Raw genomic sequence first — 136,132 nt, 5'->3', positions numbered from 1 at the left:
GTGTGTTGTGTGTTGACACTAGACTGATGATCAGTGAGTAAAAAGCTGTAAAAAACAGCTCATACTCGCTGATCATCAGCCGGCTGTAGCGTTCTGCTCTCCTCTCCTCAGCGATGACTTCCGTGTGAGGAGAGGAGAGCCGATTGCCTAGCAACCGTCTGTTTGTTTACATCACATGATGGCCGTGATTGGACACGGCCATCATGTGATCAGGAGGGCCAATCACAGAGCCCTCCTGCCGATCTGAGATGTGCTGTGTCCCGGTGACACGAGCACATCGGGATCGCGCCACTGCGCGGGTGATCCCGCTACTTCGAACGTCCTATCAGGAGTAGACGGCTCCCACCCGGCCGTATAGATACATTGGCCGGGTGGGAAGTGGTTAAGCAAGAAGCACCCACTCTGAATAGTTCCTCAAGCTGGCTCTGGTTGCTCACTGCTACTAGGCCAGAAGCCTGCAGTATTTCTCCCGGAGGCCTAGTAGTTTAAAAGCACATTTTGAGCGGTGGACTACTGTTCCCAGCCAGCCCTGCTTGCAAATCTTGTGCCCTCAGGCCACATAGATTTGACACAACTCCCCAGTCTCTCCTCTGACCTAGGACTCCTCTTTATTGACCATGTAGTGACAAGGACTTCACTAATGACTGTGGAATGACGAGGACTTCACTAATGACCGTGTAGTAATGACCTAAGTGAAGTTCCCTCAGACTTCCTGGCACATCCAGCCCTTCACTGTGGAACACTCGCCAACCTTTCTCTGCCCCAAGTCCTTGATGGAGAACTTAACCAGACCAATCGTTCTGTCAGCTTCACCTGCCCCTCTGCTCCAGGAGTTCCTCATCAATGCTGTGAACTGAAATGCATATATACCATGCTGTCTAAAAAACAAGAAAATAGCAGCCAGCACAGCAGTGGATTGGGTTGCAAAATGTGACGGAAAGGTTAAACAGATGCAGGGTCATAAAAGCAATATAGGTGAACATTGATGCACAGTGAAAAAATGTCCAATAATATGTAATTAAAACACAAAATGTCTTTAAAAGAAAGTTCAAGGTGCAGTGTCCAAAAAAAGATCAGTGCCAATCTTCAACTTCATACAACTTCTTCAGATAGGGTAATAATTTGATAGTAGATACAACACCAAACGCTTACCAGAGGGATGGAACTCAAATAGGTATACACCTAGTGAGTCAATCAAAGTTTGTGGAATAATATACGCAGAAGATATTGGGCTCACGATCCGGGTATGACCTCCAGATAGATGTAAGTGGTTCAGTAGAATCGGCATTCAGCCCCACCATTATGATAAGAGGGAAGGCATACAGCATAATACCATTTGGAAAAATTGAATGTATAAGAACAGAGGAAATACACTCACGTTTATGGAGTAAAAAAAAAAAAAAAAGGAGCTTAAATAAGAGGAGACAGTGGTCTCATCATAGCCTCCCAACGCGCTTCGACTTATGAGTGATCATCTGGGCCTTCTTCTCTTAAAGGTGGGGTTGAATACCTGATTGTACTGAACCCACTTACATCCATCTGGAGGTCATACCTGGATCGTGAACCTGATATCTTCTGGGTATATTATATACCTATATATATATATATATATATGTGTGGCACTGTTATAAACATGGGAAAGATGCACCACTTTACAGGCATACTAAGGCACGATATTTAAAGGAACATTTCATTTTTGTTTCACTTTAAGCATTATTAAAATCCCTGCTCCCGAAAAAATTGTTATTTTATTTGCATTGATACATGTCCCCCGGGGCAGGACCCGGGTCCCCAAACACTCTCCCGGGGCAGGAACCGGGTCCCCAAACACTCTCCCGGGGCAGGAACCGGGTCCCCAAACACTCTCCTGGGGCAGGACCCGGGTCCCCAAACACACTCCCGGGGCAGGACCCGGGTCCCCAAACACTCTCCCGGGGCAGGACCCGGGTCCCCAAACACACTCCCGGGGCAGGACCCTGGGTCCCCAAACACTTTTTATGACAATAACTTATATAAGATATTAAAATGAGTACCTTCGATTTTTTTTGCTAGAACTTTTTGCCTATTTGTGCATTCTGGTGTGAACCGAACCGGGGAGGGGGTGTTCAGCCTATCCCTACTGGAGATCAGATTTAATCCCTCCCTCCCCCACACAGATTTTCAGCAATACACACAGACAAGGTAAAAGAACACATGAAGACACATTGATTACATTATTTCCAGTGACATTATGGGGGGGTATTATGGGAGGAGTTTATTCCTGAAGATTTTCTCTTAGATTCCAGGAAGAATAACATCTGAGTTTATATCGGGGTACAACTCGGAATTCCCGACAGATCCCTTCCGGAATGTGAGCGGGAAGAAGGTTTTTACAGAGGGGCACATCCTGGTAATAGAATCCGGCTTCACCCATATGCGGGTTCCTGGGGGGTGTAGGGAAGGGGACCGGTCTGAGGAGGGTCTTGTAGATCCGTGCAGTCTGTCTGAAATTTAGTTTTGTCATATTCGTTATGTTGGAATAAATCGCTTTCATAATTAAGTTCCTATATTTGTTATTTTCAAATAGATTGGAATTTTGGAAGACGTCTTTATTCTAATATTTTCTATTCTTTAAAAAAAAATTCTATTATATTCCTTTTAATATATTTTATTTCTAATGTATTTTATTCTATTTTTTTCTATTCTATAAAAGCAGCCTAAGTAGGAATCCTCACATTTTAGTCGGGATCCTTTGTTATAATTTGTTACTATTGTAATTTGGAAACTTGAAAACATCCAAATCTCAGAATAATAAAATCTGAATTTCTATGTGTAATGAAATGAACGGCACGCGTCTAATTAAAGTGTATTTCCTTTTCTGCAGCATTTCAACCAGCGATTTGAGACTCAACTCCAGCTTTAGGTGATGCCATATTCACGGAGGCTGGAAGGCTGATGTGTTTCCAGGGAAATTCTCTGAAGAGGGGGGGCAGAGCTCTGAAGAAGGGGGCAAAGCTCTGAAGAGGGGGGGGCAGAGCTTTGAAGAAGGGGAGCAAAGCTCTGAGGAGGGGGACAGAGCTCTGAAGAAGGGGAGCAGAGCTCTGAAGGGTGGCAGAGCTCTGAAGAGGGGGGCAGATCTCTGAAGAGGGGGCCAGATCTCTGAAGAGGGGTGGCAGAGCTCTGAAGAGGAGGGGCAGAGCTCTGAAGAGGGGGGCAGATCTCTGAAGAAGGGGCGCAGAGCTCTGAAGAGGGGAGGCAGAGCTCTGAAGAGGGGGGTAGAGCTCTGAAGAGGGGGGCAGAGCTCTGAAGAGGGGGGCAGAGCTCTGAAGAAGGGGCGCAGAGCTCTGAAGAGGGGGACAGATCTCTGAAGAAGGGGCGCAGAGCTCTGAAGAGGGGGCAGATCTCTGAAGAAGGGGGGCAGAGCTCTGAAGAGAGGGACAGAGCTCTGAAGAGGGGGCAGAGCTCTGAAGAGGGGGACAGATCTCTGAAGAGGGGGGCAGATCTCTGAAGAAGGGGGGCAGAGCTCTGAAGAGAGGGACAGAGCTCTGAAGAGGGGGCAGAGCTCTGAAGAAGGGGGGCAGAGCTCTGAAGAGAGGGACAGAGCTCTGAAGAGGGGGCAGAGCTCTGAAGAGGGGGACAGATCTCTGAAGAAGGGGGGCAGAGCTCTGAAGAGAGGGACAGAGCTCTGAAGAGGGGGCAGAGCTCTGAAGAGGGGGACAGATCTCTGAAGAAGGGGCGCAGAGCTCTGAAGAAGGGGGGCAGATCTCTGAAGATAGGGGGCAGAGCTCTGAAGAAGGAGGGCAGAGCTTTCTCCATCCCTCCCTCCCCCTCTCTCTCCATCCCCCCCCCCCTCTCTTTCTCCTTCTCTCATCCCCATCTCTCTATCACCACCCCTCTGTCTCTCTCCATCCCTCCCCTCTCTCGCCCTTCCCCTATTTCTGTCCCCTAACTTTCTCTCCCCTTCCCTCCCCACTATCTCTCCCTCCATCCCCCCTCTCTCTCCCTCCCCCTCTCCACTATCTCATGTCTAAGTTTTGCCTAAGGCCTCACAAAGCTGCCTCTGTCTATATATAAGGAAGGGCGGATGTGCCGCTCCCAGATACCCTCCTCCATCCTCCCCGGAAAGCATTTCAGGTCTGAGGACTGGATTGGTATTGCAGGGTCTAGGGTGTAAGAATAATAATGGTAGAAGAGCTCCCAAAATCAAACAGCCTCTAGGGGGGGCGCTAAAGATGTAAGAGAAAAAGCGCGTCTGGCCGATGACTTTGAGTCCAAGTGAAATCATTTCATTAGAAAAGTCCGCAGGAACGGCAGCAACGCGTTTCATCTGGACTCTAATCCCTGAATAAGAGAGAGAGATCTCCGACTCGGAACGCACCTCTCCAGCTCTCACTTTCCATCCAAAAACTGACATCTGGAAACTGATTGGCTGATATAGTAATGGCTCCTTTCTGATACAATGAGCGCTGCCCTGGTGCTGGTCATTGGGGACGATTGCGATAATATTATTATTTTCTCTCTCCAAGGTGGATTACATCTGCGATCGATTCACCAACAACTATCCACAGATGTTCTGCTGCGTGGTCATGTGACCTCCCACCGCCACCATGGTACACGCCCCCTCCATTGCCACCGCAAATATCAGACTGTCAGTGTGGGGGAGAGAGAGACTGATGGAGCAGGGGGGAGGGGCATCAGAGTGCAGGCGGTAAGTTCCCAAGAGCGAATCAGAGACTTCATTAGAAAATCTGCATAAATGATGGTGAGAATTGGACCCTCCAATGCATTTCACCCCGGTGGGACCCAATCCTATTTGTGGATCCCGTGTGCGGCCAGGCGCCATATTCCTGTAGTCCTTGCTGCACCCAATGAGCCGGACGCCTGGACCAGCACGGTCACACCAATCACCTTCCGGAGGGCACCTCAGAAGATTGGAGCCACCCTTCAGGGTAAATAATGGAGATGGTCGGAGTTCCTCCTTAATTCACAATGGATCTGTTCTGGTGTCACCGATCCTTCACATCCATCAATTTCCTTCTAGCATTTCTATTTCCTATATGCCAGACATATGACACCGGACATGTGACACTGGACATTGCCAGACACGTGACGCCGGACATATGACACAAGACAATGCTGAACATGTGACACCGGACATTTCAGGACATGTGACAATGGACATTGCAGGACATATGACACCGGACATTGCAGGACATGTGACACTGGACAATGCTGGACATGTGACACCGGACATTTCCGGATATGTGACACCAGACATTGCTGGACATATGATGCTGGACATGTGACATCGGACACGTGACACCGGACATTGCTGGACATGTGACACTGGACATTGCCGGACACGTGACAGCGGACATTGCCGGACCCTGCACACCTGTATATATAATGAACCCCCACACTTGTATATATAATTACCCCCCACACCTGTGTATATAATGACCCCCCCACACCTGTTTATATAATGACCCCCCCACCTGTGTATATAATGACCCCCCACACCTGTTTATATAATGACCCCCCCACCTGTGTATATAATGACCCCCCCCCACACCTGTGTATATAATGACAAAGCAGTGGTAGTTGGAACAATCATTAATTAACGACTGTATTACTCAAACTCGCTTTACATAGGATTACCACAATATCAACTTGCGCAATTTCAACTTATCCAAAACACGACGGCAAGGCTGATAACAGAAATAAAACCCTGGGAATCCATCTATCCTTTGCTGAGGAGCTTACATTGGCTAACCGTAAAGAATCGGATCACGTTCAACATCCTCTGCCTTACCCACAAATGTTCGATAAGCCAACAAAAACCTCCTCCTCGTGCCCAAAGCCTGGTACAAATCTAAGGGTGATCGGAGATTCGCTGTCCAAGGGCCTCGGCTATGGAATGCTCTACCAACCAACATCCGCCTGGAAGAAAATCACCTGGTTTTTAGGAAAAAGCTCAAGACCTTCCTCTTCTAGCTGATGATCAAAGCTCGTCACAGCGCCTAGAGGCGATTCAGTTTGCGTTGTGCGCTATACAAATATCTCATTCATTCATTCAATGACACCCCCACACCTGTGTATATAATGACCCCCCTCACCTGCGTATATAATGACCCCCCCACACCTGTGTATATAATGACCCCCATAAACCTGTGTATATAATGACCCCCCCACACCTGCGTATATAATGACCCCCCACACCTGCGTATATAATGACCCCCCACACCTGCGTATATAATGACCCCCCCACACCTGTGTATATAATGACCCCCATAAACCTGTGTATATAATGACCCCCCCCACACCTGCATATATAATGACCCCCCCACACCTGTGTATATAATGACCCCCATAAACCTGTGTATATAATGACCCCCCCACACCTGCGTATATAATGACCCCCCACACCTGTATATATAATGACCCCCATACCTGTATATATATAATGACCCCCACACCTGAGTATATAATGACCCCCCACCCCTGAGTATATAATGAGCCCCCCACACCTGAGTATATAATGACCCCCCCACACCTGTTTATATAATGACCCCCCACACCTGTGTATATAATGACCCCCCCATACCTGTGTATATAATGATCCCCCATATCTGTGTATATAATGACCCCCCACACCTGAGTATATAACAAAACCCCATATCTGTGTATATAATGACCCCCCACACCTGAGTATATAATGACCCCCCTCTGAGTATATAATGACCCCCCACCCCTGAGTATATAATAACCCCCCCATACCTGTATATATAATGACCCCCCCACACCTCAGTATATAATGCCCCCCACACCTGTGTATATAATGACCCCCCACACCTGTGTATATAATGATCCCCCATATCTGTGTATATAATGACCCCCCACACCTGAGTATATAACGAAACCCCATATCTGTGGATATAATGACCCCCCACACCTGAGTATATAATAACCCCCCCTCTGAGTATATAATGGCCCCCCACCCCTGAGTATATAATAACCCCCCCATACCTGTATATATAATGACCCCCCCCACACCTCAGTATATAATGACCCCCCACACCTGACTATATAATGACCCCCCACAACTGAGTATATAATGACCCCCCCCACACCTGAGTATATAATGAACCCCCACACCTGTCTATATAATGATCCCCCATATCTGTGTATATAATGACCCCCACACCTGAGTATATAACGAAACCCCATATCTGTGTATATAATGACCCCCCACACCTGAGTATATAATGACCCCCCTCTGAGTATATAATGACCCCCACCCCTGAGTATATATTAACCCCCCCATACCTGTATATATAATGACCCCCCCCCACACCTCAGTATATAATGACCCCCCACACCTGACTATATAATGACCCCCCACAACTGAGTATATAATGACCCCCCCACACCTGAGTATATAATGAACCCCCACACCTGTGTATATAATGATCCCCCATATCTGTGTATATAATGACCCCCACACCTGAGTATATAACGAAACACCATATCTGTGTATATAATGACCCCCCACACCTGAGTATATAATGACCCCCCTCTGAGTATATAATGACCCCCACCCCTGAGTATATATTAACCCCCCCATACCTGTATATATAATGACCCCCCCACCCCTGAGTATATAATGACCCCCCACAACTGAGTATATAATGACCCCCCTACACCTGAGCATATAATGACCCCACACACCTGTGTATATAATGACCCCCCATACCTGTGTATATAATGACCCCCACACCTAAGTATATAATGACCCCCAACACCTGTATATATAATGACCCCCACACCTGAGTATATAATGAACTCCCACACCTGTGTACATAATGACCCCCCACACCTCAGTATATAATGACCCCCCCACACCTCAGTATATAATGACCCCCCACAGCTGTGTAAATAATGACCCCCCACACCTGAGTGTATAATGAACCCCCACACCCCAGTTTATAATGACTCCCGAACATGAGTATTTAATGACCCCCCCACACCTCAGTATATAATGACCCCCCCACATCTGTGTATAATGACTAGTGATGGCCGAACAGTTCGCCCGGCAGTCGTTTTGCGGCGAATTTCGACTGTTCGCGGTCCGCCTGTTCGGCGGACTATTGGCGCCGTTCGCATGGCGGACTTCCGTGTTTTTACTGTGTAAAAGAACTTTGACCTGATGACACATCCATCATGGGGTACAGGACAGCCAATTGAGACATTACAGCATGTGGACACTTGGACATTCCCCCTAACTTATAAATACACCCAATCCGGAGGCCATTTTACATTCTTTCTTCTGTCACTATAGGGAGAGGTTGCTGTGTGGAGCAGGAAGAGAAAAATCGCTAGCTATTTGGTACACAAAAGTTCTTTTCAGGACTGGTATAGGTGTTAGGTGTATATAGGTTTGCTGTGCTACTGATTGTTGCAGCAGCCTGAGTGTCTTTTGTCAGTTTAGAGAAATGGACAGGACGGTGTGTGCTGCTGTAGGGACATCCAGATTAGTCATCATCATTAGCTGTTACTATCAGGTCCACAAAAGTGCTATTCCAGTAACCAGTTATTGTTCCAGCAGCCTCTGTTTTGCCAGTTTATATAGGGACAGGCAGGAAGCTGTGTGTCAGGCAGTAAGGGTCAGTTTAAACAGTAGCTGTTACTATTAGTTCCACAAAGGTTCTTTTAAGGACTGGTATCAGTGGTATGGTAATAGGCTTGTACACGTATAATATTCTTTCTTCCAAATATAGAAAGAATATTATACTTGACTGCTGCCCTTCTGCTGCAGTCTGCTAATCATTCACAACTCACTTGTTCCACAAAGCTCTTTATCAGGACTGGTAACTTGGTCTGTCTAGGGTGCTACAGTACATAGGGTTGAGTGAGGTACAGTCTGCTATTCTATAAGGACTGGTATCGGTCCACAATACATAGGGTTGAGGTGCACTACTGCTGACCGCTGCCCTATACTGCAGCAGTCCTTCATCGGTATAGGGACTGACGTACAGTCTGCTAATCACTCACACACAACCTACTTGGTCCACAAAAGTCCTTATAAGGACTGGTAAGGTATATAGGGTGCTACAGTTCATAGGGTTGAGTGAGGTACAGTCTGCTATTCTATAAGGACTGGTATCGGTCCACAATACATAGGGTTGAGGTGCACTACTGCTGACTCCTGCCCTATACTGCAGCAGTCCTTCATTGGTATAGGGACTGAGAGTTTTGTCACAGGGTCATTTAAAAAATGACAGGCAGAGGAAAAGGCAGGCCCTTCCGCAGGGGTGGTAGGGGTAGGGCAGAAGCAACAGGCTTGAGCCAAAGTGGGAAGTTGCAAAAGGTGCGTTCAATTACTTTAAAGAACGCACCAGACTTGGTTGAATGGCTCGCTCAGCCTTACTCTTCTGCACCCTCCTCATCCTCTCGATCTGCACCCTCTTCTTCACTCTCTGCTATGTGCACCCCCAAAGACACTACAACCAACAACACCACCACCACCACCACATACCTTCCGCTTGAGTCACAGGAATTATTTTCCGATCCATATCAAGAGGACATTTCTGATGCGCAGACACTCTTGGTATTGGATCAGGAAGAGGAGGTAGCAACAACCGCTACTCAGCAGTCTGACGACAGTACCCAGATCAGCCCAAGGAGGAGGTTGGTTCCCGGTGTTGCTGCCTACTCCGAGATCTCTACTTATAGCGGTGGGGAAGGTGACGTTGATGATGACGTGTCTAGTGATGTCACGTGGGTGCCCACAAGAGAGGAAGAGGAGGGGAGTTCAGAGGGAGATATGGACCAGCAGATAGGGAGGAGAAGCAGGAATAACTTACATTGCACAGGAGGGACAAAGCAGACTGCAAATGTATCAGGAGCGAGTCATCGACCATGTACGGTCACATCTGGCGCTCCCAGGACACCGGCACATGGCTCCGCAGTGTGGGCTTTTTTTTAACGTGTCCGCTGCTGACAATAGCGTTGCCATCTGCAATCTTTGCAGTCAACGCATTAGTCGCGGTAAGCCCAACACTCACCTAGGGAGGACCACCTTAAGAAGGCACATGGGCAGCCATCATCAAGCCCAGTGGGAGCAACGGAACACACAAAGCCACACTGCAGGCTCTCACCGTCCAGCCTCGTCCTCTACTTCTCCTTCTCCTCTCTCCTCACAATTCTCCTCCACTCCACCTTCCATCACGCCAAGCTCACGTTTTTCTGCAAAAAGGAAGGCTTCAGTGGGCCTAATGTTCGAGCGTAAAAAAATGATGACGCCGGATAACCCTCTTGCCCAACGGTTGACGGCTGGCTTGTCAGAACTCATAGCCCGCCAACTACTGCCATATAAACTGGTGGACTCGGAGGCCTTTCGCAAATTTGTGCCCATTGGAACACCACAATGGAAGGTCCCAGGAAGGAAGTATTTTTCAGAGAAGGGCATCCCAGAGCTATATGGCCATGTTCAGCGGCAAGTGAATGTATCTCTGGCACACAGTGTCGGTGCCAAGATACATCTGACCACAGACACGTGGTCTAGCAAACACAGGCAGGGAAGGTATATCACTTTTACTGCCCACTGGGTGAACCTTCTGATGGCCGTCAAGCATGTAACCCGTGGCACCCGTGCAGATTTGGTTTTACCGCCACAGATTGCATGCAGGCCTGACTCTTCTTCTCCTCCTCCTCCTACTCCATCCTCCTCCCTCTCCTGCTCAGCTGACTCCTCCTTTTCTGCTGCTAGCGTCTCTTCCGCAGCACCGCCCAAGCTCCCCAGAACCTATTCGACATGCCAGGTGAGACATTGCCATGCCGTGCTGCGTCTGTTGTGCCTGGAAGCCAAGAGCCACACTGGCCCGGCACTCCTTTCAGCTTTGCGTTCACAGGCAGATCAGTGGCTAACACCACTCAATTTGACAGTTGGTAAAGCGGTGTGTGACAACGGTACCAATCTGCTTAGCGCATTGAAACAGGGCAAAATCACGCACGTGCCATGCATGGCACACGTCTTAAACTTGGTCGTGCAGCGATTCGTTGTCAAATACCCTGGGGTCCAGGACATCTTGCGGCAGGCAAGGAAAATCTCGGCCCATTTCAGAAGATCTTACACGGCTATGGCTCGCCTTGCTGACATTCAGCGGCGACACAATCTGCCGATCAGACGTCTTATTTGCGATTGCCCGACGCGATGGAACTCAACCTTCTATATGCTTGATAGGCTGCTCCAGCAGAAACGTGCAGTTAACGTCTACCTGTATGAACTCTGCGGCAGAACCGGTTCTGGGGAGCAGGGTTTTTTTTCACCGCGCCAGTGGCTGCTCATGCGCGACGCATGCAGACTTCTGCGCCCATTTGAGGAGATCACCAAACTGGTCAGTCGCAGCCATGGCGCCATCAGTGACATGGTACCTTATGCCTTCTTTATGGAGCATGCATTGCGTCGTGTCATTGATCAAGCTGTGGAGGAGCAGGAGCGGGAAGATGAGGAAGTCGCAATGCTGGATGAATTCCCAGGGGGGGCTACTCTATCTGAGACAAGTGAACAACAGGAGTCTGAAGAGGAGTCAGAGGAGGATGGTGCCGGGCGGATGAGGAGGAGCAAGAAGAGCATGCTTTAAACCTTTCTGGGATCCCAGTTGTGCGTGGATGGGGAGAGAAGAATGAAGAGGACGACATTATCCTGGATGATGAGCAGGAGCCAGGCCACGACACCGCTTCCACTTTAGTGCAAATGGGGGCCTTCATGCTCCAGTGTTTTAATAGGGACCCCTGTATAAAAAGCATAAGGGTCAAGGACCAGTACTGGGTGGCAACGTACTTAGACCCCCGGTACAAACACAAAATGGCGGAAATGTTACCGCCGTCGCAGAGGGCTGTCAGAATGCAGCAGTTCCAGGCTTTGCTTCGAGAAATGCTGCATTCTGCTTTTGCGTGCGCTGGCAGAGGAGCAATTCCCACTCCCAGAGAAGGAGTTGCGGGTACCAATCCAACAGCGCCTGCAAGAAGAGGCCGGTTTGAAGATGTGTTGGTGACTTCGGATATGAGGTCATTCTTTCAGCCGACCCATCGACAGGTGTCATCCGGATCCAGCATCAGGGAACGCCTAGACCGTCAGGTGTCCGACTACATCGGTTTAACGGCCGATGTGGACGCTCTGAGGAGTGATGAACCCCTGGACTACTGGGTGGGCAGGCTTGACCTCTGGCCAGAGCTTGCCCAATTTGCAATAGAACTGTTGGCTTGCCCCTCATCCAGTGTCCTGTCCGAAAGGACGTTCAGCGCAGCAGGGGGGATCGTGACCGATAAGCGTACTCGCCTAGCTCACGACAGTGTTAACTACCTCACATTTCTAAAAATGAATGAGGCATGGATCTCGGAGGAATTCAACACATGTGACCAGTAGACCATGTATATGTCTATAAACAATTTTTTTAATCAAGCACACAGACCTTCTTTCTTCATTTGGCTCACTTCCTTGTCCAAAAAAAGCACACCGTACTATATGCCCGTACCCTCCTCTTTGAAGAGGTTGAGTGGTGTCATATTTCTACTGGGGCTGCTTATTATGAGGGGCTCCCACCATCCCTGTGCTGTGCTGACATCCTCTTGGGGCTGTACCTCTGCTGTGCATATTATGAGGGGCTCCCACCATCCCTGTGCTGTGCTGACTTCCTCCTGGGGCTGTACCTCTGCTGTGCATATTTTGAGGTGCTCCCAACATCCCTGTGCTATGCTCATTATGAGGGGCTCCCACCATCCCTGTGCTGTGCTGACTTCCTTCTGGGGCTGTACCTCTGCTGTGCATATTTTGAGGTGCTCCCACCATCCCTGTGCTATGCTCATTATGAGGGGCTCCCACCATACCTGTGCTGTGCTGACTTCCTCCTGGGGCTGCTTATTATGAGGGGCTCCCACCGTCACTGTGCTATGCTGACATCCTCCTGGGTCTGCTTATTATGAGGGGCTCCCACCATCCCTGTGCTATGCTCATTATGAGGGGCTCCCACGATCCCTGTGCTATGCTGACTTCCTCCTGGGGCTGCTTACGGTGCAGGTGTCAGTGCTGTATATCACGGTGCTGATGTCAGTACTCTCTGTCACGGTGCTGCTGTCAGTGCTGTATATCACGGTACTGGTGTGAATGCTTTATGTCACGGTGCTGATGTCAGTGCTCTCTATCACGGTGCTGCTATCAGTGCTGTATATCACGGTGCTGGTGTGAGTGCTTTATGTCACGCTGCTGATGTCAGTGCTCTCTATCACGGTGCTGCTGTCAGTGCTGTATATCACGGTGCTGGTGTGAGTGCTTTATGTCACGCTGCTGATGTCAGTGCTCTCTATCACGGTGCTGTTGTCAGATGACTCTATCACGGTGCAGGTGTCATTGCTGTATGTCACGCTGCTGATGTCACTGCTCTGTATCACGGTGCTGCTGCCAGATGACTCTATCACGGTGCAGGTGTCATTGCTGTATGTGATGCTGCTGGTGATCATCTCCTGCACCCTCTTCTTTGCCTACCCTGGTCCCTGACCTTCCCTCTCCTCCATTGCCTTCATGCGCTCCACAGTCCTGAATTGTCACAACAATTTCCCATATAAAAAAAGAATGCTTGTAGTTATCGATCCCAAATTCACCTCATACATGTGTTATGTCATTGGCCATCTGGTGGGACTATGTTTGCACAGCTAATAATTATTTTGTGGCTGCAAATTTGACCTATAGGTCTGCGAAGTTCGCCTCCCATTGAAGTCAATGGGGCCCGCCGCGAACGTTCCGGTTCGCGAACTATCGGCCGCGTTCGCGGTCCGCGTTCGCGAAACGTCCCGTCGGAAGTTCGTCCATCACTAATAATGACCTCCCACACCCCAGTTTATAATGACCCCCCACACCTTAGTATACATTGACCCCCCCCACACCTGAGTATATAATGAACCCCTACCCCTCAGTATATAATGACCCCACACATCTGGGTATATAATGACCCCCATACCTGTGTATATAATGACCCCCCCACACCTCAGTATATAATGACCCCCCCACACCTGAGTATATAATGACCCTCCACAACTGACAATATAATGACCCCCCACACCTGAGTATATAATGACCCCCTCACACCTGTGTATATAATGACCCCCACATCTGTGTATATAATGACCCCCCCCCACACCTGAGTATATAATGACCCCCACACCTGCGTATATAATGACCCTCCACACCTGTGTATATAATGACTCCCCCACACCTGAGTATATAATGACCCCCCCACACCTGTGTACATAATGACCCAGCACTCCTGTGTAAATAATGACTCCCCCACACCTGAGTATATAATGACCCCCCCACACCTGTGTACATAATGACCCCGCACTCCTGTGTAAATAATGACCCCCCCACACCTGAGTATATAATGACCCCCCCACACCTGAGTATATAATGACACCCCCACACCTGAGCATATAATGACCCCCCACACCTGAGTATATAATGACCCCCCACACCTGAGTATATAATGACCCCCCCACACCTGTGTAAATAATGACCCCCCACACCTGAGTATATAATGACCCCCACATCTGTACATATAATGACCCCCCACCCTGTGTATATAATGACCCCGCACTCCAGTGTAAATAATGACCCCCCCACACCTGAGTATATAATGACCCCCTCAAACCTGTGTATATATTGACCCCGCACACCTGTATATATAATGACCCCCACACCTGTGTATATAATGACCCTCCACACCTGTGTATATAATGACTCCCCCACACCTGAGTATATAATGACCCCCCCACACCTGTGTACATAATGACCCCGCACTCCTGTGTAAATAATGACTCCCCCACACCTGAGTATATAATGACCCCCCCACACCTGTGTACATAATGACCCCGCACTCCTGTGTAAATAATGACCCCCCCACACCTGAGTATATAATGACCCCCCCACACCTGAGTATATAATGACACCCCCACACCTGAGCATATAATGACCCCCCACACCTGAGTATATAATGACCCCCCACACCTGAGTATATAATGACCCCCCCACACCTGTGTAAATAATGACCCCCCACACCTGAGTATATAATGACCCCCACATCTGTACATATAATGACCCCCCACCCTGTGTATATAATGACCCCGCACTCCAGTGTAAATAATGACCCCCCCACACCTGAGTATATAATGACCCCCTCAAACCTGTGTATATATTGACCCCGCACACCTGTATATATAATGACCCCCACACCTGTGTATATAATGACCCTCCACAACTGACAATATAATGACCCCCCACACCTGAGTATATAATGACCCCCTCACACCTGTGTATATAATGACCCCCACACCTGTGTATATATTGACTCAGCACACCTGTATATATAATGACCCTCACATGTGTTTATATAATGACCCCCTCACCTGTGTATATAATGACCCCCCACACCTGAGTATATAATGACCCTGCACTCCTGTGTAAATAATGACCCCCCCACACCTGTGTATATAATGACCCCCCCACACCTGAGTATATAATGACCCCCTCACACCTGTGTATATAATGACCCCCACACCTGTATATATAATGACCCCCCACACCTGTATATATAATGACCCCCCACACCTGAGTATATAATTACCCCCACATCTGTGTATATAATGACCCCCCACCTGAGTATATAATGACCCCGCACTCCTGTGTAAATAATGAACCCTCCACACCTGAGTATATAATGACCCTCCACAACTGACAATATAATGCCCCCCCACACCTGAGTATATAATGACCCCACACACTTGCGTATATAATGACCCCTCCACACCTGAGTATATAATGACCCCCACAACTGACAATATAATGACCCTCCCACACCTGTGTATATAATGACCCCCCATACCTGAGTATATAATGACCCCCCACACCTGTGTATATAATGACCCCCCCACACCTGAGTATATAATGACCCACCACACCTGTGTATATAATGACCACCCCCCCACACCTGTGTATATAATGACCCCCCACACCTGAGTATATAATGACCCCCCCCACACCTGAGTATATAATGACCCCCCACACGTGTGTATTTAATGATCCCCCACACCTGAGTATATAATGACCCCCCCACACGTGTGTATTTAATGACCCCCCCACACCTGTGTATATAATGACCCCCCACACCTGTATATATAATGACCCATATGAATCACATATGAATCACGGGGGTTCTGAGGACGATTTAATGCAGATGAGGCACCAAGTGAGATGATCACCGCCATCAGCCGCAGATCCTGAGTACTTCATATATTTTTGGGTTTAGAGGGATGAGGCGGTGTCTGCAGGAGAGATTCTCATCCTCACCAATATCACGGTAATGGTGTGGATGCAGGGTTGGGGGGGGGGGGGGGGGGGAGAGGTGCTGCACGCTCAGATGGGGGTCTGGTATGGATTTTGGGGGTCTCGCTGCATTTCTCCCATTGTTTGTTCTGTTTTTTTTTATATAGAGAAGAATCGGGGAGAGATTTTCGGGGTTCAGATAAATGTTGCGTTGCTGCAGCACTTTCTGTACAACATCACAGAGATGCCCCTCCCCCTTCACAGGCAGGATTGGGACCCCCTCCCCCACAAAGGAATTTTCACACACCGGATTAATGGAATTTAAAAAAAATGTTTTTGCAATTGGTAAATGTTCCCCAGGGCAGCGCCCCCCACCCCTCCCACTACCTACCTATCTGCCCATAAAATTGACATTTTTGACTTGCCATATCTGCCCCATTGATCTGGGGGGGTTGGCTTTGATTGGCCGGACTGGATGTGTGATAAGCAGAAGAGGGACAAGTCTTCCGCTGCTCAAACTTCTCATGAAACCTTCAGATGTTCTTCTGGTGATCAGACCTCGTCCTCAGGTGTGTGATGGAAGATTCCGGCATGTAAGGGGTTAGTGCTGCCTTCACCTGTCCAGAGTCATGTGACCGGATCACCTGACCAGCAGGTCTGACCGATGGCTGCCATTCTTTCCTAAAACATTTTTTTTCTTATTGTTACCTGCAGCCTTGTGTCTGAATTCTCCAGCCTCACACAGGTCAGGATGGCCTCTGATTGGAGGAGGTCCGTCCTCTGTCTGTGGCGCTCTGATTGGAGGAGATCCGTCCTCTGTCTGTGGCGCTCTGATTGGAGGAGATCCGTCCTCTGTCTGTGGCGCCCTGATTGGAGGAGATCTGTCCTCTGTCTGTGGCGCCCTGATTGGAGGAGATCCGTCCTCTGTCTGTGGCGCCCTGATTGGAGGAGATCCGTCCTCTGTCTGTGGCGCCCTGATTGGAGGAGATCCGTCCTCTGTCTGTGGCGCCCTGATTGGAGGAGATCCGTCCTCTGTCTGTGGCGCCCTGATTGGAGGAGATCCGTCCTCTGTCTGTGGCGCCCTGATTGGAGGAGATCCGTCCTCTGTCTGTGGCGCCCTGATTGGAGGAGATCCGTCCTCTGTCTGTGGCGCCCTGATTGGAGGAGATCCGTCCTCTGTCTGTGGCGCCCTGATTGGAGGAGATCCGTCCTCTGTCTGTGGCGTCCTGATTGGAGGAGATCCGTCCTCTGTCTGTGGCGCACTGATTGGAGGAGATCCGTCCTCTGTCTGTGGCGCACTGATTGGAGGAGATCCGTCCTCTGTCTGTGGCGCACTGATTGGAGGAGATCCGTCCTCTGTCTGTGGCGCCCTGATTGGAGGAGATCCGTCCTCTGTCTGTGGCGCTCTGATTGGAGGAGATCCGTCCTCTGTCTGTGGCGCCCTGGTTGGAGGAGATCTGTCCTCTGTCTGTGACGCCCTGATTGGAGGAGATCCGTCCTCTGTCTGTGGCGCCCTGATTGGAGGAGATCCGTCCTCTCTGTGGCGCCCTGATTGGAGGAGATCCGTCCTCTCTGTGGCGCCCTGATTGGAGGAGATCCGTCCTCTCTGTGGTGCCCTGATTGGAGGAGATCCGATCTCTGTCTGTGGCGCCCTGATTTGAGGAGATCCGATCTCTGTCTGTGGCGCCTTGATTGGAGGAGATCCGTCCTCTGTCTGTGGCGCCCTGATTGGAGGAGATCCGATCTCTGTCTGTGGCGCCCTGATTGGAGGAGATCCGATCTCTGTCTGTGGCGCCCTGATTGGAGGAGATCCGATCTCTGTCTGTGGCGCCTTGATTGGAGGAGATCCGTCCTCTGTCTGTGGCGCTCTGATTGGAGGAGATCCGTCTGCTGTCTATGGCAGTTTTTGCTGTGTGCTTTTTTTTCTGACTCCTAGAAAGTTTTATAGATCTGGGGCCCCGAGGATGCATGTGGCCCTTAGGCACTGAGTGTGCAGCCCCTACAGAGAGTCGGGTTTTGGTGCTTCTCATACAAATGAAGGGAAAATATTTTTCAGACTTCTTGTAGATGAAAATTTCAGTTTTATGTTTTTATCTTTTATGATGCCGAGAGAAATCTCAGATGTGATACAAGTCATTGTCTATAGGCTGTGAGATCAGATCTATTTCCTGTACTATGTCCGCAGTTGCTGATCATCTCTTGTACTATGTCCGCAGTCGCTGATCATCTCTTGTACTATGTCCGCAGTCGCTGATCATCTCTTGTACTATGTCCGCAGTCGCTGATCATCTCCTGTACTATGTCTGCAGTCTCTGGCAGTTGTTTGTTGATATCAGAGGCCCCCTGTAGTGCTGTGGATGGTGCAGACGATGTATCCAGTGTGAAGTTACAATGTAACATTTATCTACACACTGTGAGACAATGTTGTTGTTTCATCCCCTACTGAACATCATAACGCCCCTCTGCTGGATTCATTGATCGGTGCTCTTTAGTCCGGCATTTGGCACTTTCCTCAGATTTTTGTTAAATGTAAAATGTGTTTCCTTTTCCTGTCTCAGTTCTGCTGATCTCCTGCAGCCTCTTTCAGACACTTCCCGACTCCATCATCAGCTGTAGGTCATTGCTCCGGCTCATTGATGGTGACAAACGATCGACCATAACTGCCCAATGTGTGTCTGCACAGCCGCCCGGAGTCTCCACCGGGAGAAGGGGAGCAAAATTAGATTGTTGTCACCATATAACAGGAAGTGCAGAACCAGGACCTCCATGGCAGGATCACCAGGGATTATTATAATGAAAGATGCCGATTTATAAACAAAACCAGTTCAGTGATAAATTCTGTTCTTGTATATTCTATTCACAGTCCTCCTGTCTTCCCCCCAATAAAGGTGTGAAGCAAGATGGAGGAGACCACCCACCATGTGCCTCCCGCCTTTCCAGGTAGGACGTCCCATCTTCTCTCTTGAATAGAGACTCAAATGATGATGATTATTTTATTATCTTCCAATGGGTGGCTGGACACGCCCCTTTAAGGCCAAGTACATTTGTCTGATTTGCCCCCCCCCCCCCCCTTCACTCGCTGGATATTGTGGCTGCGGTTCTTCTCTGTACATCCAGTGCTCTCCGGGCCACGCATGCGCATGACCCTCCTGAGATGACCAGAGACCATCCCTATAGAAGTCTATGTGCAGGAAAGGAAGATTTGTCACTCTGGATGTACACAGAGGGGCCACGGCCATCAGGTTCAGGTAAGCATGCATCTATAGAGGGGGAGGGGTGGTTGGGTCGGGGGAGGGGGCACAAAGAGAAATGTTCTTCTGTCTTTAAGTGGACTTCACCTTTAACATGAGAAAATATTAGACCCGCAGAACAAAAATGTTATTTAGTTTCGATTCATTATAGAAATAATTTAGTTAAATTCGTTTTCTCAATTTCATTTATTTGTTTATTAATTTAATTCTAATTTTCTGAATTTAGTGAAATTTTATTGAAATTCAAACGTATTCTATTCTTATTTTCTATTCTGTTTTACTGTATTCTTTTCTATTTTATTCTAATCTGTTCAGCTAAATTAAATTTTGTTATGATTGTAATTCAGATACATCAATTTCTGAATAATGAAAAATGGTTGAAGTTTTGATTTGGAATGAAATGAACGAAAACAAAACCAGAAAATACGAGGCTGCAAAGTCCTCTCTAGAAAAGAGCCTTTCATTTCTGTCATTTCATCTGTTTCCTTCTCGTTTTGGTTCATTCATTCCCCATAAATACCTTAGACTGGCTCCAGGGACATCCATTTCCTTTATGTCCGTGTCTATAAAGTGTGTTATGGTTTTTTTCTGTGATTGTAAGTGATGAGCTTGAATGAAAGAACAGATCCCCAGAATCCATTTGGACAAGCATGATCCTCCCTGCTATTCCCCATGCGGTGCAGACTTTTATCTGCTGATTAGTTGCTTGATTGGTTACATTCTCAGATCTACTTCTGGAAAAGCAATCAACTGATGGGGAAGACTGCATAGGCAAAGTCTATACCATCCAGTGGCCCTCTCCCTTACCTAGAACATGCATGTCTAAAGGGTGCCTGGGGTTGTGTTCTTTCATTTTGTATCGTTCTCCTGCTGACTCTTATGAAGAGCCAACAAAAAATCAGCTGCAACTTCATGGCGGGACCAAAGTTATGGCCACAATTCCAAAATAAGAGAAAAACTAGTTCAATGTTTTGTGTCGGTGGTTAATATTTAATGTAATAAAGGAGACTTTAATCAACGTTACAAGTGAAATGTATTGTTTGTGTCATTTCCATCCTGCAGCCGTGTCTCCATTGCCCGTTCAGTCAGACTTTGTGGAGGTTGACTTGAACTCTCCTCGGCCTCCATGGGGTGTTGTAGATCTTGATCTGCTTCCGCCTGCAGTGGCCGGAGGTCTTCTTCTGTCTCCTCAGAACCTTTACCCCTCCGGAAGCCACAATGGGGCTACAACTGCCCAGATTTCTGCAGATGCCAAGGTGGCCTCAAACCCAGAACTTTCCAAACCCTCTGCACCCAACAGAAGATCCCACAAGGTGGACGCCTCCAACCCAGCAGCTATACCTCTGAGCACCATATCTGCTGCACCATCTCAGCCCAGAGTAGGCCCTCCAAGGGGTGAAGGACAAGACCAGATAAGTGGCGGTAAGTTCATCCCAACCATTTAGAACGATCAATAAGCTCTGAGAAGCCCAAAGCGAACCTCACAGAATCACCACTGATTCCAGCAATCTTACAGATTAGAGTTGTCTCTCGAACCAGAGATGGGGACCCCTGGAGGAGGGAATTTCCCGTACTTTGGGAGATTTCTTCTAAAACTGTGGCCAGTGCAAGTCAACCACAAGCTCTCCCTCATGCACCGTAAATGGGCTAAAAAAAGTTGTTTTAGTAGTTTATTTCAATATTAAAAATAATTGTGTTCTCCTCACATCTGTGGGTGCCACTGTCGGCCTGTATATTATGGAGCGCCGTCTCTCCCCTCTCCGGAACTGGCCTGTTCCAAATCCCACAAATCATAGTTTAGAAGTCATGTCCCTGGAAACCAGATGTGACAGCTAAAGTCCCGCCTCAACAGGTTTCGCCACACAGGCATCCTCAGGAAAAACATTTGTTAACATTATGACTATATTTAGACTATTTTAGTACTTTTATGATATAATAATGTCTACTATTTATTATGTTGACTCAACGCTGCCCAGTGGGTAATCTAGGTATGACATGTTAATTGATTAGTCTCCCTTACACATATATAGCAATTTATTCTTAAATATTGTAAACTAATAATGTGTAATTTTCACTTTTTAGAAAATGTCTAGGACCATATTAAAAGTAGCAAAGATAAGTTAAGGAACGATTTTTGAATCCACAGATTAGTAGTTTTATTTATTGGTGAGTAGAAGTTGGGGAAATGTATTGTGACTGCTGATTTTAATGAGCAGTTGTAGAGACTTTGTTTTTTTTTTATTATAGTATTTTGCTAAACCATATATACAGCCTCATTCTTCATATTTAATATGATGCACCAATCAAAAGGGTATAATGGTCTCCAATAATATGGTGAGGACGCCAAGGCGGTGAAATGCGTGAAAGCAGTCTGTCACATCTGGTTTTCGGTGAAGTAATTTTTGGACTATGATTTGCATCATTTTGAACAAGCTGGATCCAATGAGGGCAGAGCGGCGGCGTTCCATCTTAACATTCAGGCTGTCTATATTGGTGTCCAGAAATGGCACTTGCAGATATGGACCTGGTGGCGCCATCAGTCGGCATGTCAGGTGTGAGGCAATGAAGAGTAGTCATAATTTGATCATTTGTAACTCGACTGATTGATTGTGTTATTTCTAGTTGTGAAATTACTTCCTTATTTTTCCAGTTTACCTGCACAATTAGAGGCGAGGTCTGAGATAAAAGGTCTGGAGGATATTAGTTATGAGGAAAGGTTGTGAGCTCTGAACTTATTCTCTCTGGAGAAGAGACGCCTGAGAGGAGATATGATTTCAATATATAAATACCGGACTGGTGACCCCACAATATATAAATACCGGACTGGTGACCCCACAATATATAAATACCGGACTGGTGACCCCACAATATATAAATACCATACTGGTGACGACACAATATATAAATACCGGACTGATGACCCCACAATAGGGAGAAAACTTTTTTGCGGAAAGGAGTTTAACAAGACTTGTGGCAACTCAGTAAAATTAGAAGAAAAGAGATTTCTCCTTAAACTATGTAGAGGGTTCTTTACTGTAAGAGCGGCAAGGATGTGGAATTCCCTTCCACAGGCGGTGGTCTCAGCGGGGGGCATCGATAGTTTCAAGAAACTATTAGAGAAGCACCTAAACAACCGCAACATACAGGGATATACAATGTAATACTGACATATAATCACACAACATGCATGATATACAATGTAATACTGACATATAATCACACAACATACATGATATACAATGTAATACTGACATATAATCACACAACATACATGATATACAATGTAATACTGACATATAATCACACAACATACATGATATACAATGTAATACTGACATATAATCACACAACATACAGGATATACAATGTAATACTGACATATAATCACACACATGGGTTGGACTTGATGGACTTGTGTCTTTTTTTTCAGCCTCACCTTCTATGCATTTCTGAATGAATTATTATTATTTATTTTTTTACAGGTGTTCGATCACTTGGCCACCCCCCTATGATGAGCAGCGCTGTGTCCAGTCCTGCTTACCTCGGCGTTCGGTGAGTACATTTGGCCTCCTATAATTATCGGGTGTATTGTATTCACTTCAAGGGTTAATCCTCAAATTAATTGGGGGCAAGTGTCCCAACTCCACCCACATTTATTATCTTCCAATCACTTCCTCAGCAGGAATGGAAGCATCCAGGAACCTGCAGTCCCCCTTTGCTGAACTGCTTGTCATTATGTTGGGGTGGGGGGTCAACAGCGTGTCGTGGCGGATGGGGAGTTCAGTATGTTGGAGTGAGGGGGTCATCGGCGGGCCGGGGGGATGGGAAGTTCAGTATGATGGGGTGGGGGGACATTGGCATGCTGGGGGGATGGGAAGTTCAGTATGTTGGGGTGGGGGGTCAGCGGGGGGGCGAGGGGGGTTCAGCATGTTGGGGTGGGGGGTCATCAGCGTGTAGAGGGGGGGTTCAGTATGTTTGGGTGGGGGTCATCGGGGGGTTCAGTATGTTGGGGTGGGGGGTATCAGCGTGTAGAGGGGGGGTTCAGTATGTTGGGGTGGGGGGTCATCGGGGGGGTTCAGTATGTTGGGGTGGGGGGTCATCAGCGTGTAGAGGGGGGTTCAGTCGCTGTGCTCTGTGGAGCGGAATGAGCTCGGATTACATGCAGCCGGTTCATTCTGATGTTGGCTCTTATTTTAGGACCTCTCTGGAAATTGTATGAAGAATGTGAATTAAAAGAATATGTGGGCTGCCATCACTGACCACCCCTGCAAATTCCAATCACCTGGCTGTCACTGTCACTGACCCATATGGTGTAGATCCTCATACTTACCACTGGCGTGTTTCGGGTCGGCATCCCAAAGTTTCAGAGTTCATTGGGTCACTAAAGAAGCCAGTAACTGGCCTATCTGAGGAGATCAGCAGTGGTGGCCCCATGTGTGTCCCCCTCTGGCCCTTTGTATACTTTCTGCTCATGTTTTGCCCTCCATTGACATAAATTGTGTTCAGCTGGTGACCCGATTGTGTTTTTCTGCTGCAGATCGGCCGATATCACAGAAGCCGCAGCTAAAGAAGCGTTCCTGGATTTCGGTAGAAGGAAATGTTACAGTACAGCTCCGGCCAAAGAGATGACCATCCAGGACCTGAGACACTTCCACACCTACAGGGTGCGTATCGCCCCCGCCTCTTGTCAGCTATTTCTCTGCCAGGGAGGGAAATCTTCAGCCAAAACTCAGATCTCAGCATTTGCCGCTGTGAAACCAAATCGCATTAGAGAGATTCTCCTTATTTGTTGTAGCTGAAAGCAGAGACATTGCAGGGTCTGCAAAAGATCTGGGGCCAGAGCCCATAGCAGCGAGGTACAGAAAGTCATACACTTGGGCGGGCATCCACGGGTATATACAGTAATGTGTGTGTATCCCCAGAGCCTCCCCCACTTACATCAGGGTCCGCAGAGAGCCTCCCCACTTACATCAGGGTCCCCAGAGAGCCTCCCTTCCCCTTGGGGACCCCTTCAGATACTCACGGCTATGGGCCCCAGATTAGGGGCTATAGCCCCAAAAGCCACCCCCTAGCGATGCCACTGGCTGAAAGTATCTATTGGGTGGTAATTCTCCAGCAGATAAGATGGCAGTTTTGTGTCCATGGAAATCCTTTTTCTGATACTTTTTAAGTGAATGGGGTGGGGGGTTCTGGGCCGGGGACACACGAGGCCGGGGGTGACAGATGGGGGGGGACATGAACAGGATGGCCGGGGGGACAGACGGGGCCTGGACTGGACAGATGGGGGAGGGCAGACGGGGGGGGGGGGGGACACGAACAGGACGGCTGAGGGGGACAGACAGGGCCGGAACAGATGGGGGGAGGTGTAGGTGGGAGAGAATCAGAGGGGGAGGTGACAGACGGAGACGGGGGGGGGGGGGCAGATGGGGGGGGTGAGGGTAAACCGGGAGGGCTGGTGGGGGACAGATGGGGCCGGGACACGCGGACCGGGGGGGGGTGACAGACGGGGAGTGGGGGAAAACGGGGAGGGCTGGGGGTGACAGAAACGACCGAGGGGGTGACTGATGGGGCCGGGGGTGGGGTGACAGACGGAGCTGGGGACAGATGAAGCTGGGGGGGGAGGGATGGGGCGGACCGGGGGGACAGATGGAATCGGCGGGAAGGGCCATTTGTCTTCATTCAACTCGGCAGGCTGAACGCAAAAACCTGGAGAGTTGCTGTACTAACTATGTGATGTTAGTACAGTAATCTCCCCACTGAGATATTGTGTGCTTCCTTCCAAATTGAAAGAGAAACTTGTCGTTATTCAGATGTACACAAATTTCTAATAGTAATGAATTTAAACTAATCTGAAATAAGGAAACCAATATGGCCAAAAATTGGATTAAAAAAACAAAATTGAAATAGAAAATAAAGGAATAAAGTAAAAGGGAATGAATGGAATATGACCAGCTTCCGAAATTAAAATGTTTATTAAATTTGAACAGAATTAGAAAAATAGAATAAATAGAATCATCTTCTGAAATCCGAATAATAAATAATGAATGAAGTCGGCAGATGAAATTTTTGCCGTTCCTCTGAAGGGAATTTCGGCGTTTTACTGATTCTCCGGTAATCCTCACTAATGTGTACAATCTGACCTCTATGATTCAAGCCATTGGTGGGAAGATGTCAGAGGGGCCGTCCTGGGGGCGGGTCAATGTGCTGAAGATTTAAATTTTCTGCCATGAAGATCTCCCTGGTGTGTGGCTTTACCATTTTGGACCCATGGCGGCCAGTGAATAAAATTTGGGGGGGGGGGGGGGGGGATTTGGAGACAATAACGAAGAAGACCATGGCAAACATTAGTTTGCTAATGTCACACAACTGGGTGGTCTGCGGGGGGAGGGGGATGTGCTATTTAAACCAAATAGAGCCTTGGCTCTAATCGCGTGCTTTAAATAAAAAAACATTGGAATCCATGCATCTGGTGCCCGGCATGGATTAGGGGGGCTGCGCCCTGTATGGATGGGCCACCACTGCTTTGGACGGTTTGTGTGGCTTTGCCTTTGGACTAGAGCTGCACAATTAATCGTTAAAAAATTGTGATCTCGATTCACCTCTCTGATGATCTCTCCTGCAGAGCTTGCCGATTCTTTCATATAAACAAGTGGAGAGACTTATCTGCTCACTCAGCTGCCAATAGAAAACATCCGGCAGTCTGCCAAGCTTTCAACAAGGTGTAAATGCGAAAAGTTTAACCTCCTTAAAGTATAAATCTTTTTCTGACATTTCTTTCTTAAGTTAAAATCAATATTTTTTGCTAGAAAATTACTTGGAACCCCCCAAACATTATATATATTTTAGCAGAGACCCTGGGGAATAAAATGGCAATTGCTGAAATATTTTATGTTTTTACGCTGCGAGAATCGTGATCTATCTTCTAAGTAAAAAAATTGTGATTCTTAGCCAGAATCGTGCAGCTCTACTTTGGATGGTGTGCAACTTTGCCTTTTGGACGGTGTGTTTGAAAGATGTGTGGCTTTGCCTTTGGCCGGTGTGTGGCTTTGCCTTTGGCCGGTGTGTGGCTTTGCCTTTTTGGACCGTGTGTGGCTTTGCCTTTTGGATGTTGATTGTCTGTTTTATTACTTTCAGTATCGCTTGGAAACCTTCACGGAAGATCGCTCCTGTGAATGGGTGATGGAGCCGCATGCAGGTGGGTCTTGTATGAATTGAGGGTCCCGTTGTGGACGATCGGTTGTCACCACAAACTCTCCTCGATCTTCTCAATCCACTCTGGATGTCTTTTTGCCTCCTCTTTCCCTTCTGTTCTGTGGGGGGTTTTGCACTGTATTGGGGTCCGGTGCGTTTTACGGTGTTCACATACAGTCCAGTGCAGGAACAATGCTGCATGTTCTTCTCCTTCCTTATTTTTTGGGAACTGCCGGTGTCTGTTGAATTCTGTCTGTCCATCGGATAGAGTCCACCCTGTAGTGCGCAGTACCGGAGGACAAGGAGACGCCAAAAGTCTCCGAAGATGAATGGCACCTGCGCCGTGAGTCCAAGTTCAACCCCCACCATCCAAGTGGACATAGAGTTAGAATAAAAAGTTTCAGAGTGAAGCAAGGCCATGCCCCGAAGCGCGGCGGGGGAAGCAAGGGGCCCTGTTACTGAGTGCGATGGGATGTCCACTTGCATGGTGGGGCTCGCACCTGGACTCAGTGCGCAGGCGCCGTTCATCTTCAGGGATTTTTGGAGTCTCCTTGTCCTCCGTACTGCACAAGCGCTGCGCCTGCGTGGTATGGGGCGGACACTATCTGATGGCCGGACAGTTTTTGGCAGAACACCGGCTTCCGGTGTGAACTGTCAGACAATCGTGGAACTGACTTTCTATGTGTTTTGGAAGCAGAAATGAAAGCACCTGGAACGCATGTGGTGTTCTATGGTGGGTCTGATCACTCGATCGGCACGGAGGACTTTGTGCTGCTGATGAGTGGAAAGCTGATCGTCACGTATGATGGATCGCAGGGCGATTACACAAATCCTTCTATATAAGTTGTTCATTTGCAGTTTTTTCATCTCTACATCTGTTCAAGGTCCAGAATATACACAGGATCTCCCTGAGAAGCCGGGGGAGAGAGATGGCAATCAACCCAGGAGAGCTCACAGATTGGAGGGAAGGGACGTCCCCCATCCCCTTCACACAGGAACAGAACTGAGGCTGTCAATCACAGGATGTGTGCTGGAGTTCCCTCCCCTGTCACCTTATATATCGTGGTGTCAGGAAAACTTGTTACAAGTGACTCATGCTGATAGCAGAGGAAGGAGGAGGGGAGGAGTTTCATGAAGATAGCGGAGGAAGGAGGGGGAGGAGGATGGGAGGGGTCTCATGCAGAGGAGGGAAGGGGTCTCATGTTGATAGTGGAGGAGGAGGGGAGGAGTCTCATGCAGATAGCGGAGGAGGAGGGGAGGAGTCTCATGCAGAAAGCGGAGGAGGAGGGGAGGAGTCTCATGCAGATAGTGGAAAGAGAAGGGGAGGAGTCTCATGCAGATAGTGGAATGAGGGGGAGGGGAGGAGCTTAATGCAGATAGCGGAAGAAGGAGGGGCAGAAGGAGGGGAGGAGTCTCATGCAGATAGTGAAAAGAGGGGGAGGAGAAGGGGAGGGGTCTCATGTGGAGGAAGGAGGCGGGGAGGAGTCCCATGCAGATAGTGGAAGGAGGGTGGAGGGGAGGAGTCTCATGCAAATAGCAGAGGAAAGAGTAGGAGGAGGGGAGGTGGAGTCTCATGCAGATAGTGGAAGAAGGAGGGAGGAGGAGGGGAGGAGTCTCATGCAGATAGTGGAAGGAGGGGGTGGAGGAGGGGAGGAGTCTCATGGAGGAAGGAGGGGGGGAGGAGGAGGGTAGGAGTTTCATGTGGAGGAAGGAGGGGGGAGGAGGAGGAGGAGGAGAAGGAGTCTCATGCAGATAGTGGAAGGAGGGGTGGAGGAGGGGAGGAGTCTCATGCAGATAATGGAAGTAGGGGAGGAGTCTCATGCATTAGTGGAAGGAGGGGGAGGAGGAGTCTCATGCAGATAGTGGAAGGAGGGGGAGGAGAGGAGTCTCATGCAAATAGCGGAGGAAAGAGTAGGGGGAGGGGAGGAGGAGTCTCATGCAGATAGTGGAAGAAGGAGGGAGGAGGAGGGGAGGAGTCTCATGCAGATAGTGGAAGGAGGGGTTGGAGGAGGGGAGGAGTCTCATGGAGGAAGGAGGGGGGAGGAGGAGGGTAGGAGTTTCATGCAGATAGTGGAAGGAGGGGTGGAGGAGGGGAGGAGTCTCATGCAGATAATGGAAGTAGGGGGAGGAGTCTCATGCAGATAGTGGAAGGAGGGGGAGGGGAGGAGTCTCATGCAGATAGTGGAAGGAGGGGGAGGAGGAGAGGAGAAATCTCATGCAGATAGTGGAAGGAGGGGGAGGAGTCTCATGCAGATAGCAGAGAAAGGAGGCAGCAGACAGAAATGACACTTGGTGCTCTGGACTGAGGTAAGTACACACTATAGAGGGAGATACTTAATTCAGATTTCATGTCTGAGGTTTACAAACGCTTTAACTTGGGATTGGCCTTTTGCATCAGCTATACAGCAGAACTCAGACTGGGAGAGGAAGAAGCAGCATAAGGAGCCAATCGGCTGTTTTGCAATGGAAGTGGCATGCTGATAGGAGGAAAGAGCTTCTCTTTTCCTTGTCCAATCACAGGCTGGGGGAGGCACAAGACCTGTCACTGTTCCTGGACTGCAGCAGAGAAAAATCTGAACCCTTCCCTGGCAGTCAGGTCTGCGCGGCCCCCCCCCCCCCCAAAAAAAATGTGGGAGGGGCCTAAAAAAAATCCTGAACACTTTCTGGTTTGTAAAGGAATCACCCCCCCCTCCGTCTCAGAACCACGGACGCCGATCTCTGCTTCCTCCGCAGGTCAGACCTCGGACACGCCAGCCGGCAGATCGGTGCCACAAGCCTGGGATGTCCCGGTGACCGTTCCACGGATGTTCCATGATGGAGAGCAGAAGATGGTGATGCCTCTCACCTCCTCCGTGCAGGTAATGGGGGACCCCCCATTGGGTGATGAGGGGATGAGGGAATAAAGGGGGGGCCCTCCATTGGGTGATGAGGGAATATGGGTGACCCTCCATTGGGTGATGAGGGAATACAGTGGGGGGCCTCCATTGGGTGATGAGGGAATACAGGGGGGACCCTCCATTGGGTGATGAGGGAATACAGAGGGGGCCCTCCATTGGGTGATGAGGGAATACAGGGGGGCCCCCCATTGGGTGATGGAATACAGGCGACCCTCCATTGGGTGACATGGAAACAATGACTTCTGGAATAATATGATAAACCTTCTGGAAGACTCTGAGGATCTCCAACTTCTCCAGTCTGTATTTCTAGTAAAGTTTTGTGTCCTGAATTGATGCCAATAATCACATGATGTGTAGAGCCCCACCCACCAGGTACTAATGATGAGTAGAGCCCCACCCATCAGGTACTAATAATGTTTAGAGCCCCACCCACCATGTACTAATGCATCTAATGATTGGTCAAAGTTAGAACATTCTATCAACCCATCCCCTCCCCCCCCCCCCCCCCCATCTTCTCATTGTATAATAATATTTATATTTCTCAGGCGTGTTCAACGTGCAACGGACACGGGAGAAAGATGTGTCTGAAGTGTCACGGGACTGGGAGAGTGAGTCCCCTCCCCTTCAGTCTTCTATCCTCCCCCCATTCCTAATCCCCCTCCCCCTTCCGTCTTCTATCCCCCCCATTCCTAATCCGCCTCACCCCCCTTCCGTCTTCTATCCCCCCATTCCTAATCCACCCCCTCCCCCATTCCTAATCCACCTCCCTCCAGTCTTCTATCCTCCCTCCTTTTTCTTTTCATTTATTGCGCTCTCCTCCCGCAGGCGCAGTGCATATGGTGTAACGGGAGGGGGCGACGCATGCAGATGGAGATGTGCCAGCATTGCTATGGGAATGGCACAGAAAGGTGCTCCAGGAAATGAGCTAAGTATCATTATTGGGGAGTCTCACTTTTACTGCTGCACCACATCCTTCATTGTTTTCAGAAAGCGGAAGGAGTGAGACACCACTTGTATTCATTGAACCATTGATGGTGAAATTGAGGGATTTAATTGCGGCAAAAATTTCATTTCAAATGTGTCCAATGCATCACAGTCGGTGGGGGAGGGGCGGTTGGGGCAGTTTTGGTGATTTGGTGTGATGGCTTCTGAGGGTTCCGGAGTTTTTTTTCTCATCTCCCGGAACCCTCATCACCCTCCAAGTATATTGATCATTGGTGGACTTTGTATTCCCCTCCCCCACAGCTGCCGAATGTGCCAGAACTCCAACCAGCAGTGTGACGGCTGCTCCGGGAAGGGGCGGGTCCTGACCTACATGCGCCTCACAGTCACATGGTACGTAGGAGTTTCCTCGGGGGCGGGGACTGATTTGCCTCAATGTTGGAATATTATTGGCTCATCGCTCTCATTGATTTCCTATACTGTCTCTGTGTATGTGTGTGTGTACTGCACCCCCCTAAGGAACCACAGGCAAAATGGGACCCCCCACCCCGCACAACTGGGCATATCGGAGTCAGAGAACAGTCCAACACTTTTGTGGTTTATTGAGGGATTAGAATTTGGAGAGGGATGGGAGATTATAGGATGCCCACTTTAGAAAATTCTTCAGGGACAACTCTTCCTATATACTGCCTCTATATACCGTCTTTATATACCGCCTCTATACACCGCCTCTATATACCGTTTCTATACACGGCCTCTATATACCGTCTTTATTTACCGCTTCTATATACCGCCTCTATACACCGCCTCTATATACCATCTTTTTTACACGGCCTCTATATACCGTCTCTATACACGGCCTCTATATACCGTTTCTATACATGGCCTCTATATACCATCTTTTTTACACGTCCTCTATACACCACCATTATGCACACTCCCCTTCTTCCTCTAGCGCTTGCTTGCAGAAAACCTCAAGGTGGCACACTGTGGATCTGATAAAGCTCAAAGCAATAGCCCTTTACAGGCAGGGACCCTGGGCCCCTTGATTGTGTAGCTAAAGTTCAGTGTCCAGCTTACATTCCTCCTGTGACTACTGATCCAAGCACTCCCTCTTCAGGCCCTGCCAGCCCACCTGGCTGCAGCTGCCCCTTTCAGTAGCTCTCCTGGCTACTTCTCCACAGACCTCCCAGAATGACAGTCACCAGCCCACCCGGCTGACTTCTCAGGAGACCTCCTGGATGCGCTGACCTGCTCCTGCTGTCCTTTCACTTACTCCCATGTTTCCCGAAAGGATTTCCTCCGTTTGTTGGTGAAGGTCCCTCTAGCGCCCAAGACACCCCCCCCCCAGACTAGGGGGGACCCTAAAGGGCCACAGACAGCCTCCTCAGCACTCCATCTTCCATCCAACTGCCCCTGCTGGCATGACTCATGCCTATTTATGGAGGGGCCTGCCCCCTGCCAGACCATTTCCTGGGAATTGGCTGGGGCCCTCAAATACTCCAAGCAGCTCCTCCTAGCTTCCACCCACTACTGGAAGCTTCTCCAAGGTTCCAGAAGGCAGGGGGAGGCACCAAAAAAGTTGCTTGCTGAGTCACCCAGCTCAGCCCTGACCAAAATTCAAACCAAGGCCTGGCTCTCAGCCAGGTCAAACCTTCCTACGCCTCCACCTAAAAAAATTAAATAAAAACAGCCTGTCCCTACTCAAAAATCACATTCATACATACAGTTAGCTGTAGCACCCTCTAGTGGGCAAGGGAAATGGAGTAGATTTTTTTTTTTTCTAGTACAGGTAAATTTATATGGATTGGCTGGTAGCCAAGCCTGGGTGTGTTTTGTGATCTGGGCTGGGAGTGGCTCAGAGTAGTGCTGGGTGACTCACAGGTGGCAGTACTAGGACCTCCTACTTCTTTCTAGAGTGTTCCAGGGTAGAATGAGAGGCTGGAGTGGAGGTGGGGCCACCTCGGATGTTGTAAGGAGCCCTGACCAATCCCCAGCTTGGATTGGCAGGGGGCAGTCCTCCTTAAATTCCCAGCGTCAGCCCAGCGGGGGAGGGAGTTGATCGGGTGGAAGATGGGAGGACTGGTGAGCGACGCGCCGTCGGGAGGACTGGTGAGCGACACGCCATCGGGAGGACTGGTGAGCGAAGCACCGTCGGGAGGACTGGTGAGCGAAGCACCGTCGGGAGGACTGGTGAGCGACGCACCGACGGGAGGACTGGTGAGCGAGGCTGCGTCGGGAGGACTGGTGAGCGAGGCTGCATCGGGAGGACTGGTGAGCGAGGCTGCGTCGGGAGGACTGGTGAGCGAGGCTGCGTCGGGAGGACTGGTGAGCGAAGCACCGTCGGGAGGACTGGTAAACGAGGCTGCGTCGAGAGGACTGGTGAGCGAGGCTGCGTCGGGAGGACTGGTGAGCGAGGCTGCGTCGGGAGGACTGGTGAGCGAGGCTGCGTCGGGAGGACTGGTGAGCGAGGCTGCGTCGGGAGGACTGGTGAGCGAGGCTGCGTCGGGAGGACTGGTGAGCGCTGCTCCGTCGGGAGGACTGGTGAGCGACGCTCCGTCGAGAGGACTGGTGACGCACCTCACCCCCCCCCCCCGAAGGACCACCCGTTCCTATTACTAACTCCATGTCTGTCAGCGGGGGCGGGGGAGAAGTTTTAAGCCTGCTGGTGTTCTGCCAAGAAGTGCCCCCCCCTCCCATTGGATACTGTCCGCCCCCTACAGTGCAGGCGCAGCGCTTGTGCAGTACGAAGGACAAGGAGACGCCGAAAGTCTCCAAAGATGAACAGCGCCTGCGCACTTAATAGTACCTTCTTCCCTGAGTCCAGGTTCAAAACCCACCATGCAAGTGGCCATCCAGTGACTGATGTTAAAACAGAACTTGGTAAGAGGGCCCCTCGCTTCGCTCGCTCACACTTCGGGCACGGCCTCGCTTCGCTCGCCCACGCTTCGGGCACGGCCTCGCTTCGCTCGCTCACACTTCGGGCACGGCCTCGCTTCGCTCGCCCACGCTTCGGGCACGGCCTCGCTTCGCTCGCCCACGCTTCGGGCACGGCCACGCTTCGCTCGCCCACGCTTCAGGCACGGCCTCGCTTCGCTCGCCCACGCTTCGGGCACGGCCTCGCTTGCCCACGCTTCGGGCACGGCCTCGCTTAGCTCGCCATGCTTCCGGCATGGCCTCGCTTCGCTCGCCACGCTTCGCTCGCCCATGCTACCGGCACGGCCTCGCTTTGCTCACCATGCTTCCGGCACGGCCACGCTTTGCCTCACCACGCTCGCCCATGCTTCCGGTGCGGCCTCGCTTTGCTTGCCACGCTTCAGGCAGAACTTCCATCTGGACAGGTCCAGGTGTCGGTCTGGTCCAAGAAAAGGCAGAAACCTCCCCGGCTGTCCATGGAAATGTTCTCCTTGGGATCTGGTTGTGGCTCTTGGCGGGCTGTCCGCCTTCCACAACCACCACCCAGTCTCTGTAGAGGTCTCCCCAGACACCATTCCTGTAGAATGTCCTGGAACCGGGTCCAGGCCCGGTCACCATGCCGTCCACAAGAGTTTGGGGACATACATGTTCTCCCATCCTCCGAGTCTCAATGATGACCTACAGATGGTCCAGACCCAACTCCAGATCGGTTCTTCACTGCCCGCTGGAACCTGGAACGTTCTCCTGGCCTTCACTTCCTGGGAAGGCCCCCGGCTTTGGGTGTCCTCACTACCCATCCCCCTCTGTACTCAGCATCTCTGTTCTGGGTGGTGGAGGGTCTGCCTTACACTGACTGGGATCTACACGGCTCCTCTGGTCCATTCAGCCGGGTCTCAGACAAGACTTCCACCTTCTCCTGAGAGTGTCCCCTCCTCCTCCTCCTTCTACAAAGTTACAATGTACAGTCTGATCACTGGGGGAGGGGAGACTGGTGACCTCTCAGGCACAGTCCTGGCTGGAGATGAAGGACGGCTCTATGTTGGGATTTGTACTGACCGCTCCTCTTTCTTCTCATGATATCCGTTTTTTCCTCCTCCGCTGTGATTGGTTGGATGGATCTTCTGGTCGGTGAAGATGATTTTTCTATTTCAGGAAGAATAATGTCTTTGAGTTCATTACGGATCATAAGTCGGAATTTTCTTCGGATCTCTTTCGGAATGTGAAGGGTGAGAAGCTGGTGATGGATGAGCAGTCCAAGGTGAGGAGGCCGGTGATTGGAGGCCGGGGCCCCATACAGCCTCCGTGGCCTGACATATATATTTCTCCTCCCGGGTGATATTTTGGTTCCATTTAAGAAACCAAATTAATGAACAATGTGAGACATTGCAGAAGATTACTGAGGAGGCCGCTGTGGATTTAATGTAGAGGCTGTATTAGAGGCCGCTGTATACAATGGAGAGGCCGTATTAGAGGCCACTGTGTATAATGGAGAGGCCTTATTAGAGGCCGCTGTATATAATGTAGAGGCTGTATTAGAGGCCGCTGTGTATAATGGAGAGGCCTTATTAGAGGCCGCTGTATATAATGTAGAGGCTGTATTAGAGGCCGCTGTGTATAATGGAGAGGCCTTATTAGAGGCCACTGTGTATAATGGAGAGGCCATTTTAGAGGCTGCTGTGGGTATAATGGAAAGACCATATTAGAGGCTGCTGTATATAACGGAGAGACCATATTAGAGGCCGCTGTGTATAATGAGGAGGCCGTATTAGAGGCCGCTGTGTGTATAATGTAGAGGCCGTATTCGAGGCCGCTGTATATAATGGAGAGGCCGCTGTGTATAATGGAGAGGCCGTATTAGAGGACACTGTATAATGGAGAGGCTGTATTAAAGGCCGCTGTGTGTATAATGGAGAGACCACATTAGAGGCCGCTGTGTATAATGGAGAGGCCGTATTAGAGACCGCTGTGTATAATGGAGAGACCATATTAGAGGCCACTGTGTGTATAATAGAGAGGCCGTATTAGAGGCCGCTTTGTGTATAATGTAGAGACCATATTAGAGGCCACTGTATATAATGGAGAAATCGTATTAGAGGCTGCTGTATATAATGTTGAGATCATATTAGAGGCCGCTGTGTGTATGATGGAGATGCCGTATTAGAGGCCGCTGTGTACAATGGAGAAGCCGTATTAGAGGCCACTGTGTGTATAATGGAGAGGCCGTATTAGAGGCCGCTGTGTATAATGGAGAGGCCCTATTAGAGCCCGCTGTGTATAATGGAGAGGCCGTATTAGAGGCCGCTGTGTATAATGGAGTGGCCATATCAGAGGCCGCTGTGTATAATGGAGAGGCCGTATTAGAGGCCGCTGTGTATAATGGAGAGGCCACTGTGTATAATGGAGAGGCCGTATTAGAGGCCGTTGTGTATAATGGAGAGGCCGTATTAGAGGCCGCTGTGTATAATGGAGAGGCCGTATTAGAGGCCGCTGTGTATAATGGAGAGGCCGTATTAGAGGCCGCTGTGTATAATGGAGATGCCGTATTAGAGGCCGCTGTGTATAATGGAGATGCCGTATTAGAGGCCGCTGTTTATAATGGAGAGGCCGTATTAGAGGCTGCTGTGTATAATGGAGATTTCGTATTAGAGGCCGCTGTGTATAATGGAGAGGCTGTATTGGAGGCCGCTGTGTATAATGGAGAGGCTGTATTGGAGGCCGCTGTGTATAATGGAGAGGCTGTATTGGAGGCCGCTGTGTATAATGGAGAGGCCATCTTATTCTCGATCTGTGTGATTCTATTTTCCCTTCCAGGTTCTGGGAATTACAGATTTTCCTGACCCAACTATTATTGATGTCTCCCAGAATGCTTTGGAGCAGCACCGGGCTCGGTTCTCATCAAGCCGCATCCTCAGACAGGTGCGTATTTCAGGCTACTCTCCTCTCTAACCCACCCCTGCAGAGCTAATAGAGGAAATAGGGGGGGGGTGGGTCGTGGGAGTGGACATATGGGGGGGGGGGGGGGGTGGACCTGATAGATTAGTGGTGGGGAGATGCTGCAGAAGACAATACTGGGAGATGAGGATGGTGTAGAGCAATACTATTCCCTCTCCTGGGGGCTGCACATCATATAGTGGGGGGCTGAAGATTTGGCACCACAAGGTCCCAGAGAATGGGGGTGAAATTATAGAGGGTTTATTGTTCTTTCCTCTGGTTGGGGATCAGTATATGAAGGTTTTCAATGTATTTTCTTTGTATATAAGTCGGTGAAACGCTCGTTCTCTCTTCTTCTCCTCCAGAGGCAGAGTGTGGAGCGCCTCCCTCTGACCAGAGTGCAATACTGCTGGAAGGAGAAGCAACTCAGCTACTTTGTGTATGGATCAGAAAGCAAAGTCTTCGTCCAGAATTACCCCAAAAAGTGCTGCTGTGTTGTCATGTGACCGCACCGGACATTGTGACCGCACCAGACATTGTGACCACACCGGACATTGTGACCATACCAGGCTTTGTGACCGCACCGGGCGTTGAACCGATCTGCACCATCTTCGAATGTTCTCATTCCCAGCCGACCAGAATAATGGCGTTTCCTGGTGGCCGCCGGTCAGCAGCACACATCTGGATCTTCTTGGATCGGATCCGGTGATTCGATCTGATGGTCGGTGAATCTTTTGAAGTCATTTCTGACAAATCTTTTTCTAGAACAATTTCTGCACTTGGTCACATTTCTGTCACGGAGTTTTCATTTCTCTGCACTCGTTTCCATATAAATGTAAAAATTGCGTTTTGGTTATTAAAGAGCAAAATAAGTAAATATTTCTATTCTTCTTTATTATGGGTGGAGTCACACTTGCGATTTCCCCTGGCCCGCCATAAACTGGCAGAACCGCAGAGGGGACTCCTGCAATTGGCTTCTGCTACTCCGCCCATTGGCAGCAATGGGAGACTTCCGACTCTCACAGCGAATCGCATGGAATTGCAGGTGAGGGATCAGCCCTGGACACGGACCACCTGCAGCCATCAGTTTAAAACTCCCTCGGGGGGGGGGGGGGGGGGGTTGGGCAGTCCATACTACTTAATTTAATGGCACTTCTTATAATAACACGTGGGCATTGTGCAGTACAGGAATACTCTGTGCCCCGAGTACTGAGGATGCTGCTATCCTTCCTTTAGAAATGCTCAACTTTAAATTGTCTAATAATCTACAGTGTGCAAAATGACCACAAGATGGCGCCACATTACTTCTATCCTCCATAGATCTGTTTGATCAAAGCCGAGTCATCTGATTTGTAACCAAATGCAGGCGGTCCCCAGATACACACAAGATCGGGTCTGCAGGTTTGTTCTTAAAGGATAAGTTCACCTTTACAGAAACCCCCTTCTTATCACCCCCACCCCCTCTGACCTGGAGCGCGGCGCTCTCCCGTTCTGACCCCACGTATGGCCGCCTCACCGGTCCGGGGCATAGAAATCCCCTTACGTCATGACCCCCCCCCCCCCCCTAGAGTCTGTTCAGAAGATTTTACCTCCCTTTCTGAATTTCCCTTCCGGGGGGAGATTTCTATCACTTCCTGTTGTCTCCCTCTGTATGAGTCGGACTCAGGGATGCCTGTAGAATGAAAGTACAAAAAAGATCTGAAAATTTAGAAAAAAAAGGTAAAGTAAGATTTTAGAATTTTTAAAATCTGAAATGGATACAATTGATTTCAAAACTTTTTTTAAAAGTGTTTTTCAATATTGCAACCTTGATGTGTAGTCAGCTCTGATGGGGGGGGGGGGGGATTGTAAAATTTCTTCTCCTTCCTGTAGTTACAGCATTTTATTTTTAGATCCAGGACAGAAGCGGGTAAGAATTTGCCAGGACTTTGGTTGCCTCCCTCTCAAAACTGAGGCCATCTAGTGGTGCAAAGGAATTACTGCGGGGACAATGAAGGGGGGAGGGGAATTGTTCTGTCCTTGTTACATGTTTTCCTGTGTAACTCGACATGCAGCTGAACCCTCCTACCCTGCAAAAAGCCTGACCGGTTGTCATTTTGAAGCTTTATTAACAAACAAGGCGGGGTGAAACTATCAAGAAAAAGCAGATACATATAATATGTATATTAAATACAATGAATAAGTGAGGCTGTAGATGGCGATAAGTAATTCTCCCAGTGATGCTGCATTTAGGGGATGCAAGTTTTAGTCCAACATGTGCTCTGATATCTGGTTCCTTCTTTCAGTTTGAGTTCCCAGAATGCACCGGTCTCTCCTCCTTAGACTGAAGAATGATGGAAACTTTTGTTAAAGGTAAACAGTTTATAGATTCTGTAAAATGGAAATGTTACCACCGGCTCCATCTTGTGGTCAAATCTGATATTGCAGTACACACGACTTTAATATCCTGCTGGAGGAAGAGTTTGCAGCCAGAGCCGCCTATTACAAACGTGATTTGTGATCCTGAAAATCTGGTCAGAGTTGGACTTCAGAATCCGCGAATTGTGAAATCTGAGCGGACGGACGCCATATACAGATCCCAGGATTGTTTCACTTCATGGCAGGCTGACCAGGATGGCCGCAGTTGTAATTTTTTATTTTCTTTTCCCTTCAAAAATATTTGAGTCCTCCTCCTCCGCCTCCTCCATTCCAGAATAAGAAGAGTCTAATGCCTCGTACAAACGATCAGAAAATACCGCTTTGGAAGCGATCGTACGATAATCGGATCATTTATACAGAGCTTTTGAGAGCCGATCAGGACAGCTCATCCGATATTATTCTTTCAGACATGCATGGAAATTTTTCCGCACGATGCCAGATCGCAGATCTTATGATTTTCATTTATTCAGCACAGCTATTGTTCGAAAATGCATTACAGCACATGACATCACTTCCCATTTATTTTTTTCTGTCATGTGGGAATTTTGGTGACTTTAGTGAACTCATCAGATCTGATCTGATATTAGCATGTAATAAAAGACGGCAATCATTCGTCCGATAATCTCATGGTGTGTATGGGGCATAAGGGAGATTCTTTATGATAGGAAAGGTTGGAGTTGCTGATTTTCTCCTGGGAAGGTGATCCCCCGTTTTCAGTTCTTTGAGCGATTGGCCTGGAACAAGTGTGCAGATAAGAGATTTCATTCCCCTCTGACTTCACTTGCTGCATGCTTGATTTTGGTGACCCGCTCAGTTATTGAAGTTGGACAGCCAGGCAATGGCATTTTTTTTTTTTTTTTTTTTTTTAAACATTTATTTTTCCAAGTGGAGGTCGACAGTGTAGGCCCCTTATTTTCCTGGGAGGGGTCCGCCTCAGAATACAGTGACATGCCCTCTATTATTTCCAGTGTGCACCTCCCTGTATAGTGAATAGAGTGGAGCTGGCACTGGTCCATGTCACTATATTCAGCCTCTCCGGGGACTGATTGTTCTGAATAATCATCCCAATAGATTGCAGCCCAGAATAATGGGAAACAAAGTCAGTGCTGAACCCTTCATAAAGGTTCCCATCCCCCACAAATACCAAACCATCCCCTGAAATAGAAAAATGGAGGCTCCTCTGCCTCCCAGACTCACCCCTAACAGGCCGTGTCCACCAAGATCAATACTTTCCTCTCCTGACCCCAGGACTGCAGAGGAGGTTGCCAGACTTTTCTCTAATGCCTACCTACCCACCTGGACGTCTCCCTCACAACCACTCCACTCACCCTCTTCCTCTTTTCTAAATTCGCTAACTCGCATCTTCCCCAACCCCCTACAACATGGTCACCCTGACTGAACCCCTGCAACTGGAAGTGACCTCCATCTCTTTCCATTACCCTCCAAACTTCTGATCTACAACCATCAGAGCTCCAACCTCACCAATGACCTTCTCAACCCTTTAGTCTGGTTTTCACCCACAAAACTCCATGGAAACTGCCTGAAACCCCCCAACAATTTACTAACTACTCAAACCAATGCCCATTGCTCCGTAATCTGCATCCAATGAGACCTTCTCACCGGCTTCTTCTCAAGAACCTCCACTCCTTGGCCTCTAAGACTCCAGCTCTTTCATGGTTCCCCTACTTCACTGCACCCTTCCTCTATAGGGGTCCCTCAAGCAGTGGCGTAGCACTCCCTGAGTCCCTTCCACTAGTACAGTAGTACTGACCAACCTGAATCCTACACCGACCTACCTGACTACTACACTAACTTACCTAATTTATACTCTGACCTCTACACTGACCTACTTGATTCCTATACTGACCACTACACTACCTAATTCCTACACATTATTATTGTTCACTGATTGGTTACTAGACGATGCTGCACATAATTACAGCTTACCCATTGGTTGCTAGAGGTTACTGCACATGGTTACTACTACCTGATTGGTTGCTAGAGGTTACTGCAAATTATTATTGCTCACTGATTGCTTGCTATAGATTACAGCAGTTAATTACTGTTCACTGGTTGTTGACGTTTACTGTACAATATTAATGCTCCCTAACTGGTTGCTAGAGGTTATAGCACATTATTACGGCTCACAAATTGGTTGTAAGAGGTTACAGCACATGATTACAACCCACTGATTGGGTGCCAGAGGTTACAGCACATCATCTCACTGCCTGCATACCACAGAATGTGGAGGTAATGGGACCCACCAATAGACAAAATATTCTAGAACTAATTATTAATAATGAGGCTTGAGGGGTGTGCTGTGTAGGATGTGCAAGGTTCAGAAGTTCCCTTTGTATGGAATGCAGGGTTCAGAAGTGCCCTTTGTATGGAATGCAGGGTGCAAGGTTGAGGGGGTGTACTGTGCAGGGTTGAGAAGGGAGCGCTGTGTACGAGGTTTGAGGGGTTACATCTGTGTACATCCCCCCTTCCCCCCAAATATAAAGCTCTCTTCCCCCTTAGCTCAGCCCCCCTCTTTGGCTCGGCTGTCACCATGCAGTACAGAGCGAGTACTCTGTGTCCCAACAGGCTGCCGGGGAGGAGGGGCTTCTGCCTGTGCGGACGCCGCATCCTCTTCCTCCTGGCCTGGGTTTCCTCCAGACAGTCCTGGGCTGGTCGTGCAGGGTCAGAGGGCCGGGGCCGTGTAGCAGCACACTCAGTGACAAGTAGGAGTCAGACTCAGGAGAAGCACCGGCTGAAGCCCCGGCTAGGTGGTGGGCTAAGAATGGGCAGAGTGAGCTGGGATCCTGGACCTGGTGGGTTGGGGGAGATGTGTAATGGCGAGTTCCCCCCAATCTCCGCACAATCATCATGGTGTCAGTGTTACTGCTGGAGCCTAAGCTGGGACCGCAACGCAACTTCTTCCTCATAGTGAAGAGCTCACACTCTCCTAGACTGCACAGCGCAGAAAAACAGCTACTGGTAATCTGCTGCCTGTCACTGCACCCCCGTAAAAATGTTGCGGCCTGGGCAAAGGTCCCCCTGGTCTCCCCCCATGCTATGCCGCTGCCCCCAAGGCTCTCTCCTCACACCACTTCTATTCCTTATATACATCATTCCGTGCCTACCAATCTCTCCACTGGCCTCCATTCACTCTCCTCTATGCCTCTCTGCCAACCCATCCACTGGCTTCCATTCACTGTCCTCTACCCCTCTCTGCTCTCCACCCCTCTCTGCCAACCCATCCACTGGCCTCCGTTCACTATCCTCCACCCCTCTCTGACAATCCTTCCACTGGCCTCCATTTGGTGTGCTGCACCAATCCCTGCCAAAGCCATCTAGTGGCTTTATTGCTGCCTGCAGACATGACTGGGACTATCCTCATGTGCTCCAATAGTACAACTGGGCCCCAACGCTAGCCAGCTGAAGAGTTAGAAATAAAGATTGTCCCTTTTCAGCTGCTACACAGAGACCTTCACCTAATGCTTATACTAAGAGGTAACTCTCAGGGGACATTGCATCGTGTCCCAGCCACCCCCCTAGAGTGCCATCTAGACTAGTATTATTCACATTGCAGGTAATGCTTATATGACGTCTACATTAATCACAATCAAGTGGTACAGAATTCTACAACCTCACAGCTACTCTTAGACAACATCCAGGACGATGGGGCAAAGTACTACATGTACAAAAGTACCCATGCCACCCGGTGTGAAAGCATACTTGAATGAAAACTGAAGAGAGATTAATTTATTCTGAGCTTTATGTAATCCTTTCTAGTCAGCAGGACTTTTTCAATGGTTCTTATATAATCATCTATCAGGATATCTGATATCTATTCTACTAATAATTTGAAGTTGTATATGTATGCATGTTACTTACCATTTACAGACATCCTTCCTCTTTTGTTAACCCTTTAGGTTCCTACAGCCCCCAGCAAAACATTATTATCCTATACCCTGAACAATATCCTCTGTATACTGTCATATACCCTGTATACCATTTTATCCTTATCCGATACTATTATTCGGTGTATACTATCCTCTGTAAATGGTGAGGAATTGGCTAAGTAGCGGGTTGGGTGTGACTCCCTGGATAAGTCTAAGCAGGGTGAAAAAGGTGCAGCAGGACAATCGGATTTTAGGCCGGGTTCACACAGGCATGACAAAGGCTCCGACATTGGGAGCACATGTCACATGATGTGTAAAAATCAATGTTTCCCTATGGGAGCCGCCTTAACTGGTCTGACACAGGTCTCTGCGACTTTGAAAATGCTGCCTGCGCTACTTTGGTCTGACTTTGAGCCTACTTCAGCCCATTGAATATCATTGAAGTCGGATCAAAGTCATATTGCATTCTTAACTGATTTGGCTTTGGTATGCGACTTGTGCCCAGGTAATCTTGAAGGGGAACCGAAGCCAAATAAAAAAAAACGTCATGGGTTTCCTCTCCAAGAGCATACCAGGCCCTTCAGTCTGGTATGGATTTTAAGGGTAATCCCCCTACGCCCAAAAAACAGCATGGGGTCCCCCCGAAAAAAAATAACCAGACCCTTATCCGAGCATGCAGCCCAGCAGGCAAGGAAAATGGTGCGGGGATGAGCGAGTGCCCCCCACTAATGAACCATGCCAGGCCACATGCCCTCAACATGGGGGGGGGGGTGCTTTGGGGTAGGGTGGGCTGCTGAGGGCATGTGGCCTGGCATGGTTTAGGGGGGGGGCACTTGCTCATCCTCACCCATTTTCCTTGCCTGCTGAGCTGCATGCTTGGCTAAGGGTCTGGTTATTTTTTTTTTGCCCTCCACCCCCATAGCACCTTGTCCCCATGTTGATGAGGAGAGGGACCTCTTGCTAACAACCCTGGCCGGTTGTTGGGGTCTGCGGGCGGATGTACTTATCGGAATCTGGAAGCACCCTTGTGACATCATTGCCAGGGGCATAATTGGGTTGATGATGCCACAAGGGGCGGGGGCTCCGGATGTTGTCAGCTGCCCATACCAATATAAGTCATTACACTCGGGGGACCCAGAATTACACTGGGAGTTTGTGTCGAGTCAACATTGGAAAAAGAACAGAGGGAGAAGAACTGGAGAGGGAGGAAAGCCGCAAAGAGGAGAAGAAATCAGAAGAGACCCTAGAGCTGCCTTAATAAAATACTTTAAAAACCTGTGTACTGTGTTTATGTTTGATGGAAGGTGCTATGGTCATTCTCTGTGCCCTGCATTGTCCAATGGGAAGAATTTGCTTGTTTACAATCTGGGTATACTAACCTCCTGGGGACCTATCAATGTTTTTTTGTCTATAGAACTATTTCTCTCAGAACTGTTTTCTCAATGATTAATTGTATTTCTTTTTGTAGTTTACATGAAAAAAGTTATCTCCTGAAGAAGCTATTTTTATAGCGAAACATGCTGAGTAGACTGGATTAAATGTTGAAATACATGGGAAAAAAACCTTTCTTTTATTAATGTTTTTACCATTTTGTATCAATAAAACTGAATCATTTTATAAATTACGTATATTGCACCAAACCAAAATCCCACCTTCTCTTTATTTGCATATTCTGCTTCAGCCGAGCTCATTTACCCCTCAGTGAGCCAATCGGGATCAATACACCACACACAGGAAAGCAATTTGTATACAACACGAACCCGGGACAGATATATCTCCCATCCTGGACAATACTTGTGGCTTCTGGTCACAGTATTATCCTATACTATGTATACTAACTTATATACACACCATCTTATACACTATCTTGTACTCTGTATACTACCCTATATATACCATCCTATATATACTACCCTATATATATATATATATATATATATATATATATATATATACCATCCTATATATACTATTGTATACTCTTTCTTGTATTTGCTGTTTGCACCCAGTAAAGTCCCTTCTGCTGTTGTCTTTGCGTCTTTATATCTGGAGAAATCTCCTTCACAATAGTTGGTCTCAGAAGTTCTATTTTTACACGGAATGAACACAATCCCTTCCATAGTCCGTATTCTGAGCGTTCCTTATCACCGTTTGGCCAAACCTTCCTAATGCAGTCAGTTTAGTGGGCTCCATTGTCTGTCTTCTCCCCAGAGACCCCATTCATGGGATGAAATCTGCTGCAATCTCCAGTCCACATTCAGAGTTTGGAGTTTGGAAGAGTTTGTCGGTTCTCTTCACTTCCCACACTCAGGACAAAGTTCCTCCTACCAGTAGAGTTCCTCCAGCCGGCCCGTCCTTCATTATTATGTCTGCAGGCCTGGGACTTCCAACTCAAATGTCCTCAGACCATCTCCCAGCCATAGACCTCCTCAGCTGAGCTCCTGAAACTGACCACAGAGCTACACACATGGAGCAAGGTAGGTACAGAAAATGAGGCATGCCTAATACTTCCATATCTATACATAGAGGGACAGCCTTACTACTAGGATAGGGGATCCTGCAGACTATTGCGTGTCAGTGGGAGGAATAGTGTCCCATCATTGGTGTCAGTGGGAGGAATAGTGCCCCATCATTGGTGTCAGTGGGGGGAATAGTGCCCCATCATTGATATCAGTGGGAGGAATAGTGCCCCATCATTGGTGTCAGTGGAAGGAATAGTGCCCCATCATTAGTATCGGAAATATAAGATTCTAGGCATTGAATTTGGACCCGGCGATTATGGCCTCAAAAACTGGGAAGGCAGGCTGGAAATTGCCAATACTAAGGTGGTCAGCTGGAGGAGATGGAAATTATCTCTGAGGGAAAGGATTGATCTGATTAAGACTTACCTGATTCTGATCTTCTTGTATGTCATCTTTGCATCTTGCCAGTGTCTCTCTATGCTAGGGTCAGTAGTGTGTTCTTCCAGATGCTGTGGGGGAACAGACTGAACCCCATCAAGAGGAATGTCACCTATCTGTCACCTGGTGTATGACATTCTGCATGAGGTGGAGAAGATTCGGGGGCTTGAGAGAGACAAGCGGAGTCGGGGGGCTTGGTTGAAGGTGTGGAGGGGTTTCAAGCCTCCCTGACTGCCAGGAGTCTCTTTCCCGGGTGTGGCTGTCTGTCTCTTATCCCCCGAGATTTTATCACTTATCATTCATGTTTGATAAATGGTTGCGTACATAGGTGATGGGTTGTGCCTCTTAGGCCCTCTCTGCTGCTTTATGTAAATAGTTTTCATGTTTTGCTAATGGACTATGTATATAATGTATATATTCTGAACGTTGATGTGTATTCCTTTGTTTTCTGTTGAAGTTTTATAATATGGTTTTGTTTTTTACTTTTGTATAAAATTGGTCGCTTGATTCTTTTTAATAAAAGATCAATAGTGCCCCATCATTGGTGTCAGTGGGAGGAATAGTGCCCCATCATTGGTGTCAGTGGGAGGAATAGTGCCCCATCATTGGTGTCAGTGGGAGGAATAGTGCCCCATCATTGGTGTCAGTGGGAGGAATAGTGCCCCATCATTGGTATCAATGAGAGGAATAGTGCCCCATCATTGGTGTCAGTGGGAGGAATAGTGCCCCATCATTGGTGTCAGTGGGAGGAATAATTACCCATTATTGGTGTCAGTGGGAGGAATAGTGCCCCATCATTGGGAAGAATAGTGCCCCATCATTGGTATCAGTGGGAGGAATAGTGTCCCATCATTGGTGTCAGAGGGAGGAATAGTGCCCCATCATTGGTATCAGTGGGAGGAATAGTGTCCCATCATTGGTATCAGTGGGAGGAATAGTGTCCCATCATTGGTATCAGTGGGAGGAATAGTGCCCCATCATTGGTGTCAGTGGGAGGAATAGTGCCCCATCATTGGTATCAGTGGGGAGAATAGTGTCCCATCATTGGCATCAGTGGGGGGAATAGTGCCTCATCGTTGGTGTCAGTGGAAGAAATAATGCCCCATCATTGGTATCAATGAGAGGAATAGTGCCCCATCATTGGTGTCAGTGGGAGGAATAGTTCCCCATCATTGGTGTCAGTGGGAGGAATAGTGCCCCATCATTGGTGTCAGTGGGAGGAATAATGACTCATTATTGGTGTCAGTGGGAGGAATAGTGCCCCATCATTGATATCAGTGGGAGGAATAGTGCCCCATCATTGGTGTCAGTGGGAGGAGTTTGGAGTGCCCCATGATTGATGTCAGTGGGAGGAGTTTGGAGTGCCCCATGATTGGTGTCAGTGGGAGGAGTTTGGAGTGCCACAAGGAAAAGGTTGCACCCATCCCATGAGAAGTTTGGGGATCACTGTAGTGGGGTGTATCGATCTGCCTTCTCTGTACATTCTGCTGTGTTATTGAATTACAAGAAAAGTGATTTATTTTTTAGTGGATTTTTTATATTAGGAAACTTGTAGCAAAAAATGCTTTTAAGTCGTCTAGAAGAGACCACGAGGCGACACGAATCCACGAATGACACCGAAACATCACTGGAGCCAGAAGGACTTTCTGAAAGTCAATATTTACCTATGATTAGTCCCTCCCCCATGTCGCAGTGCTCCATGTGATTGGTTTGTCATGTACAGGGGGTGTGCCCACCCATCCCGTACCCTGGAAGTCATGTCCGGGGGTATCATTATCTCTATGGAGACAGCCGCCGCCTTCTATTTAGCAGCAACTTTAGAACGATTTTCACAGATTTTTTTTAAAGATATATTTTATGGAACGGTCGGTTCTTCTTTATACAGATGAACATTGTGAGAATTTCTATTGACTATAAGAAAAGGTTCTTCTCTGCTGTACCTGATAAAAGAAGCGAAATGGGAGATACAACTAAAATATTTAAATACATTAAGAAGTATATTTATAAAGAAAAGGAAAATCAAATATATACAAAGCTAGTTTCCCTCCATGGCAGATGTTCTTCACTCATAAGAATAGCATGAATCAGTAACATACCGCATTATGCCACTAGATGGAGCTGACAATCAGAGTAAATAAGTATTTATTTCCTGTGACCATTAGCGCCACCTAGTGACCACAATGCGGTTTTGTTCCTTGGAACTTCCAGCAAAAGTAATGAGTCAGTCAACATTAAGTACATTTAAACATGCTTGGGAAAATATAGATCTATACTCAGACAAAAAAAAAAAAAGGCTTCTCCCTGAGTGGGTGGGATTTTAAATGACCATCAACTCCGGGCACAAATGGACACAATAATATACAATGTACATAATATTACCAGGAAGTGCAAATGGGCTAAAGAATGTCCTCCTGGTATATTAATAAACAAACATATATACAGAACAAAATATGATTAAAACAATGCTTGTCCTATATCACCCACACCCGACGCGTTTCCCGTTGCTGATAATTCAGAACCTTCATCAGGGGTGAACAAACTTGATGATATAGCAATCTATAATATAAAACAATTCAATTAAAAGCATATAAGCTATTTTTACCAGGCTGGGAAAAAAAAATAAAGTAAATAAAAAAAAAAAAAAAGGAAGAAGAGGGGGATTCTCAACTCCCATATCCTACACCTACACACACACACACACACACACACACACACACACACACACACACACACGCACACACACACACACACACACGCACACACACACCAAAATGAGCTAAACAGATAAAATGTCCGCCAATCGTTACCTAGTGAGGTGTAAGTTCGAGGATCAAAATGCCTGCCATTTAGAAAAGTATGTCTGAAGAGTACTTCAAATACTATTGAAATGTCAACCAAGTACAGGATGTCCTGCAAATTACTTCCAGATCAGTTAGACCTAAAATGGTGAACACAAAAGAGTATGTGTACAGCCAAATAGTTGTTAAAATCCTTTCCAATGAAAACATGTATGCCTATAGAGAAAGGAATATTCCATGTGAGACCAAGAATGTGCAGGCAGCTATTTAATAGAAAAGAGGTGTCCGTAGGGTGACCACATTTCCAAACTGCCATTCAGGGACCCCCCCCCCCCCCCCCAGCATGCACTGGTCATGTGACATCACTGGGTGGCACCGCCCCTTACCTATTTAAGAAATTTCACTTGGCTTACAATGCAGATGGTGGGTGGTCGGGCTTGAGAGCGGAGCGGGGTTTATATGTAACTTTAGTGCCTTAGATAGAACAAGCATTTGTTTCATGTATGTTAGCCTAACATTGTAGCTTCGGGTGGCCACTTAGATTCAAAGAATGTAATTGTTTTTTTCAGCATTAGGCTGACATAATTAAACAAGCGCTCTTTATATCTAATGCACTAAAGTTGCATATAAAAAAATAAATAAATACTTTATACTACAAAAGGTCCACTGTCCATTACACTGACCTACCTGACCACTACACTGACCCTTACATTGACCTACCTGATTCCTACTCTGGCCTATCTGATTCCTACACTGGCCACTACACTGATCTCAATGATAAATGAATATTGTCAGTCTAAACTTACATTGGGAAGGTATAAATAATAAGTTGCCATCTGAACACTAAAGGTAAATTCACATCCCTCTAAATAGCCATATAAGAAAAAAGGCAGTGCACTAGTACCTAACACTTAAAAACACACACAAATATAAAGCCATATAAAAGTCCAAATAAGTTAGTACACAATAGAACCACAGAGCCCACACAGCAGCGCAAGTATCCACGTGGGTGAAGGAAAATCTGTTATCCTTAATGGGTGACAGCGCCCTCCACCACCATAAGAAATGCTTATTCACATCCAAAAGGTGGACCCCTGAATCAACAGAAGGTCAAAAGCACTTGTCCCACCTTGGGGAAGATATGAATGCCAGCAGCGGGTCTTGATACTCAGATATATTCTAGAACATGCGGGTAAATGAAGTATACTAAGTGCTTTCCGTTTGCTAAAAAAATATTAGTTCATTAAGACAAATACGTACTCACATGAAATCCTCTTAATTTGAAAGTGTATAGTAATACAGTGCCGATTGCTGGTCAGCACAGCAGGATGGCAGCAAGTTATATCATCCAGGTCCCCTACACTGACCTACCTGTCCACTACACTGACCACTATACTGTCCACTACACTGACCTACCTGTCCACTACACTGACCACTATACTGTCCACTACACTGACCTACCTGTCCACTACACTGACCACTATACTGTCCACTACACTGACCTACCTGTGCACTACACTGACCTACCTGTCCATTACACTGACCTACCTGTCCACTACACTGTCCACTACACTGACCTACCTGTCCACTACACTGACCACTATACTGTCCACTACACTGACCTACCTGTCCACTACACTGACCACTATACTGTCCACTACACTGACCAATATACTGTCCACTACACTGACCTACCTGTCCACTACACTGACCACTATACTGTCCACTACACTGACCTACCTGTCCACTACACTGACCACTATACTGTCCACTACACTGACCTACCTATCCACTACACTGACCACTATACTGACCCACCTGTCCACTACACTGACCTACCTGTCCACTACACTGACCACTATACTGTCCACTACACTGACCTACCTGTCCACTACACTGACCACTATACTGTCCACTACACTGACCTACCTGTCCACTACACTGACCACTATACTGTCCACTACACTGACCTACCTGTGCACTACACTGACCACTATACTGTCCACTACACTGACCAATATACTGTCCACTACACTGACCTACCTGTCCACTACACTGACCACTATACTGTCCACTACACTGACCTACCTGTCCACTACACTGACCACTATACTGTCCACTACACTGACCTACCTATCCACTACACTGACCACTATACTGACCCACCTGTCCACTACACTGACCTACCTGTCCACTACACTGACCACTATACTGTCCACTACACTGACCTACCTGTGCACTACACTGACCACTATACTGTCCACTACACTGACCAATATACTGTCCACTACACTGACCTACCTGTCCACTACACTGACCACTATACTGTCCACTACACTGACCTACCTGTCCACTACACTGACCACTATACTGTCCACTACACTGACCTACCTATCCACTACACTGACCACTATACTGACCCACCTGTCCACTACACTGACCTACCTGTCCACTACACTGACCACTATACTGTCCACTACACTGACCTACCTGTCCACTACACTGACCACTATACTGTCCACTACACTGACCTACCTGTCCACTACACTGACCTACCTGTCCATTACACTGACCTACCTGTCCACTACACTGAGCCACCTGACCACTATAACCTACCTGGCCTCTACCCTGAACCACCTACCCACTACACTGACTTCTCTGTCCCTTGCACTGACCTACCTGACCACTGCACTACTCACTACTTCCCAACACAAACATAAGTTAGATTGGTGGATTTTAATCACCACTCCAGGTCAGGACTCCTTGAAGAGCATCCATAGTCAGATGACTGCTATCTCCGCAGGCCGCCGTACGCTCGCCTGCACGGAGCACCGCCCCTCCCACATGGGCTGCCTGCAGTGGGCGTTTGGCACGCAGCTGAAGAATCATGGGGGACAGGGCAGGCTGGACCACTGGAGTCTCTGGGCGAGGGGAGATCCGGTTGCTGAGGAGTCTGCCTCATTGGAGGTGTGTGGAGCCTGGAAGAAGCCACTTGGCCTGCCCACCCCCACGCTACACCACTGGGCTGGCCCGGCTGAATTACATCATCGACATTCCGCAATCAATGAAAATAGTGAATGGCTGCATCAGTTTCATTCCGGGACACTGTATTGTCCCGGAATGAAGGTGCCCGGGACCCGGGACAGACCTGCTAATTGCGGAAATGTCCCGGGCAATCCGGGACATGTGGGCACCCTAGGTCCGCAAAGATATTTTTGCAATATATGGAAAATTGCCATACACACCTTGGATGTAGTTCACAACCAGAGAGAAAAGTGGAAACAAAGAAAAACCCCCAAGTGCCATTTGAATAGAAAGCCCCGATTTAAATAACGTGCAGCATGAAGCAGCCTATAGAGCCAAAAGTAAATAGATATAAGTAGAATCATGTAGTCTCATACTCACGAATTATATGGCAAGGGGGTTTTTTGTTTCTATGTGAGACATTAATTGGAACAAACAATGGCTATCTGGATGTTTCAAGTCCACCTTCATGTGTGTGTCAAGCTGAATTAGCATGTATATGACTTGCACCCAGGGTTGCCTTGTCCCATTCCCAGGAAATAAGCCCAAAAGGAAAACTGGAAGCTGTAGTCCAACCACAAATTACCTATAAAGCAGATACGGTAATTCGTATTGTACCAAAATGCATAGATTTACCTCCTTGCATAAACTTAGCTAAAGGGAGTACTTACAAACGGCAAAGCAGTCCTCTATGTGCAGCGTATGGATGGCACTGAAATTTCCAACAGCTCACCTGTTTAAATATGGAGTGGTGATCCTCTAATTGGTTGGTGTTTCACTTGCTAAATAGGGAGTGTGTGTGCAATTCTGATGAACCATCCCCCTGTGTGTATAGTGAAGTGATTGTCAGGTTTCACACTTTTACCTAGCTCAGCCAATCAGGGAGGATGTGGGCGTAGAGCCTCACGTGGCTGTAAACCTCCCCAACGAGCAGCGTGTATGAGAAAAGTGCATTGTTGCGGCACGCACTCTCAGCATAAGCTGGAACGCAATCGGTATTTCCGGAAACAACAACATCACTAACAAGGCGCCAGTGGGAGTTACCCACACACCCAGCGGAAGTGACGGCGTGTATAAGAAAAGTGCATTATTATGGTGCATGCTCCCAGCATAGACTGAAACGCACGTAGTCTTTCCGGAACTGACGTCCCTCCCAGAGCGCCGGTGGAAATTGCCTGCGCACCCAACGGAAGTGGTGTCATATGATGTGTTTTTTCTTTTTTGAAAAAGCCCATGGCGTGCAAAACACACCCAAAAAACGTCCACCCGGTGCATAAAAAAAGTGCACACACATAAAGAGTGAAACACTAAAAAGTGCAGACGGGTGCCTGATGTCCTCCAAAAGAAGGACCATACCCTGATCCCCCGGGGCGTTAGGCTCCAGACGGGGACTAAGGTACCAGACTCAACAAGTGGTCCCCGGACGAAACCGGAAGACCTCCTTTCCCCAGGAGGACTGCCGAAACAGAACCTCCTAGGTACTTGGTACTATGGGGGCTTCCCCGAAGGTAGGCCCCCCCTTTATGGAGATTGGACCAAGCCAGAAGGCCTATGTCCGCTCTCCCAAAGACTTTCAGGATTGGTCCGAGGACCGACACCCTACTCATCACACGTGCAGTGACAGACTGTGACAAAACACACACAAATAAAATAAATAAAAAGTGAGGAAGGGATAGTGGAGAGGAGAGTGAAAAGTGGCCATTGTGCAATACAATGACCGGCCCTCCGGCCAGGAATCAAAAATTCCTCTGGTCCTAGCCAAAAGGCCGGGCCCTAGAGGCAGGTGTAAAAAAAAACGTGTTATGGTGACGTGACCTAGGTGCCTAAATCAAAGTGCAGAGCACAGTGAATATAAGGCACCCCTGGACTGCCACTCCAGGGGCACATCACCATGGGCTTTTCAACAAAAGCATCCCTGACAGCCCAGCCCAGACCACGACAGCCCCCACCACAGTCAGAAAGGCATGGAGATCAGCGAGCTTGGTGAGACCCTTTGCCATCAGGTCAAACCCTCACTCCCGTCACTCTTACCTAATTATATTGGAAAGGTACAGGCCGCCCCCCTGCTGGAACAGGAGAGCTAAGTGTTCCCTCCCTACAAACTGACTGGGGCTAAAGCTGCCACAATCCAAGCCGGTCTGCCAGGGTCCCCTCCCCTGGCGCCGACCAGTGGTTCTCCGCCCCCATCAGAAGGCTTCCCGAACCGGCTACGAACCGCTCCGGGTCACCTTTACACCAACAGGCTTTGCATAGCAACCGCCACCCCTGCTCCACCTCGCCGTAGAACAGGGACGGAAGCAAGCGCCACCCATTGGTAACTGATAAGAACAGATACTACACTTGATCTTAGCCAAAAGGCCGAGAAGCGATGTGTCATATGATGTGTTGTTCTACCTGAAGATGGAACGCGGCGGCGGCCAGTATTGGAATGTATGCCACCAACGGAAGCCACACTAAGATGGCACAGAGGGAAAGACACAGAGTAATTTCCCAAACAAAAACCAAAAAGAGAAAACAAGTGTAAATGTAAAAAACACCAAAGAAAAATGTGTACCCAATCAAAATTGGTATGTGTTCCTGTTAAACATGTGTAAATATGGGGCTGATGCCCGTCACTGGACATTGGGTAACATGCTAAATCGCACAAATGGTGAAATGACATACCACAAGTCCAAAGAGGGGGGGGGAAACTGAAGGGGAGGAAGAAGAAAAGAGGAGGGGGGAAAGGGGGGAATGGGGAAAAAAAATCATCAACATTTCCCTCAATCACATCAGTTGTCATTTACAGCCCCTAAATGGTCACACAAATTAATCAAAAATGTTTTCTATTATTTATTATTTTTACCCTTCCTCAAAACATTTTTTGATTGCCCTATTGAATTACATGCCCTCCAGACCATCCCATGTCCCCGAAGTAAACCCCTTCAAAAATGGTCGGAAACTAACACATTCATTGAGGCCCGGTGGGCTAGTGGCACAAAGATCCACTATCCATCTAGTTTCTCTCTGTAACAGAGTTTTGTCCCAGTCACCCCCTCTGGGGTTGGGATGAACCCAGTTTAGTACCGTAAACTTGATCTTTGGGAGGTGCATGACGACCCAGTGTTAAGTCTGGGTTGCACGTGCGCACACTGAGTGCATGTCTGCCCATTCTTTTGCACAGCGGTTGTTTTGTCTTGCCCACATAGAAGGATCCACAATTACAAGTTAAGAGGTAAACTACCCCGTAAGTCCGACAGTTTGCAAAATGTGAAGGTTTGAGGATCCTTCCGTTGGGCAGCACCACTTTCTGCTCTGTATTTATGAACTGACACTGGGGGCAGCCCCCACATCTAAAAGTACCGTGTCTCTTACATGGGTCATCCCTAAATTCCCCTGTGTATTCACTTTTCACTAGACGATCCCTCAAGGATTTCGAACGCCTGTAAGTGATTGAAGGGTTTTTAGGAATAAATTGTCTGATCAGTGGGTCAATAGATAAAATGTGCAAATGTCTCTTCATGATTTTTTGTATAGCAGTGTGTTGTGAAGTATACGTCATAACCAACCTGGTCGGTTCCAATTTGCTCTTAGTCTCCTTCCTACTTTTGCTGAGATTACCCCTTAATAACTTATGTCTCTCTTGTATACAGACTCTGTTGAATGCTTTCTTCAAGCATGTGTGGGAATATCCATGCTGTAACAAGCGTTCCTGTAATTTTTTAGACTCAAGCCTGAATGTGGATTCCTCCGTACAGTTTCTCCTAATGCGCAAATATTGGGAGTATGGGATTGATTTAATGAGGGGGGCTGGATGTGAGCTAGTCGCATAGAGAATCGTATTGCCCGCGGTCTCATTTCTATATAGGGAGCTGGTCAGTTGGCCACAAGAATCCTTGGAAACAATCACATCCAAGAAGTTTACCCTAGAACTGTTGTATGCTACAGTGAATTTCAAGTTGAAGGCATTGTCCTCCATGAGTTTCATGCAGCGAATCAAAGCATTCTGGGTACCGTTCCAGGCAAAAACATGTCATCGATGTAGCAGTACCAAAAAAGTATCTGATCACAGGGCACATTGTCAAGTGACAAAAAAGAATTCTCCCATTCCCCCAGATACAGGTTGGCGTATGAGGGGGCACAACATGTCCCCATGGCCACCCCCTGTATCTGGAGGAAATAGGATCCGTTGAAAGAGAATGTATTATTTGACAGAATAAATTCCAATCCCTTTAAAACAAATTGATGTAGTGGTTTGTCATCTCTATGGGATTGTGACAGAAAATGTTTTACAGCCTCTAGACCTTTTTCATGAGGGATAGAGCAATAGAGTGCCCCCACATCACTGGGGGGGGGGGGGGGGGGGGGTATGGGAGTTGGGAATCCCCCTCTTCTTCCTTTTTTTATTTATTTATTTATTTATTATTTATTTTTTATTTATTTATTTTTCCAGCCTGGTAAAAATAGCTTATATGCTTTTAATTGAATTGTTTTTTTATAATAGATTGCTATATCATCAAGTTTGTTCACCCCTGATGAAGGTTCTGAATTATCAGCAACTGGAAACGCGTCGGGTGTGGGAGATATAGGACAAGCATTGTTTTAATCATATTTTGTTCTGTATATATGTTTGTTTATTTATTAATATACCAGGAGGACATTGTTTAGCCCATTTGCACTTCCTGGTAATATTATGTACATTGTGTAGTTTATGAATAAAAATTGTATATTATTGTGTCCATTTGTGTCCAGAGTTGATGGTCATTTAAAATCCCACCCACTCAGGGGGAAGCCTTTTTTTTGATAAGTATATAGGGATTGGACCACTTCACCATTATTTGAGTTCTTTTCTCATTTATACTCAGACAAAAGGGGTAAAAATAAAAAAGACAAAAGGGTCATGGGACTGCATGGTCTTTTTCTGCCTTTACACTTCTAAGTTTTTTCCATGGCCCTACATCTACCATGGTTCTACATCAATCATGGACCCACATCTACCATGGCTCTACATCTACCCTGGTTCAGCATCTACCATGGACCCACATCTACCATGGTTTTAAATCTACCACAAACCTACATCTACCATGGACCCACATCTACCATGGTTCTACATCTACTATGGACCTAGGTATACCATGGCCCTACATCTACAATGGTACTACACCTACCATGGACCTACATCTACCATGGACCTACATCTACCATGGACCAACATCTACCATGGTTCTACATCTACCATGGACCTACATCTACCATGGACCCACATCTGCCATGGTTTTAAATCTACCACAAACCTACATCTTCCATGGACCTACATCTACCATGGCCCCACGTCTGCTATAGTTCTACCTCTACCATGGACCTAGGTCTACCATGGCCCTACATCTACCATGGTTCTACATCAACCATGGACCCACATCTGCCATGGACCTACATCTACCATGGACCCACATCTTCTATGGTTCTACATCTACAGTGGACCTACATCTACCATGGACCCACATCTTCCATGGTTCTACATCTACCATAGACCTAGGTATACCATGGCCCTACATCTACCATGGACCCACATCTACTACCATGGACTCACATCTACCATGGTTCTACATATACCACAGACCTACATCTTCCATGGACCTACATCTACCATGGCCCCACATCTGCCATGGTTCTACCTCTACCATGGACCTAGGTCTACCATGGCCCTACATCTACCATAGTTCTACATCTACCATGGACCTACATCTACCATTGACCCAAATCTACCATGTACCCACATCTACCATGGTCCTACATCTACCATGGATCTACATTTACCATGGACCCGCATCTATCATGGTTCCACATCAACCATGAACCCGCATCTACCATGGTTCTACATCTACCATGGACCCACATCTACCATGTACCCACATCTACCATGATCCTACATCTACCATGGTTCTACATTTACCATGGACTCACATCTACCATGGACCTAGGTATACCATGGCCCTAAATCTACCATGGACCCACATCTACCATGGTCCTACATCTACCATGGTTCTACAACTACCATGGACCCACATCTAACATTGTTCTACATCTACCATTTACCTACATCTACCATGGACCTACATCTTCCATGGACCCACATCTACCATGGTTCTACATCTACCATGGACCCACATCTACCATGGTTCTACATCTCCCATGGACCTGCACCTTCCATGGACCCCCATCTACTATGGCTCTACATCTACCATGGACCTACATCTTCTATGGACCCACATCTACCATGGTTCTACATCTGCCATGGTTCTACATCTACCATGGGCCTACATCTACCATGGGCCTCATATGCCATGGTCCCACATCTTTTAGTTACACCTCTGTAAACACAATTTTGGAAATCTTTATTTAGGGTAAAATTGTCAATTCTCATTGAGGAAAAACAGATTAATGTGTTCTTTGCCTTTACTTTGTGTCCACCAGGGGCCACGGAGAGCCTCCATGAGCTGGGTGAGAGAGGTCCTCCTTTTTCCAGGTATGTCATTTCTGTATTTACTGACAGCAGCCGCTCTTTAGTGTTCCTATTGATCACAGGCAGCAAACATATTCTGTACAATGAAAATGTATTACACTTTATCCAGCCGATCCCAGCAAGTGAAATCAACGGACATCTAAAGCCACCCAAACGTTTCCTCTAGATCAGAGAATCCCCTCAGATTTATTTTAGCGTTATGTGATTCTGAGCTGTCAGAGTCAGCAGGCTTTTCAATATTGTGAGGACTAAAATCATGTCAAAGACTTCTCTACAACATCCCTTCCATGTTCATTATGTGAGTGAGGTTGCACGGTGCTCAAGGAGAGGTAGGGCCGAGCTGTGGGGTAGGATGGAGAGGCAGCTGCCTTAGGTGCTTTAGCAGGGAGGCAGAAAAATGACAGGGGCAACCTATTCTGCTCAAGTAGTTCACAGCACATGGGTGGGGGGGATGAAGGGCACATCTTGACCTATTTGCCTTGGGCACCATGAAGATGCCCATTACTATATGGAATTAGTGGGGCAGCCAGCAGAAAGTCAGACACACCGGTGGGCTTCATTCCTATAGCCAAGCTGAAGGTGTTTCCATGTTTGGCTTTCTTTTACCTTTTAATTTAAAGAAGATAATCTTGTCCTTTTTAGAAGATGCCGACCAATGTGCAATTGTGCTGCATCAGAGAGTCTAGATATTGACCCAAAATATGACAATAAGAGGACCTGTCATTTCTTTCTTCAGGAATGTGGACATCACAGAGGACCTGGCCAGAGAGGCAATTCTCCAGTATCTGTCTGCCAAGTGCTGCTGCCACCCACCCAGATCTGAGGAACTGGTCATTAACAGGTTAACCAAGATGCCCCTGTACCGAGTAAGTGTGATTGTTCACATCGAATGGAGAATCTCCCGAATGACCCTAAAGTGTCAGGATGGTGGGGGCATCAGAAGGGACCAATGGAAACAAATATCTTCACTATTAAAAGAAGATATATAATATTCAGGCAAAGTTCCAGAGAAAAAACATAAAATGTATCCAGACCCGCCAAAATGCCCCCCCCCATAAAGAACATAACCCCAATATCTCACCCTCCAAAATGTGTCCCCCATAAAGAACATAACCGCAGAATCTCACTCTCCAAAATGTGCCCCCCATAAAGAACATAAACCCAATATCTCACCCTCCAAAATGAGCACCTCATAAAGAACATAACTCCAATATCTCACCCTCCAAAATGAGCTCCCATAAAGAACGTAAACCCAATATCTCACCCTCCAAAATGAGCCCCAATAAAGAACATAACCCCAATATCTCACTCTCCAAAATGAGCACCCCATAAAGAACATAACTCCAATATCTCACCCTTCAATATGAGCCCCCCCATAAAGAACATAACCCCAATATCTCACCCTCCAAAATGAGCCCCTCATAAAGAGCATAACCCCAATATCTCACTCTCCAAAATGAACCCCCAAAAAGAACATAACCCCAATATCTCACTCTCCAAAATGAGCCCCTCATAAAGAACATAACCCCAAACTCTCACTCTCCAAAATGACCCCCCCTATAAAGAATTTAACCCCAATATCTCACCCTCCAAAATGAGCCCCCCCATAAAGAACATAACCCCAATATCTCACCCTCCAAAATGAGCCCCCCAATAAGAACATAATCCCAATATCTCACTCTCCAGAATGAGCCCCCATAAAGAACATAACCCCAATATCTCACCCTCCAGCATGAGCCCCCATAAAGAAAATAACCCCAATATCTCACCCTCCAGCATGAGTCCCCATAAAGAAAATAACCCCAATATCTCATCCTTCAATATGAGCCCCCATAAAGAACATAACCCCAATATATCACTCTCCCATTTGAGCCCCCCCATAAAGCACAGAACCCCAATATCTCACCCTCCAAATTGAGCCCCCCATAAAGAACATAACCCCATTATCTCACTCTCCACAACGAGCCCCCCATAAAGAACATAATCCCAATATCTCAGTCTCCAAAATGACACCCCCATAAAGAACATAAGTCCAATATCTCACCCTCCAATATGAGCCCCCATAAAGAAAATAACCCCAATATCTCCCCCTCCAGCATGAGTCCCCATAAAGAAAATAACCCCAATATCTCATCCTCCAATATGAGCCCCCATAAAGAACATAACTCCAATATCTCACTCTCCAAAATGAACTCCCCCATAAAGCACAGAACCCCAATATCTCACCCTCCAAATTGAGCCCCCCATAAAGAACATAACCCCAATATCTCACTCTCCACAACGAGCCCCCCATAAAGAACATAATCCCAATATCTCAGTCTCCAAAATGACACCCCCATAAAGAACATAAGCCCAATATCTCACTTTCCAATATAAGCCCCCATAAAGAACATAACCCCAATATCTCACTCTCCAAAATGAGCCCCCATAAAGAACATAATCCCAATATCTCACTCTCCAAAATGAGCCCCCCATAAAGAACATAACCCCAATATCTCATTCTCCAAAATGAGCCTCCCATAAAGCACATAACCCCAATATCTCACCCTCCAAAATGTGCCCCCCCATAAAGAACATAACCATAATATCTCACCCTCCAAAATGTGCCCCCATAAAGAACATAACCCCAATATCTCACCCTCCAAAATGTGCCCCCCCATAAACAACATAACCCCAATATCTCAGTCTCCAAAATGACCCCCCCCATAAAGAACATAACCCTAATATCTCACCCTCCAAAATGAGCCCCCCATAAAAACATAACCCCATTGTCTCAGTCTCCAAAATGACCCCCCATAAAGAACATAACCCTAATATCTCACCCTCCAGAATGAGCCCCCATAAAAAACATAAGCCCAATATGTCACTCTCCAATATAAGCCCCCATAAAGAACATAACCCCAATATCTCACCCTCCAAAATGAGCCCCCCATAATAAACAACCCCAATATCTCCCCCTCCAAAATGAGCCCCCATAAAGAACAAAATCCCAATATCTCATTCTCCAAAATGAGCCTCCCATAAAAAACATAACCCCAATATCTCACTCTCCAAAATGAGCCCCCCATAAAGAACACAACCCCAATATCTCACTCTCCAATATGAGCCTCCATAAAGAACATAATCCCAATATCTCACCCTACAATATGAGCCCCCATAAAGAACAGAACCCCAATATCTCTCTCTCCAATATGAGCCTCCATAAAAAACATAACCCCAATATCTCACCCTCCAGAATGAACCCCCATAAAGAACAAAACCCCAATTTATCACTCTCCAAAATGAGCCCCCATAAAGAACATAACCCCAATATCTCACTCTCCAAAATGAGCCCACCATAAAGAACAAAATCCCAATATCTCACCCGCCAAAATGAGCCTCCCATAAAGAACATAACCCCAATATCTCACCCTCCAAAATGAGCCCCCCACTAAAGAGCATAACCCCAATATCTCACCCTCCAATATAAGTCCCCATAAAGAACATAAGACCAATATCTATCTTTCCAATTTGAGCCCCCATAAAGAGCATAACTCCAATATCTCACTCTCCAAAATGAGCCCCTCATAAAGAACATAACCCCAATATCTCACTCTCCAAAATGAACCCCCCATAAAGCACAGAACCCCAATATCTCACCCTCCAAATTGAGCCTCCCATAAAGAACATAATCCCAATATCTCAGTCTCAAAAATGACACCCCCATAAAGAACATAAGCCCAATATCTCACTCTCCAATATAAGCCACCATAAACAACATAACCCCAATATCTCACACCTCCAAAATGACCCCCCTTAACCACTTGCTTACTGGGCACTTAAACCCCCCTCAGTCCCAGACCAATTTTCAGCTTTCAGCGCTGATGCACTTTGAATGACAATTGCGCGGGCATACAACACTGTACCCAAATGAAATTTTTATCATTTTTTTCCCACAAATAGAGCTTTCTTTTGGTGGTATTTAGTTACAGCTCGGAGTTTTATTTTTTGCTAAACAAACAAAAAAAGATGCAAAAAAATAAAAATAAATAAATCATGTTTTAATAGTTTGTTATAAAATTTTGCAAACGGGTCATTTTTCTCCTTCATTGAAGTGCGCTGATTAGGCGGCACTGATGGCTGCATTGGTGGGCACTGATGGGCTGCATTGGTGGGCACTGATGGGCTGCATTGGTGGGCACTGATAGGCTGCACTGGTGGGCACTGATAGGCATAGTTAAGGCGGCACTAATAGGCACAGATAAGGCGGCACCGATGGGCACAGATAAGGCGGCACTGATGGGCAAAGATGGGCACAGATAAGATGGCATGGATGGGTGGCACGGATAAGTGGCACGGATGGGTGGCACGGATGGGCACTGATAGGTACCACTGATAGATGGGACTGATGGGCACTGATAGGTGGCTCTGATAGGTGGCACTGCTGGGCACTGATGGGCGGCACTGCTGGGCACTGATGGGCGGCACTGCTGGGCACTGATGGGCGGCACTGGGTCGCAGCACCTTTGAGGCAGATTGTGGGCACTGTGGGTGGCACTGTTGGTGGCACTGCTGGATGGCACTGTGGGTGGCATTGTGGGTGGCACTGTAGGTGGCACTGTGGGCACTATGGGCACTGATGGGGGGCACTGATGGGGGGCACTTACTTTTATTCAGGATGGTACGGCGGTGGGCAGGTGGGCACTGGCAGGGGGCAGGTGGTCAGCTGTATTGCTGGCCGTGATCGGGACTGATGTCCCGATCACGGCCGCCGGTGATCAGCTTTTTTTTTTCTCTCCTCGCGCTGTCAGCGCGAGGAAGAATAATAGCCGATTACCGGCTCCGTTCTATCACATGATCAGCTGTCATTGGCTGACAGCTGATCACGTGATAAGGGGTCGGGATCGACCCCTTGCACGGATCGGTGATCAGGCGAGTCTCACGGACTCGCCGATCACAGAGCGCGCCGCGCGCGCCCCTCAGGGGGCGCGCAGGCCGCTCGTATCCGGGACGACGTCAATAGACGTAGTCCCGGAAATGTAGGTCCGCGCTAATGCCGTCATTTGGCAATAGCGCGGATCTGTAGTGGTTAAAGAACATAACCCCAATATCTCACTCTCCAAAATGAGCCCCCATAAAGAACATAACCCCAATATATCACCCTCCAAAATGAGCCCCCGATAAAGAACATAACCCCAATATCTCACCCTCCAAAATGAGCCATCCATAAAGAACATAACCTCAATATCTCACACTCCAAAATTTGACTCCCATAAAGAACATAACCCCAATATCTCACTCTCCAGTATGAGCCCTCATAAAGAACATAATCCCAATATCTCACCCTCCAAAATGAGCCCCCCATAAAGAACATAACCCTAATATCTCACCCTCCAATATATGCCCCCATAAAGAACATAACACCAATATCTCACTCTCCAATTTCAGCCCCCATAAAGAACATAACTCCAATATCTCACTCTCCAAAATGAGCCCCTCATAAAGAACATAACCCCAATATCTCACTCTCCAAAATGACACCCCCATAAAGAACATAACCCCAATATCTCACTCTCCAATTTGAGCCCCCATAAAGAACATAACTCCAATATCTCACTCTCCAAAATGAGCCCCTCATAAAGAACATAACCCCAATATCTCACTCTCCAAAATGACACCCCCATAAAGAACATAACCTCAATATCTCACTTTCCAAATTTGCCTCCCATAAAGAACATAACCCCAATATCTCACTCTCCAGTATGAGCCCCCATAAAGAACATAATCCCAATATCTCACCCTCCAAAATGAGCCCCCCATAAAGAACATAATCCCAATATCTCACCCTCCAAATTGAGCCCCCATAAAGAACAAAACCCCACTATCTCACTCTCCAATATGAGTCCCCATAAAGAACATAACCCCAATATCTCACTCTCCAAAATGAGCCCCCCATAAAGAACATAACCCCAAAATCTCACCCTCCAGAATGAGCCCCCATAAAAAACATAACCCCAATATCTCACTCTCCAAATTGAGCCCCTCATAAATAACATAATCTCAATTTCTCACTCTCCAAAATGAGCCCCTCATAAAGAACATAACCCCAATTTCTCACTCTCCAAAATTAACCCCCCCATAAAGAACATATCCCCAATATCTCACCCTGCAATATGAGCCCCCATAAAGTACAAAACCCCAATATCTCACCCTCCAATATGAGCCCCCATAAAGTACATAACCCCAATATCTCACCCTCCAAAATGAGCCCCCCCCAGAACATAACCCCAATATCTCTCCCTCCATTATGAGCCCCCATAAAGAACATAGCCCCGATATCTCACTCTCCAATATGAGCCCCCATAAAGTACATAACCCCAATATCTCACTCTCCAAAATTAGTGCCCCATAAAGAACATAATCCCAATATCTCACGCTCCAAAATTAGCCCCCATAAAGAACATAATCCCAATATATCCCTCCAATATGAGCCCCCATAAAGAACATAACCCCAATATCTCACCTTCCAATATGAGCCCCCATAAAGAACATAACCCCAATATCTCACCCTCTAATATGAGCCCCCATAAAGAACATAATCCCGATATCTCATCCTCCAATATGAGCCCCCATAAAGAACATAATCCCGATATCTCATCCTCTAATATGAGCCCCCATAAAGAACATAATCCCGATATCTCATCCTCTAATATGAGCCCCCATAAAGAACATAACCCCAATATTTCACTCTCCAATATGAGCCCCCATAAAGAGTTCTCTTTGCCGTTTTAATTGCACAAACCATCAGGACATCACACCTAACATGACCTCCATAGGTAGAAAATTCTCTTGGCCTCTCTCCACCTTTCTGAACCCTTCCAGGATATTCCATTTCTGGTCCATCGCTCAGGTGAGGGGTGCGGGTATAGAATCAAATAAAAGGATTTATGAGTCTCTTAAAAAAATCTGGAAAATTCAAGTCATTCACACTTGCTCCTCAGGCTTCCAGAGTATAGAGTATATGATGGGCTAGTGGGAAAGTGGTGGGGCCTTTAAATTGTGTCATGTGATATATAATTATAGCTATGGGAAGCAATGCATCCAAAAGTATCAAAAACAGAAGAGAAGAATTCTGAGTAATCCTAAAATATGTAAAATGAATGTGTATCTCCAGTACAGGCTAGAGAGCTTCACTGAGAGCAGGCAGCAGGAGAAGACCAGCAAGCCGTATACCGGTGAGTGATTACATCATATTTATCATTGTTTCATTTTCAATGACCACCCGAAACAGTTCTGGAATGGAATGATAATGGAAATAATCTGAGAAGCATTCAAGTAAAAATCAAAAAATAACTCTCTATAGATCAACTGCCTTCTGCTTCGTAACTCTCAGAGAAGGCGATCGGTGTATTTCCTAAATCTTTCCAAATGTGTGGAATCCTGAGATTAGTCCCAGTGACCCCCCCAATAAGGATCCCAAACCTTCAGATATTCAGATCTACAACCAATGCTGAACCTCTCAGTACATTCCATGGTGGTGTAGAAGGATTAGAACCTCTGTCAGCTTTATATTTTGCGCTCTGTGTTCTCTTTGTGCCCTCTATGTCCCCCCTGTGTCTCCTCTGTGCCCTCCTGTGTCTCCCCTTTGTACCCTCTGTGTCTTCTCTGTGTCCCCCCTTTGTACCCTCTGTATCCCCCGTGTCTCCCCTTTGTCCCCTCTGTCTCTCCTCTATGTCCCCTCTGTGTCCCCCGTATCTCCCCTTTGTTCCCTCTGTCTATCCCCCTTTGTCCCCTCTGTCTCCCTTCTGTGTCCCTCCTGTGCCCCGTGTACCCTCCGTGCCCCTCCTGTGTCTCCCCATTGTCCCTTCTGTGTCCCCTCTTTGTCCCCTTTGCCCCCTCTGTGTCTCCCCTTTGTCCCCTCTGTCTCTCCCCTTTGTCCCCTCTGTCTTTGTGCCCTCTGTGTCCCCCCTGTGTCTCCTCTGTGCCCTCCTGTGTCTCCCCTTTGTACCCTCTGTGTCTTCTCTGTGTCCCCCCTTTGTACCCTCTGTATCCCTCTGTATTACGGCTTCGTTCCAGTTCCTCCCTGGCAGCCGGAGGCACGTGTTCTTGAATTGGTGCTCCTGTTCGAGGGGGAGCACCGGTAACAGCGGAGGGAGGGGGGGATGTCCCCTCCTGCTCCTCCGGCATAACAGCCGAGCGGCTTTTAGCCATTTCGGTTGTTATGGCTGGAAAGCCAATCGCCCGCTGAGTAAAACGGTACCAGGATGATGCCTGCAGGTGCGGGCATCATCCCGGTATACCCCCCGGAAGCCGAGTACGCACAAGGGGATAACCGACGGGAAGGGGATAACCTTAGACATTGATGTAACTTTATATGATTATGATTATTCCTTAGACATTGATGTCACTTTATATGATTGTATAGTGATTATATTATATGCATTCATTTTTTTATTTATATATTTATTTGTATTCTTTATGGTACGCACTTTGGTTTTCACCTGATTTATTGTGTAGTACACTTAAAGCACAGCGTATATATCTAAACTATCTGTAATCAACAATGTTTCTCTTTTGTATTTTTAGGGTAATATGATCAGGAGGGGGGATGTCCTTGTATGGGGTATAAAAAAGTATGTGTCTGAGTTTCAAATAAAGTGTGTTCCAGTTTTGCAACTGAGTTAGTCTCGCCTAGTTCTTGGTTGCAATATGTGACTATAATATCTGATATCTGAAGGTCCAGACTGGAGAAAGTGGTGCACTGACGGAAGCACTCAAGCGGAGTGCGATGGGGTTGCGTTACATCTCCCCTGTGTCCCCCTGTAATATTCACCGTCTCTTCAGGAGAAGAGAGGGAATTGAAGAGAAATCCAAAATGTAACAGTGGAAGAGGAGAAAAGGGAGAATTTTCTTAAGGGGGGTTCTGTTCTGGTGATGGTTGTCCACAAGTGGGTTCCCCCTCACTATGTAGAGATTTATTCTGACTTCATGTTGTGTCACTGAGACAAGAAATAAAGGGAAATCCCCCCCCCCCCCCATAGAGCAGAGCAAAGTTTACATTTCCACCATGGCTCTGCTTATTCAGCACTTTTATTATTTATTTGAGATAATGGGGTGTTACATATGTATATATTTTAGGACAAACAGACTTTCATTTGGTGATGTTTCTCTGCAAAATTATTTTATTTTTATGCAATTAAAATATACAAAAAACGAACGATAAACTTTCAAAAAAAAAAAAGATTTTTCTACTTTGATCAGCATGAGGTAATCATATTGTTACTGCAGATAAAAAGTATACATTTTATTCTGTAATATTTCTCCTCTTTAAAATGCCACAAAAATTAGGATTACTCAAAACATTGTAAACTATTTACAAACAAAGATCATTCTTTTGCCAAAACATATTCATAATGAGGAACTAAAGATATCCAATCGTTCTCCCCGATTCCCCACTATGTGGGAGTGCAGGTCAGAAACTGGACAAAGCAAACCGAGGAGCCCCCCCCGAGCTGTGGAACATCGGTGTCCAGACCCCGAAAATGTTTCAGGACAGTTCAGAAAGAATTCCCCTTCCATGTTCTTCAGAGCTGAAGGTGAGCCAATCGATATTACCGATCAGATCAGAGAATGTGGGAGAAACACTGAAATTACTCCACACTTCTATCAATGTATCTATCATCTATCTATCTATTTATCTATATCGATCTACATATATATATATATATATATATATATATATATATATATATATATATATATATATATATATATATATATATACACAGTATATACAGTGTATTTGCCTTAATTGCCATCTCACTCAGGTTTGCCACAAGTGCCAAGGACGGGGGCGCTGTAAGTGTGCCAGGTGTGGAGGTTCGGGGCAGGTAAGTTGTACCACTTCTATGAGTTTACACAGATCTCCGGTATGTTCATTGAACCCCCCCCCCCCCCCATGTCTGTGCAGTTTCGGTGCGGCTGTTCTGGTGGAAGCCGTCAGCGGTCAAGGAATAAGAGGTGCCACGGGTGTTCTGGAAGTGGCAGGAGGAGGTGAGTGCGAAATGCCACCATCAGAGGCAACAACTGATAATCACAAGACAGCCGTGTGCAATAATCCAGAACAGATTTCAGCTTTTATCACCAATCAGGAAAATGTAGAACGAGTGCTACACTTTACACATCGGCTTATTAAATTGAAGTCAAGGGAGCAGGGCAATTATTATTATTATTGTATAGGATTTATATAGCGCAAGACTTTGCACAGGGCTTTACAACATGAGGGCAGACAGTACACTTATGCCACGTACACGCGATCAAACGATCCGGTGGAAAAGTCCTGCGGACAATACGGCTGTGTGTGTGCTAGTCCGCCGCACTTTTGAAATGAATGGACTTTTCCCGCACGGAGAAAAGTCAGTTCATTTTGAGCGCGGCTCCAGGTAGCCCGGACTAGCGAAGGAAGTGAATGTTTCCGCCTTCGGCGGCGAGATTGACACGTCGCTGGCCCCGTCATCTGGTATGGACTTAAAGGGGAATCCCTATGCCGAAAAAACAGCGTGGGGGTCCCCCCAGGTCCATATCAGACCCTTATCCGAGCACGCAACCTGGCTGGTCGGGAAAGGGGGTGGGGACGAGCAAGCGCCCCCCCTCCTGAGCCGTACCAGGCCGTGTGCCCTCAACATGGGGGGTGCGTTAAGGAAGGGGGGGCCGCGCGCCCCCCCACCCCAAAGCTCCTTGTCCCCATGTTGATGAGGACAAGGGCCTCTTCCCGACAACCCTGGCCGTTGGTTTTTCGGAGTCTACGGGCGGGGGGCTTATCAGAATCCGGGAGCCACCTTTAATAAGGGGGCCCCTAGATACCGGCCCCCCACCCCTGGTCTTCTCGACAGACTCCTCCGATATCTTCTGCTCTTTTGCTAGCTCTTTTACTAGCGGAGGAGCCCGGCTTTCTTCTTCATCGCCGCCGCCGTCCAGGGGTCTTCTGCTGACTTCAGGGGTCTTGTCCCCCTCTTCGATTCTTCTTGCCGGGCCTCCGCTCCTTCTTCCAGCTCTTTTACTGGCGGTGGTCCAGGCTTCTGTCGCCACTGTCTTCACCGCCTTCTGTTCTTCTGTTCTTGAGATGTTGACTCGTCTCTGATGCTGGCCGCAATGACAGGGATGAGGCATGCGGCGACCCCCGGAGCTATGCAATAAATTATTTTTAACATTTAACATTGACTTCCTTCGATAATCCCGGCTACCTGAAACCACGCTCAAAATGAACAGACTTTCCTCCGTGTGTGGGCAAGTCCGTTCATTTCAAAAGTACGACGGATAGTCCGCTGGAAAAGTCCCGTGTGTGGGCAGGTCTGCTCATTCGGACAGTCCGGTGGACTTTATGGATAGTTTGATCGTGTGTACCCGGCATTACAATATAAATCAATACAGGAGGGATCAGAGGGCCCTGCTCATTAGAGCTTACAATCTAGAAGGGAGGGTCAAGTGGAAACAAAAGGTAATAACTGTGGGGATGAGCTGATGCAGAAAATGATAATACAGTTGTTAGGTGTGGGTAGGGTAGGCTTCTCTGAAGAGAAGGGTTTTCAGGGATCGCCTAAAAGCTAATAGTAGGAGATAAGTGGACAGATTGGGGTAGGGCATTCCATAGGATTGGAGAGGCTCTGGAGAAGTCCTGGAGGCAGATATGGGAGGAGGTGATGAGGGACCTAGCTAGCAGGAGGTCTTGAGAGGAATGAAGAGAACGAGTAGGTTGGTATTTAGAGACTAGGCCGGTGAAGTAGCTGGGGGCAAAATTGTAGATGGCTTTGTACGTAGTTGTTAGTATTTTGAATTTAATTTGTTGGGTAAGTGGAAGCCGTTGGAGGGATTGCCAGAGAGGAGAAGCAGACACAGAGCGATTGGTAAGGTGGATGAGTCTGGCAGTAGCATTCATGATGGATTGAAGAGGTGATAGACTATATAGAGGTAAGCCAATGAGAAGGGAGTTGCAGTAGTTGAGGTGAGAGATGACCAGCGGGTGAATTAAGAGCTCTGTGGTGTCATTGGTTAGAAAGGGGCGTATTTCCGGAGATGTTGCGGAGGTTGAGGCAGGAAGATTTGGACAGTGATTGGACGTGTTGCTTGAAGGACAGTTCAGAGTCCAGGACTACAACTAGAACCTTGGCATGTGGAGATGGGCTGATGATAGTTGTGCCATTGATTTTGACAGAGAGATGGGGGGAAGGGGCATATGGGGGAGGAAAGATTATAAATTTGGTTTTGGATAGATTGAGTTTGAGGAAGTGGTGTGACATTCAGACTAAAAGTATATTAGTGATACGTGAGGAGACGGAGGGATGGAGCTGAGGGGTAGAGAGATAGATTTGGGTGTTGTCAGCAGAGGCGGTATTGGAAGCCGTGGGAGGCTATCAGTTGACCCAGGGAGGAGGTGTAGATTGAAAATAGGAGAAGTCCAAGAACAGAACCTTGGGGGACCCCAACAGAGAAAGGAAGAGGAGAGGAGGAAGTAGAGTTGTAAGAAACACTAAAGGTGCGGTTGGATAAGTAGGAAGAGAACCAGCGAAGGGTACAGTCATGGAGATCAAAGGCATGGAGTTTTTTGAGGAGGAGGGGGTGGTCAGCCATATCAAAGGAGGTCCAGAAGTAGGAGGACAGAATAGTGTCGATTGGTTTTGCCTGTTAGTAGATCGTTTGTTAGTTTTAGGAGAGCAGTTTCTGTGGAGTGTTGAGGACGAAATCCAGACTGAAGGTGATCAAGAAGACCATTATCAGCGAGGTGGACACTCAGTCGGTTGAAGGCCAGACATTCGAGGAGTTTGGATAAGAAGGGGAGCAAGGAGATGGGGCGTAGATTGTTAGGACTGGGTGGGTCCAGTGAGGGCTTTTTAAGTATGGGTCTGAAAAGTGCATGCTTTAGAGAGTTGGGGAAGATGCCAGAAGAGAGGGAGAGATTGAAGATGTGAGTTAGAGAGTGTAGCATAGAGCCAAAGTGTGAACATAGCATTTGTGAGGGAACAGGATCCAGAGGGCAGGTGGTAAGGTAGGCATTACCAAGTAGTTTAGCTACGTCGTCTATAGTGGTGGGGTTGAAAGAGGGAAATAATCCTTGTACCTGTGGGCATGAAGTGTAAAGTGTGGAGGGTATCAGAACGGTAGAGATCTCCATGCAAATTGTATAAATTTTCTGTTTGAAGGGAGTGGCAATTTCCTGGGCAGTGAATGAGTTGGCAGGTACAGGCATTGGAGGACGAAGTAGAGAGTTGAAGGTAGAGAAGAGTTGATGGGGACGGGATGATAAGTTGCTAATGAGAGTGATAAGATAGTTCTGCTGGGCAGTGCTGGAATTGTATTTTTGGAGGGCAGATTTATATTGGTTGAAATCTCTCTGAGACTTAGTCTTACGCCACAGGCACTTGTGAGCACGACTATGTTTTTTTCAGACTTCTAGTATCATCTGTTTACCCAGGTTGAAGGGATTGGGGCCTGATTCTGTGTGTAGTGAGGGGTCCGGTGAGTCCAGTGAGGCTAGAAGTGAAGCGTTGTAGACAGAAGTGGCCAGGTTGATGCAGGATAGGGGTGATATTTTGTTGTAGAGGTTGTCGGTATCGGAGTAGAGAAGAGAAGAGTTGAGATGACGAAGGATTCTGCGGGTAATTTTTAGATGGTTGGAGGGAGAGGAGGTGGTGGAGAGGGAGAGAGTGAAACCAATATGGTGGTGATCAGAGAGACGGAATGGATAGTTTGAGAGGTTGCATGGCGTGCAAAGGTGAGAGAAAACAAGGTCAGGGGTATTGCCTTCAGAGGGACTAGGAGCATGTATCCATTGCCCTGACCTCCAAAGGAAGTTAGGCTGAGAAGTTTGGAAGTGGCAGGAGTGTTAGTATTAATAGGGATGTTGAAGTACCCGAGAATGATTGTAGGAATTTCAGAGGAAAGAAAGTAGGGTAGCTAGGCAGAGAAGTCATCAGGAATAGGCTGATACTGGTCCTTCGGCTATCCTTAGAGAAACCGGAGTGAAAAGACAGATGCAATGTGCTTCCAAAGAGCAGAGCGACAGAGAGGGAGGTGGCTGAAGGACCTGAAAGGTGCTATGTGGGGCAAGAAGGATTCCAATGCCTCCTCCCTTCCATCCACTGGACCTGGGGGAGTGAGTCCAGAGAAGACCCCCATGGGATAGGGCAGCAGAAGATGCAGTGTCGGATTCGTGGAGCCAGGTTTCTGTAATGTCGAGCAGGTTAAATGAGTTGGCAATAAAGAGGTCATGGAGAGAGGTGAGTTTGTTGCAGACAGATGATTCACTGTCACTGAATCCCTTGAGCTCCTCCAATCTTCGAGGTGCTATCTTCCCCAAGCATCACCCCGCTTCCCTGCTGGGTCCCTAGATTGGCATTCCCGATACTTTTCAAGCATCACCCCACTGGTCTACTCGGTCCCTGACTGGAAACACAAGGCTGCTCTGCAAGCGTCACCTCCACTGGTTGGGTCCCTGACTTCATCACCACCTGAAGTTTCCCGGTTCTCCACCATCCCCGGTTGGTGAAAATTCTGCTCCGGTACTTGCTTCAGTTACTCACAGTGGTCCCTGGTAATAAGGTGGATGGTCCCTTGGTGGCGAGAGCTTCCCCTCTACCTCCGACCACGACAGGTCCTCCGGCCGGCAGAACCGTCACTTCTGGTTGGACTGCAAGCCGCAATCCCAACCCTGTGCTGCTCTCTTACTTCTGTATAGACCCTCACACAGCCTGGCAGACAGATGCTCCCGGGATAGGCCCAATGTATGGCTTAGCAGCCTGGGCAATACAACACACATCCACCCAGACAGCCGTCCAGGTGGTACAGAACATAGATGACCTGACTCCACCCGAATATATAGGGTCTCCCAGCAGGCCAAGAGATCCAAAAAAACCCGTGCCCATTGGCTGTGATACCCCACATACCCAAAATCTGATCTTGCATTGCCCCTCTCATATCTAATGCCACTAAGTACCCGGCCACCTAGCGACAAAAGAGAGAAGTGTAGCAATTACAGACTTATGCCCCATACACACGGTCGGACATTCCGACAACAAAATCTGTTGGATTTTTTCCGATGGATTTTGGCTCAAACTTCTCTTGCATACACACGGTCAGACTACATTATCAGAAAATCAGACGAGGTGACGTAAACCACGTACAATGGGACTATAAAGAGGGCAGTAGCCAATAGCTTTTGTCCCGTAATTTATTGTGAACATGCGTGGCACTTTGTCAGTTGGAATTGTTACACACGATCAGAATTTAAACAATCGGATTTTGTTGTTGGAAAATTTTAGATCCAGCTCTCAAACTTCAGAAATTCCGACGGAAAAAGTCAAATGGAGCCCAGACACGATTGGATTTTCCGACACCAGGATCCGATCGCACATTTTCCGTTGGAAAGTCCGACCATGTGTACAGGGCATAAGAGCGAACCCCTCAACAATCAGTCAAAGTAGCTATACCTAGCAGGTCAATTTATGAGTAACCCTGTCTAAACATCAGGGTGCTGCATAGGTATGTCTAGGACATGGGGTCACAGGGGAAAGGGCAATAAATGGAGTCATAGGTATCTCTAGGACATGAAGTCACAGGGGGAAGGACAATAATTGGGGTCATGGGTATTTCTAGGACATGGGGCCACAGCGGGATGGACCATAAATGCGGTCATTGGTATCTCTAGGACATGGGGTCACAAGGAGAAGGGCAATAAATGGGGTCATATGTACCTCTAGGACATGGGGTCCAGGGAGAAGGACAATAAATTGGGTCATAGATATCTCTAGGACAGGAAGTCACAGGGGGAAGGGCAATAAATGGGGTCATAGGTATCTCTAGGACATGGGGTCACAGGGGGAAGGACAATAAATGGAGTCATAGGTATCTCTAGGACATGGGGTCACAGGGGGAAGGGCAATAAATGGGGTCATAGGTATCTCTAGGACATGGGGTCACAAGGGGAAGGACAATAAATGGGGTCATAGGTATCTCTAGGACATGGGGTCACAGGGGGAAGGACAATAAATGGAGTCATAGGTATCTCTAGGACATGGGGTCACAGGGGGAAGGGCAATAAATGGGGTCATAGGTATCTCTAGGACATGGGGTCACAGGGGGAAGGACAATAAATGGAGTCATAGGTATCTCTAGGACATGGGGTCACAGGGGGAAGGGCAATAAATGGGGTCATAGGTATCTCTAGGACATGGGGTCACAAGGGGAAGGACAATAAATGGGGTCATAGGTATCTCTAGGACATGGGGTCACAGGGGGAAGGACAATAAATGGAGTCATAGGTATCTCTAGGACATAGGGTCACAGGGGGAAGGGCAATAAATGGGGTCTTAGGTAGGGATGAACCGAACACCCCTCGGGATGGTCCGCACCAGAACCTGCGAATGGACCGAAAATTTGTGCAAACTTTAGAACCCCATTAAAGTCTATAGGACTCAAACATTCAAAATCAAAAGCGCTAATTTTAAAGGCGAATATGCAAGTTATTGTCTTAAAAAGGGTTTGGGGACCCGGCCCTTTGTGTCTTGTATGGATATTAAGGGGAGCCCCGTACCCAAATTAAAAAAAAGGAAAGGCGTGAGGCCCCCAGGACCTATATACTCAGAATAGCAGTATACAGGCGGTGCAAACAAGACAGGGACTGTGTAGGTTTGTTGTTAAGTAGAATCTGTTTGTAATTTTGAACTCGTAAATTTTTAAAGTGTAGCTCCAGCCAAAAAATCTATTTTTAAGCTCTTTGGAAAACATAGGGAAGGGTTATCACCCCTGTAACATTTTTTTGCTGACTGTGCACCTCTTCAGAAGATTTCACCTCACTTTCTGTCCCAATGACAAATGTTTTTTGAAAATTTGGGGTTTTTGGTAAAACAAGGAATGGGATAAAGCATCAGTGGAGAAGAGACACGTTTTTCCCATATCAACTCTTACAGGAGAGAATTTCCCTTCCTAGGGGTAGATTTCATCTCACTTTCTGTTGTCTTTCTGTTGTTGAAAGTAGGGGCCTGCCCTATATGCTCAGCAGAAATTTGGGCCTAAGGTGTTGGTGTTGCCACAACACTGTAAGCCCTCAAAGTGACTCTCGATGGGTGCTGGAACAGGCCCTGCTGTGAAATATTATATCAAAAACTTTAATTACACGCCCCTGTTAAACAGGGGCTGAAAAATTTGGCCTTAGCCACTGGTGGTGGCGCCCAGAACCAAAAATGTTCTTCCAAGCTATCAGCATTATCATTGAGGGGGAAGAGGATAGTCACTCAGCATCAGCATAGACAGTCTTGAAGGGATCTGACATTTAAAAAAAAAATATTTGGTTACATCAGCTTCAGGTGCTTGGTAGCTGGTGGTGATCCAAGACTGATTCATTTTTATGAAGGTCAGTCAATTAACCGAGTTGATGGACAGCCTGTGATCGGTTACAAAGCCACCAGCAGCACTGAAGGTGCGTTCCGAAAGAACGCTGGATGCAGGACAGGCCAGTAGCTCAACTGCATACTGTGCAAGCTCTGGCCAGTGATCCATCTTCAAGACCCAGTAATCCAGAGGATTTTCAGTGGGAAAGGTGTCCAAGTCTAACCTTGCCCTAGGTATTCCTGCACCATGTAAATCAGACGCTGGCGATGGTTGCTGGAACCAATCATACCTTGGGGCTGCGGACTAAAAAATTGTCTGAACCCATTGGTCAGACGGCCACCTTCTCCACCGCTCCTTCTGACCGAAGCCTCAGCAACATGTTGTCCAGGACCAGGAATTTGTAATCTCCCAGTCTCCGGGAACGCGTTGCACAGACCTTTCTGCAAGGCCTCCTGAACATGTTTCATCCTCTGCTCCCTCTGCGACAGCAAGATAAGGTCTGCAACCTTACCCTTGTAACGTGGATCAAGGAGGGTTGCCAGTCAGTAATGATCCCTTTCCTTGATCCTACGAATACGAGGATCCTTCCGCAGGCTTTGCAGGATCAGGCAGGCCATGCAGCGTATGTTAGCTGAGGCATTCGGTCTGGAGTCCTCTGGGTCACTAAGGATGATATGATCTGCAGCCACCTCCTCCCAGCCATGTACAAATCCATGGGTTTCTTGGAACTGTAAATGATCCCTGAAAGACTGTTGCTGATGCTGAGTGCTAGGCTCCACCACCATGCTGACACAATCCTCCTCCTCCTCCACTATGTCCTCTTCCTGTATGATTGGCAGGCCAGCAGGAACAGTCTGTCTGGATAAAGGGGGCCTTGAGAGGTAAGGAAGTCCTGCTCTTTATGCCTCTGTTCTGCCTCAAGTGCCCTGTCCATTATTCCATGCAGCGTGTGCTCCAAGAGGTGGACAAGAGGCACAGTGTCACTAATGCATGCCCTGTCACTGCTCACCATCCTCGTGGCCTTCGCAAATGGTGACAGGACAGCGCATGCATCCCTGATCATGGCCCACTGGCCTGGGGAAAAAAACAAGCTTCCCTGAACCTGTCCTGGTGCTGTAGTCACACAGGTACTCATTGATGGCCCTCTGCTGCGTGTGCAGGTGCGGCAACATGGCCAACGTTGAGTTACACCTGGTGGGCATGTCACAGATAGGGCGGTTTTGGGCAGGGTACATTTCTTTTGGAGGTCAGCCAGCCGAGCCCTGTCCAACAAGGCCAAAACATTGCTGTCCACATGCTGGTAGAGAGCCGGAATCGCCTTCCTTGAGAAAAAGTGGCGTTTGGGAACCTGCCACTGAGGAACCGCACATTCCACAAACTCACGGAAGGGGGTAGAGTCTACCAACTGAAAAGGCAGCAGTTAACGTATTTATTTAGCCAAGCTAGCATTCAACCACTGGGCATGTGGATGGCTGGGAGTGAACTTCTTCGGTGGTGCAGCAGCTGGGGCAGGGAAATTTGCCTGGTACAATCGGACGTCGGTGTACCGAGAGCAGATTGCCTGCAAGTACTTGGCTGTGACACACCTAATTCTACACCTTCATTCCTCTCAGTGCAGGCTTCAGAGAGGACTGAGGGGATAGTGGGGTTGGAGATCCCAGCTGATGAGGAGCAAGGAGAGGTCCGCTTTGTTCTTTGGTGTGGGTGTTTTAGGCACGCTTGCTAATGAACTGCATGGCAGGTCGAAATATGTCTGGTCAAGCATGTGGTGCCCAAGCGGCTGATGTTTTGGCCATGCGAGATACGCTTGAGACATATGTTGCAAATAGCAGCAGTGCGATCTGATGCACTCATCTCAAAAAAGGCCCACACCTAAGAACTTTTGGAATAACGCGCAGAGACAGCAGCGCCCTGCACATTCGGAGCTCTGCGGTGTTATGCAGTTGGTGTGCTGCCCTTAAGCTGGCCCCTGGAGGGCATCCTGCTTCGTTGGAGATGTGCTTCCTCCTCCTCTCTCCTATCAGGCACCCATGTGGAGTCAGTGACCTCATCATCCACTCCCTCCTCATCACTGGAGCAAACCTGGCAGTATGCTGCAGCTGGGGCAACATGACTGCCAGATTGTTGTCCTTCTTGGGCACCCCCTCTCTCTGGTCTCACGTTACTGCCTTCCTCTAGCTGGGTACCATCATCAGAGCCTTCAAAACGCTGGGCATCCTCCTGGAGCATGTACCCAACACTGTGGTCAAAGAGTTCGGGGGACTCCTCAGGAGGACATGGTAGGGCTAGGGAAGGAGTGACTGATGCCATTGAGCCGAGGGAAGAGGCCGCGTTGGCAGCTGTTTTGCCAGACAAAGTACCCTGAGTCTGGGTGAGAGAGGATAAGGAGGATGAATACGGCTTGGTCATCCACTCTACCAAGTCTTCGGCATGTTGTGGCTCAACGCGGAGAGCTGCCAAAAAAAAGGACAAGTGTGCCCCATGGCCACGTGCTGATGAGGATGCACCATGTCCATGACCAGCACTGTTGCCTCTAGACACAGAGCCTGCTTGCCCTCTTTTATTGGCTCGTGACTGCCTCTCCTTGTTGGTCATACCAGACATACTAATGTAGCTGCACAAAGCTGGGACTTATATATATACCGATTATACTCCTGCTAGCAGAATCAACTGCCTGCCTGTAGTATTATTACTAAGACGACACCGGCAATTGTATTCAGGTAAAGCTTTAGGTGCACACTGTGCAAAGGACAATAAATCAAATCACTGAAACTCCTGTATTTGTATGAGAATGCCAGAAATTGTATTCAGGTAAAGCTTTAGGTGCACACCGTGCAAAGGACACTAAAACATAATACTGTATTCAGGTAAAGCTTTAGGTGCACGCTGTGCAAAGAACACAGTACACTAAGTGAAAATAGTACAGCTCCCTGCCTGTCAGTATATTATGAAGAGAAGAACAGGAACGGATCGAGCTAAACTTAATACAGTGTATAACTATATATAGAACACACCTGGGATGCATATATATCCTCTACACACTGTAACTGAAGCTAACTGACTCGCCTGCCTGCTCTATCTAACTCAAATAAAATTACACTCTCTCTCTCTCTCTCTCTCTCTCTGTCTGTCTTTAACCATCGCCGCAACACACTACACAAGGCCGCCACATATAGTGTGGGACATGTACTAAACTCCCTGAGGCATAATTGGCCAAAGCCACCCTGGCTTTGGTCAATCATGTCTCTCCGTTTTTTCTGCGATGTGATTGGCCAAAGCATGCGGGTCATAGTGCATTCTTGCCCAATCAGCAGCCAGTAATGCACTGCGATGCCGCAGTGAATTATGGGCCATGACGCCCCATTCGAATTTGGCGCAAATGGCCCTTAATGTTCGGAATTCAGTGAATGGCTGAACAGACGATGTTTGAGTTGAACACGAAGTCTTAGGTACGGATGAGCTTGATGTCCAGGTTGAACATGAGTTTGTCTCGAACATCGGGTGTTCGAACATTCACCAAATATCGAACATTACAGAGCGTTTGCGGGAAATTTGAGCGCCTGTGGAACACCCCATAATGCACTGCGAGATCGCAGTGCACTGCTGTGTACAGCCAGAGCGTGCATGTCTGCAGGAGGCAGATGTACTTTGTGACAGAGCAGCAAGGCGCTGATCAGGAGTAAGCTAGGAGAGAGCTTAACTCAAGGAAACCCTTTTGTTCTAAGGAGCAGACCTAAGGCCTAGGCTGCAGGCCTGAAGCAGCTGTGTGGCAGTAACGTAAGCCAGGTAGCTGTATGAGAGAGTGTCACGAGAGGTACAGTGTGGGTACCAAACCGGGACACAGGTAAAGAGTGAAGAGGACCAAGGTCAACACCTGAACAGCAGTGCTGACCAGAGAGCCAGGTGGCTCTGTATTTTCCATTTATTTAATTATTGCTTTGTGGAAGAAACCCATGTGTGGGAATTCTGGATGGACTGTTTTTCTTTTACTTCAATAAACATGGGCCAAAAAAGCCCTTAAACTGCATATCTGGCGTAGACTCAGCTCACTGGTAAGCTCTACACTGAAGCTAAATAACCCCGAATACCACAATATATACGCTGCAGCATCCAGTCAGTGTAGCCTAGAGATCTACATTCTACAGTGCATTCTGTGGTGTACTATTTCTAATCTACTTGAGGTGGTGTATTTGATGCAGAAGAGTTGACTGGCATGATTGACACTATGCCAGTTTTAGCCAGGAATGGTTGTATGCGACAATGGCACCAAGATTCTCTCCGCCCTCCGACAGAGACACTTAACCCATGTCCCATGTTTAGCACGCATCCTTAATTTGGTGGTGCAGCGGTTCTTGAGCAGGTATCCAGGCTTACAAGATCTCCTGAGGCAGACCAGAAAAGTCTGTGGTAATTTCCGACGGTCATACAATGCCAGTGCTCAGCTGGCTGACATTCAAAGGGAATGCAACCTGCCGACCAAATGCCTCATTTGTGATATGCCCACCAGGTGGAACTCAACATTGGCAATGCTGCAGCGGCTGCACTCGCAGCAGAGGGCCATCAATGAGTACCTGTGTGAGTATGGCACCAGGACAGGGTCAGGGGAGCTTGGCTTGTTTTTCACCATGCCAGTGGTTACTGATCAAGGATGCATGCACTGTCCTGTCACCATTTGAGGCTACGAGGATGGTGAGCAGCGACAATGCATGCATCGATGATACTGTCCCTCTTGTCTTCCTGTTGGAGCACACACTTCGTGGAATAATGTACAGGGCACTTGAGGCAGGACAGCGGGAGGAAGAGGAGGACTACCTTACCTCTCAAGGCCCCCGTTATCCAAATAGCATTCATGTGGGCCCGCCAAACACACAGGAAGAAGTATAGGAGGAGGATTGTGTCAGCATGGATGCAGAGGATAACAGTCAGCAGCAGTCTTCAAGGGATGGTTTTCAGTCCCCAGAAACCCAAGGAGTTGTACGTGGCTGGGAGGAGGTAGTTACGTATAATGTGATCCTTAGTGACCCAGAGAACTCACAATTGAATGCATCTGGAAACTTACGCTGCATGGCCTGCCTGATTCTGCAAAGCCTGCGAAAGGACCCTAGGATTCATGGTATCAAGGAGAGGGATCATTACTGGCTAGCAACCCTTCTTTTTTTTTTTTTTTTTTTTTTTTTTGGGCTACTTCAGCGAATTCATCTGCGAGGCGCCAATCAACTTAGCGTTCATTTTAGTTTTCCTCGACTTCACATCACATCATTGTAGCTCGTCTTTTTTCTTTCAATTGCAATGATTTTTATTGAGGTTTCCACATATACAAAGAAACAAGTTAAAAAAGGCAGGGTAGCATAGCCTAATATATTCTGGGGTATAGGATATAATGCAGTTGAGTAAAACGTAGACATAACTTCAATCACGTTTGAGCTTAAATGGTGAGTATATTGCTAGTAATAGGCGAGGGGTGGTGGCATCGACCCCACACCTCAACGCCCCAACTAAAAGTTGTGTTATGGGGTGGGAGACGAAACCCCCCCTCCCCCGCTCTACACCAACATACACCTCCTTTTTCCTCTTTTTCCCTTCTCTTTCTCTCTTTTTTTTCGTTTCCCTTCCCTATCCTTTCTTTTCCCTTCTTCCTATCTTACTCTCCTTCTCTTTCCCTCCTCCTACCCTTCTTTAATTGAAATGCTTTTTATTAAGAGTTTTCCGCACATAGATAGCGGTATTATACCGTATAGAAAGGGAAAAAAGAGACAGGTTACATATCAAGCAAATTAATACGCTAAGTCTGCCGTACCACGGCTACTCATTAGTACCTCCCCTCAATACGCCTCCCCCCCCCCCTATTCCCTCCGAGCCTCCCTCCCAACCCTAACCCCACCTCGAGCACGCAGCGCCGGCAGCAACCGCCCCAGTCATAACCAGATAGCTATAACCGTTTAAGGAAAGGGGTAGAAAAATCCACCCTTAAAAGAGTCCACCTAAGGGGGGAGGGAAGATGCTCCTCCCTACCCCCCAGCCAGCGGGTACTAAACCATTCTTGTGTTGGCCTCACTCCAAAGGGAACCCCATATCGCTCAACCAAGGATACCATAATATCTCAAATTTTCTTAAATTATTTAGCTTTATAAGCATTGCTCTCTCGCACCATATTAAAGAGTTAATTGCATTAACCCAATGTCCAATATCCGGGGGATTTTTAGCTTGCCAGTTAATTGCTATCAGTCGCCTGGCTTGATATAGGCACTTCAAGACAGATGGCTTAATCGGCGACGGAATATTTGTCTCTTCAAATATCCCCAGTAGACAGGCCCTGGCCTCGGGTTTCAGAGTGGTCTTGAAAGCTCTGTTTATTTTAAGAACTATTTCTAGCCAGTAGCTATACAGTTTTGGGCATTTCCATACCATGTGGAAGAGATCACCCGGTGCCCCACATCTAGGACATTCATCCCTAGGTTTCCTGCCCATTTTCCATAGCCTCTGGGGGGTGTAGTATGCCCGGTATATAAGGAACAAATGGGACACTTGCTGAGATGGAGATATAGAGGCCAAATGCCCCTGTTCAAGCGTTTTAGCCCATTGTTCCCGAGATATCGGGCCAATGTCCCCTATCCAACCCTGCCTACTCTTGGCTGGGCCTTCCCCTTTCAAAAAGCTGCCTCTAAGCTTTGTATATAGCCTCGAAATCTGGCCTTTTACATGCCTATGATCTATAAGGGCCTGGAGCTGAGGGATTTCAGTGCGTTCGATAGCGAATGACCCGTATTGGGCTTGTATTGCATGTCTCAACTGCAAATATTTATAGAACGACCTATTAGGGACATTAAATTCCTGTCTGATCGTTTCAAAAGGTTTCATTACGTTCCCCTCGTAGAGATGCACTATTCTGTTAATCCCCTGGCTATCCCATTCCGGAGCTCTATCTACCTTATTTAGTTCGGGCAGATGGCAATTGCGCCATAGAGGGGTATAAGTAGTTACACCCGCATAACCTAGCTTTTGCTTTGCTTGCTGCCATACCTTCCTCATTAGAATATTAGTAGGGCATCTATAAAAAAAGGAGTTAGCCTCCAGGGCTTCGGGTACCAATTTATGAGGTGCTCCCAGCATCATCAACTTATGGTTAGTAGGCCCCCCCTCTTGAAACCCTGCCCCTGCTAAATGCTGAAGTTGGGCGGCCAGGAAGTATGCGCCCAGGTGGGGAATGGCCAGCCCTCCCTCCGCGACGGGGAGCTGCAGCGTATGCAACCCTATCCGAGCATGCCCCTTTTTCCAGATTAGTTCCCGGATTAGCGAGTCCATGGTTTGGAACCATTTCTGGTTAATCCAAATTGGAGAATTATGTAAAATGTAAAGTATTTGGGGTTGCCAAAGCATTTTTACTAGGCTGCAGCGTCCCGCCACCGAGAGAGGGAGGCCGCACCACCTATTAAGTTTCATCTTCATTTTCAGCAGTAGTGGTGCTAAGTTCTCGTTGGCATATTGGCTTACATCCCCAGATATCCAGATACCCAGATACTTCAGCTTGGTCACCGTCTCCAGGCCTACTATCGTTGAGGGCACCCCCTGTTCCCCATGCCTGGACAGTGGTAGAAGGGCTGATTTGCCCCAGTTGATCTCTAAACCTGATTGTTGACCAAACTCGCCCATCAGGTGGATCACTCTATTCAGGGTAGAGTCCACGTCGCCGATAAAAAATAGGACATCGTCCGCGAATAGGGCAATTTTTTCCTCATCACTACCCCGCCGAAATCCCTGTATGTCCGGGGAAGATCTTACCAGAGCCGCCAAAGGCTCCATGGCCAGCACAAAAAGGAGGGGGGACAACGGGCACCCCTGCCTTGTACCTCTCTCCAGTTGGAATAGTTCAGAGACTTCAGTACCCATCTTAATTTTGGCCCTGGGTTTATTGTACATTAATTTTATCCACTGGATAAATAAGGGGCCGAATCCGAACCTCTCCAGGACCCTCCACAAATAGCCCCATTCCAAACTGTCAAAGGCCCTAGTAGCGTCCAGTGCTAAAATAGCCCCCGCCCCCTCATTATCTCTGGGTATTTGAACGTTAAGGAAGACTCTTCTAATATTAGCACTGGTTGCCCTGCCCGGGATAAAGCCCGACTGGTCTGGGTGTATGAGTTTATGGATATATGTATTTAGCCGAATTGCTAATGCTTTGGCTAGTATTTTAATATCCGAGCATAGCAGGGATATCGGGCGGTATGATGGAACTTCCTGGCAGTCCTTCCCCTCCTTCAAGATTAAGATAATATTGGCCTCCCGCATCGAGGCGGGGAGTTCCCCCGTCTCCAATGCGTAATTCAATGTCCCCAGGACATTTTTTTTTACTTCGGACAGTAATACCAACTTTATCAATGGACGACAAACTATCCCTCGAGCTACCACTTACGCTGGAAGAATTAAAAAATGCGGTAGCTGCAATGCCCAACGATAAATCTCCAGGGCCAGATGGCCTCCCTGTAGAAATTTACAAACGTTACGGGGATGTGCTACTTCCGGAACTCCTGGGGACATTGAATTAGGCTAGCAACCCTTCTTGATCCACGTTACAAGGGTAAGGTTGCAGAATTCATCCTGCCTTTGCAGAGGGAGCAGATGATGAACCATCTTCAGTAGGCCATGAAGAAAGGTTTGTGATATGCGTTTCCAGACCCTGGGAGGGTACAATTTTCTGGTGCTGGAAGAGCGGTAGAGAAGGTGGCCGGTTGACCGATGCCTTTAGACAATATTTTAGTCCTCAACGCCAAGATAGGTTCAAGCAACCATCGCCAACATCTGCATTACATGGTGCAGGAATATCTAGGGGCAAGAACAGAACTTTCCAACCCCATTCACTGGGTTACTGGGTCTTGAAGATGGACCACTGGCCAGAACTTGCTCAATATGCAAGTGAGCTACTTGCCTGTCCTGCATCCAGCGTTCTTTCTAAACGCACATTCAGTGCTGCCGGAGGGTTTATAACGGTTCATACAGTGGAGTGTGCTTGTCCACAGACTCCATTGATAGGCTCACATTCATAAAAATGAATCATTCTTGGATCTAGCACCTGATGCTGATGTAACTGATTTGATTTTTCTATGGATGTGGTATCCCTTGAAGACTGCCTATGCTGAGTGACTATCCTATTCCTCTTGATGATGCTAGCTGGCCAACAATATTTTTGGTTTAGGGCACCACCACCACTGCTGAAGGCCCACTTTTTCTGCCCCTGTTTAACAGGGACATGTAATTAGAATGTTTGATCAAATGTTTCACAGCAAGGTCCGTTCCTGCTCACACCAAGTGTAACTGTGAAGGGTTACAACGGGAAACACCCACCACTGTACAGGTATGCGATAGACACCCTCCAGGCATGATATGTAAAGGAATATTTCATTTTTATTGTTTCACTTTAAGCATTCTTAAAATCACTGCTCCCGAAAAAAACTTCAGTTTTTAAAACTTTTTTTGCATTACATGTCCCCTGGGGCAGGACCCGGGTCCCCAAACACTTTTTAGGGCAAAAACTTTCACATAAGCCTTTAAAATGAACACTTTGGATTTTTCACTTTCTTGTCCCATAGACTTTAACAATGTTCACGTGTTCGAACAAACTTTTTGGCATGTCCAGATGTTCTGGTGCGAACCAAACTTGGGGGGGGGGGGGGGGGTCCGGTGTTTGGCTCATTCCTAGTCTTAGTTATCTCTAGGACATGGAGTCACAAGGAGAAGGGCTATAAATTGGTTCACAGGGGGCAACAACTCGACTATAAAAGAATTATCTTCTCACCGTTCCCATTGGAGACATTTCTCATCTGCTTGTCTTCAGGACGGGAAGGTTGTGTGTTTATTTGGAAACATGAATGGGGGTTCAGCCTCTGGCTTTGAGATAATACCCACCACTGACACCCAAATTTACCTGTGAAGGATATTTTCCATTGCAAGGTCCATCCTCAGAGTTTAGCAGCTGCAGTAGAACCTTCTATTGATCACTCCACCTATCCCGAAATCAAACATTTGGGTAAATACAAATCAGCTTTGCACTAAGGTTATCTTACTCAAGTGTGTCAAGTTGGAGGACGCTATAAGTGGGCCGGGTTTAGTGGCTAGGTATGGAGGTGTAGAGGCTGCAGGTACGTAGGTGTAGAGGAATGCAGGTATACAGGTTTAGCGGCTGCAGGTATGGATATGTAGAGGCTGCAAGTATAGAGATGTAGAGGCTGCAGGTATGGAGGTGTAGGGGCTGCAGGCATGGAGACTGAAGGTATGGAGGTGTAGAGGCTGCAGGCATAGAGACAGAAGGTATGAGGGTGTAGAGGCTGCAGATATAGAGGTGTAGAGGCTGCATGTATGGAGGTGTAGAGGAATGCAGGTATAGAGGTGTAGAGACTGCAGGTACGGAGATGTAGAGGCTGCAAGTATGGAGGTGTAGAGGCTGCGGGTATAGAGACTGAAGGTACGGTGGTGTAGAGGCTGCTGGTATGGAGGTGTAGAGGCTGAAGGTATAGAGACTGAAGGTAAGGAGGTGTAGAGGCTGCAGGTATAGAGGTGTAGAGGCTGCAGGTATAGAGGTGTAGAGGCTGAAGGTATGGAGGTGTAGAGGCTGCAGGTATAGAGGTGTAGAGGCTGCAGGTATAGAGGTGTAGAGGCTGCAGGTATAGAGGTGTAGCGGCTGCAGGTATAGAGGTGTAGAGGCTGAAGGTATGGAGGTGTAGAGCCTGCAGGTATAGAGGTGTAGAGGCTGCAGGTATAGAGGTGTAGAGGCTGAAGGTACGGAGGTGTAGAGGCTGCAGGTATGGAGGTGTAGAGGCTGAAGGTTACAGAGGTGTAGAGGCTGCAGGTACGGAGGTGTAGAGGCTGCGGGTACGGAGGTGTAGAGGTTGAAGGTACGGAGGTGTAGAGGCTGCAGGTACAGAGGTGTAGAGGTTGCAGGTACGGAGGTGTAGAGGTTGCAGGTACGGAGGTGTGGAGGCTGAAGGTACGGAGGTGTGGAGGCTGCAGGTACGGAGGTGTAGAGGCTGCAGGTACGGAGGTGTAGAGGCTGCAGGTACGGAGGTGTAGAGGTTGCAGGTACGGAGGTGTAGAGGCTGCAGGTACGGATGTGTAGAGGCTGCAGGTACGGAGGTGTAGAGACTGAAGGTACGAAGGTGTAGAGGCTGCAGGTATGAAGGTGTATAGAGGCTGCAGGTACGGAGGTGTAGAGGCTGCAGGTACGGAGGTGTAGAGGCTGCAGGTACGAAGGTGTAGAGGCTGCAGGTATGAAGGTGTATAGAGGCTGCAGGTACGGAGGTGTAGAGGCTGCAGGTACGGAGGTGTAGAGGCTGCAGGTACGAAGGTGTAGAGGCTGCAGGTATGGAGGTGTAGAGACTGCAGGTACAGTGGTGTAGAGGCTGCAGGTATGGAGGTGTAGAGGCTGCAGGTACAGTGGTGTAGAGGCTACAGATATGGAGGTGTAGAGACTGCAGGTACAGTGGTGTAGAGGCTGCAGGTACAGAGGTGCAGAGGCTGCAGGTACAGAGGTGTAGAGGCTACAGATATGGAGGTGTAGAGGCTGCAGGTACGGAGGTATAGAGGCTGCAGGTACGGAGGTGTAGAGGCTACAGATATGGAGGTGTAGAGGCTGCAGGTATGGAGGTGTAGAGGCTGCAGGTACAGTGGTGTAGAGGCTGCAGGTATGGAGGTGTAGAGGCTGCAGGTACAGTGGTGTAGAGGCTGCATATCATACTGGTCTCTAGGTGATATCTGTATGGCCTGTGAGAGGCGCTCTCCTGTGTTTGGGTGTCGGCTTCATACTGGACAATCTCTATGTTTCAGGTGCAGCAAGTGTTCTGGACGTGGCAGGAAGGCGTGTCCTGTGTGTAGAGGTGAGGGGAGACTCGTCCAATCCCAGCAACTCTCCGTCACATGGTAAGATGTCCATGATATGGGGACCAGTCTGTCCAGTGTGGTGATATGGGGACCAGTCTGTCCAGTGTGGTGATATGGGGACCAGTCTGTCCAGTGTGGTGATATGGGGACCAGTATGTCCAGTGTGGTGATATGGGGACCAGGCTGTCCAGTGCGGTGATATGGGGACCAGTCTGTCCAGTGTGGTGATATGGGGACCAGTCTGTCCAGTGTGGTGATATGGGGACCAGTCTGTCCAGTGTGGTGATATGGGGACCAGTATGTCCAGTGTGGTGATATGGGGACCAGGCTGTCCAGTGCGGTGATATGGGGACCAGTATGTCCAGTGTGGTGATATGGGGACCAGTCTGTCCAGTGTGGTGATATGGGGACCAGTCTGTCCAGTGTGGTAATATGGGGACCAGTCTGTCCAGTGTGGTGATATGGGGACCAGGCTGTCCAGTGTGGTGATAAGGGGACCAGTATGTCCAGTGTGGTGATATGGGGACCAGGCTGTCCAGTGTGGTGATATGGGGACCAGGCTGTCCAGTGTGGTGATATGGGGACCAGGCTGTCCAGTGCGGTGATATGGGGACCAGTATGTCCAGTGTGGTGATATGGGGACCAGTATGTCCAGTGTGGGGATATGGGAACCAGGTTGTCCAGTGTGGTGATATGGGGACCAGGCTGTCCAGTGGGGTGATATGGGGACCAGTATGTCCAGTGTGGGGATATGGGGACCAGGCTGTCCAGTGTGGTGATATGGGGACCAGGCTGTCCAGTGTGGTGATATGGGGACCAGGCTGTCCAGTGTGGTGATAAGGGGACCAGTATGTCCAGTGTGGTGATATGGGGACCAGTCTGTCCAGTGTGGTGATATGGGGACCAGGCTGTCTAGTGTGGTGATATGGGGACCAGTCTGTCCGGTGTGGTGATATGGGGACCAGGCTGTCCAGTGTGGTGATAAGGGGACCATTATGTCCAGTGTGGTGATATGGGGACCAGTCTGTCCAGTGTGGTGATATGGGGACCAGTCTGTCCAGTGTGGTGATATGGGGACCAGTCTGTCCAGTGTGGTGATATGGGGACCAGGCTGTCCAGTGTGGGGATATGGGGACCAGTATGTCCAGTGTGGTGATATGGGGACCAGTATGTCCAGTGTGGTGATATGGGGACCAGTCTTTCCAGTGTGGTGATATGGGGACCAGTCTGTCCAGTGTGGTGATATGGGGACCAGTCTGTCCAGTGTGGTGATATGGGGACCAGGCTGTCTAGTGTGGTGATATGGGGACCAGTCTGTCCGGTGTGGTGATATGGGGACCAGGCTGTCCAGTGTGGTGATAAGGGGACCATTATGTCCAGTGTGGTGATATGGGGACCAGTCTGTCCAGTGTGGTGATATGGGGACCAGTCTGTCCAGTGTGGTGATAAGGGGACCATTATGTCCAGTGTGGTGATATGGGGACCAGTCTGTCCAGTGTGGTGATAAGGGGACCATTATGTCCAGTGTGGTGATCTTGGGACCAGGCTGTCCAGTGTGGGGATATGGGGACCAGTATGTCCAGTGTGGTGATATGGGGACCAGTATGTCCAGTGTGGTGATATGGGGACCAGTCTTTCCAGGGACGGTTGGACTGATTTCTCCTCATTCCGTTGTTTCAGGAGAACTCTGCACTCAGAATATATCTGTAATCCTCGGATTCCGGAGAATAAAGTTCCCACAAGTCTCCTGAGGAAGGTGACGGGGGAGGTGGTTGTGAAGGACAGTGATGTGACGGTAGGTGGACGTTGGTTGTGGTGGGAAGGAAGATTGGGCCCTCTGCTCAGTAAGAATGGGGGGATGGGTTCTGCAGTTTTCTGGGATTATCCAACAAGAGGATATATGGGGCGATCTACAAATCTCATCAGCCAATCAGAAAAGGACTTCACTGATCTGACTGAAGGAACCTGAGTGTGGTCCAAGAGACCACCCATGGATACGTGACCCCAAAATATGGGATGAGGAAATCGAAATGGTGAAATTATTTAATGGGGGGATGGGCTTTACATGACTTCTGAGGGTGATGGAACCTCCTTTCAGGTATTCTGGACCAGTTCTGTTCTGGGCCTCTAATTAAATAGATCACGTCTTCCTGAGGAACAGAGGAACCCCAATACTTATCCCATTTATCCCTACATTAACCCTGGAGCTAACAATGACCCCTTGTTTATAAACAAAGTAATGTGATCCATGTCAGGGCTGAAATGGAAATCACATGACTTTTTCTTATTGACAAAGAGTATAAGGTTAGAGTTAGGTATAGGGTTTAGTTTAGAGTTAGAGTTAGGTATAGGGTTAGAGTTAGGTATAGGGTTAAAGTTAGGTATAGGGTTTAGATTAGGGTTAGTGTTAGGTATAAGGTTTAGATTAGGGTTAGTGTTAGGTATAGGGTTAAAGTTAGGTATAGGGTTTAGATTAGGGTTAGAGTTAGGTATAGGGTTTAGATTAGGGTTAGTGTTAGGTATAGGGTTTAGATTAGGGTTAGTGTTAGGTATAGGGTTTAGATTAGGCTTAGTGTTAGGTATAGGGTTAAAGTTAGGTATAGGGTTTAGATTAGGTTTAGTGTACAGTATAGGGTTTAGATTAGGGTTAGTGTACAGTATAGGGTTTATATTAGGGTTAGTGTTAGGTATAGGGTTTACATTAGGGTTGATGTTAGGTATAGGGTTTACATTAGGGTTACTGTTAGGTATAGGATTTACATTAGGGTTAGTGTTCGGTGTAGGGTTTACATTAGGGTTAGTGTTAGGTATAGGGTTTACATTAGGGTTAGTGTTAGGTATAGGGTTTAGATTAGGGTTAGTGTTAGGTTAGGGTTTAGATTAGGGTTAGTGTTAGGTATTGGGTTTAGATTAGGGTTAGTGTTCAGTATAGGGTTTAGATTAGGGTTAGTGTTAGGTACAGGGTTTAGATTAGGGTTAGTGTTAGGTATAGGGTTTACAGTAGGCTTAGTGTTAGGTATAGAGTTTAGAATAGGGTTAGTGCTAGGTATAGGGTTTACATTAGGGTTAGTGTTAGGTATAGGGTTTAGATTAGGGTTAGTGTACAGTATAGGCTTTATATTAGGGTTAGTGTACAGTATAGGCTTTATATTAGGGTTAGTGTTCGGTATAGGGTTTACATTAGGGTTAGTGTTCGGTGTAGGGTTTACATTAGGGTTAGTGTTAGGTATAGGGTTTAGATTAGGGTTAGTGTTAGGTATAGGGTTTAGATTAGGGTTAGTGTTAGGTATAGGGTTTATATTAGGGTTAGTGTTAGGTATAGGGTTAAAGTTAGGTATAGGGTTTAGATTAGGGTTAGAGTTAGGTATAAGGTTTAGATTAGGGTTAGTGTTAGGTATAGGGTTTAGATTAGGGTTAGTGTTAGGTATAGGGTTTATATTAGGGTTAGTGTTAGGTATAGGGTTAAAGTTAGGTATAGGGTTTAGATTAGGGTTAGAGTTAGGTATAGGGTTTAGATTAGGGTTAGTGTTAGGTATAGGGTTTAGATTAGGGTTAGTGTTAGGTATAGGGTTTAGATTAGGCTTAGTGTTAGGTATAGGGTTAAAGTTAGGTATAGGGTTTAGATTAGGTTTAGTGTACAGTATAGGGTTTAGATTAGGGTTAGTGTACAGTATAGGGTTTATATTAGGGTTAGTGTTAGGTATAGGGTTTACATTAGGGTTGGTGTTAGGTATAGGGTTTACATTAGGGTTACTGTTAGGTATAGGATTTACATTAGGGTTAGTGTTCGTTGTAGGGTTTACATTAGGGTTAGTGTTAGGTATAGGGTTTACATTAGGGTTAGTGTTAGGTATAGGGTTTAGATTAGGGTTAGTGTTAGGTTAGGGTTTAGATTAGGGTTAGTGTTCAGTATAGGGTTTAGATTAGGGTTAGTGTTAGGTACAGGGTTTAGATTAGGGTTAGTGTTAGGTATAGGGTTTACAGTAGGCTTAGTGTTAGGTATAGAGTTTAGAATAGGGTTAGTGCTAGGTATAGGGTTTACATTAGGGTTAGTGTTAGGTATAGGGTTTAGATTAGGGTTAGTGTACAGTATAGGCTTTATATTAGGGTTAGTGTACAGCATAGGCTTTATATTAGGGTTAGTGTTCGGTATAGGGTTTACATTAGGGTTAGTGTTCGGTGTAGGGTTTACATTAGGGTTAGTGTTAGGTATAGGGTTTAGATTAGGGTTAGTGTTAGGTATAGGGTTTAGATTAGGGTTAGTGTTAGGTATAGGGTTTATATTAGGGTTAGTGTTAGGTATAGGGTTAAAGTTAGGTATAGGGTTTAGATTAGGGTTAGAGTTAGGTATAAGGTTTAGATTAGGGTTAGTGTTAGGTATAGGGTTTAGATTAGGGTTAGTGTTAGGTATAGGGTTTATATTAGGGTTAGTGTTAGGTATAGGGTTAAAGTTAGGTATAGGGTTTAGATTAGGGTTAGTGTTAGGTATAGGGTTTAGATTAGGGTTAGTGTTAGGTGTAGGGTTTAGATTAGGTTTAGTGTACAGTATAGGGTTTAGATTAGGGTTAGTGTACAGTATAGGGTTTATATTAGGGTTAGTGTTAGGTATAGGGTTTACATTAGGGTTGGTGTTAGGTATAGGGTTTACATTAGGGTTACTGTTAGGTATAGGATTTACATTAGGGTTAGTGTTCGGTGTAGGGTTTACATTAGGGTTAGTGTTAGGTATAGGGTTTACATTAGGGTTAGTGTTAGGTATAGGGTTTAGATTAGGGTTAGTGTTAGGTTAGGGTTTAGATTAGGGTTAGTGTTGGGTATTGGGTTTAGATTAGGGTTAGTGTTCAGTATAGGGTTTAGATTAGGGTTAGTGTTAGGTACAGGGTTTAGATTAGGGTTAGTGTTAGGTATAGGGTTTACAGTAGGCTTAGTGTTAGGTATAGAGTTTAGAATAGGGTTAGTGCTAGGTATAGGGTTTACATTAGGGTTAGTGTTAGGTATAGGGTTTAGATTAGGGTTAGTGTACAGTATAGGCTTTATATTAGGGTTAGTGTACAGTATAGGCTTTATATTAGGGTTAGTGTTCGGTATAGGGTTTACATTAGGGTTAGTGTTAGGTATAGGGTTTAGATTAGGGTTAGTGTTAGGTATAGGGTTTAGATTAGGGTTAGTGTTAGGTATAGGGTTTATATTAGGGTTAGTGTTAGGTATAGGGTTAAAGTTAGGTATAGGGTTTAGATTAGGGTTAGAGTTAGGTATAAGGTTTAGATTAGGGTTAGTGTTAGGTATAGGGTTTAGATTAGGGTTAGTGTTAGGTATAGGGTTTATATTAGGGTTAGTGTTAGGTATAGGGTTAAAGTTAGGTATAGGGTTTAGATTAGGGTTAGAGTTAGGTATAGGGTTTAGATTAGGGTTAGTGTTAGGTATAGGGTTTAGATTAGGGTTAGTGTTAGGTATAGGGTTTAGATTAGGCTTAGTGTTAGGTATAGGGTTAAAGTTAGGTATAGGGTTTAGATTAGGTTTAGTGTACAGTATAGGGTTTAGATTAGGGTTAGTGTACAGTATAGGGTTTATATTAGGGTTAGTGTTAGGTATAGGGTTTACATTAGGGTTGGTGTTAGGTATAGGGTTTACATTAGGGTTACTGTTAGGTATAGGATTTACATTAGGGTTAGTGTTCGTTGTAGGGTTTACATTAGGGTTAGTGTTAGGTATAGGGTTTACATTAGGGTTAGTGTTAGGTATAGGGTTTAGATTAGGGTTAGTGTTAGGTTAGGGTTTAGATTAGGGTTAGTGTTCAGTATAGGGTTTAGATTAGGGTTAGTGTTAGGTACAGGGTTTAGATTAGGGTTAGTGTTAGGTATAGGGTTTACAGTAGGCTTAGTGTTAGGTATAGAGTTTAGAATAGGGTTAGTGCTAGGTATAGGGTTTACATTAGGGTTAGTGTTAGGTATAGGGTTTAGATTAGGGTTAGTGTACAGTATAGGCTTTATATTAGGGTTAGTGTACAGCATTAGTGATGGCCGAACGGTTCGCCCGGCGGTCGTTTCGCGGCGAATTTCCGACTTTCGCCGTCCGCGGGTTCGAACGCCTTTTTCCGTCGTTCGCCCCGGCGGACTTACGTGTTTAATGTATACAAGAACTTTAACCTTTCGTGACACGTTTATCATGTGTTACAGGACAACCAATTGAGACATGACAGCTCATGGACACTTGGACATTCCCCCTAACCTATAAATACACCCGATCCGGTGGCCATTTTACATTCTTTCTTCTGTCACTGTAGGGAAAGGATCCTGTGTGGAGTAGGGACAGAGAAAACGCTAGCTATTTGGTACACAAAAGTTCTTTTCAGGACTGGTATAGGTGTTAGGTCAGCAGCCTGAGTTTCTTTTGTCAGTTTAGATAAAGGGACAGAGCGCTGTATGCTGCTATTTTAGGGACAGCTCAGCCAGATTAGTCTTTCTTCATCATCATCATCATCATCATCATTAGCTGTTACTATCAGGTCCACAAAAGAGCTGTTCCAGCTAATCGTTCCAGCCTACTCTTTTTTGCCAATTTGTATAGGGACAGGCAGGAAGCAGTGTGTCAGGCAGTGAGGATAATTTTAAAGACTTGCTGTTACTATTAGTTCCACAAAGGTTCTTTTCAGGACTGGTATCAGTGGTACGGTAATAGGCTTGTACACGTATAATATTCTTTCTTCCAAATATAGAAAGAATATTATACTTGACTGCTGCCCTTCTGCTGCAGTCTGCTAAACATTCACAACTCACTTGTTCCACAAAGCTCTTTATCAGGACTGGTAACTTGGTCTGTCTAGGGTGCTACGGTACATAGGCTTGGGTGCGGTACAGTCTGCTGTTCTGTAAGGACCGCTATCGGTCCACAATAGATAGGGTTGCCGTGCACTACTGCTGACCGCTGCCCTATACTGCAGCAGTCCTTCAGCGGTATAGGGACTGACGCACAGTCTGCTAAACACTAATACACAACCTGCTTGGTCCACAAAAGTTCTTATAAGGACTGGTAACTTGGTATAGGGTGCTACGGTACATAGGCCTGAGTGCGTTACAGTCTGCTGTTCTGTAAGGACCGCTATCGGTCCACAATACATAGGGTTGACGTGCACTACTGCTGACCGCTGCCCTATACTGCAGCAGTCCTTCAGCGGTATAGGGACTGACGCACAGTCTGCTAAACACTAACACACAACCTGCTTGGTCCACAAAAGTTCTTATAAGGACTGGTAACTTGGTATAGGGTGCTACGGTACATAGGCCTGAGTGCAGTACAGTCTGCTGTTCTGTAAGGACTGCTATCGGTCCACAATACATAGGGTTGCCGTGCACTACTGCTGACCGCTGCCCTATACTGCAGCAGTCCTTCAGCGGTATAGGGACTGACGCACAGTCTGCTAAACACTAATACACAACCTGCTTGGTCCACAAAAGTTCTTATAAGGACTGGTAACTTGGTATAGGGTGCTACGGTACATAGGCCTGAGTGCGTTACAGTCTGCTGTTCTGTAAGGACCGCTATCGGTCCACAATACATAGGGTTGCCGTGCACTACTGCTGACCGCTGCCCTATACTGCAGCAGTCCTTCATTGGTATAGGGACTGACGTACAGTCTGCTAATCACTAACACACAACCTGCTTGGTCCACAAAAGTTCTTATAAGGACTGGTAACTTGGTATAGGGTGCTACGGTACATAGGCCTGAGTGCGTTACAGTCTGCTGTTCTGTAAGGACCGCTATCGGTCCACAATACATAGGGTTGCCGTGCACTACTGCTGACCGCTGCCCTATACTGCAGCAGTCCTTCAGCGGTATAGGGACTGACGCACAGTCTGCTAAACACTAACACACAACCTGCTTGGTCCACAAAAGTTCTTATAAGGACTGGTAACTTGGTATAGGGTGCTACGGTACATAGGCCTGAGTGCAGTACAGTCTGCTGTTCTGTAAGGACCGCTATCGGTCCACAATACATAGGGTTGCCGTGCACTACTGCTGACCGCTGCCCTATACTGCAGCAGTCCTTCAGCGGTATAGGGACTGACGCACAGTCTGCTAAACACTAACACACAACCTGCTTGGTCCACAAAAGTTCTTATAAGGACTGGTAACTTGGTATAGGGTGCTACGGTACATAGGCCTGAGTGCAGTACAGTCTGCTGTTCTGTAAGGACCGCTATCGGTCCACAATACATAGGGTTGCCGTGCACTACTGCTGACCGCTGCCCTATACTGCAGCAGTCCTTCAGCGGTATAGGGACTGACGCACAGTCTGCTAAACACTAACACACAACCTGCTTGGTCCACAAAAGTTCTTATAAGGACTGGTAACTTGGTATAGGGTGCTACGGTACATAGGCCTGAGTGCAGTACAGTCTGCTGTTCTGTAAGGACCGCTATCGGTCCACAATACATAGGGTTGCCGTGCACTACTGCTGACCGCTGCCCTATACTGCAGCAGTCCTTCATTGGTATAGGGACTGACGTACAGTCTGCTAATCACTAACACACAACCTGCTTGGTCCACAAAAGTTCTTATAAGGACTGGTAACTTGGTATAGGGTGCTACGGTACATAGGCCTGAGTGCGTTACAGTCTGCTGTTCTGTAAGGACCGCTATCGGTCCACAATACATAGGGTTGCCGTGCACTACTGCTGACCGCTGCCCTATACTGCAGCAGTCCTTCATTGGTATAGGGACTGACGTACAGTCTGCTAATCACTAACACACAACCTGCTTGGTCCACAAAAGTTTTTATAAGGACTGGTAACTTGGTATAGGGTGCTACGGTACATAGGCCTGAGTGCAGTACAGTCTGCTGTTCTGTAAGGACCGCTATCGGTCCACAATACATAGGGTTGACGTGCACTACTGCTGACCGCTGCCCTATACTGCAGCAGTCCTTCATTGGTATAGGGACTGACGTACAGTCTGCTAATCACTAACACACAACCTGCTTGGTCCACAAAAGTTCTTATAAGGACTGGTAACTTGGTATAGGGTGCTACGGTACATAGGCCTGAGTGCAGTACAGTCTGCTGTTCTGTAAGGACCGCTATCGGTCCACAATACATAGGGTTGCCGTGCACTACTGCTGACCGCTGCCCTATACTGCAGCAGTCCTTCATTGGTATAGGGACTGACGTACAGTCTGCTAATCACTAACACACAACCTGCTTGGTCCACAAAAGTTTTTATAAGGACTGGTAACTTGGTATAGGGTGCTACGGTACATAGGCCTGAGTGCAGTACAGTCTGCTGTTCTGTAAGGACCGCTATCGGTCCACAATACATAGGGTTGACGTGCACTACTGCTGACCGCTGCCCTATACTGCAGCAGTCCTTCAGCGGTATAGGGACTAAGAGTTTTGTCACAGGGTGATTTAAAAAATGACAGGCAGAGGAAGAGGCAGGCCCTTCCGCAGGGGTGGTAGGGGTAGGGCAGGAGCAACAGCCTTGAGCCAAAGTGGGAAGTTGCAGAAGGTGCGTTCAATTACTTTAAAGGACGCACCAGACTTGGTTGAGTGGCTCACTCAGCCTTATTCTTCTGCACCCTCCTCATCCTCTCGATCTGCACCCTCTTCTTCACTCTCTGCTATGTGCACCCCCAAAGACACTACCACCAACAACACCACCACCACCACATACCTTCCGCTTGAGTGCAAATGGGGGCCTTCATGCTCCAGTGTTTTAATAGGGACCCCCGTATAAAAAGCATGAGGGTCAAGGACCAGTACTGGGTGGCAACGTACTTAGATCCCCGGTACAAACACAAAATGGCGGAAATGTTACCGCCGTCGCAGAGGGCTGTCAGAATGCAGCACTTCCAGGCCTTGCTTCGAGAAATGCTGCATTCTGCTTTTGCGTGCGCTGGCAGAGGAGCAATTCCCACTCCCAGAGAAGGATTTGCGGGTACCAATCCAACAGCGCCTGCAAGAAGAGGCCGGTTTGAAGATGTGTTGGTGACTTCGGATATGAGGTCATTCTTTCAGCCGACCCATCGACAGGTGTCATCCGGATCCAGCATCAGGGAACGCCTAGACCGTCAGGTGTCCGACTACATTGGGTTAACGGCCGATGTGGACGCTCTGAGGAGTGATGAACCCCTAGACTACTGGGTGGGCAGGCTTGACCTCTGGCCAGAGCTTGCCCAATTTGCAATCGAACTGTTGGCTTGCCCCTCATCCAGTGTCCTGTCCGAAAGGACGTTCAGCGCAGCAGGGGGGATTGTGACCGATAAGCGTACTCGCCTAGCTCACGACAGTGTTAACTACCTCACATTTCTAAAAATGAATGAGGCATGGATCTCGGAGGAATTCAACACATGTGATCAGTAGACCATGTATATGTCTATAAACAATTTTTGGAATCAAGCACACAGACCTTCTTAATTCATTTGGCTCACTTCCCTGACCCAAAAAAGCACACCGTACTATATGCCCCTACCCTCCTCTTTGAAGAGGTTGAGCGGTGTCATATTTCTACTGGGGCTGCTTATTATGAGGGGTTCCCACCATCCCTGTGCTGTGCTGACTTCCTCCTGGGTGTTCTTATTATGAGGGGCTCCCACCATCCCTGTGCTGTGCTGACTTCCTCCTGGGGGTTCTTATTATGAGGGGCTCCCACCATCCCTGTGCTGTGCTGACTTCCTCCTGGGGGTTCTTATTATGAGGGGATCACACCATCCCTGTGCTGTGCTGACTTCCTCCTGGGGCTGCTTACGGTGCTGCTGTCAGCGCTGTATGTCACGGAGCTGCTGTCAGCGCTGTATGTCACGGAGCTGCTGTCAGCGCTGTATGTCACGGAGCTGCTGTCAGCGCTGTATGTCACGGTGCTGCTGTCAGCGCTGTATGTCACGGAGCTGCTGTCAGCGCTGTATGTCACGGAGCTGCTGTCAGTGCTGTATGTCACGGAGCTGCTGTCAGCGCTGTATGTCACGGAGCTGCTGTCAGCGCTGTATGTCACGGAGCTGCTGTCAGCGCTGTATGTCACGGTGCTGCTGTCAGCGCTGTATGTCACGGAGCTGCTGTCAGCGCTGTATGTCACGGAGCTGCTGTCAGTGCTGTATGTCACGGAGCTGCTGTCAGCGCTGTATGTCACGGAGCTGCTGTCAAGCTGCTGTCAGCGCTGTATGTCACGGAGCTGCTGTCAGCGCTGTATGTCACGGTGCTGCTGTCAGCGCTGTATGTCACGGAGCTGCTGTCAGCGCTGTATGTCACGGAGCTGCTGTCAGCGCTGTATGTCACGGAGCTGCTGTCAGCGCTGTATGTCACGGTGCTGATGTCAGTGCTCTGTATTACGGTGCTGCTGTCAGTGCTCTGTATCTCCTGCACCCTCTTGTTTGCCTACCCTGGTCCCTGACCTTCCCTCTCCTCCATTGCCTTCATTAGCTCCATAGTCCTGAATTGTCAGAACAATTTCCCAAATAAAAAAAAAATGCTTGTAGTTATCGATCCCAAATTCACCTCATACATGTATTATGCTATTGTCCAGGTGGTGGGACTACGTGCTACCCCCTAATAATTACCCCGTGGCCGCAAATTCGACCTAAAGGTTTGCGAAATTCGCCTCCCATTGAAGTCAATGGAGCCCGCGGCGAACGGTCGTTTTCGCGAACGTTTGTGCCCGTTCGCGTTTCGCGTTCGCGAAACGTCCCGTCGGAAGTTCGTCCATCACTATACAGCATAGGCTTTATATTAGGGTTAGTGTTCGGTATAGGGTTTACATTAGGGTTAGTGTTCGGTGTAGGGTTTACATTAGGGTTAGTGTTAGGTATAGGGTTTAGATTAGGGTTAGTGTTAGGTATAGGGTTTAGATTAGGGTTAGTGTTAGGTATAGGGTTTATATTAGGGTTAGTGTTAGGTATAGGGTTAAAGTTAGGTATAGGGTTTAGATTAGGGTTAGAGTTAGGTATAAGGTTTAGATTAGGGTTAGTGTTAGGTATAGGGTTTAGATTAGGGTTAGTGTTAGGTATAGGGTTTATATTAGGGTTAGTGTTAGGTATAGGGTTAAAGTTAGGTATAGGGTTTAGATTAGGGTTAGTGTTAGGTATAGGGTTTAGATTAGGGTTAGTGTTAGGTGTAGGGTTTAGATTAGGTTTAGTGTACAGTATAGGGTTTAGATTAGGGTTAGTGTACAGTATAGGGTTTATATTAGGGTTAGTGTTAGGTATAGGGTTTACATTAGGGTTGGTGTTAGGTATAGGGTTTACATTAGGGTTACTGTTAGGTATAGGATTTACATTAGGGTTAGTGTTCGGTGTAGGGTTTACATTAGGGTTAGTGTTAGGTATAGGGTTTACATTAGGGTTAGTGTTAGGTATAGGGTTTAGATTAGGGTTAGTGTTAGGTTAGGGTTTAGATTAGGGTTAGTGTTGGGTATTGGGTTTAGATTAGGGTTAGTGTTCAGTATAGGGTTTAGATTAGGGTTAGTGTTAGGTACAGGGTTTAGATTAGGGTTAGTGTTAGGTATAGGGTTTACAGTAGGCTTAGTGTTAGGTATAGAGTTTAGAATAGGGTTAGTGCTAGGTATAGGGTTTACATTAGGGTTAGTGTTAGGTATAGGGTTTAGATTAGGGTTAGTGTACAGTATAGGCTTTATATTAGGGTTAGTGTACAGTATAGGCTTTATATTAGGGTTAGTGTTCGGTATAGGGTTTACATTAGGGTTAGTGTTAGGTATAGGGTTTAGATTAGGGTTAGTGTTAGGTATAGGGTTTAGATTAGGGTTAGTGTTAGGTATAGGGTTTAGATTAGGGTTAGTGTTAGGTATAGGGTTAAAGTTAGGTATAGGGTTTAGATTAGGGTTAGAGTTAGGTATAAGGTTTAGATTAGGGTTAGTGTTAGGTATAGGGTTTAGATTAGGGTTAGTGTTAGGTATAGGGTTTATATTAGGGTTAGTGTTAGGTATAGGGTTAAAGTTAGGTATAGGGTTTAGATTAGGGTTAGAGTTAGGTATAGGGTTTAGATTAGGGTTAGTGTTAGGTATAGGGTTTAGATTAGGGTTAGTGTTAGGTATAGGGTTTAGATTAGGCTTAGTGTTAGGTATAGGGTTAAAGTTAGGTATAGGGTTTAGATTAGGTTTAGTGTACAGTATAGGGTTTAGATTAGGGTTAGTGTACAGTATAGGGTTTATATTAGGGTTAGTGTTAGGTATAGGGTTTACATTAGGGTTGGTGTTAGGTATAGGGTTTACATTAGGGTTACTGTTAGGTATAGGATTTACATTAGGGTTAGTGTTCGTTGTAGGGTTTACATTAGGGTTAGTGTTAGGTATAGGGTTTACATTAGGGTTAGTGTTAGGTATAGGGTTTAGATTAGGGTTAGTGTTAGGTTAGGGTTTAGATTAGGGTTAGTGTTCAGTATAGGGTTTAGATTAGGGTTAGTGTTAGGTACAGGGTTTAGATTAGGGTTAGTGTTAGGTATAGGGTTTACAGTAGGCTTAGTGTTAGGTATAGAGTTTAGAATAGGGTTAGTGCTAGGTATAGGGTTTACATTAGGGTTAGTGTTAGGTATAGGGTTTAGATTAGGGTTAGTGTACAGTATAGGCTTTATATTAGGGTTAGTGTACAGCATAGGCTTTATATTAGGGTTAGTGTTCGGTATAGGGTTTACATTAGGGTTAGTGTTCGGTGTAGGGTTTACATTAGGGTTAGTGTTAGGTATAGGGTTTAGATTAGGGTTAGTGTTAGGTATAGGGTTTAGATTAGGGTTAGTGTTAGGTATAGGGTTTATATTAGGGTTAGTGTTAGGTATAGGGTTAAAGTTAGGTATAGGGTTTAGATTAGGGTTAGAGTTAGGTATAAGGTTTAGATTAGGGTTAGTGTTAGGTATAGGGTTTAGATTAGGGTTAGTGTTAGGTATAGGGTTTATATTAGGGTTAGTGTTAGGTATAGGGTTAAAGTTAGGTATAGGGTTTAGATTAGGGTTAGTGTTAGGTATAGGGTTTAGATTAGGGTTAGTGTTAGGTGTAGGGTTTAGATTAGGTTTAGTGTACAGTATAGGGTTTAGATTAGGGTTAGTGTACAGTATAGGGTTTATATTAGGGTTAGTGTTAGGTATAGGGTTTACATTAGGGTTGGTGTTAGGTATAGGGTTTACATTAGGGTTAGTGTTCGGTGTAGGGTTTACATTAGGGTTAGTGTTAGGTATAGGGTTTACATTAGGGTTAGTGTTAGGTATAGGGTTTAGATTAGGGTTAGTGTTAGGTTAGGGTTTAGATTAGGGTTAGTGTTGGGTATTGGGTTTAGATTAGGGTTAGTGTTCAGTATAGGGTTTAGATTAGGGTTAGTGTTAGGTACAGGGTTTAGATTAGGGTTAGTGTTAGGTATAGGGTTTACAGTAGGCTTAGTGTTAGGTATAGAGTTTAGAATAGGGTTAGTGCTAGGTATAGGGTTTACATTAGGGTTAGTGTTAGGTATAGGGTTTAGATTAGGGTTAGTGTACAGTATAGGCTTTATATTAGGGTTAGTGTACAGTATAGGCTTTATATTAGGGTTAGTGTTCGGTATAGGGTTTACATTAGGGTTAGTGTTCGGTATAGGGTTTAGATTAGGGTTAGTGTTAGGTATAGGGTTTAGATTAGGGTTAGTGTTAGGTATAGGGTTTATATTAGGGTTAGTGTTAGGTATAGGGTTAAAGTTAGGTATAGGGTTTAGATTAGGTTTAGTGTACAGTATAGGGTTTAGATTAGGGTTAGTGTACAGTATAGGGTTTATATTAGGGTTAGTGTTAGGTATAGGGTTTACATTAGGGTTGGTGTTAGGTATAGGGTTTAGATTAGGGTTAGTGTTAGGTATAGGGTTTATATTAGGCTTAGTGTTAGGTATAGGGTTAAAGTTAGGTATAGGGTTTAGATTAGGTTTAGTGTACAGTATAGGGTTTAGATTAGGGTTAGTGTACAGTATAGGGTTTATATTAGGGTTAGTGTTAGGTATAGGGTTTACATTAGGGTTGGTGTTAGGTATAGGGTTTACATTAGGGTTACTGTTAGGTATAGGATTTACATTAGGGTTAGTGTTCGTTGTAGGGTTTACATTAGGGTTAGTGTTAGGTATAGGGTTTACATTAGGGTTAGTGTTAGGTATAGGGTTTAGATTAGGGTTAGTGTTAGGTTAGGGTTTAGATTAGGGTTAGTGTTCAGTATAGGGTTTAGATTAGGGTTAGTGTTAGGTACAGGGTTTAGATTAGGGTTAGTGTTAGGTATAGGGTTTACAGTAGGCTTAGTGTTAGGTATAGAGTTTAGAATAGGGTTAGTGCTAGGTATAGGGTTTACATTAGGGTTAGTGTTAGGTATAGGGTTTAGATTAGGGTTAGTGTACAGTATAGGCTTTATATTAGGGTTAGTGTACAGCATAGGCTTTATATTAGGGTTAGTGTTCGGTATAGGGTTTACATTAGGGTTAGTGTTCGGTGTAGGGTTTACATTAGGGTTAGTGTTAGGTATAGGGTTTAGATTAGGGTTAGTGTTAGGTATAGGGTTTAGATTAGGGTTAGTGTTAGGTATAGGGTTTATATTAGGGTTAGTGTTAGGTATAGGGTTAAAGTTAGGTATAGGGTTTAGATTAGGGTTAGAGTTAGGTATAAGGTTTAGATTAGGGTTAGTGTTAGGTATAGGGTTTAGATTAGGGTTAGTGTTAGGTATAGGGTTTATATTAGGGTTAGTGTTAGGTATAGGGTTAAAGTTAGGTATAGGGTTTAGATTAGGGTTAGTGTTAGGTATAGGGTTTAGATTAGGGTTAGTGTTAGGTGTAGGGTTTAGATTAGGTTTAGTGTACAGTATAGGGTTTAGATTAGGGTTAGTGTACAGTATAGGGTTTATATTAGGGTTAGTGTTAGGTATAGGGTTTACATTAGGGTTGGTGTTAGGTATAGGGTTTACATTAGGGTTACTGTTAGGTATAGGATTTACATTAGGGTTAGTGTTCGGTGTAGGGTTTACATTAGGGTTAGTGTTAGGTATAGGGTTTACATTAGGGTTAGTGTTAGGTATAGGGTTTAGATTAGGGTTAGTGTTAGGTTAGGGTTTAGATTAGGGTTAGTGTTGGGTATTGGGTTTAGATTAGGGTTAGTGTTCAGTATAGGGTTTAGATTAGGGTTAGTGTTAGGTACAGGGTTTAGATTAGGGTTAGTGTTAGGTATAGGGTTTACAGTAGGCTTAGTGTTAGGTATAGAGTTTAGAATAGGGTTAGTGCTAGGTATAGGGTTTACATTAGGGTTAGTGTTAGGTATAGGGTTTAGATTAGGGTTAGTGTACAGTATAGGCTTTATATTAGGGTTAGTGTACAGTATAGGCTTTATATTAGGGTTAGTGTTCGGTATAGGGTTTACATTAGGGTTAGTGTTCGGTGTAGGGTTTACATTAGGGTTAGTGTTAGGTATAGGGTTTAGATTAGGGTTAGTGTTAGGTATAGGGTTTAGATTAGGGTTAGTGTTAGGTATAGGGTTTATATTAGGGTTAGTGTTAGGTATAGGGTTAAAGTTAGGTATAGGGTTTAGATTAGGGTTAGAGTTAGGTATAAGGTTTAGATTAGGGTTAGTGTTAGGTATAGGGTTTAGATTAGGGTTAGTGTTAGGTATAGGGTTTATATTAGGGTTAGTGTTAGGTATAGGGTTAAAGTTAGGTATAGGGTTTAGATTAGGGTTAGAGTTAGGTATAGGGTTTAGATTAGGGTTAGTGTTAGGTATAGGGTTTAGATTAGGGTTAGTGTTAGGTATAGGGTTTAGATTAGGCTTAGTGTTAGGTATAGGGTTAAAGTTAGGTATAGGGTTTAGATTAGGTTTAGTGTACAGTATAGGGTTTAGATTAGGGTTAGTGTACAGTATAGGGGTTATATTAGGGTTAGTGTTAGGTATAGGGTTTACATTAGGGTTGGTGTTAGGTATAGGGTTTACATTAGGGTTACTGTTAGGTATAGGATTTACATTAGGGTTAGTGTTCGGTGTAGGGTTTACATTAGGGTTAGTGTTAGGTATAGGGTTTACATTAGGGTTAGTGTTAGGTATAGGGTTTAGATTAGGGTTAGTGTTAGGTTAGGGTTTAGATTAGGGTTAGTGTTGGGTATTGGGTTTAGATTAGGGTTAGTGTTCAGTATAGGGTTTAGATTAGGGTTAGTGTTAGGTACAGGGTTTAGATTAGGGTTAGTGTTAGGTATAGGGTTTACAGTAGGCTTAGTGTTAGGTATAGAGTTTAGAATAGGGTTAGTGCTAGGTATAGGGTTTACATTAGGGTTAGTGTTAGGTATAGGGTTTAGATTAGGGTTAGTGTACAGTATAGGCTTTATATTAGGGTTAGTGTACAGTATAGGCTTTATATTAGGGTTAGTGTTCGGTATAGGGTTTACATTAGGGTTAGTGTTCGGTGTAGGGTTTACATTAGGGTTAGTGTTAGGTATAGGGTTTAGATTAGGGTTAGTGTTAGGTATAGGGTTTAGATTAGGGTTAGTGTTAGGTATAGGGTTTATATTAGGGTTAGTGTTAGGTATAGGGTTAAAGTTAGGTATAGGGTTTAGATTAGGGTTAGAGTTAGGTATAAGGTTTAGATTAGGGTTAGTGTTAGGTATAGGGTTTAGATTAGGGTTAGTGTTAGGTATAGGGTTTATATTAGGGTTAGTGTTAGGTATAGGGTTAAAGTTAGGTATAGGGTTTAGATTAGGGTTAGAGTTAGGTATAGGGTTTAGATTAGGGTTAGTGTTAGGTATAGGGTTTAGATTAGGGTTAGTGTTAGGTATAGGGTTTAGATTAGGCTTAGTGTTAGGTATAGGGTTAAAGTTAGGTATAGGGTTTAGATTAGGTTTAGTGTACAGTATAGGGTTTAGATTAGGGTTAGTGTACAGTATAGGGGTTATATTAGGGTTAGTGTTAGGTATAGGGTTTACATTAGGGTTGGTGTTAGGTATAGGGTTTACATTAGGGTTACTGTTAGGTATAGGATTTACATTAGGGTTAGTGTTCGGTGTAGGGTTTACATTAGGGTTAGTGTTAGGTATAGGGTTTACATTAGGGTTAGTGTTAGGTATAGGGTTTAGATTAGGGTTAGTGTTAGGTTAGGGTTTAGATTAGGGTTAGTGTTAGGTATTGGGTTTAGATTAGGGTTAGTGTTCAGTATAGGGTTTAGATTAGGGTTAGTGTTAGGTACAGGGTTTAGATTAGGGTTAGTGTTAGGTATAGGGTTTACAGTAGGCTTAGTGTTAGGTATAGAGTTTAGAATAGGGTTAGTGCTAGGTATAGGGTTTACATTAGGGTTAGTGTTAGGTATAGGGTTTAGATTAGGGTTAGTGTACAGTATAGGCTTTATATTAGGGTTAGTGTACAGTATAGGCTTTATATTAGGGTTAGTGTTCGGTATAGGGTTTACATTAGGGTTAGTGTTCGGTGTAGGGTTTACATTAGGGTTAGTGTTAGGTATAGGGTTTAGATTAGGGTTAGTGTTAGGTATAGGGTTTAGATTAGGGTTAGTGTTAGGTATAGGGTTTATATTAGGGTTAGTGTTAGGTATAGGGTTAAAGTTAGGTATAGGGTTTAGATTAGGGTTAGAGTTAGGTATAAGGTTTAGATTAGGGTTAGTGTTAGGTATAGGGTTTAGATTAGGGTTAGTGTTAGGTATAGGGTTTAGATTAGGGTTAGTGTTAGGTATAGGGTTTATATTAGGGTTAGTGTTAGGTATAGGGTTAAAGTTAGGTATAGGGTTTAGATTAGGGTTAGAGTTAGGTATAGGGTTTAGATTAGGGTTAGTGTTAGGTATAGGGTTTAGATTAGGGTTAGTGTTAGGTATAGGGTTTAGATTAGGCTTAGTGTTAGGTATAGGGTTAAAGTTAGGTATAGTGTTTAGATTAGGTTTAGTGTACAGTATAGGGTTTAGATTAGGGTTAGTGTACAGTATAGGGGTTATATTAGGGTTAGTGTTAGGTATAGGGTTTACATTAGGGTTGGTGTTAGGTATAGGGTTTACATTAGGGTTACTGTTAGGTATAGGATTTACATTAGGGTTAGTGTTCGGTGTAGGGTTTACATTAGGGTTAGTGTTAGGTATAGGGTTTACATTAGGGTTAGTGTTAGGTATAGGGTTTAGATTAGGGTTAGTGTTAGGTTAGGGTTTAGATTAGGGTTAGTGTTAGGTATTGGGTTTAGATTAGGGTTAGTGTTCAGTATAGGGTTTAGATTAGGGTTAGTGTTAGGTACAGGGTTTAGATTAGGGTTAGTGTTAGGTATAGGGTTTACAGTAGGCTTAGTGTTAGGTATAGAGTTTAGAATAGGGTTAGTGCTAGGTATAGGGTTTACATTAGGGTTAGTGTTAGGTATAGGGTTTAGATTAGGGTTAGTGTACAGTATAGGCTTTATATTAGGGTTAGTGTACAGTATAGGCTTTATATTAGGGTTAGTGTTCGGTATAGGGTTTACATTAGGGTTAGTGTTCGGTGTAGGGTTTACATTAGGGTTAGTGTTAGGTATAGGGTTTAGATTAGGGTTAGTGTTAGGTATAGGGTTTAGATTAGGGTTAGTGTTAGGTTAGGGTTTAGATTAGGGTTAGTGTTGTGTTTCAATGTTTTTATTGATTCTTATTGATAAAACAAAGATTGCATGTTACATACACATAGTAAAACATAAATCTGAATATCATTGTAATTATGAAATACAGAATTTGAAAATAAAGCAACAATATGAATTGATATTTGGCATAAGATAGAAATGCATAGATCAATAAAACAAAATTAAACAAAAAAAAAAAACACACTTGTAAATATCTATCATATAGATGAAATTACTCCAAGCTGGATAAAATTGATTTAAACAACACATGCGTATATATGGAGTCATATTAGTCGCATACCTACATCTCAGAAGAAACCAAAAAAAGGTGTAACAAACTAGAGTAACAATGAATCTGTAAATTCCATATTATCTCACGCACCCCTAATGGGATCAAACTGTGCGCGAATATAATTTGAGTCCTAACATCAGACTATATATAAGGTAGTGGTCTGTATGGCTTTAATCTGAGCTACAACCAACATGGTTGTCTACCTTATAAGGGATTAGTATCCAGAATTGAGTACAAGCTGCTATATAAGAGCAGTGAAATGTAATTTATTCTATTATATTATGTTGGGGTCCCCAGGTCAAGCTAAACAGGGACAGATATTAGGGTGTTATATGTAGTCGAGCACTTAAAAGGTGACCAAAATGACCACGTTTTAATAAATTTAGTATGAGTATCTTTCGCTTGAGAGATCAAGCCCTCTATTTCAGCTATTTTCTCTATTCTGCGGAGCCATTCAGAAATAGCGGGGGGAGAGGAAGAACGGGGACGCAAAGCTTTGCTGCATTTATAAGATGTAATGTGAGGGATCTTTTATAAGTGGATTGCGGAATAGATGTATGATGCAGGAGGTATTGAGCTGGCGTGTAGTCTGGGGTATAGGTTGTGATTTTAGTGATGAGCTTATGGACTTCCTTCCAATATGGTTGGATTAAAGGACAATCCCACCATATGTGGAGAAGAGAACCGTGCGCTAGATTACATCTCCAACATGTGGGAGGGATAGTAGAATGGAATTTGTGAATTCGGTCAGGCGTTCTATACCATCTAGAGTATAATTTGTATCCATTTTCTTGAGCGGTAACATTTAGGGAGACTGAATGTATGTGTGTATATATGTTTTGCCAGTCCTCGTGTGTTAAATCCAAGGACAGTTCTCTAACCCATTTCTTACATGTGGTGTCATTTGAGAAAGAAGCATTTGGGAACATTAAAGAATAGGTAAATGAAATGAGGTGTCTTTGAGGGTCTGTTTTGGAGCATAAGTTTTCAAACGGCGTATGGTCTCTATACCACAGAGATTGGGAGTTATAGCTTTGCAAAAAATGTCTTATTTGAAGGTATTTAAAGAAAGGAATCTTCATTCCAGGGAAACGAGCTAAAATTTCTTGAAAAGATAATATCTGACCATTGTGATAGAAGGATTTGGCTCTCATGGGTTCCACTGCAGATATGTCAGCATCGGATTTAGGCAAAATACCAGGAGGGAAGTCCGGATTCTGGTCAATTGGGGTTAGTGGGCCCGGAACTGAGGCAATGTGTAGCTTCTTGCGAACTGAATGGAAGATTTGTAACGTGGGAGCTATTAGAGGATGTGATCTGACCTCATGTGTTCATTTTTGTGGATTGATCCATGGTAAATAAGACATTGGTAAATGGAGGACAGCTTCTTCGATACCTATCCAGGCCTTTGTCTTGTGATGTAAATGCCAATCTAATATTCTAGTCAGATGACAAGCCCAGTAATACTTTTGAATATCTGGAAGACCTATTCCCCCCTTCAATTTTGGGGACACTAGCTTACCCCATTTGACCCGTGATGGTTTCTCTGCCCAGATAAATTTTAAACATAATCTTTTGTATGTGGAGAAGAAAGCTGGCGGTAGTTTTATAGGAATTGTTTGGAGTAAATATAAGAGTCTAGGGAGCGCATTCATTTTTATAATCGCTGCCCTACCAAACCAGGAAAAATTGCCTTTGTTCCAGTCTTGAAGGTTACTCTGTATGGTTTTTAAAATGGGGGCGAAATTCTTATTGTAAAGATCAGGTAGTTTTGATGGTAATTGTATCCCTAGGTAGGTTATGGCTGATGCATCCCAGCCAAACGGGAAATTGGACTGACATTGCGATACAATGGAATCTGACAGAGAAATGTTGAGTGCTTTCGATTTGGATAAATTTATTTGGAGGTTGGAGATTTTTTTGAAAAGGTCAAAATCCTTCAATAAGTTCGGAATTGTTATGATGGGATCAGTAAGAAAAAGAAGAATATCATCTGCGTAAGCCGCTAATTTGTAATGAGTATTTGCTATTTCAACTCCTTTAATATCTTTGTTGGCTCTAATTTTGCTTAGAATAGGTTCCATGGTTAGTATAAATATAAGGGGGGATAAGGGACAACCCTGCCTAGTTCCATTCGACACGGAGAAAGCATCCGACAGAAGACCATTAACTCTGATTTTTGCTGTTGGGGATGAATATAAGGTTAAGATATAGTTCATCATGCGTTCCTTGAAACCTATTTTGCGTAAGACTTCCGTCATATAGTCCCAGGCCACTCTGTCGAACGCTTTCTCCGCATCGAGGGAAAGGAAAAACGCAGGGGTGTTGGAAGATGTCAGCCAATGATGAATATTGAGTGCCTTCAAGGTATTGTTCCTAGCTTCTCTGCCTGGGACAAATCCCACTTGGTCCAGAGAAATCAAAGAGGACAGTAGAGGAAGTATACGATTAGCTAAAATTTTTGCATAAAGTTTCACATCAACATTTATTAACCACTTCCCACCCGGCCAATGCACATATACGGCCGGGTGGGAGCCGTCTACTCCTGATAGGACGTTCAGGAACGTCCATCAGGAGGAGCGGGATCGCGCGCGCGCGTGCCCGCGCAGCGGCGCGATCCCGATGCGCCCGTGTCACCGGGACACGGCGCATCTCAGATCGGCAGGAGGGCTCTGTGATTGGCCCTCCTGATCACATGACGGCCGTGTCCAATCACGGCCGTCATGTGATGTAAACAAACAGCCGGTTGCTAGGCAATCGGCTCCTCCTCTCCTCACACAGAAGTCATCGCTGAGGAGAGGAGAGCAGATTGCTGCAGCCGGCTGATGATCAGTGAGTATGAGCTGTTTTTTACAACTTTTTACTCACTGATCTTCAGTCTAGTGTAAACACACAACACACCACACAGTGTAAACACAGTCCCCACATATGTCCCCATAACACACATGTCCCCAAAACATACATGTCCCCAAAAAATAAAAACACATGTCCCTAATAATAAAAACATGTCCCCCACATATGTCCCACTAAAATCACTTGTCCCAATGATTATCTGCACACATATGTACGTGATCACCTGCACACATATGTACATGATCATTTGCGTACATATGTCCGTGATCACACAAACCAATTATTATACACTTAACGGAATTTTTTTTACCAAAAACATGTAGCAGAATACATTTTGGCTTAAATTTATGACAAAATTTGATTTTATTGGATTTCTTTTAAAATAGAAAAAAGAAAATATTGTTTTTTTTCCAAATTTCCGCTTTTTTGCGCTTATATCGCAAAAAATAAAAAACGGAGTCGTGAATAAATCCCACCAAAATAAAGCTCTATTTGTGCGAACAAAATGATAAAAATTTAATTTGGGTACAGTGTAGCATGACCGCGCAATTGTCACTGAAAGCGCTAGAGCGATGAAAGCTGAAAATTGGGCTGGGAAGGAAGGGGGCGAAAGTGCCCTGTATTGTAGTGGTTAAAGAAATGGGCCTTTAGTTAGAAACTATAGATGAATCTTTATTTGATTTTGGTATCATAACTATATGGGCTTCTAAAAGATCTTTATTTTTATCTGAGAGGGTATCTAGGGAATTAAAGGTCTCTAAGAACCTTGGTATGAGAACTTCAGTGAATGTTTTATAGTAACTAACTGGAAGGCCATCTGGGCCAGGGCTTTTGTTTGGCTTCATAATTTTGAGGGCTTCCAGCGTTTCTTCCCTGGTAAGAGGTTTATCTAAATCATCTGCCTCCTCTTCAGTGATAGGGTGTGGACCATATTGTGTAAGGAAATCTTGTATTAATCTTATCATGTCCTTGTTTGAGCCTGTCTGCGAATGGGATTGTATGTTGTAAAGTTTAGAAAAAAATTGTTTAAATTGATTTGCAATTCCACTGGATGATTCTATTTTATTCCCTTTGGGGTCCGTTATGTAATGAATGGTAGCATTTGCTTTTTTAGATTGCAGGGCTTTAGCTAAAAATTTGCTGGATTTATTCCCAAACTCATAGAAGGTTTTTTGTGATAGGGCATATTTGCGACGTATGGATTTCCCTAGTTCTTCTAGAAGTTCTTCCCTAGTTTTTAATAACTCTTGAAAAGTTTGATCAGCCAATGATTGTTTATGCTGTCTTTCCAGGGAATTAATTTTATCCGATAATTTGGATATCAGAGCTTGCCTAGCTTTTTGACATTGAGCGTTTATAGAAATTAGTTCTCCCCGTATGACACACTTATGTGCCGCCCAAAGGGTAACCGGGGTAATTTCGGAGGAATCATTCTCCTGAAAATACTGCAACAAGCGATCATTTATACGCTTTACATTTACTGGATCGGTTAAAATAGAGCTATTCATTTGCCAGATTGATTGTCTAGTGTTGGATGTAAAAAATGTGATTGTGAGAGAAATAGGGTGATGATCTGAAATTACCATTGGGTCAATTGTAGCTTGATGAAGTAGATCCAAATCCGGTTGTGATAAGAAGAAGTAGTCTATTCTTGTGTATCTACGATGCGGAGGGGAATAGAAAGTGAAATCTTTACAGTTTGGGTTCAATGTGCGCCAAGTATCGTGTAACTCCAGGTTAGATAGCTGTGTTTTTATTGCCCGAAGAGCCCTGTGTGTGATAGAGGAGGCACCTGAGGACGTATCAAGTGAGGGGTTCAAGGCCAAATTGAAATCACCCCCGACAATGAGCATGCCTGCGCAAAATGTACTAAGGTTTTGTAAGGCATCGCGGAAATAAGGAACGTGTTGTTTGTTAGGGGCGTACAAATTGGCCAAAGTAACGAGTTTGTTATGCAATTTGCCTTTTAGAAAAATATATCTTGCATTAGTATCAATCAAAGTATCTTGGATCTGCAATGGGCATTTTTTAGATATCAGAATAGATACTCCCTTTGATTTGGAGTCTGGATTAGTGGCATGAAATACTGTTGGATAATCTGGATTGAAAAGTTTGGGGATATTATCTGATCTAAAATGTGTTTCTTGGAGGTATACAATGTCCGCTTTAGATTTTCTTAGTAACATAAACAACTGAGATCTTTTTTCTGGAGTGTTAAGACCCCTTATGTTTAAAGAATATAGCTTGACCTGGGGAGGAGGGCCGTGTCTTCCTGCAAGAGACATTGTATGTTTTGATTAGTAGCTTTCTTTTTGGATTAACTTTGGCAATAGGGGAAAGGGGGAAGGGGGAAGGGGAATAGACCAGGTTATGTGATAAGGCTAAGATGGTGTAATGTGGGGAAAGGTCTGAAGCAATAACCGAGCAGGTTATGGGATCTACCCAAGACCTGTGTAAAATCGGAGAAGTACAGAGCAAGGCCAGAGAAAGCCTACATAACACAGGCCAACTCTGGTCCAAGCTACTGTGTGGGGGTTGGATAAAACCTCACGGAGAACAGGAGAATGAGTGACATGGTAATCCGCTGTTATCAATGCCAAATGCCTATAAAGGTGTAAATATGAGAAACTAAGGAAAATTTGTGTTGATACCGGTCATGTATTTGGCATGGGTGTGGAAGTACGAAATATCTAATTATGATAATAAACCCAAGCAACTACATGAGTGACGCAAATCAGGACATGGTGTATGCGAGTAGAGACTTGTTTTGTGGAATCTGCAAATAAAAATACTGAGATGTTCTCACATAAAAAAATAAAATAAAAAATAAAAAAATAAATTGTAAATTTATAAAGCATAGCAGTATCACGCCTATATAAACTTATACTTCTTTGGAAAGAACTAGAAACCCCAGGAACAGGAAAAAAAAAGAAAAATAAATAAATAAAATAAATAAATAAAAAAATAAAATTACAAAATAAAATAAAAAGTAAAATAAAAATAATGTAATAAAATAATTCTAGTGCAGTCGGAGTATTTTGGGCTTTCTTGAACCAAACTAGTATCTCCCAACTACTTGTGTAGTGTCTAATTGTATTGGTACTATACCTATGTATAAACCCATTCACGTTCCTTAGTATATCCACAACGGTGGAAGAAATATAACAATCTCTCACAGCCACATTCCAGTGGGCATGAGGATAGGTGGGGATAGTTTAAGGTAGAATCCTGGGATGGATTTATCAAGTGCTGGAAGTAAAATAGCCATACCTAAGCACTAACTAGGACAACAGCACAAGTAATAATGCAAAACTAACAATTTAAAAATGCGAGTCTCACTTAATGTCTTGACCGTAATGTAATTCAATAAAGTTTTCTAGTATTTCATCCATAAGAACGAGACATAACCATTATGATGATTCCACTAAAGAGGTATACTATAACACTAATATTGAAATTAAAATTAAAGGACAATTTTACCTATGATGGCTTAAAAAATACAAAAAAAAAATGCAAAAAAAAAAAAAGAAAATTAATAATGCTTCCGATTTTCCTTGGGCCTTGTTGGACCACCTTTATGCCTTACATCTCATTTAAACATAGCCTAGCTTGACTGTTTCTAGGTATCATACAGAGGATGATACTAGTTCATTGGTCTCCTCAGAGCAGGATAACCAAAAACAAATCCTAATAACCGTAGTCCTACGGGTGTGATAAGGGGGGAGGGGAGTTCTGCATTGGAAAACCTTATATAGGACTAATTAACTGCTGGAAATTGAACGAAACAGACTGAGCAGTAACTAATATCAAAGCACTATAAATGAGGATGAGGATGTTTAAAAACTGTGCAGTAGTACTTTCCTATGTACTCTTCTAGTGGGAACATGAGATTTGAATTGTGTAAGAGAATTTATCATATCCAATCTATAACAGTAACTTAACCCCATAATTTATATGATGTTGACAGTCTCTAATCAGTTTAACCAAAGCAGATGAGTAAAGTCGGTGTAAAGAGGCTAGAAAAGGCATCTTGTACTATGCAATAAACCCATTGAATGAGGAGATTATAAACAACCATGGATTAAACCAGTATACTCTCCAGGCTTGATTGTTAGCGTTGGTAAACACGGTTGCGCTGTGACCCGTGGTCCCTTCTGGCCCTTCTAGGTCGCGGTGATTTAGGTGAGCTTGTACCGTTGTGTTGTCTTCTTGTGGACATTGAAGACCTGTCGTCTGATGGAGATCTGCGATGACGGTGTCGGGTCTCCTGTGCCTCCATAGGCTCTTCGTGTTGTTGTTCTTTTTTAGTCGCAGATTGTCGGAATTCAGCGTACCAATTTGGGACTTCTGCTAGAGGAATGCCCATGGTGTTGCAAAAGGATGGTAGGTCCTCGGGCACTCTCACCAGAGCCGTGCGACCTTGAAATGTAGCTGAGAGCCCAAAGGGGAATTTCCACCTGTACAGAATATTTTTGGCACGTAGTGTGTCTAATAGGGGTTTTAGGTCTCTTCGGTTCTTCAGAGTAATGCCAGAAAGGTCTTGGTATATATGAATCTCCGCTGCCTCAAACATAATGTGAATCCTGTTTCTCGCTTTGTGAAGAATGTCTTCTTTAAAGTGGTTGTAAACCCTTACAAACCACTTTAACCTACAGGTAAGCCTAGATTAAGGCTTACCTGTAGGTCCAAGCAATATCTCCTAAACCTATATGGTTTAGGAGATATTTGCCTGAAAACGGGCACCGCTGTCTACGGCGCATGTGCCGTAGACAGCGGCGCGCAGGCGAACTGAACGCGGCAGTTCCAAAAATGGAGCTGCCGCATTTGTCGACTCCCGTGCGCATGCGCGGGAGTGACGTCATCGCGGCTTCGCCGAATGACAGCGGCGGAGCTGCGAGACGCCACCAGCAAGATGGATGCGGCGGACTACAGGGGAGAGCGCGACTTCGCTGGCTCCTGTGTCAGGTAAGTGACACATAATGAGCTACTATGCGATGCATAGTAGTCCATTATGCTTTACCTTTGCAGGGAAAAAAAGAGGAAGTAAACTCATCAGGGTTTACTTCCTCTTTAAGTTTATAATCAACCAAACAGATCACCACATCCCTTGGGGGATCATTCTCCCTGCCTTTAGGTTTGAGGGCCCTGTGAATTCTTTCCATTGCTATGTTTGTGTGCACTGGTCTGTCTAGCAGGTCACTGAATATAGTAGTAATGGCAGACAGTAAATGATCAGAATCCACAGCCTCTGGTAAACCTCTGACACGCAGATTATGTCTTCTTCCTCTGTTATCCAAATCTTCTGTGTGTCTTTGTATGTCTCTAAGCTGTAGTGTGTGAGCATCTATTTTATGGGACATTCTGTGCAGAATTGTATGATGCTGGGCAGCTGTGTTTTCTACCATCGTAACGAAAGAACGTCATCACATTCTGAACAATCGGATTTTCCCACAACTTTGTCTGACCGTGTGTATGCAACACCAGTTTAGGACAAAATCCGTCGTAAAAAATCCGCCGTATTTTGTTGTCGGAATGTCTGACGGTGTGTTACGGGGAATTAGTATTGAATTAGTTTATCGTGGTGATTACAAGTTTTTTTCGGTCTTTTGAAGTCCAAATAAGGAGAACCTGAGACAAATTTTGGTGAAATGACTCTGCACATCCCTACGCAGTGTGGATAACAATAGATTGCCTATAGGAAGAAGGTTGTCCTACATATGCACATATTGGATCAGGATCTTGGCGCGGTGGATCCCGCGCTCCTTGTTCAGTCCTCCATATTTTGGACATCTATGTGACAGATTTCTATACTTTGCGATTATCTGACACATCTCCTCCGTACATCTCCTGAGGGACATTCAGGCCGAGTCACATCTATGAGCGCATTTAATGACATGAGGAAAATGCATCCAAACTGTTTTTACTCCCCATATCACATCGATCGTTTACCTTCATGTTGTTTCTATATGTGAGATGGGGCTGCATTCAGAGTGAATGGCACATTTACATCACGTTTTTCTGTGTGCACCTACGCACACTCATAGATTTTAATTCATCATCAGAAGATAACTCCAGCCAGACAGCTGAACCCACATTTTGTATCATTCATAGAAAATTGTTGAGGGTATTTGTCACACAAAGCCCAGTGTTGTGATACGTTCGGCCAGTCCTGATATTCGGGGAACAGCTGGGACTTTCCTGGAGAGCAGCCATAACTCAGAGATCCCCGTGTTCCGCTCTGTAAACTCCGAGCTGACACCGGGAATGCCGTGCGCGGTAATAAATGATGTATTGGTGCCATTAAACAAGAGATCCTTGAAGGAAATTGTCAATAATTCTCCAATCCCCCGGACATCCCATCATTAGATGAGCCTACAAGCACATTGATTGCTTCTACGAGCAAAAACACCCCCACTTGTGATAGGAGGCCATGCCGTACCATGATGGTGGAGAGAAACCGGCACCTCGGCCTGTCAGTGTGCCCCGACATCCCACATTCTGAATGGAATAGTGGGGGGATTATCTCACCTCTCTATGGTAAATCTAGATAAGCCTTTTTAACCCTTCACCCCAAAAGAACCCTTCTGTCAGGGCTGGCTTAGCCCTTCCTTTTTTGGGCTGGCTGCTCAGCTTCCGGCTAATTGCCAGCTCTCATCTCTCTCCACAGTCACCCAGCTGTTCCTGATGATGCTCGTCTGACCTGCCTACTTAAAGTGGGGTACCCCCTAAAAAAAAAAAATTAAAAGTCAGCAGCTACAAATACTGCAGCTGCTGGCTTTTAATAATCGGACACTTACCTGTCCCGGGTTCCAGCGATGCGGGGGAACGAAGCCCCCCCCTCGCTCCCCGCTCCGCTCGCGGCGCCGTCATGCATACTGTGGGCACCCGGCTGTGGCTTCACAGCCGGGCACCCACTGCGCATGCGCGAGCGGCGCAGGGCGCCGTGATACGCCGTACAGTCACCTGGGACACGTGACAGGTCCCAGGTGAATGTGCGGCGCGAGGGGAAGTGATGTCACCAGCCCGGGCAATGAAGAAGGCAGACTACGAGGGACCCCCTAGCAACCGGTATTTAGAGGTGAGTAAAAAATTTTTTTTTTGCCAATTATTTTTTTTTGATTTTTTTTAAGATTTTTAAGTGGTTTTATTTTTTGGGGGGCAACTCCACTTTAAAGCTGTAAAGCTCACTTCATATTTGCCTTCGCCTTGGTCACATCACAAGAAACCATCTCCTGCGGTTCTGTTTAAAGACTGGCTTGCTGACATCCCTTCTGGCTTCTTATCCTGCTTGCTGTTGCTCTACTTGGATCCCTGACTTCTGGCCTGGCTGACTACCCGATCTGGTTATTGAACTTTGGCCTGGCTGACTACTCGATACGGTTACTAGACTCTGGCTATGCTTTGACTACGCTTTTTCTATTTACCTTTTTATTTTTATTTAATAAACAAGTGCGATTTCATTGTACTTCTGTCTCGGTCTGATTCATGGTTTCTGACACCTTCAAATTATGTTCAGGTCTACAGGGACCCAACCCCCCCACCAGTAAGAATGCTCCTTACATTGGTGGTCAGTGGGAAGAACGTTCCTCTTAAAGACTGCTAAAAAAGATCATTATTGTCATACAACTGACTCCAGAAATCTGCAAACATCATCAAATGGGGGGACAATAAACCATGGTTCAAGGCATTGGTCACATACACTAATCAGCCATCATTTTATAACTAACCACCCACCTAATATTGGGTAGGTCCCCTTTTCCTGTCCCGTCTAGGCATGCACTCCACAAGCCCTCTGACGGTGCATTGTGATATCTGGCATCAAGCTGTCACTAGCAGATCCTTTAAGTCAGTGGTCATCAACCCTCTCCTCAGGGACCACTAACAGGCCAGGTTTGCAAGATAACTGAAATACATCATAGGTGATATAATTTGCTGCTCAGTGATTGCAGTATTCTAATCTGCATCTCCCCAAGGTAATACATAAAACCAGGCCTGTTAGTGGGAGGTGGAACCTCCATGGATCAGACCTGTTTTTCCAGCATGTCCCACAAACCTTGATTGTATTGAGATCTGGAGAATTTGTAGGCCAAGACAACACCTCAGACTCATTTTTGTGTTCCTCAAACCAATTTTGAATTCATCAGACCAGGCCACCTTCCTTAATTGCTCCGTGCTCCAGTTCTGATGCTCATATGTCCATTGTAGTTGCTTTTGGCTGTGGAAACGAGTCAGCATGGGCACCTGACTGGTCTGCAACTACACCGCCCCATACACAACAACTTGCAAAGCTCTGTGTTTTCTGACACCTTTCTATCAGAATCAGGATTCACATGTCGGCATTTCATCCCCACCTCTATTAATGAGCCTTCCCCCCACCTTTATCAATGAATCTTCTCTCCCCACCTCCATCAACAAGCCTCCCCACCCCCATCAAGGAGCCTCCCCCCACCTCCACCAATGAGCCTTCCCTCCCCACCTCCATCAATGAGCCTTCCCTCCCTACCTCCATCAATGAGCCTTCCCCAACCTCCATAAATGAGCCTTCCCCCACCTCCATCAAAGCGCCTTAATCTCCCCCACCTCCATCAGTGAGCCTTCCCCTCCCTACCTCCATCAATGAACTTCCCCAACCCCATCAATGAGCCTCCTCCCCACCCCCATCAACCCCCAACTCCATCAGTGAGTGTTCCCTCCCCACCTCCATCAATGAGCATTCCCTCCCCACCTCCATCAATAAACCTTCCCCCTCACCTACACCAATGAGACTTGCCTTCCCTCCCCCTACCTCCATCAGTGAGCCTTCACCTCCCCACCTCCATCAATAAACCTCCCCGCCACCTCCACCAATGAGCCTCCCCTCCCCAAATCCATTAATGAGCCTTCCCCCTACCACCCTCATCAATGAGCCATCCCCCCACCCCCATCAATAAGCCTCCCCCACCTCCATTAATGAGACTTCCTTTCCACTTCCATCAATGAATGTTCCCTCCCCACCTCCATCAATGAGCCTTCCCTCCCCAACCCCATCAATAAGACTTCCTTCCCCACCTCCATCAATGAGCCTTCCCTCCCCCCACCTCCATCAATGAGCCTCCCACCACCTCCATCAATGAGTCTTCCCTCCCCGCCTCCATTAATGAGCCTTCCCTCCCCGCCTCCATCAATGAGCCTTCCCTCCCCACCTCCATCAATGAGCCTTCCCTCCCCACCTCCATCAGTGAGCCTTCCCCTCCCCACCTCCATCAATAAACCTCCCCACCACCTCCACCAATGAGCCTCCCCTCCTCAAATCCATTAATGAGCCTTCCCCCTACCACCCTCATCAATGAGCCTTCCCCCCATCCCCATCAATAAGCCTCCCCCACCTCCATTAATGAGACTTTCTTTCCACCTCCGTCAATGAATGTTCCCTCCCCACCTCCATAAATGAGCCTTCCCTCCCCAACCCCATCAATAAGACTTCCCTCCCCACCTCCATCAACGAGCCTTCCCTCCCCCTACCTCCATCAATGAGCCTCCCACCACCTCCATCAATGAGCCTTCACTCCCTGCCTCCATTAATGAGCCTTCCCTCCCCACCTCCATCAGTGAGCCTTCCCCTCCCAACCTCCATCAATGAGTCTTCCATTCCCTACTTCCATCAATGAGTCTTCCCTCCCCCACCTCCATCAATGAGTCTTCCCTCCCCCACCTCCATCAATGAGCCTTCCTTCCCCTCACCTCCATCAGTGAGCCTTCCTTCCCCTCACCTCCATCAATGAGCCTCCCACTGTTTCCATCAATGAGCCTTCGCTCCCCACCTCCATCAATGAGCCTTCCCTCCCCACCTCCATCAATGAGCATTCCCCCCACCTCCATCAGTGAGACTTCCCCTCCCCACCTCCATCAATGAGTCTTCCCTCCCCCACCTCCATCAATGAGCCTTCCTTCCCCTCACCTCCATCAGTGAGCCTTCCCCTCCCCACCTACATTATTAAACCTTCCCCCCCCCCACCTCCATCAATGAGCCTCCCCACCCCACCTCCATCAATGAGCCATCCCGCCCACCTCCACCAATGAGCCTTCCCTCCCCACCTCCATCAATGAGCCTTCTCTCCCCACCACCACTGAAGAGCCTTCCCTCCCCCCACCTCCATGAGCCTTCCCTCCCCACCTCCATTAATGAGCCTTCCCTCCCCACCTCCATCAATGAGCCTTCCCTCCCCACCTCCATCAATGAGCCTTCCCTCCCCACCTCCACCAATGAGCCTTCCCTCCCCACCTCCATCAATGAGCCTTCTCTCCCCACCACCACCGAAGAGCCTTCCCTCCCCCAACCTCCATGAGCCTTCCCTTCCCACCTCCATGAGCCTTCCCTTCCCACCTCCATTAATGAGCCTTCCCTCCCCACCTCCATCAATGAGCCTTCCCTCCCCACCTCCATCAATGAGCCTTCCCTCCCCACCTCCACCAATGAGCCTTCCCTCCCCACCTCCATCAATGAGCCTTCTCTCCCCACCACCACCACCGAAGAGCCTTCCCTCCCCCAACCTCCATGAGCCTTCCCTTCCCACCTCCATGAGCCTTCCCTTCCCACCTCCATTAATGAGCCTTCCCTCCCCACCTCCATCAATGAGCCTTCCCTCCCCACCTCCATCAATGAGCCTTCCCTCCCCACCTCCATCAATGAGCCTTCCCTCCCCACTTCCATCAATGAGCCTTCCCTCCCCACCTCCATCAATGAGCAGCCTCATTTGGAAACAATAATTTGTTATGTATTGCTAAATGCACATAAAAGTGCACAGGTGTGAAGCCAGCCTTGGTGAGTGCAAGGCCTGGGGACAACATTAATCTCAGCTGGGGGCCCCATTGACACTACATAAGGCCCAGCTGAGTGCCAGTACTGCCATGGACTGTGCTATGGTCCCATGTTCCCATCTTAAGGAGGCTCCGCCTTCGGGTTTCCTTTCAGGTAGATTGTGTTGTAGTTTCCTGAAAAGCAAAATATCTAGAAGGTGTGTTTACAGCCAGATCTGCTCAGGTTTGGTTGATATGAGCATCACAGACACTCCCTCCTGCATTACTAATCCTCTGCTCTGATTGAATGTTTTCTTAGGTGAGCCCCTTCCATGGATTTCCAGAGTCCTCAGAAGTTCTGATGGCATCTCAGAAGCTGATCCGGGAACACAGCGAGATGTGTGGCCCGTCCAATCACATCCTCAGGCAGGTAAAGCAAACAGATTATTCAGAAACTCAATGTATAGTGTTGTACAGGTGTTTTTTCTTCATTATAGTCAGTGTGATGGACCCCCATACTGTAGAGGAGTATGTCCGCCCTATAAGCTTCCCTTTGCCGGTAACAGCATGATCCAAGACTCCTCAGCCCACCCATTCACTTATTGAGACATCAAGGTGGATAAAAGCATAAAACTTCATTAAAGAACATAGAGACACAGGGCTGGGTAACCTGTATATCCAATCACATGAGGAACAAGTAAATTTATACTTATCAACACATCTACAGTGCCTTGCGAAAATATTCGGCCCCCTTGAACTTTTCAACCTTTTGCCACATTTCAGGCTTCAAACATAAAGATATAAAATGTTTATTTTTTGTGAAGAATCACCATCAAGTGGGACACAATTGTGAAGTGGAACGAAATCTATTGGATTTTTGAAACTTTTTTAACTAATAAAAAAATGAAAAGTGGGGCGTGCAAAATGATTCGGCCCCCTTGCGTTAATACTTTGTAGAGCCACCTTTTGCTGCGATTACAGCGGCAAGTGGCTTGGGGTGTCTCTATCAGTTTTGCACATCGAGAGACTGAAATTCTTGCCCATTCTTCCTTGCAAAACAGCTGGAGCTCAGTGAGGTTGGATGGAGAGCGTTTGTGAACAGCAGTTTTCAGCTCTTTCCACAGATTCTCGATTGGATTCAGGTCTGGACTTTGACTTGGCCATTCTAACACCTGGATACGTTTATTTGTGAACCATTCCTTTGTAGATTTTGCTGTATGTTTGGGATCATTGTCTTGTTGGAAGATAAATCTCCGTCCCAGTTTCAGGTCTTTTGCAGACTCCAACAGGTTTTCATCCAGAATGGTCCTGTATTTGGCTGCATCCATCTTCTCCTCAATTTTAACCATCTTCCCTGTCCCTGCTGAAGAAAAGCAGGCCCAAACCATGATGCTGCCACCACCATGTGTGACAGTGGGGATGGTGTGTTGAGGGTGATGAGCTGTGTTGCTTTTACGCCAAACATATCATTTTGCATTGTTTGGTGTGTCTCCCAGGTGGCTTGTGGCAAACTTTAGACGAGACTTTTTATGGATATCTTTGAGAAATGGCTTTCTTCTTGCCACTCTTCCATAAAGGCCAGATTTGTGCAGTGTACGACTGATTGTTGTCCTATGGACAGGCTCTCCCACCTCAGCTGTAGTTCTCTGCAGTTCATCCAGAGTGATCATGGGCCTCTTGGCTGCCTCTCTGATCAGTCTTCTCCTTGTCTGAGCTGAAAGTTTAGAGGGACGGCCAAGTCTTGGTAGATTTGCAGTGGTCTGATACTCCATTTCAAAATGATCGCTTGCACAGTGCTCCTTGGGATGTTTAAAGCTTGGGAAATCTTTTTGTATCCAAATCTGGCTTTAAACTTCTCCACAACAGTATTACGGACCTGCCTGGTGTGTTCCTTGGTCTTCATGATGCTCTCTGCGCTTTCAACAGAACCCTGAGACTATCACAGAGCAGGTGCATTTATACAGAGACTTGATTACACACAGGTGGATTCTATTTATCACCATCAGTCATTTAGGACAACATTGGATCATTCAGAGATCCTTGCTGAACTTCTGGAGTGAGTTTGCTGCACTGAAAGTAAAGGGGCCGAATAATTTTGCACGCACCACTTTTCAGTTTTTTATTTGCTAAAAAAGTTCAAAATATCCAATAGATTTCGTTCCACTTCACAATTGTGTCCCACTTGTTGGTGATTCTTCACAAAAATTTAAAATTTTATATCTCAGAGTTAAAGAACACAATTTATAAAATCAGAATTCTTTTCTCCGGTCTGGGAAAGTCCAGACAGTGAAAAGCAAGTCAGTCAGTGATGATTTACAGTTATTGCCCCTTTAACAAGAATCAGAGCTGCAAGTGTTGGTTGATGTTGGTCAGAAGGGGTCGGAGTTCCTTTCACATCTTCATCCTGTTTTTGGACAATCCGCATGTGCCTTGACACCTTCCATGGTGATTAGATGAAGGGGTTGGGGCTCCTTGTGTGGGTATAAATGTTGGGGGATCTTCCTGACACTCGTGCAACTGAAGAAGTGTCATGGATGAGCTGTAATTCCTTGTGCATTGCTATGGCTGGAAATCTAAGCACAGTACTGCGCATGCATCAGTCAGACATAGAACCAGACCTCAAGATTGCAGCCCCCACTACCAATCTACTGGCCAGACAGCAATAGTGGCCCCTACTGTGAATAACACTGACCAGGAAGACACGAGGGTTCCTTATGTGCACAATGCCAGCCAGGAATGATGCCAGGGGCCCCTACTGTGCACAATGCCATCCAGGAACAATGCCAAGGGCCCCTTCTGTGCACAATGCCATCCAGGAACAATTCCAAGGGCCCCTTTTGTGCACAGTGCCATCCAGGAACAATGCCAAGGGCCCCTTCTGTGCACAATGCCATCCAGGAACAATGCCAAGGGCCCCTTTTGTGCACAGTGCCATCCAGGAACAATGCCAAGGGCCCCTTCTGTGCACAATGCTGTCCAGGAACGTTGCCAGGGGCCCCTACTGTGCACAATGCCATCCAGGGATGATGACAGGGCCCCTATTGTGCACAATGCTGTCCAGGACGATGCCAGGGGCCCCTACTGTCCACAATGCCATCCAGGAACAATGCCAAGGGCCCCTTTTGTGCACAGTGCCATCCAGGAACAATGCCAAGGGCCCCTTCTGTGCACAATGCCATCCAGGAACAATGCCAAGGGCCCCTTTTGTGCACAGTGCCATCCAGGAACAATGCCAAGGGCCCCTTCTGTGCACAGTGCCATCCAAAAACAATGCCAGGGGCCCCTACTGTGCACAATGCCATCCAGGAACAATGCCAGGGGCCCCTTTTGTGCACAATACCATGAGCCTGGACTGTGCACAATGCTGTCCAGGAACGTTACCAGGGGCCCCTACTGTGCACAATGCCATCCAGGGATGATGACAAGGCCCCTATTGTGCACAATGCTGTCCAGGAACGATGCCAGGGGCCCCAACTGTCCACAATGCCGGCCAGAAACAATGCCAGGAACAATGACAGGGGCCCTACTTTTGTACAGAGGGGTATAAAGGCATCAACATGTAAAGTTTAAGAATACTTTGTCACAGAGTTGTGTGTTGGAAAAGGGATGTGACAGCCCAGCACCCAGCTTGGGTGCTGTGCTTCCATTAGTATACAGCTTCCTCCAGTCTGGAACTGGGTAACATAGCGGCATATTGCACCCAAGATACTAAATGGGACGCGCTCAGATGCAAAACTGGAACTCTGTATTGAAAACTTATACAGAATTTATATCTTACACCAGATGACATGAGCCTGATCACATTATTATATGCAAAGGGAACAGTATGCAGGAATATAAATACCATAACTAAGGAACAGCCGACAGATAATATATGCTACTCCCCCTCTAGGAACCAATAGCCGACAGTGATATAATTAACATGAGCTAATTTACTGATCACCTAGATCATCCTAGGAGACCAGACCATTCGGCACCTACAGCCCTGAATACAAATTGCAATACACATTATTACACGTATAAACACATAAATGAGAAGACAGACAGAAACAATAGGGGATCCAATTAACAATGGGAGAAATACACTTGACACGTAATGCCGAAACTAATATGCCGTTTTATTGATATCTCATTTGTTTGCTCTCACAGGAGCAGACGGTGGAGCTGATCCCGGTTACACATGTGCAGTATGAATACAGAGGGAGGAGCCTGTCATCCCACGTGTACGGTCGGGAACGCAGAGTATATGCCAAGCACCACACTCCCAGCCTGTCCTGTGGCTGCGCAGTCATGTGATGGACTGACTGACCTTCTAGCATACTTCTCGGAGACTGCTGTAAAACCTGCCAATACCTCGGAATATGATTGAACTCTCTGCTATCATTACTCCTGGTCTCCTCAGGGGGGGAGCTTATAGTGCATTGTTGGGATTATGCCCCATGTGGACACAACTCTGCAGAGCGACATTTTTTTTTATTCTTTCACTATAAAGATAAATTGTAATGAAGACACTTCACATCGCAATATAACCGCAAACAATAATAAACTCTGAGGGCCCATTCACAATCTTGGTATGGTGACAAATTCACTATGGGGGTATAATGACACATTCACATGATGGGGGTATGGTGACACATTTACACTATGGAGGTATGGTGACACATTCACACTATGGAGGTATGGTGACACATTCACACGATGGGGGTATGGTGACACATTCACACTATGGGGGTATGGTGACACATTCACACTATGGAGGCATGGTGACACATTCACACGATAGGGGTATGGTGACACATTCACACTATGGAGGTATGGTGACACATTCACACTATGGAGGTATGGTGACACATTCACACGATGGGGGTATGGTGACACATTCACACTATGGAGGTATGGTGACACATTCACACTATGGAAGTATGGTGACACATTCACACAATGGGGGTATGGTGACACATTCACACTATGGAGGTATGATGACACATTCACACTATGGGGTATGGTGACACATTCACACTATGGAGGTATGGTGACACATTCACACTATGGAGGTATGGTGACACATTCACACTATGGAGGTATGGTGACACATTCACACGATGGGGGTATGGTGACACATTCACACTATGGGGGTATGGTGACACATTCACACTATGGAGGCATGGTGACACATTCACACGATAGGGGTATGGTGACACATTCACACTATGGAGGTATGGTGACACATTCACACTATGGAGGTATGGAGACACATTCACACGATGGGGGTATGGTGACACATTCACACTATGGAGGTATGGTGACACATTCACACTATGGAAGTATGGTGACACATTCACACAATGGGGGTATGGTGACACATTCACACTATGGAGGTATGATGACACATTCACACTATGGGGTATGGTGACACATTCACACTATGGAGGTATGATGACACATTCACACTATGGGGTATGGTGACACATTCACACTATGGAGGTATGGTGACACATTCACACTATGGAGGTATGGTGACACATTCACACTATGGAGGTATGGTGACACATTCACACGATGGGGGTATGGTGACACATTCACACTATGGGGGTATGGTGACACATTCACACTATGGAGGCATGGTGACACATTCACACGATAGGGGTATGGTGACACATTCACACTATGGAGGTATGGTGACACATTCACACTATGGAGGTATGATGACACATTCACACTATGGGGTATGGTGACACATTCACACTATGGAGGTATGGTGACACATTCACACTATGGGTTATATGGTGACACATTCACACTATGGAGGTATGGTGACACATTCACACTATGGGGTATGGTGACACATTCACACTATGGAGGTATGATGACACATTCACACTATGGGGTATGGTGACACATTCACACTATGGAGGTATGGTGACACATTCACACTATGGAGGTATGGTGACACATTCACACTATGGAGGTATGGTGACACATTCACACTATGGGGGTATGGTGAAACATTCACACTATGGAGGCATGGTGACACATTCACACGATAGGGGTATGGTGACACATTCACACTATGGAGGTATGGTGACACATTCACACTATGGAGGTATGGTGACACATTCACACGATGGGGGTATGGTGACACATTCACACTATGGAGGTATGGTGACACATTCACACTATGGAAGTATGGTGACACATTCACACAATGGGGGTATGGTGACACATTCACACTATGGAGGTATGATGACACATTCACACTATGGGGTATGGTGACACATTCACACTATGGAGGTATGGTGACACATTCACACTATGGAGGTATGGTGACACATTCACACTATGGAGGTATGGTGACACATTCACACGATGGGGGTATGGTGACACATTCACACTATGGGGGTATGGTGACACATTCACACTATGGAGGCATGGTGACACATTCACACGATAGGGGTATGGTGACACATTCACACTATGGAGGTATGGTGACACATTCACACGATGGGGGTATGGTGACACATTCACACTATGGAGGTATGGTGACACATTCACACTATGGAAGTATGGTGACACATTCACACAATGGGGGTATGGTGACACATTCACACTATGGAGGTATGATGACACATTCACACTATGGGGTATGGTGACACATTCACACTATGGAGGTATGATGACACATTCACACTATGGGGTATGGTGACACATTCACACTATGGAGGTATGGTGACACATTCACACTATGGAGGTATGGTGACACATTCACACTATGGAGGTATGGTGACACATTCACACGATGGGGGTATGGTGACACATTCACACTATGGGGGTATGGTGACACATTCACACTATGGAGGCATGGTGACACATTCACACGATAGGGGTATGGTGACACATTCACACTATGGAGGTATGGTGACACATTCACACTATGGAGGTATGATGACACATTCACACTATGGGGTATGGTGACACATTCACACTATGGAGGTATGGTGACACATTCACACTATGGGGTATGGTGACACATTCACACTATGGAGGTATGGTGACACATTCACACTATGGAGGTATGGTGACACATTCACACTATGGAGGTATGGTGACACATTCACACTATGGGTTATATGGTGACACATTCACACTATGGAGGTATGGTGACACATTCACACTATGGAGGTATGGTGACACATTCACACTATGGAGGTATGGTGACACATTCACACGATGGGGGTATGGTGACACATTCACACGATGGGGGTATGGTGACACATTCACACGATGGAGGCATGGTGACACATTCACACGATGGGGGTATGGTGACACATTCACACAATGGGGGTATGGTGACACATTCACACTATGGGTTATATGGTGACACATTCACACTATGGGTTATATGGTGACACATTCACACTATGGGTTATATGGTGACACATTCACACTATGGAGGTATGGTGACACATTCACACTATGGAGGTATGGTGACACATTCACACTATGGAGGTATGGTGACACATTCACACTATGGAGGTATGGTGACACATTCACACTATGGGGGTATGGTGACACATTCACACTATGGAGGCATGGTGACACATTCACACGATAGGGGTATGGTGACACATTCACACTATGGAGGTATGGTGACACATTCACACTGATGTACATGGATGTGTGTTGTGGCTCAGTGGAATGTGTGGCAATGTACTAACGTGCTCTGGTGATCCTTTCATCACTGATCATTCCTTCTCTCCTCCTTCCCCAGTGATTACTCCCCCTCAGTGATCCCTCCTCTTCCTCTTATGATCGCTCCTCCTCTTGTGATCATTACTCTTCCTCCAGTGATTGCTTCTCCTTCTCCAGTGATTACCCCCCAGTGATCACTCCTCCTCCTCCTGTGATCGCTCCTCCTCCTCCAGTGATCGCTCCTCCTTCTCCAGTGATTACTCCTCCTCCAGTGTTTGCTCCTCCCCCTCCTGTGATCGCTCCTCTTCCTCCAGTGATCACTCCTCCAGTGATCACTCCTGCTTCTCCAGTGATCGCTCCTCCTCCTCCAGTGATTGCTCCTCCTTCACCTGTGATCACTCCTCCTTCTCCAGTGATTACTTTTCCCCTTCCAGTGATCACTTCTCCTTTTCCAGTGATCATTCCTCCTCCTCCTGTGATTACTCCTCCTTAAGTGATCGCTCTTCCTCCTCTTTTGATAGCTCCTCCTTCTTCAGTGATCACTGTTCCTCCTCCTCCTGTGATCACTCCTCCTTCTCCAGTGATTACGCCTCCTTCCCCAGTAATTACTCTTCCTCCAGTGATCGCTTCTTCTCCTCCTGTGATTGCTCCTCCTTCTCCTATAATTACTCCTCCCCCAGTGATCGCTCCTCCTTCCCCAGTAATTACTCTTCCTCCAGTGATCGCTTCTTCTCCTCCTGTGATTGCTCCTCCTTCTCCTATAATTACTCCTCCCCCAGTGATCGCTCCTCCTTCTCCAGTGATTACTCTTCCTCCAGCAATCGGTCCTCCTCCAGTTATCGCTTCTCGTCCTCCTGTGATTACTCTTCCTCCAGTATTCACTCCTCCTGTCATCCCCCTCCTTCTCCAGTGATTACCCCCCCCCCCCCCAGTGATTGCTCCTGCTCCTGTAATCGCTCCTCCTCCTCTAGTGATCGCTCCTCCTTCTCCAGTGACCACTCCTCCTTCTCCAGTAATTACTCCTCCTCCAGTGTTTGCTCCTCCCCCTCTTGTGATCGCTCCTCCTCATCCAGTGATCGCTCCTCCTTCTGCAGTGATCACTCCTCCTTCTCCAGTGATTACTCCTTCAGTGATCGCTCCTCCTTCACCTGTGATCACTCCTCCTTCTCCAGTAATTACTCTTCCCCCTCCAGTGATCACTCTTCTTTCTCCAGTGATTACTTCTCCTCCAGTGATCGCTCCTGCTTCTCCAGTGATTGCTCCTCCTCCTCCAGTGATCACTCCTCCTTCACCTGTGATCACTTCTCCTTCTCCAGTGATTACTCCTCCTTAAGTGATCGCTCCTCCTCCTCTTTTGATCGCTCCTCCTTCTCCAGTGATTACTCCTCCTTAAGTGATTACTCCTCCTTCCCCAGTAATTACTCTTCCTCCAGTGATCGGTCCTCCTCCTCCTGTGATTGCTCCTCCTTCTCCAATTTTTACTCCTCCTCCAGTGATCGCTCCTCCTTTTCCAGGGATTACTCCTTCTTCTCCAGTGATCACTCCTCCAGTGATCGCTCATCCTTCACCTGTGATTACTCCTCCAGTGATCTCTCCTGCTTCTCCAGTGATCGCTCCTCCTCCTCCAGTGATCACTCCTCTTTCACCTGTGATCACTCCTCCTTCTCCAGTGATCACTTCGCCTTTTCCAGTGATCATTCCTCCTCCTCCTGTGATTACTCCTCCTTAAGTGATCGCTCCTCCTCCTCTTTTGATAGCTCCTCCTTCTCCAGTGATCACTGTTCCTCCTCCTCCAGTGATTACTCCTCCTTCCCCAGTAATTACTCCTCCTCCAGTGATTACTCTTCCTCCAGTGATCACTCCTTCTCCTCCTGTGATTGCTCCTCCTTCTCCTATTATTACTCCTCCTCCAGTGATCACTCCTCTTTCTCCAGTGATTACTCTTCCTCCAGCAATCAACCCTCCTCCAGTTATCACTTCTCCTCCTCCTGTGATTACTCTTCCTCCAGTGTTCGCTCCTCCTGTGATCCCCCTCCTTCTCCAGTGATAACCCCCCCCAGTGATTGCTCCTGCTCCTGTAATCGCTCCTCCTCCTCTAGTGATCGCTCCTCCTTCTCCAGTGATCACTCCTCCTTCTCCAGTAATTACTCCTCCTCCAGTGTTTGCTCCTCCCCTCCTGTGATTGCTCCTCTTCCTCCAGTGATCGCTCCTCCTTCTGCAGTGATCACTCCTCCTTCTCCAGTGATTACTCCTTCAGTGATCGCTCCTCCTTCACCTGCAATCACTCCTCCTTCACCAGCAATTACTCTTCCACCTCCAGTGATCACTCTTCTTTCTCCAGTGATTACTCCTCCTCCAGTGATTGCTCCTCCTTCTCCAGTGATTACTCCTCCTCCAGTGATCGCTCCTGCTTCTCCAGTGATTGCTCCTCCTCCTCCAGTGATCACTCCTCCTTCGCCTGTGATCACTTCTCCTTCTCCCGTGATTACTTTTCCCCCTCCAGTGATCGCTCCTCCTTTTCCAGTGATCACTCCTCCTCCTCCTGTGATTACTCCTCCTTAAGTGATCGCTCCTCCTCCTCTTTTGATCGCTCCTCCTTCTCCAGTGATCATTCTTCCTCCTCCTCCTGTGATCACTCCTCCTTCTCCAGTGATTACTCCTCCTTAAGTGATTACTCCTCCTCCTCTTGTGATCGCTCCTCCTTCTCCAGTGATTACTCCTCCTTCCCCAGTAATTACTCTTCCTCCAGTGATCGGTCCTCCTCCTCCTGTGATTGCTCCTCCTTCTCCAATTATTACTCCTCCTCCAGTGATCACTCCTCCTTCTCCAGTGATTACTCTTTCTCCAGCAATCGCTCCTCCTCCAGTGATCGCTCCTCCTTCTCCATTGATTACTCCTCCTCCAGTTATCGCTTCTCCTCCTCCTGTGATTACTCTTCCTCCAGTGCTCGCTCCTCCTGTGATCCCCTTCCTTCTCCAGTGATTACCCCCCTAGTGATCGCTCCTCCTCCTCCTGTGATCACTCCTTTCTCTCCAGTGATCACGCCTCCTTCTCCAGTGATTTCTCCCCCTCCAGTGATCGCTCCTCCTCCTCCTGTGATTACTCCTCCTCCAGTGATCGCTCCTCCTCCTGTGATCGCTCCTCCTCCTCCAGTGATCATTACTCTTCCTCCGGTTATCACTTCTCCTTCTCCAGTGATTACTCTTCCTCCAGTGATTACTCCTCCTCCAGTGATTGCTCCTCCTTCTCTTGTGATCACTCCTCCTTCTCCAGTGATCACTCTTCCTCCTGTGACTAATCCTCCTCCTCCAGTGATCATTACTCCTCCTCCAGTGATCGCTCCTGCTTCTCCAATGATTACTCCTCCTCCATTGATCACTCCTCCTTCTCCAATGATTACTCCTCCTCCATTGATCGCTCTTCCTTCTCCAATGATTACTCCTCCTCCTGTGATCGCTCCTCCTTCTCCAATAATTACTCTCCCCTCAGTGATCGCTCCTCCTCCTCTTGTGATCACTCTTCCTCCTCCTGTGATTGCTCCTCCTCCAGTGATCATTACTCTTCCTTCAGTTATCGCTTCTCCTTCTCCAGTGATTACTCCTCCTCCAGTGATCGCTCCTCCTATGATTGCTCCTGCTTCTCCAATGATTACTCCTCCTCCATTGATCACGCCTCCTTCTCCAATGATTACTCCTCCTCCATTGATCACTCTTCCTTCTCCAATGATTACTCCTCTTCCTGTGATCGCTCCTCCTTCTCCAATAATTACTCTCCCCTCAGTGATCGCTCCTCCTCCTCTTGTGATCACTCCTCCTCCTCCTGTGATTGCTCCTCCTCCAGTGATCATTACTCTTCCTCCAGTTATCGCTTCTCCTTCTCCAGTGATTACTCTTCCTCCAGTGATCGCTCCTCCTTCTCCAATGATTACTCCTCCTCCAGTGATTGCTCCTCCTCCTCCTCTGATCACTCCTCCTTCTCCAGTGATCACTCCTTCTCCTCCTCCTGTGACTAATCCTCCTCCTCCAGTGATCGCTCCTCCTCCTCCTGTGATCGCTCCTGCTTCTCCAATGATTACTCCTCCTCCATTGATCGCTCCTCCTTCTCCAGTGATTACTCCACCTCCAGTAATCACTCCTCCTCATGTGATCGCCCCTCCTCCTCCTGTGATTGCTACTCCTCTTCCAGTGATCATTACTCTTCCTCCAGTTATCGCTTCTCCTTCTCCAGTGATTACTCCTCCTCCAGTGACTGCTCCTCCTTCTCCTGTGATCACTCCTCCTTCTCCAGTGATCACTCTTCCTCCTGTGACTAATCGTCCTCCTCCAGTGATCATTACTCCTCCTCCAGTGACCGCTCCTGCTTCTCCAATGATTACTCCTCCTCCATTGATCACTCCTCCTTCTCCAATGATTACTCCTCCTCCATTGATCGCTCTTCCTTCTCCAATGATTACTCCTCCTCCTGTGATCGCTCCTCCTTCTCCAATAATTACTCTCCCCTCAGTGATCGCTCCTCCTCCTCTTGTGATCACTCTTCCTCCTCCTGTGATTGCTCCTCCTCCAGTGATCATTACTCTTCCTTCAGTTATCGCTTCTCCTTCTCCAGTGATTACTCCTCCTCCAGTGATCGCTCCTCCTATGATTGCTCCTGCTTCTCCAATGATTACTCCTCCTCCATTGATCACGCCTCCTTCTCCAATGATTACTCCTCCTCCATTGATCACTCTTCCTTCTCCAATGATTACTCCTCTTCCTGTGATCGCTCCTCCTTCTCCAATAATTACTCTCCCCTCAGTGATCGCTCCTCCTCCTCTTGTAATCGCTCCTCCTCCTCCTGTGATTGCTCCTCCTCCAGTGATCATTACTCTTCCTCCAGTTATCGCTTCTCCTTCTCCAGTGATTACTCTTCCTCCAGTGATCGCTCCTCCTTTTCCAATGATTACTCCTCCTCCAGTGATTGCTCCTCCTCCTCCTCTGATCACTCCTCCTTCTCCAGTGATCACTCCTTCTCCTCCTCCTGTGACTAATCCTCCTCCTCCAGTGATCGCTCCTCCTCCTCCTGTGATCGCTCCTGCTTCTCCAATGATTACTCCTCCTCCATTGATCGCTCCTCCTTCTCCAGTGATTAATCCACCTCCAGTGATCACTCCTCCTCCTGTGATTGCTACTCCTCTTCCAGTGATCATTACTCTTCCTCCAGTTATCACTTCTCTTTCTCCAGTGATTACTCCTCCTCCAGTGACTGCTCCTCCTTCTCCTGTGATCACTCCTCCTTCTCCAGTGTTCACTCCTCCTACTCCTCCTGTGACTAATCCTCCTCCTCCAGTGATCCTTACTCTTCCCCCAGTGATCGCTCCTCCTCCTCCTGTGATCGCTCCTGCTTCTCCAATGATTACTCCTCCTCCATTGATCGCTCCTCCTTCTCCAATGATTACTCCTCCTCCATTGATCGCGCTTCCTTCTCCAATGATTACTCCTTCTCCATTGATCGCTCTTCCTTCTCCAATGATTACTCCTCCTCCTGTGATCGCTCCTCCTTCTCCAATAATTACTCTCCCCTCAGTGATCGTTCCTTGTCCTCTTGTGATCGCTCCTCCTCCTCCTTTGATCGCTCCTCCTCCAGTGATCATTACTCTTTCTCCAGTTATCGCTTCTCCTTCTCCAGTGATTATTCTTCCTCCAGTGATCGCTCCTCCTTCTCAAGTGATTACTCCTCCTCCAGTGATTGCTCCTCCTCCTCCTGTGATCACTCCTCCTTTTCCAGTGATCACTCCTCCTCCTCCTGTGATTAATCCTCCTCCTCCAGTGATCATTACTCCTCCTCCATTGATCGCTCCTCCTCCTCCTGTCATCACTCCTGCTTCTCCATTGATTACTCCTCCTCCATTGATTGCTCCTCCTTCTCCAATGTTTACTCTTCCTCCATTGATCACTCTTCCTTCTCCAATAATTACTCTTCCCTCAGTGATCGCTCCTCCTCCTCATGTGATCGCAACTCCTTCTCCAGCCATCACGCCTCCTTCTCGAGTGGTTACTCCTCCTCCAGTGATCACTCCTCCTCCTCCAGTGATTACTCTTACTCCAGTGATCGCTCTTCCTTCTCCAGTGATTACTCCTTCTTCTCCAGTGATCGCTCCTCCTTCTCCAGTAATTAATCCCCCCTCAGTGATCGCTCCTTCTTCTCCAATGATTATTCCTCCTCCTGTGATCGCTCCTCCTTCTCCAATGATTACTTCTCCTCCTGTGATCTCTCCTCCTTTTACAGTGATTACTCCTCCTCCAGTGATTGCTCCTCCTCCTCCTGTGATCACTCCTCCTTTTCCAGTGATCACTCCTCCTCCTGTGACTAACCCTTCTCTTCCAGTGATCATTACTCCTCCTCCATTGATCGCTCCTCCTCCTCCTGTCATCGCTCCTGCTTCTCCAATGATTACTCCTCCTCCATTGATCACTCCTCCTTCTCCAATGATTACTCCTCCTCCATTGATCGCCCTTCCTTCTCCAGTAATTAATCCCCCCTCAGTGATCGCTCCATCTTCTCCAATGATTACTCCTCCTCCTGTGATCGCTCCTCCTTCTCCAACGATTACTCCTCTTCCTGTGATCTCGCCTCCTTCTCCAATGATCACTCCTCCTCCTGTGATCGCTCCTCCTTCTTCAGTGATTACTCCTCCCCCAGTGATCGCTCCTCCTTCTCCAATGATTACTCCCCTCTCAGTGATGGCTTCTCCTTCTGTGATCGCCCCTCCTTCTCCAGTGATTACTCCTCCTCCTGTGATTACTCCTCCTCCTCCATTGATCGCTCCTCCTCCTCTTCCATTGAACGCTCCTCCTGTGATCGCTCCTTCTCCTTTTCCTACACTGATTGTTTATCCTCCTCCTCCTGTGATCACTGGAGGAGGAGGAGGAGGGAGCAGGGAAGACAAAATATATGAAGTTTAAGGTCACCTTCCTAGAACAGCCTGTAGGAGGTTATCCATTAACAGGATGGATTTGTAAGGAATCTCATTATGAGGATCAGTGCCAACTGCGGGTGTGTGGACCCCCAATGTATGGGGTGTGTGGGGACCCCCGATGTATGGGGTGTGTGGGGGGACTCCCAATGTATGGGGTGTGTGTGGGGACCCCAATGTATGGGGTGTGTGTGGGGACCCCAATGTATGGGGTGTGTGGACCCCCAATGTATGGGGTGTGCGGACCCCCAATGTATGAGGTGTGTGTGGGGAACTTAATGTATGGGGTGTGCGGACCCCCAATATATGATGTGTGTGTGCAGACCCCCAATGTATGACGGTTGTGTGGATCCCCAATATATGAGGTGTGTGTGCAGACCCCCAATGTATGGGGTGTGTGGACCCCAAATGTATGGGGTGTGTGTGGGGACCCCAACGTATGCAGTGTGTGGACCCCCAATATATGAGGGGTGTGTGGACCCCCAATGTATGAGGTGTGTGTGGGGACCCCCAATGTATGAGGTGTGTAGGGGCCCCAATGTATGGGGTGTGTGTGGGGACCCCAATATATGATGTGTGTGTGGGGACCCCAATGTTTGGGGTGTGTGGACCCCCAATAGATTAGGGGTCTGTGGACCCCCAATATATGAGGTGTGTAGGGCCCCAATGTATGGGGTGTATATGGGGGCCCCAGGGCAGGCCTGATTCTGGCTCCTCCGGGAGATGAAGGGGTTAATTGTATACCAAGGAGGGGGAGGTGCGAGGCTTCCATGTTGCCTCATCT

The 136,132-nt window shown here is 46.7% G+C and overlaps 2 protein-coding genes and 1 pseudogene across 4 annotated transcripts; 2 read left to right on the top strand and 1 right to left on the bottom strand.

Annotated features, from left to right (window-relative positions):
* The first annotated feature begins 19,213 nt into the window (after positions 1–19,213).
* LOC143959284 (protein SSUH2 homolog) lies at positions 19,214–37,356 on the top strand. The gene is made up of 12 exons (XM_077467963.1): positions 19,214–19,291; positions 20,665–21,024; positions 23,085–23,154; positions 24,140–24,266; positions 26,737–26,797; positions 29,527–29,651; positions 30,236–30,298; positions 30,516–30,598; positions 30,936–31,025; positions 34,701–34,806; positions 36,360–36,464; positions 36,845–37,356. The coding sequence occupies exons 1-12, from the start codon at positions 19,252–19,254 to the stop codon at positions 36,983–36,985; spliced, it is 1,371 nt and encodes a 456-aa protein (XP_077324089.1). The 5' UTR covers positions 19,214–19,251; the 3' UTR covers positions 36,986–37,356.
* A 7,654-nt stretch (positions 37,357–45,010) lies between these two features.
* Positions 45,011–125,273, top strand: LOC143959282 (protein SSUH2 homolog). 3 transcript variants are annotated; one of them, XM_077467958.1, is made up of 11 exons: positions 45,014–45,261; positions 57,960–58,011; positions 58,745–58,874; positions 65,162–65,222; positions 67,459–67,583; positions 67,815–67,877; positions 67,958–68,040; positions 87,184–87,276; positions 88,918–89,032; positions 121,027–121,137; positions 124,857–125,273. In XM_077467958.1, exons 1-11 carry the CDS (start codon positions 45,252–45,254, stop codon positions 125,001–125,003), a joined length of 990 nt encoding a protein of 329 aa, XP_077324084.1. In that variant the 5' UTR covers positions 45,014–45,251; the 3' UTR covers positions 125,004–125,273. The 3 variants fall into 3 exon arrangements, with proteins under 3 accessions (XP_077324085.1, XP_077324084.1, XP_077324086.1); XM_077467959.1 differs by lacking the exon at positions 67,815–67,877 and having other exon boundaries at positions 45,011–45,261; XM_077467960.1 differs by lacking the exon at positions 57,960–58,011 and having other exon boundaries at positions 45,020–45,261.
* On the bottom strand, positions 53,792–53,876 carry LOC143959286 (U2 spliceosomal RNA; annotated as a pseudogene).
* Positions 125,274–136,132: the final 10,859 nt, after the last annotated feature.

Source organism: Lithobates pipiens, unplaced genomic scaffold, assembly GCF_037356315.1.
Source record: "Lithobates pipiens isolate NorthernLeopardFrog02 unplaced genomic scaffold, aLitPip1_a1.2 Scaffold_69, whole genome shotgun sequence".
Classification (NCBI taxonomy): domain Eukaryota; kingdom Metazoa; phylum Chordata; class Amphibia; order Anura; family Ranidae; genus Lithobates; species Lithobates pipiens.
This window is presented reverse-complemented; position numbering and strand designations above follow the sequence as displayed.

Coding starts and splice junctions, on each gene's coding strand:
- LOC143959284 (XM_077467963.1), top strand. CDS start 19,252: ATGGAGGAGACCACCCACCATGTGCCTCCCGCCTTTCCAG. Junction 30,299..30,515: donor AGTGTCACGGGACTGGGAGA/GTGAGTCCCCTC, acceptor CTCCTCCCGCAG/GCGCAGTGCATATGGTGTAA. Junction 34,807..36,359: donor TGATGGATGAGCAGTCCAAG/GTGAGGAGGCCG, acceptor TTTCCCTTCCAG/GTTCTGGGAATTACAGATTT.
- LOC143959282 (XM_077467958.1), top strand. Junction 58,875..65,161: donor CCAAGATGCCCCTGTACCGA/GTAAGTGTGATT, acceptor GTGTATCTCCAG/TACAGGCTAGAGAGCTTCAC. Junction 121,138..124,856: donor CCAATCACATCCTCAGGCAG/GTAAAGCAAACA, acceptor TTGCTCTCACAG/GAGCAGACGGTGGAGCTGAT.